At 42.7% G+C, this 103583-nt stretch overlaps 3 protein-coding genes and 9 non-coding genes across 15 annotated transcripts; 6 read left to right on the top strand and 6 right to left on the bottom strand.

Moving 5' to 3' along the window:
* The first annotated feature begins 1526 nt into the window (after positions 1-1526).
* Positions 1527-35436, top strand: iqsec2b (IQ motif and Sec7 domain ArfGEF 2b). Its single transcript, XM_042003270.1, is given in 15 exon segments — positions 1527-3292; positions 25741-26032; positions 26140-26457; positions 27645-28699; positions 28802-28963; positions 29672-29794; positions 29886-30052; positions 30174-30313; positions 30409-30534; positions 30629-30728; positions 30817-30978; positions 31183-31377; positions 31595-31644; positions 31884-32948; positions 32951-35436. Coding segments are annotated over 15 exon segments (4701 nt in total). The 5' UTR covers positions 1527-2840; the 3' UTR covers positions 33245-35436.
* Positions 35437-36164: 728 nt separating this feature from the next.
* kdm5c (lysine (K)-specific demethylase 5C) lies at positions 36165-54784 on the top strand. Of its 3 annotated transcripts, none has more exons than XM_042003073.1 (29): positions 36165-36518; positions 38356-38503; positions 38905-38982; positions 39083-39205; positions 39307-39477; positions 39818-39952; positions 42212-42268; positions 44308-44431; positions 44619-44896; positions 45023-45181; positions 45278-45397; positions 45500-45658; positions 46293-46474; positions 46597-46759; positions 46853-46972; positions 47060-47254; positions 47375-47556; positions 47688-47812; positions 47918-48065; positions 48151-48241; positions 48400-48782; positions 48915-49053; positions 49154-49333; positions 49474-49602; positions 49847-50596; positions 50717-50759; positions 50839-51038; positions 52597-52785; positions 52874-54784. In XM_042003073.1, the coding sequence occupies exons 2-29, from the start codon at positions 38360-38362 to the stop codon at positions 52880-52882; spliced, it is 4776 nt and encodes a 1591-aa protein (XP_041859007.1). In that variant the 5' UTR covers positions 36165-36518; positions 38356-38359; the 3' UTR covers positions 52883-54784. The 3 variants fall into 3 exon arrangements, with proteins under 3 accessions (XP_041859007.1, XP_041859009.1, XP_041859008.1); XM_042003074.1 differs by lacking the exon at positions 36165-36518 and adding an exon at positions 36559-36948; XM_042003075.1 differs by lacking the exon at positions 42212-42268.
* A 635-nt stretch (positions 54785-55419) lies between these two features.
* Positions 55420-74183, bottom strand: LOC121651145 (PDZ domain-containing protein 4-like). 2 transcript variants are annotated; one of them, XM_042003076.1, is made up of 8 exons: positions 71522-74183; positions 64058-64111; positions 63236-63546; positions 63016-63103; positions 62835-62933; positions 62677-62739; positions 62296-62397; positions 55420-57617 (listed from the first exon to the last, which is right to left on the bottom strand). In XM_042003076.1, exons 1-8 carry the CDS (start codon positions 71579-71581, stop codon positions 55578-55580), a joined length of 2817 nt encoding a protein of 938 aa, XP_041859010.1. In that variant the 5' UTR covers positions 71582-74183; the 3' UTR covers positions 55420-55577. The 2 variants fall into 2 exon arrangements, with proteins under 2 accessions (XP_041859010.1, XP_041859011.1); XM_042003077.1 differs by lacking the exon at positions 64058-64111.
* Positions 74184-85708: 11525 nt separating this feature from the next.
* Positions 85709-85827, bottom strand: LOC121652412. The gene has a single exon (XR_006012598.1). It is a non-coding gene; the product is annotated as a 5S ribosomal RNA (ribosomal RNA).
* A 493-nt stretch (positions 85828-86320) lies between these two features.
* LOC121652406 lies at positions 86321-86439 on the top strand. Its single transcript, XR_006012593.1, has one exon. It is a non-coding gene; the product is annotated as a 5S ribosomal RNA (ribosomal RNA).
* A 1138-nt stretch (positions 86440-87577) lies between these two features.
* LOC121652413 lies at positions 87578-87696 on the bottom strand. Its single transcript, XR_006012599.1, has one exon. It is a non-coding gene; the product is annotated as a 5S ribosomal RNA (ribosomal RNA).
* Positions 87697-88189: 493 nt separating this feature from the next.
* On the top strand, positions 88190-88308 carry LOC121652418. The gene has a single exon (XR_006012604.1). It is a non-coding gene; the product is annotated as a 5S ribosomal RNA (ribosomal RNA).
* A 1135-nt stretch (positions 88309-89443) lies between these two features.
* Positions 89444-89562, bottom strand: LOC121652414. Its single transcript, XR_006012600.1, has one exon. It is a non-coding gene; the product is annotated as a 5S ribosomal RNA (ribosomal RNA).
* Positions 89563-97039: 7477 nt separating this feature from the next.
* LOC121652415 lies at positions 97040-97158 on the bottom strand. Its single transcript, XR_006012601.1, has one exon. It is a non-coding gene; the product is annotated as a 5S ribosomal RNA (ribosomal RNA).
* A 493-nt stretch (positions 97159-97651) lies between these two features.
* LOC121652427 lies at positions 97652-97770 on the top strand. Its single transcript, XR_006012613.1, has one exon. It is a non-coding gene; the product is annotated as a 5S ribosomal RNA (ribosomal RNA).
* Positions 97771-102317: 4547 nt separating this feature from the next.
* LOC121652416 lies at positions 102318-102436 on the bottom strand. Its single transcript, XR_006012602.1, has one exon. It is a non-coding gene; the product is annotated as a 5S ribosomal RNA (ribosomal RNA).
* A 493-nt stretch (positions 102437-102929) lies between these two features.
* On the top strand, positions 102930-103048 carry LOC121652433. Its single transcript, XR_006012619.1, has one exon. It is a non-coding gene; the product is annotated as a 5S ribosomal RNA (ribosomal RNA).
* The last annotated feature ends 535 nt before the right edge of the window (positions 103049-103583 follow it).

Here is a 103583-nt window from a genome sequence, read left to right on the forward strand (position 1 = left end):
AGGTTGTTGTTTTTTTTTTTTTTTTTTTTTTCTCATGTTGTCCTGAGCTGCATCCTTCTGTTCAACTCAGCTTAAAGGAAAAATGAAAATTAAAAAAAAAATAAAATCAGTCCAATGACAACATTTCAGTTGTAGATTCAGCACAACTAAATAAACCTCTACAGGAAATGATTTATATTGAAGTGATTTTTACCTACCTGTGCACCCTGCATTAAGATACTGAGGCATGTAAAGTTACAGACATGCAAAATGAGATTCCAACAGTGGCTTCAAAACAAAATGACCACGTGCCTTATCTCTGTTTTCATCGATACAATTAAACTGATAAGATTCGCCTCCAAGTCATCTGTTCTCTGTGGGTTGAAAATATTTGTTAGGTTGGTGTAGTCCAGTAGGATGTGAAATGGATTCTTACATGTCTGACAAATGAGAAATATGCTGCTTAAGAATCTTAAAAGACAGATGGGAGGCATGAGTGTATGGGAAAAGTAAACCCCCATTGGATTTTTGGAACGCAGAATGTGCTTTTCAGTTTTTCATTAAATGGATAATCACATGTCAGGAGGCAAAAAGCTTTCTGAATGAAAGCGCATCAGCTTGTCCAAGTTAATCTTACCTTAAGTTATTAATTTAATCTAAAAGTAACCCAGCCTTATTGATTTGTTTATTTAAATTCTTTAAGTTTCTTGTTCCGAAACTCCTCCCCAATGGATGGCTGCAAGACATATTGCACTTTCCATAACAGACTTATAGAAAATTATGCAAAAGTTTGGTGCAGACATGGAAGGATCTCATCTTCTTTAGAAAGTGGAGTTTCCTCTGTACCTTCTGATAGATGGTTTCTGTGTTGCATTTCCAGTCTAGTCTTTTGCTGAACTTCCAGGTATTTGTAGTCTTCCACCACCTCCACCTTTCCTCTCGAGATGTAAATGGTGCTTTGTATAGCTACTTCATGGCTTTAATACAGTGGCCTGGTTCTAAAGGGCTCTCATATTTTAGGTGTGTTCCTTCTTCATCATCTAGAATTAATGGGTCATTCACAAACTTTTGCAGAACTTGATGACAAGCTGTTGGGACAATCCATTTAATTTGAAACTGAGTACCAAATTTGGTTATCCTTTTCAGTCAGGCTGTGGCTTCATAGTGTTATGTGTATTTCAGAATACACAACAGCTTAAAAACTCAAAGTAAAAAAGAACACTTAATATTTTGGAAAAGAAAGCTCCAAAAATTTTGTTTGTTTTTCCAAAGTAAATTGTGATTTGCAGCTGTGGTCCTTTAAATGACACAAATAAAGAGGAGGGAAAGTAAAAACAATATTTAGTGAACACCACAACAAAATATTTTAAGGAACACAAAAACATTTTACATTTTACATTTGCTAATAAAACGAAAATCACGGCTTTTTTTAACACATCTCTTAGCTGTCAAATCTGGACATGACCTTAGTTTCCGCTCAACGGTCAGGCTTTTATTATGAAAAGCCGTGCCGGAAGTTCCGTTTAATCCATGTTAAATGACAACGGGGCGCTCAACGGGAGAAGCCGCCAGCATCGCTGCAGTTCAGACGCACAAGAAACGAAACCTCAGATTCTGCGCCACTTCAGAGGAAACCCACCGCAACATTTCTGCGTGGACCGACAACCATTACAGTCTTGAAACCACAGATAAGTAGAAAAGGACGCTTTGAGCTCGTTTTGACCGATTTCAGATCAGCGTCGAAGGCAGCCAACACAAAGTACACTTTTAAGATTTGGCACATCAGCTTACGAGAGTCAAGGACTGTGAAAAATATTCCGAATAGTCGTTATATGACAACTTCTACTGGCCAACATCAGTCTTCATGAATGCGTGACTTAAATTCTGCTTTATTCTCGGATGAAAAAGCCCACACGCGCGCACTTTGGGACCTGAATTTAAAACGCTGGGATGTAGTTTTGGCGGACCAGAGGGGAGGATTTGGACTTCGAGAATGAACTTCGTAAGCCACCCCTGCTTACTTTCTGTGCTTTAAAGACACCTTAAAACATGGGTTGAAAGCGACGATGATGGGCTGCGGGGACATTCAACGTGGGAGGGAGCAGAATTTGCTGTGTTATATAATGATTGACAGCGCCTTGTAAATAAGTGGTAAATCATACCCAGCATCACCCCCATTACCCCCATCCCTTTCCCCTTGAATGTTAGAAAAGAGTTATTTTAATTTAGTTGAAGCTAATATTATAGTTTATAAAGCTTTTAGGCAGGGTATGTCACCAGGTAGAAGATAAATTAATAACAGTCAACTCCCTTTTTTACTTCTCTCGCTACAGATGTGTATAGCTATATATTTTGCTTAGAGATTAAAGCTATTTAAATTCCATTTTATCATTTTAAAGCCCCACTTAGACAATACTTATTGCTTCCTGCCAATATCACTCTTTTTTTTTTTAAACATTTCGCTCAATAAATTGTTAATAATGACGGCCCACACTCTTGTCCTACATGTTGATGTCAGAATGACTGTGAATTCAGTAAATCAGACAATCAACTTCATCATAAGCTTATTTTTGAGCTTTAAACAGTTTTCATGGCTTTGCAACGTTTTTAAAGGCTACTAAGATGCTATAATGCTCATTTTTGCCCTCATCTTTGGGGATATGTAGTTTCTCTGCAATCCTCTATCTTTTTACCTTTGTGACTTCCTGTTTCGGAACCTCCTAAGCTCATAGTTAAACTTCAGCAAAGGTTTCGTTGGTCCCTCCCTCCCCCCAACTCATCAGGGCTGGTGGGGGGGGTGGATCTCGGCCCCAAGGGGTCAAAATTGTGGTTGGTGGTCCCCTAGAGGAAGGAATCCTACCATGGAGGCCAACCCAGAGAGCCCCAACAGGGCAGTGGAGTACCTCCTGGAGCTGAACAACATCATTGAGAGCCAGGCCAAACTCCTGGAGACACAGCGCCGGCGCATCGAGGAGCTGGAGGGCCAGCTGGACAGGGTCAGCCAAGAAAACCAGGACCTGAGGCAGGATCGCAGCCCGCGTACCCCTGGATCAGACACCCCAGAGCAGAACCATGACCACAGCCAGCCCCTGTCCCTCCCCATCCATCATGGCAGCGGGGCTGGTGGGAATGGTAGCAGCTCAGCATCTCAGGTGACAGCTGGATCAGCCACAACTCCAGGACCCAGCAGGGAGAGGAGAAGCCACACCAGGCTGACAAGAGGGCTCTCCTGCAGCTCTTCCACCACAGAGCGAGACCGGCTTGAACGCACTGACAGCACAGACACTAACGCCAGCTCCAGCTTGCGTAGAAAGTAAGTCTCCTTTAAGGCACAGGCCTGCCAGCTTCCACTACTAAGTAGTTGCTGCATGTCATATTGTTTGAGTGTCAATAATTTTGTCCAAGTTACTCTAAATTGTAGGGAAGACATTATATCTGAAGTCTGACAGAGCATTTATATGCTAAGCCCACATAATGACAGGCTGTGTGGAGCAGCAGCCTTTCTAGTCATCAGACATAATCCTCACAGTAATGGGACTAAACCTTAAGAGAAGATATTTTAATAAAGCACCGTAAGAAAATCTACATAGTACTGGAGGATTATGGGTAAAGTGATAAGTGCTCTGGCTGTTCATCATGCTGGGTGTAATTTTGCTTGCAAAGACTATGATTTGTGTAATGGTTTCTATAAACGTGCAAGGTATGCTGAGGAAAACTTCAGGGAGGAAGATTCTTTTTTTTTTCTCCCCATTAACTCAACAGTGACCTGAAGCCAGAGTGCTGCCTCAGACAGCGCTTTGGCAAACAGCAAGTGCATCTGTCCTTGCTTTTTACTTAACCACGCACACACAGATAACCGATAAGAGTCTGTTTTTGTTCTGGAAGCACTGAGCTTTGTGAGTAGGCGGCAACTCATGTGGAAAAAGTACACAGTGAAATAAACTGTTGCAGCCTCTGAAATGTGCTTTTTTTTCAACGCACAATCATTGCAGCAGTTATTAACAGATTCTGCTTGCTCTATTTTCTTACGCTCCCAGTCCTCTCACTAATGGTTGATTCAGATTCACCTAAATCTCTCATCAATTCGAGCTGCCTTTTCTTCTCCTGTCTGTCTCTCTGGAGCCTTCTTCTCATCCCTTGAGAGGACTTAGTCATTAGACAGAAGCACATATTAGTTATTTATGTGGGTGTTAAATGCAACGATGAATAACTAATGTAGATCTTTCTGATCCAGGCAGCAGTGGTTGACTTTGCATCCAGGCTCAGACAAGCATATCTTACGGAGTGCCACATTTAATAAAGAGTCACACACTTGAGCCATATTGTCCCTGTCTGGCTGTGACTCAGCCAAACCCAAACTGGCCTGTTGGCTTTGGTCAGTGGCAATACACTCCACTCATCTAATAATGCATCTAATACAAACATCAAGTTCTTCATCATCACTGGCTGTGACGCTCTAAATATGGCTTAGATCAGGGGGGAGAGACAGAAGGATGATGGGGGAGAGGAAGAAAGATGACAAGGGGGAGGAAAGTGACTGGGCGACCTTACCCAGCATGCCCCAGTCTAAAAGAGAAAAGGTGGAACACACACACTGATTTGCCATCTGTCAACAGGGTATGTAAACAAGGGAGGGAGGGACAAGAGGGGGAGCCTGCTCAGAGAGCTGGCTTTGTTTTTGTCCAATTAGTTTTAGTTCCCCCAGCAGGAGTCTTCGTCTCTGCTCTGTGTCTCACATAAACCCTCCGTTTTGATTCCAGACTGAATAAAACCATCTCTATTTTATTAGTCATGCATGTAGGAGCTGCATCAAAACAAGTTGCTTCGTCCTCTTTCTCCCAGCGGTGTGCTTCTGAACAGCTGTCCCAAATGTCCCCCCCTTGTTCCATCCCTCTTGTGCGGTTAATGGCAGTGTGAACAATATGAGTCTGAGTCCTTGGGGTGAAATGATATTTGACGTCAAAGTCCTTCCTTCAAGACACAGCAGGGTCGGGGGGCATTGCCACAGCTCGCTGTGAGTGCAGCAGATGTTTTTGTTGTTATTTTGGGAAAACTCAAGCAAGTGTGTGTGTGTGTGTGTCAGAAGTGTGTCTTTTATGTAATGCATGTGTTGGTGTGAGTGCTTAAGAATGTGTGAAAGAGGGAGGAAGGCATGCATGAGAGATTAATTAGTGTGACAAGAGGATAATTACCACTAGTCCAAGGGTGACAGTTACCGCTGTGTGTCTCTTTGGTGTGACACTTTTGTGAGTGTGTATGTAGTGCTGTGGGATTTCACCTGGCCTGGCCATCATTGTGTTGCTGATGTGACCCTGCAGTTTGCTTTTACGGGCTGTCCTGTCATTATGGTGTGACAGTTCCCGCTGTATGGGTGAGAGATTGAATTTTTGGTACATGCAGATACATGCAGCTGTGCTCAAAAGGATGAGAGGCGGCAGCAGCTGGAGGTCTTGACAACAGCCCCAGAAGGGTTGGTACTCAGAGAAAAGTCATTTCATATAATGCCTAAAAAAGAGGAAAAGTGAAGAGGATCTTTCTTGACTGACTGTCGCTGTCAGAAGCTGTGAATAGCTCCACAAAGGTGCTTGTCTTTCTCCTCCAATCACCCTTCCACCCATCCCCCTTCTTCACTCAGAGTTTGGCTCTCACCAAAAATTCTGGAGAAAAATATTAATGGGCTTTTGTGTCATAAGCAGCTAATTTTTTTCTCATTTTCTGTAGCTCCACTACACATAACCCCATCCCCTTTGCAACCCCCTCTCCACCCCTTCCATCTCTCATACTCTTTCTCTCACATACCCACGTATGTACACTCAATCTCTCCCCCTCGCTGTTTCTGTTTCCCACTGCTGCAGATATGACTCAGAGAAGCTGCAGAAATTACTTTTGTGCTATTCTCTTCCCTTCCCCTCAGAGCTCACCCGCTCTTTTCCTGCTCTTAGCTGAAGCACAGCTATTGTTGCTAACTGAATATTCTTTCTTGACGCAAATTATGAGCTCGTAATGTGTGCTGATAAGAGCTTTTTGAGTTGTATTTTACACCCTATTGTAAATCAGATGGCTCAGATAAAAACTTAAAGGAAAGAACTAGCCCCAGGCAAGTGTGTGGGTACGCTCAGCCGAGCTTGTTCTGACCTGATGCAAACATGCTGTGTGAAGTGATGGGAGGTAATCTGCCTTCTCTGGATCTGTCTTGATTTTCTGGAAGAAATACAGTAAAGCTGTAGACCACTTCTATGTTTCAGGGTACATGGCGGATTAAACCATTTTTTAAGTTTATTTTGGTTGAGAATTAAAATAACAGCAGCGCTAATAATTACAGCAATGGCGGTTTAGCTTGACGTAAATTAAAATGATGGATGTGTGTGCGTGTGTTTGTGTGGGAGGCAATTGTATGTGGGTAGTGCTTTTTGCCGTGTAGTGAAGTGAGTGTTCATGGTTTCATGCTGTGCATGCAACGGAAAAAAATCTGACTTGTTTTCACTTATATTTAGATAAACATGAAGGCACAGATTTTTCAAATATCTCCAGCCCAGCGAAAAAAAAGCTCCTGCATTTCATGTCCAGAGTGACCAATGGCCTCGGCCCTTTGCGCAGATGGTCATGTTCGGCACACCGAGGGCAGTTGGGGGTTTTATGCTCAATGCATAAATATAGTTTGGTAAAAACAGATGGGTTCACAGATTTTTACAGTTTTAGTTGATATGTTAGAACGTTGTGATTTTCCTAGAAGTTTAAACCATTTCTTGGAAGCATGTGGTGTAAAGCTACCCAAAAGAATTGGATGAAGCAGGCTTTGTGCAGTTTTACTATATTTAGTATGATAAATTCTGCAGTTGTCAGCTTAGCCCTGAGGTTGATTGTCCTTTCTAACGTAATGTCCATTATATGGATTCTCTCATCGATTTGTATACAGTACCGTTTATCTTAATGGTAAAAAGACAAATAAATAGCTTTAATGTAAAAATTTTCACTCTAAGTAATAATAATAATAATAATAATGGATTAGATTTATATAGCGCTTTTCAAGGCACCCAAAGCGCTTTACATTGTGTGAATCCATTATTCATCCACTCCTCACTCATACCTGGTGATGGTAAGCTACTTGTGTAGCCACAGCTGCCCTGGGGCAAGCTGACGGAAACGTGGCTGCCATTCTGCGCCTACGGCCTCTCCGACCATCACCGAACATTCATCCACACATTCATACACCAGCGATGCCAACACTGGAGGCAAGGAGGGTTAAGTGTCTTGCCCAAGGACACAACGACAGATGACTGCGGGAGCGGGAATCGAACCGCCGACCTTCCGATCATTGGACGACCTGCTCTACCGCCTGAGCCACTGCCGCCCCTACCCAAGTAAAATGTTCTTGGAGAAGAAGAGCTGCAAGAGATGCAGTAGTTGCTGTGAAAACTGTAAGCTGGCCTCAAGACAGTTGCAATATTACATTTCCTTCCATCCTGCCACCTTCATTTCCACCCTCTTACTCCCCATCACCTATGTCCTGATCCTGAAACACCCTCCTCCTTCTCCTCTTGCCCCTTGCTTACAGCAACCTCTCCTGCTTTGTTTTAAGTGGCAGCGGTACGCAGATAACAGTTGTGTCCTAACAGCAGCCGTGGTGAATCAGCTCACAGATTAGGGGTCTTGCCTTGTCATTAGTGAGGAGGGCAGAAGCTGCTGTCCAGTCATCATTGGTTAAACATAACTGGGGATGAATCATGAACCTCCCAACGTTTGGTGAACATGGAGCACTTCCCTTCTTTTCCCAGCTGCTACAGTCACTTGATTCACTGTCTTTCCTGTTCAGATGCAGATAAGTGGCACTTTTTGAGGCGGGATGTTTGTCAAACATTCGTGCACACGCTCTGCAGAGCAGAATAGGGATACTGGTTACCGTGGGAACGCTGTGAGCTCTTCTATGAAGAACTCTGTGGGCGAGAGACACAGAATAAAGAGATGGAGAGAAGTGAAGAGAGGGTAGGAGTGAGAGCAGGAGCAGGGTGAAAGACGGAAGCGGGATTAAATGACTGCTTGATGGGGATGGAGGAGACACATCAAAGACAGATGAGTGCCGCAGTAGTTTACTTAATGCAGGTTACAGGTTCTCTGTCACTGAAAAGTTGAGGTGGAGTTTCTCAGGCAGCTGCAGACAATTAATCACATTTTATGACCCAGATCTATTTATGTCTATACAGAGCATCCCTTCGGTGATCTACAGGGATATCATTTTCTTATTCACTTCCATCTCACCCACACTATATTTAAAAAGAAGTCTAATTGTTCTTATTTTGGATGAATCATATCCAGTTGAAATGAAACACCTATGCTACACACATACATGTGCACACAAGCTCATAGGGTACAGCAGGTGCCTGGTGTGCGTAGTTAAATCGTAACTGTAACTGTGCCCCTCCTCGCCAGTGCTTTCGCCTGGCACTCAATGCCAAACGCCCACACAGGCAGTCCACACTGTTGCCAAGCAGCAGGAGACTCAAGCTCGTGGTGGAAAACCAGTGAGGCTGGTTGTGGAAGAGCTAGTGGAAGCAGCGTGGTGGGGAGTATTGAAGGGAATTTAAAAAAATAAAACACTTTAAGCTATGATGCAATGTGTGTTATCAAACATTTCAGTTTGTCAGCCGGAGTCAGGTGGGTCACATGCTGGAGGTGGGTTGACGCGGTGCGCTCCCACATGCTTGTTTCATAGACAATGATGGGGAAATAAAAAAGACACTGAAAGCACAACTTGGAGTGGACAGATTCTTAGACTGTACCCCCAGAAACACACATGGATGGAAATGGCGGTGCTCTCTGGCTGTGGGCTGCTCTATGAAACGTGTGTAAACCTCCTGAATGTCTTCCTGTGAATGCAGCATGTGAGCCTTGCTCCCACTCTCCTCACTCGTCTATACATAGACGCTCACCTACACACTGACACCCCCGTGCCAATGCACAGGTTTGAGGAAACACTGGATCCACCATCACTCCAGGTCCTGTTTCCATATGTAGTCCCCCCTCCCCAGTTGATCATTTTGACCCTTGCCCTCTTCTGTGTTCAACCTCTCCCACTCTTGTGTAGCTCTTCCTCCTCCCACTCTTCCTCCTGCTTCCAGCCTCTGTCAATTCACTGCTTTAAATACAAGCAACCTCACGCATTCTCCCAACATAGTTTTATTTCTCTTTTCCCTTTTGTTTTTAATATTTACCTTTCACCGCAGTGCGTTGATTCATATCTTGATCTTGTGTTTTCATCACCATGTTTCTCTGTGTGATATAGCTAATAACAGAATAATAGATGTATACATACTAACAGTATGAGTGGGTAGTGCATGTGCTGTTTTTTTAATGAAGAAAGAGAAGGAGTCTTTGTGTGTGTGCTTTTTTTTATGGCACAGATACAGGCATAACTGTTCATGAAGCACAAATCAGATTTTTAGATGAGCCTGTCAACAGTTGCCTCACTGGGGATACTCCAACAGGAGGCATTAGTTGCTGCTGGTAAAATACAAATCTTGGCAGTGTAAGACCACATACTGTGTACAAGCATTGCTCAGACTTACATAACAACTCCCTCCTGCCTCTTTCCACATCTCCTTACAAAGCTGCACAGGTCAACGAGTGCATTTCTTCACAGGATTTTATTTCTTTGCAATACAGAGACCTAATAAGGCTAAATGAACAAGAAATGGGTCACCTCATATTAGGATATTTAGCAGTACAGCATCTAGAATTATAAATTAGCCTGAAATCAATCTTATTGATGCACTAGCTTGTAATCTTTTAAAAATAAATAAACGAACTAGGTGCCTGTGGTCCATACTATGCTGTTAGAATAGTCACTGATGGTTTTTTTTTAATGTAATTGGATCTTTTTATGATCTGCACTAAGAAAACAAACCCTCCTACATGATTTAATCTGTAAACACTCCCGTTTCCACTGCTGTTGCTCTGCTTGAACTGTTACTAACACTCCTGCTTACTGTGAAACCCTTGCTTTCTTCTAGGTTTTAAGAGTAAGGCTGATAATTTTAAGGTAATCTTGATAATCAATATTTTATTACTGTCAACTAATCTCATGAAGTATCTTTTAGTCCATTTGTTTTTAACTATATACACTGTAAAAGTCAGACATAGCCACTAGGTGTGAAACAGTAATGCAACGATTCTTAAAGTGCAGTACCACTGACTGACTAAAAAAAAAAAATAAAGGGGGGCTTCATAAAGTCCCACAAGTCATCTTCTCGTGAAATACAACAATATCAAATTTAGTAAAAATAAATAAATAAAGTTTTTAGCTAAACCATAGTTTTCACCACAGCACATTATAGCTGTGATTTCACCAAGGGGTCCAGTTTGGGACGGGGTGGTTTAGTAAGATCTGATATGGTAAACCATGATTGATATCCTTTCACAAATTTACAATGTAATACAGGTTTTTTACTTTCTTTTGGCCATGTTTTATCCCATCTTTTTCTTTTAAATAGGTATTAGGCCTTTTAAAAGGAATATTTTTGACAATCTGTATTAATTCTCATAGTTGTAGTACACAAAAAGTTAGGCAGATACAGTGGAGTTACAGTCAGCAGCTGCAATGCAGCATCATACATTTTGAGCTTCTGTCTACCTTGTAAATCCAACCTTTTGCTTTCTTTCAAACTCTTCTTCTGTTTACTGCTGATTCATGAAGAAGATATCTGGCTATTAAGCCGATAAATATCCCACTACAAAAAGGAGCTTTTGAGGGTGGCTGCAGTTTGGTGATAATTCTGTGTAAATTAAGCAATTTCTTACTGTTGCATAGTTTTTGAAGGTCAGAAAAAGATCATTTCTAAAATGAGTGGTTTCTTAAATCAGCTGGACGGTTTTTGTTTTTAGTACATGACTAATGATCAGAATTCCTGCATTTGATGAGAACTATTTTCAGCTGTGGATTGCGTTTATATAGATTTGACTCAATATTAGTTGCAATTCCATAATAATGAAAGAGGTCGTCACTCTAAGGTGTGTCTTATGTTGTGTTTTCTATGCTGTGGCACAGAGGAATGAAGTGTTTTCATTATCATACGGTTTAAGATAAGTTCAAAGTTTTTTTTCTGTCCTGAGATTCGTTGATGAGAAGTATATACGTATTCTCGACTTACTTACACAGGACTGCTTTAGCTAATAATAGAAGCATGTTTATGTTTTAAAATATTGGTTTTAGATGTGAATAGCACATTATCTCTAATATTCTATCTGGCTGCATCATCATTTGACAGCTGGTAAACTTAGGTGAACTGCTCAAATATGCCACCTTACTTCCTTTTTCCACTTACTTTGCTCCATGCTTTTGTTTCGTGTTAAAATGATAGGGACTGTGTGTCCTTGAGATCAGCTGGCCCTGGTGAAAAACCAGTCATTTACATACTAATCTCAACCACTGCACACTCTTCAGCCACAGATGGAACAGCTCTAATTCCTGCAAGAGCAGAGGAGCAGCAAAGAGGCTTTTGTGTTTTTATGTGCACTCCTGCTTGCATTACAAAAAAAGTGCTTTTCCCATTTCCATACTGGATGAATCTACCAAAGAACTCTGCTGTAGACCTGTATAGAGCTTTATATAATCCAAAAGGGTGGCATAACAGAGCTCTTGCTGACAACCATCAGAATTTTAATTCTCATTTCTTTTAAAGTCTTCTTCTTACTCTTGGAACCTACTGTATCTGCCAGGAGTCGGTTCTCTGCAAAACCTGTTTTGTTTGTGTGGGCGTGATGATGTTAAGTCACCCTGCTGCTGTCGGTGTCTACACACACTGCCACACACCTGTATCTTTTTGCTCTTTATTTAATGTGCCATTCCTGTTGCTACCATTGCTGCTCTATGATTTGTCACTCTCCGTGTGCAGCTTCAAATGCCTTCTCTTTGTGCCTGTCTTTCTGCTTTGGTGCTGACTGTATGTGTCTGTGTCTCTCTGCTTTCTCCATGCCTCTGTGTGTGTTTGTCGTCCATCTCTCGGCCCTTCCTGTCAGTGTCCAGCCTTCATCTGTCTCAGGGCAGCCCGTCTCGGCTCCCACCACACCTACGGTAGTGAGCAGCACTGCCTTTGCCGCTCTGTTTCCCACCAGTGTGACAGTTCACAGCTTCGGCAGTCTTCATCAGTACTGCTGCCCCTCTACTGACCAAACCTTGCCACAGGATGACAGGTAAGGGCCACAATAGAGCCTGATTACAGTTATATCTATTTAAAATGATAATTAAAAACCCCTTTCAACCTCATAAGGAGCATTGCAACAATCCAAAAGCCTGTCAACAACTTCCAGATCTCTCCCTCACACAGTGGCCTTTTCATTTGTCATCATCACCTTTTTTACCTTTAATCCTCGTTTGCTTGCTCTCCCGCTCGACATCCTCCACCCTTCTTTGAAGCCTGTGCTACAGTCTCCTACCACTCCCAGGTGTGACTAATAGCTGTAGGTTTAGCTGTTCTACCAGTTTGAAAAACACACAGCTCTTCAAGCAGAGTGAAGGAAAGTGGGATCTTCATTAAGTTAAGAGGCTAAGGGTGACTGAGTCACAAGTGAACCTAGTAAATTCTCTCCCTCTTATCCATCAGCAGACGGATGCTCTTCCCATACACACCTGTGCATGGTGCTCAAACACTGCCATCTAATGGCATTAGATGACTGCAACACCTTTTTTACCCACAGTAAAAAAAAAAAAAAAAAAAAAATCTGGTCTATCCACTCTAGTCTTTTCTAGATCCCACCTGCTTTCTTGCTGCTTTTGTCTCATTCTATTTTTCATTCTTTGTCTTGTCTATTTCTTATTCTCTCTACTTTGTCTACCTGCTGTCCCGTGTCTCTTTTTGTCTTGTGACTTGTCCCCCATGTTGTCTTTCAAGTGAGGAGGGTGAAGATGAGAGAGCCCATCAGTTCTGTTGTTCCGCCTCAGGCTGCAGTAGTCCGTCCTCTCGCTGAGCTGCGGTGTGACTGACCGTACGACAATTTACCAGCGAACGCGCTGTCACACATCACGCTGTGGTCTCACTGTGCAACAAAAAGACTGAGTCTTGCTGCATTTTAGCCATAAAAAAACCATCTATATATTTATAAAGATGCATGTGACTTGTGTGCTGCTACTGATTTATTCATGTATTCTGTGGTCTGTGTTTTTATTTTCTCTTTCAAGAATTTTGATGTTGTGTTTTCTCTATTCTTTGCTATTTATTTCTTTGCTTGCAGCCATGTCCGGCTGTCAGAACACATCAGTATCGTCAGCTTATTACTGTCGCATTCATCATCATCTAGGATCCACTAGTTGAGTCATGTAATTTGTTATTTGTGCAGATTGGTATCTTTTGCTATTATGATTATTAATATTATTATTTTTCATAGAAGCTAGTCTACAAGCTGGAAAAATGTAAGTTGTATGTAGTTTCTTTACCATGTTAATTTGATCCATCTAAAAAACATTTTTATGTCCACCATAATTTATCGCCTTGAAGTAGAGTCATGTTGATTTTAATACTGGAAAAATAAAGATCTCTCACTCCTAAAATGCTTTATTTCTGTCTTTTAAATGGTCTGTATGTGTTCTAGTAAATTGCACTGTGTTGTTTCAGTTACGCTGGAATGATGCATGTACACATATGTTGCATCACTCATCGCTACCTCAAGGACATTGTTCCCATCTAGACACAAACGTAATAATAGAAATGCTATTTTCAGTAATATGTGTGCTGTGTGTTGCACATAATCCTCGAACGTTAATGCCTTTCCCTGCAGAGCACAGAGTATTTACAGCTTTATTTTTGGAAACTTGATGAGTGTGTTGCTGTAGGCTGGTGGAAATCTGGCTTCTCCTGTGAAAATGGAAAAAGTTTTTTTTTTTTATTTATCTGATAATTATTAATTGATTTGATTCACACTGGATGCAGCCACAGGACATTATTTGCTCTGCAGTAACCACAGAGAAGATAGCTGACATACATTTTATATCAGCGGCTGTTATGTGCTGAAAATATTTGCACACATCAACCTAAAAAGTCAAACCTGTTTTGAAAGACAGCTCTTTAATGAATAAAAAGTTGACATTTTGCAGTTGTTAGTCATATTTCTAATAAAAGAAATGAATCCATGTCCATGGAAAAGTCATTAAATCCTTACATTTATCACAATCTTATATCAGTACATTTCTAAATTGGGTGCTGATGACTGGAGCCTCTTTAGAAAGTGACATTTAAAATTTAAATCTCTGAATTTTAGACCATGGTGTTCTTTGCTATTGATCTGCTTGATCTTATTTTGCTTAAATATATCTATAACCGAGGCCGGGGGGGTTAATACTTATTTTTCTGGATTAAAAGATATCGGACTTGTTTGAAATAAATCTGAGATCTTGTTCATACCTTTTGAAGGTTTCTTCTTCACCATATCTGCTTTTCTGTCCACCACATTAAAATCAAAGGAGTCCTGTCTTGGGCTCCAGTCACCTCCATATCCCCCACTGCTACCCCCCTCTGGCTAGTTCTCCATCCTTCAAACCCCATGAAAAGTCTGAGATCAAACAGTCGGGAAAATGCTTTTATTGGCCAACTAGAAAATTCATTCAAAGAGCAGAACATCTGGTGTAAAATAAAGTCTTCAGGAGATGCATTAGAAGAAGAAGCAGGAAAAAAAGAATAAGCATGTACTAAAGTATTGTGGACAGACCAAAGTGATTAAAGATGGACTTGTTTGGCCAAAGTAACTGCAAACATGTTGAGTACAGACCAAAGACAGCTTTTACAAAGAAACTCATACCAACTGTGATGCATACTAGTGGAAATATCTTTTGTTTCTCCAAGAAAGGGGAAGCTGGCAATCACTGATTTTATCATGACTTTGTTGTCACCTGTTGAATTTGAAATGAACTTGTAAAGAATAGGACCAAAGCAGCACATACTCCAAGGAAAGGAGACTTGCCAGGCAGTTTGGAGATGATAAAAAAAAAAGCAACAGGGACTCAAATAAGTACTTCTTCCAGCTAAGCTATGCAGAATACCATCTCTGAGCACATAACCCAAAAAAGCTTAAAGCAGGCTACAGCAGCAGAAGACCATCCCAACTGAACATTGTTTAAACACCCTAGTCTACCTGAGTATTGCTTTATGACCACAGTGAACCATCTTCTGATGGTGCATTATCCTGCTGGAAGTAGCCATGTCACAAAGTTCAAATCATCTCCAACTGGTTTCCTGGACTTGACAATAAGTTTATTGTACTCCATTGGCCTCCATAGTTACCAGATCTCAATCCAATCCTTTAGGATGTGGTGGAATGGGATATTTCCATCTTGGATGCAGCTGTATGTAAAGTATTTCTGATACTTTCATGTCAGTATACGCCAAAATCTATGAGGAATGTTTCCAACAGTTTGTTGAATCTATGCCACCAAGACATAAGGCAGGCCTGAAAGCAGAAAAAGGTCCAACCCAGTACTTGTTCAATTAAGTACCTAAAAAAAAAGTGGCTGTTAAAAGTATATTCCATCTTTAATTGCAGCACTGTACCTGGGATCAAATGTTAAACTTTTTTCACTACAAGCCTGGGGTTTCTATGGGATGTGAATATTTTATAGTTTTGAGCTACAGTTTCATAATACAGTACATTTAAATATTTTTTCACGCATCAAAAAGAACTTTTTCTTCTGAATTTATTTAATTTTAACAATTTCTCTTGTAATTGTTTCTTGGACATTGTAAATCTCAGCTGCTCTTCCACACTACCCACATGTTTGTAGCTTTAACCTGTATTATTGTAGAGGTTCACCCACTGATGTGTCTCACCATAAACACATCAGTATTTTTCATTTCTTCCTCCCCCTCAGTTACCAATAAATGAATGGATGTCTTCATTTTGCCTCTTTGTTTATTCCTTTAAGCTGTGTAATTGTGACATGTGTCTGTTGTGTAATAAAATTGAATAAATGTGCCAGACATCTGATCTGATATGGGGAGGGAGGAGGGGAGAAGCTGGGCAGGACGAGGGAAGTTTGTAGTTGTGTAAAGGCTAAAGAATGCAGCCTGTACAGCTTTGCAGGGCGAGCAAGCACCAATGTGTGTGTAGGGGAAAGAAATAAACGCGCCTGAGAGGGAGGGTTGGTGTTTGTTATTAAGCTGATGCAGTTAGAGCAAGACCTTTCTTTGACATTAGCAGAATGGTAAGAATACAGCTTTTTTGCAATTAATTTGACTATACTTACAAAAGGATTTTAGTTGGTACCAGCCAGAAAAGAGAGTACTTGTTATGTGTTTATTTCATAGGACTTTAACTGCAATGATGTGGTATATTAAGTTTAAGTGTTGTTTAGAGGTGCAATATAACTTAATCATCATAGACAGCAAAAGACAAAAAATAATGATGAATGAAGGAATATCTGTAGATGGTTTTATAAAAAAAGGCATTGTTTTAGAAGTGACATACAGTATGTGAAAGACAAATAATAAATGGGCTCATGACAGATACCTGCTTGACAGATTGTGTATGCCTTGCAAATGATGGATCATGTAACTAAAAAAATTCCTGAAGTGTTAGTTTAGTGTTGTTGGAAAGTCTGGGACTGATCAGTCCACTTTTAGTTTTAGAGCTGTAGAAAATAAACCAGATTTAACAGGAATTTCCACAAATGCATGGTACAGATGTCATATGCAAACAAACTGATGGTAAACTCATAAAAGAGGAAAAGGAAAGATAATTTCCTAAGAATGTTTTTTTTTTTTTTTGCCTTCATGTCTGTTTATACAACTCATATCTCTACATTCTGTCTTGTTTTTGTGACAGTGATTATCCAACAAGATTATGCTTAAAACACACTGCCAGTAATCAGCTGTGTCACTATATGCAACACTTTCATTTGTCAGTTCACAGCCTTTGTTTAATTACAGGGTGCCGGCTTTGCTATTAAGAGCCTCTGAGCTTTGAACTGGGGGGGTCACAGGAAGATATGAGCAGTGCATTCAGTATGTGAGACAGCAAAGCAGTTGGAGGCTGTTGGCGGTGGAGGAATGCTCGGATCTGACCCTTGAATGATGTGATTGTTTACTTTCAGTTTGGCTGTTTGGAAGAATGGGATCACATTTATACAGACTGCTCTGGCCAAACTGTTTCTAAACTTTTTAAACACTGAAATGAATGGTAAAAAAATAGAAGACATAATTGGGATCTTTATAAAAGGTGCTGAACAGCTTTTATTATTCAGTCAACACATTGGGTAATTATGGAGGACCAACACTGCCAAAAATAAAAATAAATGCAGAAATATAAAAATGACTCAATAAACAAATTCATGCCCCAATAAATTATACAGAAAAAGTAGTTTTTCCATTAAGAAACCTATAAAACATGACAAATTTATTTATTTATTTATTAAATTTTTTTTATTTGCAGTCAAATTTACGTCCTCATCATTTTCAGTCTTGCATTTTCTTCCTCTGTTTTTCCAAGTGTATTTATTTCTGTCTCCTTTTTACATTTCTGCCTCATTATGTAAATGAGGGGTGGCCTTTCAAGGCATGTTTTGGGGAAGATCCTCGCCTATTGGTCAATCAACACTGAGAAGGTCACATTCGCACAATCACTGATTATTGTTTATTGTTGGGCGTGGATGCAGTAGCTGCGGGGCTGTTCCAGCTTCGTCGGTTCTGGTAAAGTTGGCTGTGATGCATAGAGAACATTGCCTGGATCATTGAGATGAAAACTTGTCTAAATGTTCCGTGAACATCCTCTGAAGGTTGCAGCTAAAATTTAAAGATCCTTTCCAGAACCTTCCTTTCCCATTCTACGGCAACTGCTGTTCCCTTTCCCTGCTTTCAGCACTTACCCATCTGCTTCTCGGTTTTGTCCCATCTTTACATCACTCAGCAGCGTTATCCATTGTTTTAAATTTTTTTTTTTTATTGTGTAATTTATTGGCACGTCAAATTGTTTATTGAGCCATTTTTATATTTCTGTATTTATTTTTAATTTAGGCCGTTTTGGTCCTCCATATTTAATGAGCATTTGTTAAAAATTATTCCGAATTTGAAGTTAAAAAGGAGGTGAAATGATATAACTTGACTGAGTTGATGGTTTGGTGGAAATGAGTCACCAGACAGATTGATGCAGTTATTGGCATCCCCTTAGCAGGAAGCAGAGAGGTTAATCCATCAGGCTTCATGTCCTGCTGTGGGTTCAGTAGCATCGTCACATCCACTGCCATGCTTCCAAGCACACATACACAGGTACACACAATATCAGTACATTAATATTACATGATCAAGGGACTGGAAGCTAGGAAATGACATTGTACTTTACACTGCACAATCCCATTGACATTTCAATTTCTGCTCGCTGCTTTTGTTCTTCAAACTCTGTCTGTGATCACTTTACCGTTTATGAAAATCAACCATCTGTTTCAGCTCCAATTAAATCCTTGGAGGTAATGAAACTCTTGGCTGGTCTTGAGGATGGAGCCTCCAGAAAGACTTTCTCTCTGGCACTGGAACTGGAAACAGGGTTTCTTACATAAATAATGAGATTCAGACACCAGCTGTGAAAAGGCTGTATTCATGTTTTAAACAGCTTACTTTTACATGAATATCTCCCTCGCCTTGACTTTTATTACATGTTATTACCTGGTTGAAATAAAAGCCTTGTTTAACACCATTCTTTACTCTGGAGGACCAGGACATGTCCTTCCACCATATTCAAGATTGCCTACCATGGCACAAAGATGCAATATTTGAATCAAATTTGGTAGAGCAGGTTTAATAATGTCAGTGTTTTCTGATTTGACTGTTCAAATGCTCTTGAAATGACAGCTTAGATGAAATGGAGGAAAAGACTAACCTGGTCATAGGACAGGGAAATGATTATATCTTAAAACTGTTATTGGGATGCTTAGCACTGAAGCTTATCTTATTATAAAAGAACATTCTCAGCAACTGACAGCTTTGAAAAAAGTAAGTAAATATGATTATTACTCCAAAGTCTTTTTCTTGAGTGCTAAAAAATGTATCTTCATAACTTCCATCCATCCATTTTCTGCCGCTTATCCGGAGTCGGGTTGCAGGGGGAGCTGCGTAAGCAGAGAAACCCAGACTTCCCTCTCCCCAGCCACATTCACCAGCTCATCTGGAGGGATCCCGAGGCGCTCCCAGGCCAGCCGAGAGATGTAGTCCGTCCAGCTTGTCCTAGGTCTTCCCCAGGGGATGTGGTGGGATGTGCCCGGAACACCTCACCAGGGAGGCGTCCAGGAGGCATCCTAACCAGATGCCCGAGCCACCTCATCTGGCTCCTCTCGATTCGGAGGAGCAGCGGCTCTACTCTGAGCCCCTCCCGGATCACCGAGCTTCTCACCCTATCTCTAAGGGAGAGCCCGGCCACCCTGCGGAGAAAACCCATTTCAGCCGCTTGTATTCGCGATCTCGTTCTTTCGGTCACTACCCATAGCTCATGAACATAGGTGAGGGTAGGAACGTAGATAGACCGGTAAATCGAGAGCTTTGCCTTTTGGCTCAGCTCCCTCTTCACCACGACAGACCCATGCAGAGTCCGCATCACTGCAGACGCTGCACCGATCCGCCTGTCGATCTCCCGCTCCATCCTTCCTTCATTCGTGAACTAGACCCCGAGATACTTAAACTCCTCCACTTGGGGCAGGACCCTATCGCAGACCCGGAGAGAGCACTCCACCCTTTTCTGGCTGAGGACCATGGTCTCGGACTTGGAGGTGCTGATTCTCATCCCAGCCACTTCACACTCGGCTGCAAATTGCTCCAGTGAGAGCTGAAGATCACGGCCCGATGAAGCCAACAGAACCACATCATCCGCAAAGAGCAGATACCCAATCCTGAGGCCACCGAACTGGATCCCCTCGACACTTTGGCTGCGTCTAGAAATTCTGTCCATTAAGGTTATGAACAGAATCAGTGACAGAGGGCAGCCTTGGCGGAGTCCAACCCGCACTGGAAACGATTCTGATTTACTGCCGGCAATGCGGACCGAGCTCTGACGCCGGTCGTACAGGGACCGGACAGCTCGTACAAGCGAGTCTGGCACTCCATACTCCCGGAGTACCTCCCACAGGATATCCCGGGGAACACAGTCGAATGCCTTCTCCAAATCCACAAAACACATGTAGATTGGTTGGGCAAACTCCCATGCCCCCTCAAAGACCCCAAAGAGGGTGTAGAGCTGGTCCACTGTTCCACGACCGGGACGAAAACCACACTGCTCCTCCTCAATCCGAGGTTCGACTATCTGACGGACCCTCCTCTCAAGTACCCCCGAATAGACCTTACCGGGGAGGCTGAGGAGTGTGATCCCCCTGTAATTGGAGCACACCCTCTGGTCCCCCTTTTTGAAGAGGGGGACCACCACCCCAGTCTGCCAGTCCAGGGGAACTGTCCCCTATGTCCATACGATGCTGCAGAGGCGTGTCAACCAAGACAGCCCTACAGCATCCAGAGCCTTAAGGAACTCTTGGCGGACCTCATCCACTCCCGGGACCTTGCCACTGAGGAGCTTTTGAGCAGCCCCCCCATCCCCACTGTACACAGTGTTGACGGAGCACCGCTTTCCCCTCCTGAGCCGACGGATGGTGGACCAGAATCTCCTCGAAGCCGTCCGGAAGTCATTCTCCATGGCCTCTCCAAACTCCTCCCATGCCCGAGTTGTTGCCTTAGCGACCGCCGAAGCTGCGCTCCGCTTAGCCTGCCGATATCCATCAGCTGCCTTTGGAGTCCCACAGGCCAAAAAGGCCCGATAGGACTCCTTCTTCAGCCTGACGGCATCCCTTACTGCCGGTGTCCACCAACGAGTTTGGGGGTTACCGCCACAACAGGCACCGACAACCGTATGGCCACAGCTTCGGCTGGCCGCCTCGACAATAGAGGCACAGAACACAGCCTATTCGGACTCAATGTTCCTCGCCTCCCCGGGACATGGTTGAAGCTCTGCCGGAGATGGAAACTCTTTCTGACAGGGGACTCTGCCAGACGTTCCCAGCAGACCCTCACAACACGCTTGGGTCTACCAGGCCTGACCGGCATCCTCCCCCACCATCTGAGCCAACTCACCACCAGGTGGTGATCAGTTGACAGCTCCGGCCCTCTCTTCACCGTAGTGTCCAGGACATGCGGCCGCAAGTCCGACGACACGACTACAAAGTCGATCATTGAACTGCGGCCTAGAGTGTCCTGGTGCCAAGTGCACATGTGGACACTCTTATGTCTGAACAAGGTGTTCGTTATGGACAGTCCATGACGAGCACAGAAGCACCACTCGGATTTAGATTAGGGGGGCCGTTCCTCCCAATCACACCCCTCCAGGTCTCACTGACATTGCCCACGTGAGCATTGAAGTCCCCAGCAGAACGAGGGAGTCCCCGGAAGGAATGCTCCCCCCCCCGCATAAGCACAAACAACAGTCAGGACCTGTCCCCCCCCCGGGACAGGCCGGAGGGGGGTTACCCTTTCACCCACCGGGTTAAACCCCAACCGTACAGGTGCCAAGTCGGGGAGCAATGAGCATGCCCACACCTGCTCGGCACCTCTCACCGGGAGCAACTCCAGAATGGAATGGGGTCCAGCCCCTCTCGAGGACAGTGGTTCCAGAGCCCAAGCCGTGCGTCGAGGTGAGTCCAACTATATCTAGCCGGAACCGCTCAACCTTACGCACCAGCTCAGGCTCCTTCCCCGCCAGAGAGGTGACATTCCACGTCCATAGAGCTAGCTTATGTAGCCGAGGATCACACCCCCAGAGGCCAGGGTCCCCGCCTCTGGCAGCCGCCCAGCTCACAATGCACCCGACCCCCATGGCCCCTTCTGCAGGTGGTGAGCCCACGGGAGGGCTCCAGAGGGGGGCCCTGGTGACTCACATCCGGGCAAGGGAAACCTTGTTCCTTGTTTTTTCATCATCATAAGGGTGATTTCAGCCGCACTTTGTCTGATCACTCCCCTAGACACCGGTTTGCCATGGGTGACCCTAGCAAGGGCATGAGCCCCCGACAACATAGCTGCTAGGATCGTCAGGACACACAAACTCTTCCACCACGATAAGGTGGCGGCTCAGGGAGGAGTCTTCATAACTTAAATTCTTCATTTTGTGAAGTTGTCCTATCTTACAAGCAGCAGTGAATGAAACTTCTTATTTTATAGTGTCTGCTAATTAAGTAAAACAAGTTTGTCTGGGTTGACTGAACTATTCTGAACTGCTCTGCAGAATTATAGTTTTTGAAAATACAATTTTGAGGTCCTTAATTAGAGAGCAAAATAAATACTCAAAGGCACCACTCAGATATAGTTATGCAAAAACCTAGGAAGCCAATCAAAGCATACTGAGCAGACTGGGAAAATCCAAAAACAAACAAGGACAGACTGAAAGTGAACAGTGGAAAGCTGTAAGATGCCAGGACAAAGACAATCTGGCAGATATGTAAACCAAAGGATACAAATGGAAGGGCTGACTGGCTGAGAAGGAACTGGTGAATGGAGATCAGAAGCAGAACAGGGAACGCTAGCAGCAATGTAGGCAATTACCTAATGTCACATGACTGTCTAAGAGCAAAGAAATAAAAAGTAAAAATGAGTAACACCTGATCCTTAAACTAATAGTATATGTGGAATTTACTGAGATCTATTAGTCTTCTAATCTATTTTCTTTAATGTAAAACATGTTTTTTTCCCGTAGACATATCCTTATTTGTCAAGTTCACCATGTTGCATACTTCTGCAGTTGCAAAAAACAGCAAACGCTGGGTCCAAAGTGAGCATTTTGGTGGTTTTCACAAATATTTTCTCCTGTGTGTTTAAAAGAAGAGGATGAGATGATGGATTTTAATAGGTTTCAATCAGTAACTTTGCTTCTTTAAACAAAAGCTACTGTTTGTGGAAAGATATGAAATCATGCAGTTGTATATAATCAAGCAGACTGTACATTAGTACAGATCTAAAGCAAATAGCTTGAAGGTGGCTTTCAGTGCCATCCCTAATGTTTCACTATGTGTGGATGTTTCACTATGTGTGGAGGTGCAGAGCATCTGGACCTACCTGCTTACTGGTTTTAGCTCTAACGGTCAGTTTCCCAACAGATGCCTGTTTAAAATACTTAATGTGATGGATAAAAAATAACTGCCAAGATGGTTGTGAACTGAATAATGTAAATAACCATTTAAGGTAATAACTAACTAATACATTAGAAACACTGACTGTAAAATTGTAAATGGTGAATACACCGTTGTTGTTATAATCCTGCACTTTCCTGACGTTTGCCAACATTTTGCATTTCATGAACCTGTCACTTACAATGAAAACTTGCAAAGTAATTTGCAAACTTGCAACATGATTACATTTCCCATTATTTAATACTCTTTCAAATACAATTAATACAATTAATTAAAGTCCTATCCAACCCAATATTGTCCAACAATGTTTCACTTTTTAATTAAACTATCAGCCTCTGTTGGTTTGGGATAGAGCTTGAATATGAATTAAAACAAGGTTGCACCTGAATGTTTTCCTGTACAAATCACCATGTAGTATAAAACATTACATTTTACTGCTAAAATGCTAAAAAAGATTTTTCGCCACTTAAAGTTGTTTTGAAATTCCTAATTTATTTGCCAGTGACTCGGTTAAATGAAAATACCATCTGTTCCTAGTAAAATTACAGAAACGTGACAATTTTATGCATCTACCTGCACTCTGCAGTCACTAATGTAATAAGTTTCCTACAAGCCATTTTAAGCAGTTGGTTTCAGTTACACACATTTTATTTAAATTATATTCAAGACAGTATGACAGTACCTACTTAATTTCATTTTGTAATGATTAGCTTTTATAAATCAACAAGTTAAGACGATGCAATATTTGCCTGATTTGCTCTTTGCAAATGTGTTACTTCAGCTGCACAAATGAAAAGGCGAGTATTATGTAGTCATTCACAACCTGTGAAGCGTCTTCAACACCCACCTTAATAATGATAACACACAATACATTGTCATGGCAACTACGCTTTTCTTCCTAACAACTGCCTCACCGCCCACAGAGGTCCCACGGCAACCGTCACCAAGCAACCCCCTCCCTCTTCTCAGTCTCTCTATTTAAGAAGCAAAGGAGCAGGAATAAAAACGATGCTGCACAGAAATCATTTTTTAAAAAGAGATGGAGTTGTCCAGAAGAACTTGTTGCTTTAAATCCAAAACATGCTCCCCAAAAGCACACTTTATTAAATGCATAATATAGTCTAACAAAATATAGATACAGTGATTTGCTGTTAGATTTTTATTTGTGGTAATGTGCACTTCCCTGTAGGTGTCAGAGTTTTCCCTTTTTTACTGCACTTTTGAATTACTCTTGTGTTATGCAACATAACAGCACTGACCCCGGTGCTGTTGTTAGATTCAACAATAATTTAGCCAAGTCATGTGTCGCTTGAATGCACAGGATGTCCTGCCAAAGGACATTGTTCAACGTTTTCCTGCTGCTCATTCCAAGTGTTGGTGTAAGAAGTAACTGATGATGTTTGCTTTTCACTATCACTAATAAGATCAGAATTTCAACTAATTAAAATGCTTCCTTGTTCCCTGAGAGGGCTTTTCCTACTGGTCTTTTTGTTTATTAAAGACACACAAACTCAGGAAGTCTGCAGTCTTGTGGAACAATGGCGAGAAAGGGGGCGGGGAAAAGAAGGCAGCGGGTCACCCACTTAAATCCAAAATTATTAAGTAATAAGGAACCATTTCAGTTCTTTTTGGCTATATAAACAGATGGGTGATATAGAACCAAATGTATGCTAAAGGCTGAAACCACATAAGCAGTGCTTTTCTGTCATAACTAGCCATTTTCATTCACTGAACATCATGCTCCCACACATTCCTAACCCTGGCTGTACTTGTTGTCTCGATGTGGGACCGGGCACAGCTGACAGATGGGGGTGTGGCCAACACAAGCAGGAAATGTAGGCAGGAACACAGGCAGGACTGTGGCTGTTTTCCCCAAACACACACTAAGTGACTGACTCGGGTGGATTTTTATCAGGTCAAAACGTTGTAACGGGACACAGAAGGATTTCTGGATTTACTTGACGTTTAGTGATTATAATAATATTATTACAATACCGACTGCAAACAGGACACCGTTGAAAATCGCTCCAATTATTTCTGTGTAATGGACTGAGAGAAAATCTGAGAGGAGATTTTAATGCGGGTATTATGTCACATTTCGCAGTAAGCTGGTGCTGCCTGTTTTACACCTGCTTCTAACATAACAACCCGGTCTTTCCTGTCATTATGATGTTGCTGGTGTGAGGCAATGGAGGAGTGTGTTAACTGATGACTTTAAAAATGCTTTATGGCTGTTGTGATTGACAAGGAAGACATAGCAATGAAGAACCCACTAGCTGGCTTTGTGAAATATTAACTAAACTCTGGGCTCTTAAAGAGACTAAAGACCTAAAACTTTATATCTGCTGGATTACCAATTAACTATGTAAAAGCGGAAATTTGTCAGGTGTCAGGACTGATACTGCTTGGAAAGAATATGTATTTACAGATGATACAAATCCACCATGCATTCCAGTAGGAGATGGTATGTTTTGCACCGCTCTAAACTTTACAAGTAAGTCCATTTTTAGTCAGATCTGAAGTACCACTCTATCAACCACTCATTCAGCCTCTATTTTGCATGTAAAAGTGTTTGTTATTATAGTTTGTGCAAACGGTGACTCATCTTAACAGCTTCTGCTCCTTTTCCTCTGTAGTGTGGAAGGAGAATCCCAGTGTCCAGAGACTGGCACCCACAAAGACAGTCCCTTCAGCCAGATGCCTTACATTCGAGGCTCAGAACTCTACAGTGACAGCAGCAGCGGTCCTCCTGGTTCCAGGGGCCCCCCATCCGTGGCAGCCTCCAGCTCAGCTAGCCTGGCCTGGGCGCTGAGAACGCGCCACCAACCTGCAAGTCTGGCCCTTCGCAAACAAGAAGAAGAGGAAAACAAAAGGTGCAAGGCTCTATCTGACAGCTATGAACTCTCCACAGATCTGCAAGATAAGAAGGTAATAATACTGATAGTACTGTTGGTCTTTCTTTGGAGTTTACTAGAGACCACTCCCACCAGGAGTCCACAACCTCTTCTTATTTTTTTATATCCCTACCTTTGCAGGTGGAAATGTTGGAGAGAAAGTATGGAGGCTCCTTTGTAAGCCGCAGAGCAGCGAAGACCATTCAGACGGCCTTCAGACAGTATCGCATGAACAAGAACTTTGAGCGCCTCCGAAGCTCTGCCTCAGAGAGTCGGATGACACGCCGCATCATCCTATCAAACATGAGACTCCAGTATTCCTTTGATGAGCGGCAGCCTCAGCAGCAGGCCCAGACACAGACGAACTTCACCCACAGTGTGGCTATAGGGCCCCCTCACTCCCCCGATCCAGAACGCCCAGGAGACTACACCCACCTGGAGGACTCCTTTTCCAAACAGGTAAAATCTGTTGTGTTCTGTATTGTATGATGCACTGAAAAAAGCACTTAATTTGAGAAGATTCCGTCTATAATGAACTCAAAAATTCTGCCTCTGCAGTAAGAGTGACACTTCTAAGATTTCATGAATCAAGAAAACAAGGCTTTTAGACAAGTCAGAAATACCTTAAAACAAGTGGTTCAATGCATATTCCAAGTCCTACAAAACTATCCTGCCAAAGCTTCTTAAGTACAACAAGAGCAAATAAACAGAACTAATTAGATTTAGTGGCATCCTTTTTTTTTATTCATTTTTGTAACAAATAATGCAATAATTGAAAAAGTCAAACTAGCAGTATATGGATTAAAATCCTAAAATATTGAATGTTTGGTAGTTTTGAGCAGGTCTGTAGTTTATGTGATTTTTGAAAAAACAAAAAGAAAAATATATTAATATTGATGTTTGATCAATTTATAGCAGTGTTTTTGTGTGAGGACAGAGGGTACAAAAAGTATCAACAGCATATGTAAGAGGTGATAGAAAAAGAAGAAAAATGTTATTAAAGGGTAACAGTAACACAGCCAAAGTAATTACCAAATAAAACAAAAAAAAAAGCTGAGTAAAATGTACAAAAATGCCCATATATGCAGTGTGCCTGAATTAGTTTTCATAGCCAAAAGTAGTGGTGAAAGATAGCACCCCACCCCTTCAATGGCTAATTTAGCATCCATCTTGCATCCTACCCACACTGTGAGGTCTTTCTACGATAATGTCCTTTGACATTTATTTGCTGAATCTGATAATGGTGCATGTTCAAACCAGCCTGTGTGTTTATATGTGCTTGCTAGTGTGTGACGCAATGCATAAAGCGAAACTCTGCTACAGCATCATGCAGCATCCTGGAAGAAAAAGTTGTATAGTGCAGTGTCTCAGCCTTGGGACGTTGCAGGGCAGCGACATCTCTAGAAATGCACATATTAGATGTCACTATCCTATCCAACAAGTCCGGCACGCAGAGTTCAGGCTCATTGAGTGACATTGAGACCTGAATTGAGCATAACAAAACAGATTAAATAAATGACAAAATCTAATCCGACAAACTAAAATGCTCTCTTTTTGTATGTCAAGCTCAGACCCAGAAAACCATCATGTTGAAACAATTTTATGCTCAGAATTGCAGTATAACAGCTCCTCTCTGTTGTCTTTAGGTTAAGTCCTTAGCTGACTCCATAGATGATGCACTTACCTGCCGCACGGGTCGTGATGACTCCCAGGAAGGCAGCAGGGAAGGAGGAGGAATCAGTGAAGACTTTGGAGAGTGCATGTGGAGCAGCAGCAGCAACCCCTCCTCCCAAAGAGGTTTGGGAGAAAGAGGAAGAGGAGCTGGAGGAGGGCTCAGTATGCACGGTGACAGTACAGCCACCTCGTACAGCGATGTCACCCTTTACATGGATGACGGCATGCCATCCTCTCCACTATCCCTTGACCGGGCGCCCAGCAGCACAGATACAGAATACTGGGGCCCCGGTGGTGGTGTGGGAGGTCGTGAGGACAGCAGAGATACCGAGGGAGGAGGCAGCAGTAACAGTCGGCGCAGTACCCCATGTACAGAGTGCAGAGATTATCGTCAAAGAGGTGCACACCTGCCTCTTCTCACTATTGAGCCACCCAGTGACAGCTCAGTAGATATGAGTGACCGTTCAGACCGGGGCTCCCTGAACAGACAGCTGGTCTATGAGCAGGAACCTGGAGTGGGTTCCAGCTCCCCTCAGGGAACCCTCAAACACTCCCCCAACACAGGCACCCGCACCTCCTCCACAGGAGCTGCACAGGGTCAGACCCGAGCTCCTGGCAGACCCATACCCACGCATATCCCACACCAGGTGGCAGCCCACCACCATCATCACCACCACCCTATCCACCACCATCAGTACCCTGATACACCTTCATCTTCCTCCTCCCCTCAGCAGCCTCCCACCACTCCTCTGTCCTCCTCCTCATCAACAGCTCTGCCACCTGGTGGTCTGGAGCAGCCGTGCTGCTCTGACGGAGACAATGACTCACTCAACTCCACCACCAACTCTAATGAGACAGTCAACTGCAGCTCGGGCTCTTCGTCTCAAGACAGCTTGCGGGAGCCGCTGCCTCCTCTGGGCAAGCAGACCTACCAGAGGGAGAGCCGGCATAGCTGGGACTCACCACCATTCAACAGTGATGTGGTGCAGAGACGCCAGTACCGCATCGGTCTCAATCTCTTCAACAAGTAAGATGTTATAGTATGACAAGCACACTAATGAGTAACAGTTCTAATGCTGTTCATTCAAAAGCAGGGAGAATATTTAAGGTAATGTTTCTTCAACTGTAGGAAGCCAGAGAAAGGCATCCAGTACCTGATAGAGAGAGGTTTTGTATCAGACACCCCTGTTGGGATTGCTCGTTTCATCCTGGAGAGAAAGGGCCTCAGCAGGCAGATGATTGGAGAATTCCTGGGAAACCGACAGAAACAGTTCAACAAAGATGTTTTAGAGTGAGTAATCAAAAAAGATTTTTTTTTTCTTCTGGCAAGCAGCAATAATAAATCAGAGAGTACAAGACAAACAAGTGAGAAAGTAATATTCAAATAATTTCTAATACAGTGTTTGAATGAATGCAACATCTGGGGAAACCTTAACATTAGACTGGACATTTAAAGATACAGTGTGTAAGAATTACTGCCATTTAGTGGTAAAGATCAGCATAGAAATTACTTCAGATGTCAAGCACAGTTGTGAATGAACAGTGACTGTCGGTGGCCAAAATTCTTCCAGACATAAACATGCTTTCGTCTGTGAGTGAATCAGTGGTCTCATGTGCAGCAATGACTGCACTACAGGTAACTACTTAAATATTGTTTACATCTGTCTTCATCTATGTGCCTTTTAAGGCATTACTTATCCAAATGGTGATTCCGTATCTTTCAAACAAGGCCAGTACAGAAGTTTTAAAGCATACACATACATGGGAGCTGGAGAAAGTAGATTTAAATAGCTCATACTTAGAGAATAAAAACATAACAGAATAGTAAAGTGATTAGATACCATAGAAACCGTTTCTAAAAATGTATTATCCATCATTGATGTTTTTTTACATGCTACCTCCTTTACATGCCACCTTTAAGCTCTACATCAGAGTTTCTGAGCTCAGTAAGTGTGTATTAAAAGAGGTTTAACGTTGACGTCTGATGTGTGTCTTCCAGCTGTGTGGTGGATGAGATGGATTTCTCTGGTATGGATATCGATGATGCTCTGAGGAAATTCCAGGCCCAAATTAAAGTTCAAGGAGAAGCCCAAAAAGTGGAGAGGCTCATAGAGGCGTTCAGGTTTGTTTATGACAGACAACTAAAGGCCTGGATTTTAGCTGTTTTAGCTACTATGTAAATATAAAGCATTTGGACTTGTTCTTGTCCTCAGCCAGAGATATTGTGTTTGTAATCCGACCCTGGTTCGGCAGTTCCAGAACCCCGACACCATCTTCATCTTGGCTTTTGCCATAATCCTTCTCAACACAGATATGTACAGTCCCAATGTCAAAGCTGAGAGGAAGATGAAACTAGAGGATTTCATCAAGAACTTGAGAGGTGCTGTTGGACCAATGCACTCACTGCATGACTTAAAGAGACACTCACTGATTTCAGCATGATTTTACTTTATGTAACTGTAACTGACCTGAATGGTTCTTTATATTTTACTCTGAACTAGGTGTAGACAATGGCCAGGATATCCCCAGGGACCTGTTGGTTGGGATCTACCAGCGGATACAGAAATGGGAGCTGCGGACCAATGATGACCATGTGTCCCAAGTGCAGGCAGTGGAGAGGGTTATTGTGGGCAAGAAACCTGTAAGTTTCTAAAACCAACAAATGGATCACATGGGGCTCTGTGATATGTTGTTGCAAAAAGTTTATTTATTTATGTGGGCTGTTTTTCTGTATAGGTTCTGTCCCTTCCCCATCGAAGGCTGGTGTGTTGCTGTCAGCTTTATGAGGTGCCTGACCCCAATAGACCTCAAAGGACGGGAGTGCACCAACGAGAGGTTTTTCTCTTTAATGACCTGCTGGTGGTAAGATTTACATTAATACTTTTTTAAAAGGTGTTAGCTTATCTTATTTTAAAAAGCCCTATCAAAAATAATTCTGTTTACGTTTTATAACCAGGTGACAAAAATTTTCCAGAAGAAGAAAACCTCAGTAACTTATAGTTTCAGACAATCTTTCCCTTTGGTTGAGATGCAAGTGCACATGTTCCAGAACTCATGTAAGAAACAATTTCCATTTTGTACCTTTCAGTCATTCTTATTTTTCATTTTCCATAAAAGGGTTTGTTTTTTATTGTTTGCATCTAGACTACCCTCATGGCATCCGCCTGACCTCTGCCAGCTTGGGTGGAGAGAGGAAGGTTCTTATTGTATTTATGGCACCCAGTCAGCAAGACCGCACACGCTTTGTTAGTGACCTCAGGGAGAGCGTTGCTGAAGTGCAAGAGATGGAGAAATATAGAGTGGAATGTAAGCACCCCATCTGCTGGCCACTCCTGTGAATCATAATGTTAACTGTTAAGAAGCAGAGGCATGTACAACAATAGCCCTGTTTGTGAGATGATGGAGAGTTTGTCAAGTGTTTGTTTAACATGCTATATTGCTCATTTTTCTCCATGTTATGTCTCCCCCTCTCATTTAAAATTCCCCTGGTCACACTTTGTGAATTTACAGCGGAGTTAGAGAAACAGAAAGGTGTGATGCGACCCAGCTTGCTGACTGGGAGTGTGGTTGGAGGAGGTGTAGGTGTGAAGAGCGATGTTGTGAATGGCACCTTGGGAAGGACAAGTTTCGATGACAACTGCTCAGTGGGTGAGGGTCTCAAACGCACAGCGCTCAGCTCATCTCTCAGGGACCTTTCTGACACAGGTAAGACAGCATTTCCATGGATACAGGGTCAGTTCTATTTCATTACTGTCAGCTGGGATGAACTGGGAAGCATGATCTTGATCTGGGTTTCAATTGCTACATCTTGTTGCTCTTTCTTGCTGACATTTACACGCAGCTCATATGGCTTTTTTCTTTTGAAATAAAATTGAACCAATCTTCACGCTTTCCTAACCTGATTCTTCCTGGTGGGGTGCAGGGAAACGTGGTCGCAGGAACAGTGTTGGTTCTCTGGACAGTACAATGGAAGTAAGTCTCTCTGTAAGACTAGATGTAGAGCTGTAACTTTCAACAGACTTACATTTCTCCTTGCTGGTGCACTGCCCAAGCACGCTCAGTGTGTACAGTATGCATGTGTCCTGCACTGATTACCTTCGCATGAGTTAAGTGTATTTAAAAGCATGTGTTTTGTGAAGATGCAAGCAGGACTGGGAGTTTTGCAGTCCTCCTGTGTTTTTTCTAAAGTCCGGTGATACTTTATCTTCCAGGGCTCCATCATTAGCAGCCCACAGCCTCACCAGCGCTATCCTGTGCCTGGTGTGCTCCCAGGCTGCTACGGAACAGAAGACTTCCGGCCTCACCGCCCCATCCTGAGCCCCGGGACGGGGGTGGGGGGTGGGCCGGGGCAGCAACATACCACTGCTGGGACAGGAGTTGGCGGAGTCTCCAGCAGTGTAGAGAGAGCAGGAGTGGGGAGCGGCCCTGGGGGGACCAACAGCAGCAACAACAGCGGCTCCTTCCTGGGCTCCCTCTTCGGCAGCAAACGCGCCAAACCACCAGGGCCCCTTATTCCACCGGGGCCACCTTACCCCGCACCTGTACCCCCACCGACTACGGGAGGGCCCCCACCTCACTCCCCTTCATCTCTATGCCAGTTGGAGGGGGGTGCTTCCAAGATCCAGGCACTGCACGCACAGTACTGTCACGCAGGCACCGTACAGCCTCCACCACCTTACTACCATCACCATCGCTACCACGTCCAAACTGTCCCTCCACCTTTGCAAGGTGTGCCTCCTCATACTTTACAGAGAGGCCCACTAGCCTGTCGTGCACCCCTCGGCCCACCGCACATCCAGCACCCTCAGCTGGCCCATCTCTCCCAGCTCTCCCAGCATGGACTTCCGGGTCGTTACACCAACATGGTGGTAGGATGTCCCCCACCCCTTTCTCCTCTCTCCCAACATTCCCAGAACCCACAGTTTGCCCTCTACCACGCACAGCCCACACACTCCATCAGAGGGGGCAGCGGCCCTGGTACCAAGCAACCATTAACCCTGTCTCACTCCCACCCCCACCTCCACTCACACTCCCAAACCCACCCCGGACACGTGCACACACCACACCCAGCCAGCCACTCCACCCACCAAACACACTTCATATTCGGCACTCTGCCGCACAATCTACCATCCGGCTCCGTCAATGCACATCACGCAGCGTCCGCCGCCCCGTATCTGCCCCAGTACCCTCCTCTTTCTTCTATCCCCCCTCCCCCACCACACTCCCCTTTACCCCCCCCTTCGTCCCCCCTTACCCCTCTTACACCTCTCTCCCCTCACCCCCCCCAGCACCCCGGGCAGCCTCAGCAGGGGCCGCAGGTGACGGGAGCTGGGGCAACAGGTACAGGGGGCAGCTCCAAATCCAAACCTATCAACCGGATAAGTACCGTGGTGTGAGCAGGACATGGGGCTCCAGGGTCCAAAGGTCGGATAACAGATTGGAGGAGGTGGGCAGATTTAGAGCCAGAGCCAAATCTGCCAGGACAGAAAGTAACAGCAGCAGCGCTGGTGACAAGAGGAAACGCAGCTTGCTTCGTCTCTGTTACTTTCACCTCCGCTTCCCACATATGTAGGTGGAGATAAGGTGTAAAACAAGTTAAATGGCACGTGCCCGCATCCTGCAACAAACATGCATTCACTACATGAACACACTCTACATATTGCCACATACAATCAAAGAAAAAAAATCTATAGCCATATAATTTAAATGAAATTAAATCTATATCTAAATATATTGCCACAGTTTTAATTGTTTGAAGTCTAGTTGAGTATGAATGAGACTATTTATATGTACAGTACCAAGACGGGATAATGCAACACTGGAATAACGGAGACCATACTTATTTACATGATTACATAATGATGTAAATAAAGACTGAACTATGAAATGCATTCCAGCAGAGTTTTGCATTAAACAACAGGGGAAATATACTTACTTAAAGATGATAGAAAAAAGTCCCTTGACTTTGCAATAATTTACTTGGCTTCATTATGTCTCCATTCATTTTTGCAGGTAAAGCTTTACTGACAGCTTTTTAACATATTATTTATTAAACTCTTTTATTTTTCCAAAAGAAAACCTCAGATTTGTTGCTGTGTCTTAAACTTCTAAAACAGTGCACGGTTCTGCTTAAGGGTCTTTTACACATCAACAACAGTCACCAGGCTTTATAACGCTTTCCAAGTGGGGTATGGAAATCAGTAATACAAACAATAATATATTTTGAATGTTTCTGAAGCTTCTCGTGTTATTGATATTACGATATTCCTGCTATGAGTATGATGAATATTGTCTAATAATTGTTTTGATCAGTGACTAATTATATCAGCTGATGTTTGTATGTGGTTATAGAGTGTATGCACATACAGGTTCTCTCTGTTTGCTATAAACACTTGAGGGTATTCTGTTATGTGAGGTGTGGTTTATTTTCATAGTATCATAATTCCCATTGAGTTTCGTTTTTAAAGATTAGTATTTTTGACTGTTAAAATGAATGATTTTGTTCAAATTGATATGAACACTTTAAATTCCTCCTTCTCTGTTCTGTTAATTGCCAGCAAATAGGCACAACTTCTTAAGATGGCGTGACCAACAAAACTTGAATTTACAGAATGATTATAATTTGATCTTTTATTTTTGATTTCTTATGAGTCCCCAAGTACTGGGTAAAAAAAAAAAAAAGGTTTAAATGTGGTTTTGGAAATCTGATACTCGTTATTGTAAAGGGCATCGGCTGTATGCCCACCATTTCCCAGTCATCAGATTTAGTCATTGTGTGTTTTTCTATTTTTCTATGTTCTGAAAGAAGCACGCTTTTACATGAGGTTTTGTGGTTTTGCATATGTGATGTCTTCAGTCAGAAATGGCCTTCTTCTAATCCTCCCTCTTCTGATACTTTCAGAAATCTCTTTATTACATTTTCTGATGCCTTGGCATCTTGCTTAGGGCTTCTTGTTTGAATACATTACGAAAGTCAAGAATGTAATATAACCTGCAAGTAAATACTGTATTTCCTGTTCCCGCTACCTGCCAGCCCCCTTCCTCTCCTGTGAGCCTTGCGTAGGTGTTATTCCTTTTGCTACTGCAATTTTTTAAGGAAAAATTGAGCACTGGTGTAATTTCCTTACAGCGCAATATAAAAGGGGAAAACTGCATATATTTTGATCCAGGAAGGGGACAATAAAAAGCAAGCTGCTGATAAAAGATGCCAAAATTCAAGGTTTGAATTATCACAAAAAGGATTTTAAGAAGGGTTGGAGAGAGTCAAGAATGTTAAATGAAGATTTTAGACATATGTGTTAACTATCCTTTTCTTTTTATGGTGTCTTTTTTGACTCTTCTTGCATGAATATATCTGCACTTATTGAATAGACTGTACTGTATAAACATGAATGTACATAATAAAACTATACATAGGCTTCTTATAGAGATGGGATAAATTCCCATTCTGTATTCAGGTGCGTGCATGTGGGTGCCACTAAGTATGCACATATACAACTAGAGACGTTGGATACGTTGGCCTAAAGGATTATTGACCTCTTTTTCTTTTCTTTTTTTTCAGACTAAAGGTGTGAGAATGAATTACAGTGATAAAAATTCAAGCCTGAATAAACATTTATATGTCAGTGCACTTATTGATATTATTTTAAACATGATTTCATTTTTTCTTTGTGTATGTATTATGTGTACTGAAAGAATAGAGAATTGAGATGTGAATATTTATTGCTTCTGATAAATTAAAGTGTCCTTGCAGTGAAATGATCAGTTTGTGTGTAATTTGTGTTCATTTCAACCGTTAGATTACACAAAAATGAAAAAGCTGATTATTTCTTAATAAAGAATATCAGTATCAGGTCATGACAAGTTTATCAGTCAATGAGAATTTTTGACAATAACATGAAGTTTTTGTATTATAAATATTTTTATATTATTAATCCTTTTTGTGTAATTTGAAATATAAACAAAATACGTGAACATTAAAAACAAAAAAGTACTTCAGAAAAGTATTATGTAACTTCAGCTATTACTAAGTAAAGGTGTCTAATTTGTTGTTAATAGAAATGAACAGCATTGTGGGAAACCCTGCTCCCCCACTATCAGCATTCCCCATGAACTTATCTTAAGTATGTTCATTTTTTCAACATTTTGACCTCCAAAGTTTATATAACTTCTTTAAAATTAGTATTACTAACGAAGAGATTAAAATTAAGCTGCATTCGCTAGATATCTTCAAATAAAACCAATGTTACATTTTACAGTGTATGTGAGTTCTTTATCTTTATTTTAAATTATTCTGCATGTAGGATATATATATATATATATATATATATATATATATATATATATATATATATGTGCAAAACGACTTACATAAACTTTGCCAGCCTTTGGTCTTTTTGGTGTCATTGTAATTACATGACTTAGATTTGCGTACGTGGGCACTATTTTCAGGGAGTAGACACCATAGACGCGATGTGAAGATTTGAGGTTGTACTTCGGTCGTGAGAAAAAACTAAGATGGCGTCTCGTCAAGAAAGATAGGATGGCCTGAAGAGAGTGTTGATGTTGATCGGAAAATGATTAATCACGAAATAATTGAGAAAGTTTGAGACCCCGGTTTAGTATCAAACGAGTATCAGTCACCCATGTGTTGAACCTGTTTGCTTCACGGAGCGTGGTACATGGAGAACTGAGGCCGAAAACGGTCAACTTTGCTAGCAGCGGTAGCTAGCCAACTGGACCGAGCACAGCTGGCCAACGTTAGCTAACTACCAGTCATCACAACAACAGAGGAAGGAGAGCGGCCACAATCCCTATCTTACCCCGGGACATCGAGGTGTCTTTGGGTCAGTCACATCAATGCAACAAGGCATTGCAGTTTAATGGGATGAACAATTATTTGGGTTTCTGTGATAACAGATCTGGCTACCTAGCTTGTTAGCGTCGATCTCAGTAACGATATTCAGGTTAGCTGGTCTGCGGTTACATTGTTGATTTAGTTTCTTCAGCCACCCAGTTAACATTAGCAAACTGATGCTAGTTGTCTAAAACCGTGGGAGGCGATGGGACGATGCTGGGGAAAAAGCGGAGGCCTTGGTGCTAACATTAGCCGTAAGCAGCATTATCGCCTCTCATAGCTGGATAAAAGACACCAACAGTGTTCAGTATTGTCACCTGACTTGAATTGAATGACAAGTAGTGAGATAACTATAAATAATTGGATTGACGGATTTTTAACATTTCAATTCAATCCATGTGTTCCCTGCTGCGCTAAAGGTAAGATTAGTTTTTATGTTTCCTAAGTTTAGAAGCTAACATTGTCAGTTAACAGAATAAGATTAACGAGTTCGTGAATTTTTATATTTAAATGTGATTTTGGCTTCTATAGTTGAATAATTGCATTTGCTAATATGTTTATTAACGTAGCCCAACCCACTTGTGAGTAGTGATGCTTTTGTGGCCTTTAATTCCTCAGGGTTCATTGCATCCACGCCATTGTTTCTCTCAAGGCCAGCGAAGAATTAAATGGTTTTGATCTGTTAGTGAATTCTCAAGAGCAAATTATGTTTGTGTTTTTTTAAACATCCTCTTTGTAAAGATTGTCAAAATTAACCAGATGACATATTCATATGTCAGGAAACAGTGCTACGTGATCATATCTATGTAGGCATACTGCCATCAGTTTTTTTTGTCCAACTCTGCTGATTATGGTTGTGCACAAAAAAATTAAAAAAGAATCAGGGGCTTTTGTGATAATGAAATCTTTGTTGGTGATTATCATTCAAATAATACGATTAATCATTTTGATTGTCTCTTTGAGGCTGGAATGGGCCCAATGTGGTGTTAAGCTTTGGGGCTAAATCCATGAAGTTAAGGTCAAAACATTGAAAAATCAAAGTGTAGTCAGTTAGATATTAGAAGATATAACCCATCCACATAATAAGTTAGTGTCATTAAACCATATCAGAAAGAGAAGGTAGAAACTTGAAACTGGGAAATAAGACATTACTGTTTGTTGTTTTCATGCAGGTGAATAGAAAGACTTTTGCTATGCAAAAATTATTACGTTTTAGCTCAAGATATTATCATCATTGATTGATGTTATGTCAGTAACAAACCTTAAAGCATCACAAAAAAGTTTAACCCTTTCCTTCACCAGGCCTTGATTCACCAGAGACGGGGGATTTGTTTTGTTGTGTCTGTTGGGGGATGGGCGTTTCAGCACAAAAAAAGGCATCCTGGGATTCCCCATGATGTTTTCTACTGACTATTCTGTGAACAGTTTGAAATATGATAAACAGAACAGTTTAAGGAACTGTTACTGCGTAGGTAATGGTAGAAACAGGAAGTAATGATTTGACCAGACCAAACATATGAAGCAACCTTTGTAAGAAGACGCGTTATGCCTTTCATTTCCTTATTTGCTTGTTTATTGCATTCATCAAACACGTAAACTAAGATGATCATTTTATGTTGCTAAATTAATCTAAAATTACGTTTTTTACCCACATTTCCTGCCACTTAGAAAAGTAAGCAAAAACTACTTCATGCATCGTATGAATCTATGAATAAAAGGAAATAAATGTGGACATGAAATACTTTTTGAGTTGCTCCATTCTGATAGTGTGTCTGTGGTAGAGTTGATTTTAACTTTTTAAAAATGTTTGTTGTTCTTGTTCTCAGGGAAATGGAAGGGGAAGAGTTTATACCTCCTCCGGAGTGTCCAGTTTTTGAGCCGTCATGGGAGGAGTTCCAGGATCCCCTGGGCTACATTGCCAAGATCCGTCCTATTGCAGAGAAGTCTGGAATCTGTAAAATTCGACCTCCAGCGGTAAATTCTTGCTTATATTTACCTTATGTGGCAGATATGGCTTATTCTGTTCATTTTGCTTTTTCATATTGAGCCATTGAGTTTACAAAACAATACTGATAACCTAGTCTTGCGCTGAACATGGACCATGTAATTATTTACAGTTTGGTGATGTGGAGTGTCAGGAAACGAAAGCAACACAATTCATACGAGATTAAATGATTAATTCTTATGGATGTTTCACTTGTAAATAAAAAAAAAAGAAACATGGTTAATGACAAGCTTTTAAACACCAAATTTTTACCCAATCTATATTTATCGACTATAATCATGTGTCTATCCTCTATTTTTACTTTAGTACTTCCATGATTGGTGGCTGATTTTACCCAGTTTTTTTGAGGTTTTTCTTTGTTTTCATACAGGACTGGCAACCCCCGTTTTCAGTGGAGCTTGATAGCTTTCACTTCACACCCCGCATCCAGAGGCTTAATGAGCTGGAGGTATGTCAGCCCACCCCCTTACAAGCATTACATTTATCTCATAACTTGAGTTGTGCATCAGGCTACAGTAATCATGGATGCCCTTATATTATCATTTTAGGCTGAGACCAGAGTGAAGCTCAATTACTTAGATCGCATTGCCAGATTCTGGGAGATTCAGGGATCTTCCTTAAAAATCCCACATATTGAAAGGCGCATTCTGGATCTCTTCAGCCTGTCAAAGGTGAGCAAGAGTCAGATTTTGCTGAAAGTACATTTTGAAATTGATGTTTTGTTCTGTGTGAACCGCCAGCATTTTAAACATTAAATGTGATTGTGTCGCAGATTGTGACAGATGAAGGAGGCTTTGAGATGGTGTGTAAGGAACGGCGCTGGGCCCGTATAGCCCAGCGGCTTGGCTACCCACAAGGCAAGAACATTGGCTCTTTGCTGCGCTCGCACTACGAGAGGATTGTTTACCCCTTTGAAATGTTCCAGTCTGGGGCCAGCCTTCCGGTAATACTCTACATCAGGAGCGCCCAAGTCCGGTCATTGAGATCTAGTAACTTTTAGATGCAGCCCTTCTCCAACACACCTGAATCAAATGGATACATTCTCTCATCCACATGTCATTTAGCTCTGCAGAGGCCTGGTAAGGAGCCATTCATTTGATTCAGGTGTATTAGAGGAAGGATGCATCCAAAAGTTGCAGGATAGTAGCTCTCGAGGACTGGACCTCGGCACCCCTGCTCTACATATTCATGTGTTTTCTTTTGAGTTTTATGTCAAGTCTTCTATATTACCGTAGGGCATGTTTTCTGACAGTAATGTATTTTCATTATTGCACAATTTGTAGACTTACAAGCCAAAGCACTATGATGGTGAAGATGTGGACAAAGAGTACAAGCCTCACTCTATTCCACTGCGACAGTCCGTGCAGCCATCCAAAATGAGCAGTTATGGACGCCGAGCAAACCGGTGCCAGCCTGATGTGAGTGAGATGACCTGTCCTCACTATCTTTCAGTGTATTCACATTTATGTATGTACAAAATGTACTTTTGTGACTTAAATATTTGTGTCTGAATCACATCACTAAATGTACCCTGCTGCCTAAAATTAATCTACAAAATAATTGACGTTGGGGGGTGTAAACAATTGTGTGTGTGTTTTTTATTTTTTTATTTTATTTATTTATTTATTTTTAAGTGTGTCTATCTAAAGGTGAAATTGTTTCAGCATAGGCACTGTGTTAGGGCATGTGAATGGTATTCAGTTTGTCATGATTAGGTAAGTGACAGTTTTCCTTTAGGGCTTAGATCACACATTAGAACTCTTCCCATTGATCGTATTAAATGTAAATGTTGTCCTTGTAATTACAGTCACTGCTTCATCACATCATGCTTCTACATCACGTGTTTTTATGTTGTAATGGAAGAAAAGAGATTTGCTTGTGTTTTCACGAGTAAGATATTACAGAAAAGCCTTGATGAAATTTATTCATACACAACTCAAATTTTTTAGCTTGTTTTCAAGGATTATAGTAAGTAAATGAAACCTATCTACAACTCTTTCCTCCATCAGAATTGTTAATCCTTTATTGGTCAAATATATGAGCACATAGATGGAATTTGTTTCCACGATATCAGCTTTCAGTTTGAATACACATACTCATGTAGCGTTAAGGTTGTTGGGAGGCATACAGCTGTTAGTTTGTGCTTCTAGTTTCTCCCATTACAGCAAATCAAACTGCAGAATAAAGATGTATGACAGTTGCTGTTTGATCTGGATTGAACAGCAAATGTAGAAAGCTCCAGCATCATTTAACAATCCACCATTTGAGCTTCAACTATTACAGGCTAACTTTTCATTTGCCTGTATTTAAACAGAGTGTGTGCTTGAGTATCTTAAAGTGTGGATCATGCTGTCATGATTTTATCTATTTTTGTGTCTTTGTCATTGTGCCCTTGTGCATCAGTTACATGGTAATATGTAGAAGATATGGCGGTGCACTCAGCGCTTCCCACTCTGCTTGCTTTCCATGCTTTCATGCGGCTGTGCTTATTTCTACTGTTTTTGTTGTCTGCTCTGTGAATTATTTTGTCTTCTGATTTTTTTCCTTTGTGCTTTCTTCTGTCACCAAAGAAGGCAGATGTCTGATTATTTTACAGGACTTTTATTTTGTGATGCTTTGTTTCTGTTTTTCTTATTAATGTTAAATGTAAGAGTGTAACTTCCAGACCAACCTACATCCTGCTATATCATGCTGTTTTTTTCAACATGCAGACTATAACTGATCCTTTAGTCAATTTTCTTTATTTATTGTACAGAACTTCATATTTTATTTATTGACCTACATGTCAAAGAAATTACTGGGGGGGGGGGGGGGGGGGGGGTGTAAAAACTGATTCAGATTTTTAAAGATAAATGATAACATGAAATTTCTCAGGATTATGTTGAAGACAAATTTAAATTTTTATAAATTTGTTTCAATTTATTCACATTATAAATCTAGTGGGATTGGAGAACATCCAGAAAGCATCACACTTTTAAACATTTAGCATTAGACTGGGTTTTACAGCCAGAATTATCAATTACACTGTTTCTAGTTGAGATTGCCTCTGATCTAGCAGATTAATGTGGGCAAGAACAGTCAGTAACAAAACCTTATTTCAAGTTTATGCATAACAACAAAAGGAAAGCAAAATCAGAAGAACTCTGCTTGTTGTTACAGCTTCACATCAGCTTTGACAACCATATTAGTCCTTCCCATGGCTTTTAGCTAAGGCCCCTGGCTGCGCATCAGCATACTAACATGTTGGTTTCCAAGAATCGTGCATGAGACTAAATCCTTTATCAAACACTTAACTACCGTACAACAACACCCATCAAACCCAGATTTTTTTGTTCCAGAGCTGCCACATTTAAGATGCATGGTCTTCTAACATCTGAATAACTTGAAACAGAAATTCGACAGCTTTAAATGGATCCTAGTAACCGCTTATCTTATATTAACAAAACCCCATATTTAAAGGTGTGGAAGCATCTAAGTGTGTCACAGCGAACTGAACAGGACACACTGGATGATGGAAGTCTATTCAGATTTCATCTTGAGAATGAAGAAGCAACATAGTACACATATCCTCAGAATTTCTTTATACTGGCTGATCTTTCCAGGCTCTTTCCCTTCCCCTCTCATCTCCTTTTCCTCTTGTCTTAGTTTATTGTTGCTGTTATTGTCTCCCCTTGCAGGGTCCAGAGGATCTGGCCCCCCATCCTCTCACCACTGGCTCTCAACTCATCTCTGCGGTACTGCCTCTTGAGCATAAGAGCTCACTTTCCGCCCCCCTCCCCACTTTTTCCCTCTTCTGCTCCTCCTAAACCACCATACCCTTCTTCAAAGTTGTCTGTGTTTCACTGTTTTTGTTTTTTAATGAACTACTAAAACATTTTCATTAACATGCAGTCATACCTTCTGCACATCTCAATGTGGGGGGTGCTGACCCATAATATAGTCACAAAAACTGTGGCAGACATGTTGGTATAAAAATGCTTTGTGAAGTAAAAATAAGTTATTTAGGCATCCTAATCTATTTCTAGATTTTTTCTTTCTAGCCTTCTGCTCTTTAAGTCATTTGTTACTTATGACATTACATAATAATGAACAGCTCACATCCATTTCCTTATATGGCACCGTAAGTTTTGCTATAATGCAGTTTACAAACACTCTTATAGCCTAGTTGTTAGGCTGATGTGCTCTCTTTCACTCACTCTATCTCTGTAGTAGTGCCTCGTAATGCTTGATTGGTGGGCCATTATGTGTCCCCTCTCACTTTTGTTTGGGTTTCCTCTTTATTTACTTTAACAGCTAACAATGTGGTTGCATGCATTCATATTTTGAGCGCGCTTACATAGAAGTACCAGAAATGTTTTTAGTTTCACGTAAAGAGAGGCGTAATTTTATACAAATGATTGGATTCTCGAAGAACTCAAGTTTCTCCAGGTTTACTCGACTGAAGCCGCACTATTTTGTGATTCTTCCACACCATCTTATCATTTTCATCTGCTTTGATGTGTAATTGCTGTTGCGCCACAAAGCTTTGGTGGCAGAGGAAAATCTAAGGGCAGCAAGCATTACGGCTGAATTATTCTAGGGCTTGCAGCTGCAAACAGGTAGAAAAGTTCAAAATAGTTGTACTTCTATGGCAGCAGTTTATTTTTTAGAAAAACAAACTACATCTTTTATGGCATTGTATGTTTCTAGTTGTTGTATGAGTGGCACTATTAATGTCATCATTATATATGTTTTGCAATCTCTTAACTCTTCTTGGTTTTATGGTTCAGAAGGTGTGTAAAAGTAACTACAGACATTAACAGGATTTATATCGATTAACTCTGAGCATCTGTTCTAGACAGGTTAAAAACTACATAAAAATGAAAATAACATGGTCTGTGTTTTCATTGCTGTCTTATGTTTTTGTGTGTGGTTTGCAGACAGGGAGTTTAATCATTTGAACTTTAGCAACTTGAATATAAAAAAACATTTGTCAGAATAGATTCTACTGGTGGTTCAGTTTACTGTAAACAAAGCCAAAGCTGACAGAGTTGTTCAGCATATGATCCCTGTTGATTATTCAGCTGTTTTTCTGTTGTTCAGTGAGAGCCATCTATGTTAACATAGTGTGTTAGTTTGTATTTATGAAGTTTTAGACATGTAATGTGAATACAAGATACTAGATTTAGAGAAATTTGTTAGAATCAATAGATTTTAGCATGAAACAAGAAGCCAGGAAGGTTTAACCTGTACACATGATATCATGTCTAAAATGAGCTTGCTAGTGACAGCTAAAACTGTATATATAATGCGTAATATATGTATTTAAAAATATTATTTATAGTTTTTATTTTTTAATCAAATAAACCCTTAAAGTGTCTAAATGACTGCAGATAGAACCCCAACCCTGCTGAAAATGTTGCTTTGCTATTGACTTGTATTTGTGTCCTTCTTTAAGTTAGACATGAAGAATTGGCAGCAAGGTTTTGACTGAATTAAAAGTCTAAATGATAAAATGTCGTCCCCCCTCTAACTGTGGTTGCATCTGCTGGTGGCTGTGTTTTCTGGTGGTTGGTCTTATCCTTTCAGCTGTCACTGTAATATTGGTTAACTTTTCCTTTCATGCCTACAGTAGTCTAATCCCTCCTTGTGATGCATTGCTATGCTCATATTTCAACTGTTTGCTCTGCACTTGGCGTAGACCCTTGCTTTGCTCTGTGTGCTTTGGAAAGTAGCAGTTATCAGTCAGTATATCAATCTGTTTCATAATAACAGTTTTTTTCTTAATCTGCAGCCTGAACCTACAGAAGAAGACATAGAGAAGAACCCAGAGCTGAAGAAACTACAGATCTATGGAGCAGGGCCTAAGATGATGGGACTTGGACTGGTGGCAAGGGATAAAGGCATGAGGAAGAAAGGTGTTATTACAATTTAAATAAACCTCCTCAGCACTCTAGTGAAAAAGAATGCTAAAACACTGGGTCTACCGATTAGATAATTTGCATTGGAAATCTTGTGTAGAAAGTAGTATACAGTTAACTTTCTGGGATAACTGACCAAATCTAATTCTGAACATTTTTCACTCTTTTTTATTTTTTTTCTTAGATGAGCTGCCTCAGACAGTTACTGTCAAGGACAGCGTGTCTCCTCCTGCTGGTGATGTGACGATCAAATCAGAGCCACTGGAGCCTGAAGAGAGACAACGTGATGGGAGGATGTCCAACCCCCAGCTACCTTCCCACGGTCTTACAGTTAAGACAGTGAAGAAAGAAGAAGTAAAGCAGGAGAACGGGAAAGAGAACAACGGGGAGGTAGAGGATACAGATGGACCTTGCACCAAAATGACCATGAGGCTTAGACGCAACCTTAACAACCCACAATGTGTGAGTACAGTACTTTTATGTGACACGTCACTTTAATCTGGCTGCACTGATTACGAAACATTAGTGACTCCCTCCCCATGATCTAAAATGAATGTTTTCTCTTTTATTTTCTTTCCTTTTTTAAAGGTGGATTCTTTTGTTTGCCGGATGTGTGGTCGGGGAGATGACGATGACAAACTTCTCCTGTGTGACGGCTGTGATGACAACTATCACACTTACTGTCTACTGCCCCCACTCGCCGATCCCCCCAAAGGCAACTGGCGATGCCCCAAGTGTGTGGTAGAAGTAAGTTAAAAAAAACACACACAAGCTCTTGTCTATGTCTCCTTACCAACAAGACTCATCTCTGAACTTTTCTTGCTTTTCTTTCTTGTCTTTTAGGAGTGCAAGAAACCTGCAGAAGCATTCGGCTTTGAACAAGCCACAAGAGAGTACACTCTGCAGAGTTTTGGGGAAATGGCGGATACGTTCAAAGCAGATTACTTCAACATGCCGGTCCATGTAAGTGCTCTCACACAAGAGATCTCCTTTTGGTTACATGAGTCCATCTAAAGTGGTGTTAATAGACACAATAATCTCTTTATTGTATGTTTATCTGTGCAGATGGTTCCCACTGAGCTTGTGGAGAAAGAGTTCTGGAGACTAGTCAGTAGTATTGAGGAAGACGTGACTGTCGAATACGGTGCAGACATTCACTCCAAAGAGTTTGGGAGTGGCTTTCCAATGGTCACTGGTAAAAAAGAGCTCACAAAAGAGGAGGAGGTAGGTACATGGTTAATTTCTTTGGAAGTTCAACTTTTTTTTTTTTTTAAGAAATAAAAAAGTGTTACCAAGATTTGGACTTTACAGTTTTGATGAGAGAGAACTGTAGCTTTGCTAAAATATTACCATCTGTTATAGTTTGTAGTTGGCATTGAGATGGTTGGTTAAACACAACTGTTTCTTTAAATTTGAGCCTTTTTTAATTCAGTTATCCATCTTGTATGTCTAATTGTATTATTTACTTATTACACTGTCATTCATTTCTTAAATGTAAACATTTAAGAAATTTCTTAAATTGTAAACATTTTATACTCTTACAATTACTGGTTTAATTAACAGTAAGTCCAAATCTGATAAGATTCAGTTCACTTATGTGGAGGACAAAAAAACTTCAAATTCTTTGCTCCACTAATAAATGAAGAGCGGTGCCGGGCTGTGGATTTTAAACCCTGGTAGTACAGTGCTTATGCTAATGTATTGATACCGTTGCAAATGAGTATCAAATCAATAGTATCTTTAAGTATTGAATTTTTGGACAAGCTTATACAGAAATGAATGTTTTTTTTCCCCAAACATGTTCCTTATCATTGTCCCATTTTTAATGTTGGCTTGCGTTGTTGCCTGTGCTGGACAGGATTACGCCCGCAGTGGCTGGAACCTGAATGTGATGCCTGTACTGGAGCAGTCTCTTCTGTGCCACATCAATGGAGACATCTCTGGGATGAAGGTGCCGTGGCTTTATGTGGGCATGGTGTTCTCAGCTTTCTGCTGGCACATTGAGGATCACTGGAGTTACTCCATTAACTACCTACACTGGTACATCATGCTTGTTGTGTGTGATATCTAAACTCATTGAAACGTTAATATTAAGTTTTATTTGAGTGGAGGCCTATAATTTTGCCCACTTGGTTCACATCCCAAAAATTAATCATACCCAGGGGTGAACCCAAGACCTGGTATGGAGTTCCCTCTGTGGCAGCAGAGCAACTTGAGGAGGTTATGAAGAAGCTGACACCAGAGCTGTTTGAGTTCCAGCCTGATCTCCTGCATCAGCTGGTCACCATTATGAACCCCAATATCCTCATGGCTCACGGTGTACCGGTCAGTTTCACATCAGCAAATGAGCAATGTTAGAATTCTGATTTTTATACTAAAAAAAATAAGCGTGAGTAATTGTTGCTTTTCTGATGGCAGGTCGTACGCACCAATCAGTGTGCTGGTGAGTTTGTCATCACCTTCCCCAGAGCCTACCACAGTGGCTTCAATCAGGGTTATAACTTTGCAGAAGCAGTCAACTTCTGCACTGCAGACTGGGTATGTTTGTTGATGCTGCCCCAGATTATAGATTTAATTTAATGTCAATATTGTATCACCAAGAATGTTTTTCACCTGCTCTTTCAGCTGCCTGCTGGTCGTTCCTGTATTGAGCACTACCGACGTTTAAGGAGGTATTGCGTGTTCTCTCACGAGGAGCTCACCTGTAAAATGGCTACCAGCCCAGAGAAACTAGACCTTAACCTGGCTGCAGCTACCCATCGGGAGATGTTCATTATTGTTCAAGAGGAGAGGAAGCTGCGCAAGAGTCTGATGGAAAGGGTGAGACACAGAAAGGAATTGTAAAGATAGTTTGTGTTTCTAATTTATGTGCAAATTGTGGTGAAACTTTCCATTGTTGCAGTATGGAAAGAATTCAAGTAATTTCTGTTGGACTTGCAGGGCATCACAGAAGCAGAGCGGGAGGCATTTGAGCTGCTGCCTGATGATGAGAGACAGTGTGATAAATGCAAGACCACATGCTTTCTCTCAGCTCTGGCCTGCTCCAACTGTTCTGAACGTCTGGTGTGTCTTTATCACACTCAGGATCTGTGCAACTGCCCCACTGATAAACTCTACCTCAGGTATTCATCTATGTTTGTGTGTGTGTGTGCTTTGCAGTTAATGCATGTGCCCAAAACACACTACAGTGTTATTTTCCAATTTAATGCCTGCAGACTTTACTAATCCTTTCTGATACTTCTTCAATATGCAGGTACAGATACACCCTGGATGAGCTGTTAGCCATGTTGCATCGATTAAAAGTCCGGTCGGAGTCCTTTGATTCCTGGGCTAACAGAGTAAAAGAGGCTCTTGAGCAGGAAGAGGGAAACAAGATAGGTGAGGAATCAACATAAGAGATTTCATTAAACCTTAAAAAGTACTATACATTTGTTCAAACACAAAGATTTATTTTGCTAAGGTAAAATGTTCATTGAATTGCAGAAATTCAGGACCTGGAGAAGCTGAAGAATGAAGCCACAGAGAAGAAGTTTCCTGACAACGAACTTCTCAGGAAGCTCAACACCGTCCTTAAAGACATAGGATACTGCCAACAGACAAGTGCTGAGCTCCTCAGTAATTCAAACACCAGGTAAGATGACTGACTTAATCCCAGACTTAATGTTTACACAAACTGCTCCATGTAATTCATACGCACTCATGTTGTTGTCTTACAGCGAAAACAAGATTACTTTGGCAGAGCTGAAGTCTGTGGTTGAAAAAATGCTAAATCTTCCCTGTGTAATGAGCCAGCTGGAGAAAGTGCAGGTAAGCACTATTGCTTGGATTTTTATCACCATGCATAAACTAGCTTGTTTTGTCCTATTTTAATAAATGTAAGGGGGAAAAAGTTTCCCATTTTTTTATTTTGGTGTAAACAGTCTGAGTCAGCTTAAATTTGACACATGTACCCTCTGAATTTCAAGGCGGTTCTGGAGACAGTGGAGGATTACCAAAAACAGGCTCAAGCACTGGTCAATAACAAGGACTGGAGGAAGGACTCTCCACAGCCTGAACAGCTCCAGACGTTGTTGGAGCAGGGGAGCAAGCTGCCTGTTGTGGTGCCAGAGTGTAATTTACTCCAGGGCCTTAAGGAGCAAGGCCGTTGGCTGGAAGAGGTGAGGCGCACCCTTGGCACAGAAGGAGGGGAGAGGCAAGAAGTAACATTGGATGTATTGAGGAACCTTATGGAAGCAGGCTGCAACGTGCCCCAGAGTATGTCTGTGGAGACGGCCATGGCTGAGCTGCAGGAACTGCTCACAATAGCCGAACGTTGGGAGGAAAAAGCGCAGATCTGCCTGGAACAGAGGTAAAAAAAACTACAACTGCATCATTTACTTCACCTGCAACAGTGGCTGTCGTCATTTCACAGTCATTTTACCCTGATGAAGGAAATCAAACATTTTTTTTTTTTTCTTGTTTTTTATTATTATTCTTCTAGGCAAAAACATCCCCTCTCTACCCTGGAGGCAATAGTAAATGAGGCTCAGCTTATTCCAGTCACACTTCCCAACATTCTGGCTTTACAAGAGTGTCTAACACGAGCTCGGGCCTGGGTAACAGACTTGGAAGAAATCCAGGTGAAAATATAAAACATTGTGCTTCTTTTTTAATAGCTCAAATGTAGAGTTGTGATTTTTTTAATAAGACAATACCTGAACTTGTGAAATACTCTTGCAGAATGGCGAGCATTACCCATGTCTGGATGACCTCGAGGGCCTGGTAGCTATTGGAAGAGACTTGCCAGTCTTCATGGAAGAGTTAAGGCAGCTGGAACTGCAGGTGGCCAGTGCTCACTCCTGGAGGGACAAGGCCAGCAAGACCTTCCTGAAGAAGAGCAGCCAGCACAGTCTACTAGAGGTTAATTGAAAGAAAAAAAATTACATTTAAACTTACTTATAAATTAAAAATCTGTCAGCACTGAACCACCAGAAGGCCATCTGTGTCAGTGCAGTATTCCTCTTTAAAACCAAACTCTGGTTACTTCTGTTTCCCTGCAGGTGTTATGCCCATGTGCAAAACGGAGAGCGAAGCGAGATGAGGCCGAGCCGCTGGGTGATCCTTTAGATGATTCTGATACCAACACTTTGGGGCTTTCTGCTCAGGCCTTGAGGGACCCTGCAGCTATTGTGAGAATCCATAACGTGTCTTTGTTGCTATTAACTGTCGTTGAAACAGTAGTTTCTCTATATAGTAGTGTTTATCACAGTTTCAGTTTCTGACCTTTTTTTCTTTTTTGCATAATATTATTTATGCACATATGTTATGACTTTCATGGGGCCATGCTATTTTATTTTTTATGTGCACTAGTACATATGAAAAATTAAAAAATCTTGGATTAAGTTAACCAGTGGTGTTTGTGTTGTTTTACAGGTGATGGCTTTCAAAGAAGGGGAGCACCAGGAGAAGGACGCACTACTGAGATTACAGAAAGTGAACATGTGTAAATCTGGACGTAACTCTTCAAGTTATAAGGAGAACGGACGGTGGGATGACGCCATGGAGACAAACACATCTAGCCATTCCGAGAACTCTGTAAAAGAGAACGGGAGCGATGGCCACAGCCGTACCGCCTCTCCTCAGTCGATATGTGTGTGTGGCGGGCAGCCTCGTGCTCCTCAGCTCCGCTGCCATCTCTGTAAGGACTGGTTCCACGGTGGCTGTGTTCCTTTTCCCTCCCTGATGCCCTCCCCTGGACCACCAGTCAACTTTCTCTGCTGGTGGGACTGGGACTCACGCTTCTTGTGTCCTCAGTGTCAACGGTCACGGCGCCCACGCCTGGAGACTATCCTGGCATTACTCGTGGCCCTGCAGAGGTTGCCCGTGCGTCTCCCTGAAGGAGAAGCACTGCAGTGTCTCACAGAGAGGGCCATTACGTGGCAGGGCCGAGCCAAGGAGGCACTGGAGACACCTGAGCTGCAACAGGCACTTCAGAGGCTGGAAGAACTCAAAGAAACTCTCCAGTGTGACTCAGAAAAAGAGAAAGAAGTGGAAAAGGAAACAGAAGGGAATTCAGTTATTGTTTTATCAGACTCAGAGGGAGGGGAAGGAGAGGACGGAGTCATTGATCTAACACAGGATAATTCACCGAAAAAGAAAACAAAGGAAAGCAACACCACTCAGGTAACTGCTCTGCTAAAATGTCGCTAACTACAAGATGAACAAAACCTGAAGTTAAGTAATATTTTGACCAAATATTGGAAACACGACTGCAAACGCTGAAATGTATTGTCTGTTGTCTAGGCTGGATGTGAAAATGGTACCTGCAAAAAGTCCAATATTACAGGTAAGAGTGTGCTAATCATGCGGTTTTGGACTGTATCCTCTAAACAAAAGTATTGACTCTTTTACTGTCCTCTTTTCAGGTGTGGGGTCTCTTCTGCACCTGCTGCCCTCCCTGAAAGGCCAAGTGGTGGAACTGTCCCCAGCCACCAGGGTCCAGCTGGAGAAGCTGCAGCTGGAAGGAGACCTGCTGGAGGTTTCCTTGGACCAGACACAGACCATCCACAGGGTCCTGCAAGCTGCCTCCGATCCACCCAGAGAAACACTGCACACACTTATTCAGGTCAGGGAAATTTTTTATTTTAAATTTTTATCTCTTTATTCGTCCTTAAATATTCAAAACCACACCAAGTGACACATTTCTGTCCTCAGAAATAACAGAAATGATTGGGGAAATTTTTTTTTATTTGTTTTGTTCTTTTGGGGGGGCATGTTTCCATGTCTAATGACGTATTTCTGCCTCCTTTATATCGAGATGGTGTGAATTAAACAGCTGAAAAAACTGTTTTTGGCAGTCAAACCAAAAAGGAGCACAAGGGGGCTGTAAATATTGAAGTGTCAAAGTTTGATTCCCTTTCTTCACAGTTCAGTTGTTTTTTCCCCTCCCCCAACTCTGGCTCCTTATCCAGCCTCCTTTAATTGTTTGATTCCCCTACTCGTCTCCTGTGTTTGCATTTTGGATGGCACGAGGAGAGAAGAAGCAGGTGAACAAGCATCTAATAGAGTGAGATTCAGACCAGTCATTCGAAACCAACTTCAACATATGACGTGTAACACAACCGTCTTTTAACTGCTGTTTAACTGCTGCTTACGTTCATAAGAAACACCGCTGTATTCCTGTTTACAGCTTGCTGACAACCCCCTCCTCCCTCAGTCTCTTCTCTTAAGGCATGTTTCAAAATATTAAGTTGTGAATGATTTCCACACCACAAGCAGGAAGTAGTAGGCGCTAGGAGACGAGGAGGTGGAAACTTAACAGCTGAAATGACTGATTTCAGCTGGTGGATTTCTACATATTAACTGAGTCCCTGGAAAAGTGTAAATTCTGTCAAAAGAAGTGAATTCATATTTATTTGTATAGCGACAATTCACAATAAAATCATATCAAGGCATTTTGCAGTGATTCAATTCAAGCCAATTCATTATGATCCAGTTAAAGTAAATTAACATTCGTCCAGTTTATAACTGTTCTTGCAAGCAGTTCATAAATTGTTTTCCCCGTTGCTCGTACTGAAAGTGGAACTGCTTTATTATTCAATATTTAAATTTGATTATTTTTTTCTGTTTCTAAATCCTAGAAGACAAAGAAAATATATGTAGAAGAAGAACCTCCTCAGGGTATTTATTTTACAGAATTACTGTGATATTACAGTGGCACAGACATTTTCAGGAATAATTATCATGAAAATATGAAACTGAAACATTCACAGCATTTTGGACAAGTGTGGTTTTATTTTTTCTGCCTGCCTTAAAGATGCAGCATGTAACAGAATCAAAGGTCAATGACAGAAAAATTTTATGTAATTAGAAACTGTATCTGATCACTTTCAGAGAATAAAAACACCAAGTTATTTCAGTAGAGTTAGTTATGTCTACTAACTGCCATATTTGTGCCACCATTTTTACAACGGTGTCTCAGAGTGGACAAACAACTGTTTGAAGTGAGGACCCTAAGAAGTGAGAAGACAGTATTCATGTACACAGTGTTGAACTAGTTACCTTTAGAAACTTTTGGGGTTACTCTTATACATTGATTATAGTGTGACTGACATTTTATCATGTTTTTAAAACATACATTCATAATGTCAGATACTGCATTTAAGTTATGTCTTCTTCCTCAGATTGAACTTGAAGAGCAGAGACGAACGAGCTGTGGACGACCCAAGGACTCAAAGAGAAAGAGGAAAGGCCACAGAGGTGGGGGTGGGGACGCAGCAGGAGAAACGTCACTGGATGCCGCAAAGTCAAAGAAAACCTGTCCTCTCAGACATAGCGTCCCCCCTCATCCTCTGGTCCAGACCCACCCAGAGGTAAATGTCTCCTTTTATTTATTTATTTATTTGTTTGCTTGTTTGTTTGTTTGTTTTGTGCTGTAAGCTTTCTTTTTTGCTTTTACAGATTTTGTGATGCAGTTGACACTGGATCTCTATTCAAATGGATTATTGCAAGAAATTGAAGGGGCAGAGCTTTCTGTGCCAGAAGATGGTGTCAAGTTCTACAAAGATGCAGGACATCCCCCAACCCCCCATATAGCCTACTCCCCTCTTCATCCCTCATACATGTACTCATACACTAACGGAGAAGTGACTTCTGCTACACTCCACTGTTGGAAAACTCAGCAGTATCTCATTATTTCTTTCAGACTCTCCATCTTACCCAAACTTTCTCCTCCACCTCCTCCAGATCCATTTTTCCTTTGAACGTTTTGAGACCGTGTTGGACCGGTAACCGTTAAAGGAGCGTTTTTGGTTTAGAGTTGTCTCTGAGGTCAGTCGGTATGCTATGTATTCCCAACTGTGTTAAATGCTAGTTCAGCTGAAGCCCGTCTCAGGACCGGCATCTGCAGTTTTCACTTCACCTGAGCTCACTCGTTGACATTGGATAAGCTATGGGTTTATTTAGACTTGTTTTGGCATGAATCCCAGCGCTGAGGTACAGCGGTGGATTTTGACTGCTGATCTGAGACATCACCATGGTTACACTTGCTTTTTTTTTTTTTTTTAAAGTTGTATTTAATCTTGTGTTTAAAGCTATTTTGATGGGAGATGCATTTTCAATAAACTAAGTTTTGGGAAGTGTAAAAAAACAGGCATTAATGTTTTTGGTGCTACTTTCCCAAAATGGATATCTGTACCTCTTTGCTTTCTCTTCTTGCTCTTCCTTCCCACATACCCTTTTGGTTTTTTAGGTCTCATCCTTTTTGACTCATCTTCTGTTCAGTTTGACCCTCCTCTTCCTCCATTTCCCTTTGCAAACCAAGGTAACTTTACTGTAACTCACTTTGTCTTTAGTCATTTTGTTTATGGGTTCAAATGATTATATTATTATTATTGTTGATATTGCAGACACACAGCTGTCGTGAGTTTGTGTATAAACTTTTCATTTTACTGTTGCCTTTGTTTCTTTTCACTCTTGTTAGGCAAAATAAAGGTTTAGAATTGTTTAGGACCTGTGGACTCGTCATTTCTCGCTTATTTACAAGCTGCTTTATCCAGTAAATTAAAATCTTGACACAAGCACAAAGCAGGGACCTTGTTTTCAAAATCACTGCATTTATTAAAAAAGCTTTGACTAAAATGGCAGACAGGACATCACAATATCGAAACAAATGAGTACACCATGTTTTTTTTTCTTTTTCTTGGAGGGGGTGCTATGATTTTTAGCAAAGTCATAGAAAGACATCCACAAGTACAGTATGTCAAAAGCCTTCAATGTAAAAGTTCATGGAAAAACATTTGTCTCATTATCAAACATGCATAAAAGGCAAATGGAAAAACAAAAAGATTTTTTTTTATTCGTTAGGTTTTATAAACAAATGACTCCATACAGTTGACATTCAAGGGAGCAGAACGAGAGCAGACAGCTGATGAAGCCGTAGGACTTATTAGGGAGATTATTGTTACTAAGAATCGTGCGATGGGAAAAAAAAATCCTTGGACTCAATATTAGTCAGTATGATGCACTATATTTAATACTAGTTAAAATCTAGCCGCCTTAGAGAACGCTCTGTGGGAAAAAAAAGACTGTTAAGGTATTTAAATAGCATTTGTGCCTTTTTCAATGGAACACATAAAAAATGGTAGATTTCTAGTTATTCAAATCTTAGCAAAAGCTTCAATCGCTTCTTTTTTTTTTTTTACTTTGTTCCTGAACACCTTTCATCTCAGAAGCCTCCACAGCCGTGACTTGCAGCCAGTCTCGGGTATTATCACTTTGAGACCTCAACAATACAATACTGTTTGACTTCAGCTCTTTGTTTTATGCTTCTTTATTCTTTTGGATAAGAATTGTGCTTGTATGAAAGTAAAAAGAAAAAACAAACATCAGCTGCTCTGTGCTTCTGCATTTTTTCAGCTACAATTTTTTCAGTCCTTTGTATTAACATTTTCAAACTTGTGCTATACAGTCAAGTCTGCCTGGAGTGAAGGCACCGGCTCGGCTCCTTATGATCTAGAAACATCTGTGGCCAACAATGTTAAAAACAAAGGAGCGCTGCAAGAATGAAAGATGTAGCCTAACTACATTAATTGGCACATAAAGTTCTTATCAAAATTCCCTTAAAGACAACAAAATATACAGTTTTATGGCACAGAAGTGACTTTGTGGACACTTTTTTTCTTCTCTTGTTGAATTGTTTTTGGCCCCATTCTTAGTCATTTATAAAAATGTAATCAAGGCTTGCTAACATTACTTATCATTTGTGAGCTATTTAACAGAAGTAAGTGTGATATCTTCCAGCAGAGCGATTATTACTCATGCCAGACTCCATCTGAATATGTTGGAAGAAATGCTGCCTGTGCTCTGGTTCATTTATCTTTAAATGTGCTATATTATGCAGTATTTGTTTAATACTTTGCATGGATCTTCAGATCAAAGTAAATATATATTAGCTTTTTTATGGTCTCTGAACACAAAATCTTGCAGGTTCAATCATGGGTTTTTTGTTGTCTCATTTTAAGAATGGGGCCTGTGCTATGCTAGTTTATGATTCTCATAAATGTTATGTTGATGACAAACATTCGTGCCAGGATGTAGGGAATCAGCTTGTGTTCATCCAATGACAAGTGTCTCATCCTAATCCCTTGTTCTTTCCCATCTCATCTCAGACAGTGGTGACAGACAGCAGTGGATTGTAGACTTTCTTCCCATCAGCAGACCTGCTCCCATGAGCCAGCAGCTCCTGTATGGTGATCCAGTTGTCCAGGATTCTGCGGCTACGCTTCTTCATGCTCCTGCGATGGCACAGCTCCAGGATGGAGGTGGGCTCCTGTGGCTGTGTCGTCCCCTGCTGCTCTCCTCCTCCTCCTCCTCCACCGCTGCCTTGCTCCCTCTCGCGCTCTCTCAGGAAGTCGAGACGGCTCTGCATCATGAACTCCCTGCGCCGCCGCTGCTCTCGGGCCTTCAGCAGCTGCTGCTTGCGCTCCTCTTTGCTCCAGTAACGGCCCATCTTCATCTCACTGACAGCATCATCATCTGTTGTCATGCCACTGCGTTCCTCTCTTATCTTCATGGCACGTGCCTTAAGGAGGCGATCCCTCACAGGCCGCTTAGCCACGTAGCGCGAGCCGTCGCTACGGATTTTGACCTTCCATTCCATTCGAGGGGATGCTGGCAGCAGTGGAGAGGACAAAGGTAAGGATACAGCACCTGGGGGCTGGGCAACATCTTTACATGTGCTGGCCAAACTCATTGGGCTGAGATCACCTTCTTTCTCTATGGTACCCTCTTTGGGAGCGTTTCTAAGTCCACCTAGGCGTTCAGAGGCTGACGGGGACCTCAGCTGCATGCAGCTCAGGTAACGCTGGGGGGGCTTTACCTCATTTTGACGGCGGGACAAATAAGGGCTGTTCTCTGCACTCCGTCCACCAGCCCTCTCAGCTGTCCCGCTACCTTTGGGGTTGCGTCTTACCCCTCCATCTGAGCCCCTCCTGGTTCCCACATCCCGGGACAGGGACCTAACCTTTACTCCTGGGCTGGAGGTCTTAGCCTCAGCCCCTCTTCTGTGAGTGTGTGGAGAGTAGGGCTGGTTCAGGTTTTCTTGAATCCCATCCCCTCTTTCGTGGGTTCCTCTCTCTCTCTGCCTAATGGAGGTTGGAAGCTGCATAGCTGCTGTAAGCAGAGACTCCCCCCCCTCCAGACTCTGCATGGAAGGTGAAGGTTGCTGTTCATTAACCAGAGGGGTGCTCCTGCAGCTTTCCCCTCCAGTGTTGTAGGCACTCGTGCTGTCCTTATCTGAGCGCTCCCTCTCTGGAAGCTCATTGATGTCTGACAAAGCGTGGTGACAGGACTCCTCACTAACCAAAGTACCGTTCATTTCCAAACGTCCTCCAGCTCCTACTCCAGCTCCTGCGCTTGCTCCATTCTTGTCCTCATGAGGCCAAGCCTTCATGCAACGCTCCCTCAGCTGCTGCATCTTCTGGGCTCTCAGGATGTTTCGACATTTGAACTCCAAGTGGCGGAGTTCCTCCTCAAGGAGAGCCATCTCATGTTGCGTCAGGCTCTCATTCCTGTTCTCATCCAGTGAGACACCCCCTTCCTCATGAGCCAGCCCCTGAGCATTACCATTCTTCTCATAGAAGCACTTGATTTCCAGTAGCTCTTTGTACCTCTCACACTCTTCCTCAGTCAGACCAGGCATCATCATCCTTACAGGATCTGGCATGTAGGCCCTCTCCAGTCTCTCTACTTGTTCCAAGCCTCCTCCATTAAAACAGTCAAGTCCCAGGAGGGAGTCTGTGCTGAACTGAAGGTCTTGGGAATGCAGCAGAGGTGGAGTGTCCCCTCTGCTGGACAGGAACTTGCGCATGCTGCCAGGCGTGTTAGTTGCATTTGTGTTAGAGGCACTAGTGTGGTCGTCTCCCAGAAGGTCGTGTTCTGAAGACTCTTCATAGCGTGTGCTTTCATCTGTACGGCCAACCCCGCTGTCCAACTCCTGGCTGTTGCTCAGGACTGTCTTGAGCAAATCAGGTGAATCCCTGCTCACCGAGTGACAATGGCTACGAAGTACACCTCCCCCAGCAGTGCTGGCGGGTCCAGCACCCAGCATGGAGGGGCTGGTCACCACTCTGTGGCTGCTGCTGAGGTGGACGGCATTGTCAAGGGGCTCCAGGTCCAGCTCATCCAGATCCAGCTGGTTGTCGTTCTTACGACAGAAAGGATTTAGTTTGTTGCAGGGAAGGCGTTCAACATTGAAGACCGAAAAACAGAAAAAGAAGAGAAAAAGAAAAATACATTAGGATGTTATACACCTTGACAATTAACAGCAACTTTTTTAATGCTTTAAAAGACTTAAAAACATAAACATTTATTTAGAAACACTCAGAATAAGTTTAATGGATTTATTGTGCTGAATTTTTAGTAAAGCACTTTAAAATATAAAACTATCTCTATTTAAGCATGCATAAGTAATTGGACAACCAGAAAACCCAAAGGTTTCTTCAGAGCTATGTAAGACCTGTTCTTATTTCTTTTCTTAAGTTTTCTTAAGTTTTTCCCAGTCTACTTCAATAGGTCAGATCCACTTACTTATGAAGAAAAATAATAAAATAAGTGAATAAATGAACAAAATTACTACACACTCCTGAGAGCAGGAGAACATTTTTACCGTTTTTATTTTATAACCATTTAGATCACTTACAAAATCACCATTTTCCTCAAATAGGACTTTAAGCAAGAAGACGAAAGGCCTGCAGTTGATTTCAGATGCTGAATTTCGACGTTAGTAAAAAACTTTGGAAGATGTTCATGCAGATTAAATCGGCTTTCTTTAACCAGCAAAATCAAATCAATTTAATCAGAGAGACAACAGGAACATTAGCAGGGCCAGATCAGCAGCTTGGCACATTCTGAGAAAAACAACAACAAAATGTCTGGATGTCCATGGAGGACAATAATAAATGGTCAATTGTTGCAAAATCCTTTCCACACTGGAGAAAAAAAAATGTTTTACAGCATCTGACCTTGTGAAGAACTATCCTGGAGGGAAATATATCATAATCCAAGCCTATTACAAAGAGAAGAATTAATTAAAGGAAATACAGAGGGGTTTTTTTTTTTTTTTTTGTTTTGTTGTTTTTTTTTTTTTTTTTTTTTTTTTTTTTTTTTTTTTTTTTTTTTTTTTTTGCAAGGAGCATTCTTTCAAAGGTCAGATTAAAATTCTGCTAAATCTTTAGGGAAAAAAAGCCAGAAAAGTTCTGCTTTTATTAGAGAGATGAAACTAAGATGAACCTGTATTGGTTAGATTGATAGAAAAAAAGAGAGACAAGAGTTATGACTCTCGATCCAAAGCTGCAACGTCACCTGTAAAAGCAGTGTCAAGAAAATTTAAAAAGAAAAGTAAACACTGAAACACTTGTGTTCATTGATGATTGGGCAGAAATCAGAAGCAAGATAAATTCTGAATTGTGCAGAGATTTACAAAATCCTGTTTCTGAGTTGGTGCTTCAGACAGATGGAGCCTCATCGTAGAGGAAGACAATGACCAGAAGCAAAGTGAGAGCAACCCATGGGTTCCTGAAGGTAAAGAAGTGAAATAATCAGAAATAGCCGAAACAATAACCTGATCCTAACCCAGCTGAGCTGCATTTCACCTGGTTAGACAGAACTGAAGACAGAGACCCCCCTATTAAAAGAACCCGAGGACAGCTGCAGCAAAGGCTCAGTGAAGCATCACATGTTAATTTGCATGACTGCATTTGTGCATCCTGTGAAAAAGAGGATTCTAAAAAGCTATAATTACTTAATCCTTCATTATGCAGTTGCAGCTACAGTCTGTTTAAAAAAAAATTGTACAAATATTCTAACTTTGCCTGCCAGTTGCACCCCAGGAGAACAAAAGAACATTGAACCAAAAATTCTAGAGAACTGAGAGGTGCTTCAAAGCTAACTGTTGATCCTCTGTGACCAGCACTTTGCTGCCATCTGATTGATTATATCAGTTTTAATCTGCTGCAGCATGTAGGAGCTGGTGTAACGGTAGTGCTCCTCTGTCACTAGATGGCGCCCATGCTTTGTGAGATTTTATCATCATCATGTCAGTTCTCTGAAACCAAGTAATTTGCCTAAAGAGAGAAAAAATCACATATTTAGTTTTTACAAAGAATAATTGCTTCATATTAGAGACAATGATTTTTAAAGAATCCCATCAAAGAATGAAATGTTCATCTAAGCATTAACGGTTCTTTAAAATGGTTTCTGTTTCGGATCTTTTTTTTTTTCATTCAAAGCAGTTTGGCCTTCATTCAAAAGCTCATCAGATTTAGAGAATTTAGAGAAAACACTTGGACTTCAGCAGCTCACGTCTCCTCTGCCTCTTTGAAAATTCGGCTTAATTGGTTTGATTTAAATATGAACTGTACGCAGCCTGTGAGACGAGGTATTGATTATCCTTATCTTCATTCTCATTCTTTGATTAAACCCCCTCCCTTCTCCGTCTGACTACACTGCAAGACAACAGATGAAGCTTTAATCTCTGTTTGTGCATTTTCCCCCTGATGATTCTCTGTCCTCCCTGCTTCCTTTCTCTGGCTTGAATCTTAATGTAGAACAATGCCTTGGCAATATAAATCTTGTCAGCCTTTCGCAGGTAGAGCTCGTGCTCATATATTCAAACGCAAGGACAAGTTCGAAAAGATGGGAGGTTATTTGTGGGGGTGAGTCTTTGACCTAGACCATTTTAATGAGAGGCGTTTAAATCTGCCCTGTGGCTCACAGAGAATACAGATTTTTGTACTCTCACATAAAAATGCACCCATCTCCATGTACAGCACGTTTCTTAGAGGGTATGTAATGGAAAAATCCATTTGAGTGGGTCAACATACACAAAGTAGTATGTTTATAAGTAACTTGGCAGGGGTATGTTATTGCAGGGCAGCAGGCGTGTGTTACAGTGCTCTCATATCTGTTAAAAATGACCTTGTGAGACACAGACGGTTTCCACAATAGCACAGTGGTTACAAGTACTATTTGTCTCTGTCTCTCCCTCTGTGCTATCTGTGGTCTCATCATGTTTTTGTGCCTCTTTGCTTTTCTGCCACACTAAACAATTCAGCCTGCAGGATGGGACAAAGAAAAACACCACAATATAGCTCATGTTGCTAATTCCTTCACTACATTCATGTGAATGAGAAGATACACCCTTTTTCAGCTTCTGGTTTTACAGAACAAACAATCTTTTGTCACTTACCAGGTGACAAAGTTTGGTAAATAGAACATCAGAAAAATACATTACATATTATACTGCGTTATTATTATTTTTTTAACAAAAGCAATGTGAAATTGTTGAAGCAGTGTGTGAAAAACAAGGTGAATCCGTACTGCTTCCATTGGAATAATGAGGGTAAGTAGCAGCCAGGTGCTGTGAATCAAATTGACTTATTTAATTGAGCATCGCCAAGAGTGATTACCTATAAAAGCTTAAGTTTATGTTCTTGGTCTGGATCATTCAGATGGGTTTACACAATGCCAAGGAGGAAAGACACTTTATTTTCAGCTGTGCACAATGACTTCCCAAGCCATGTGTATATACAGTAACAGTCAAAAGATTGGACACATTTTCCAAAAGTGTGTCCAAACTTTTCACTGGTGGTGTATATTAATGCACGGCAGTACAGTCAAAAACATTCTGCTACTACCGTATGCAGATGATACACTCAGAATCATCTCATATAGGGATGGAAAGTTCTTTTAACAACCACAAAAAGCAGAAAATTAAGAGGTCACTGCTTGGGCCACTCGATGTACACAACATAGAAACAATGCTGCCGTCCATGGAGCTGAAATAAACAGCTCACCTGCGTCATTTGGAAAATTTAATGTATGAATAAAGACACAAATTATTGCCATTCTCTTCATTTAAGAAACATCATGAACCATATGAAAATATGATTTAAATGTCTCCAATGTTTTCATGGGACCTCATCTGCTTTTTTGGGGAAGCAGACTTTCCCTTAGCTCCCACTATGGTTATAGGGTTATTTTCAAATAATTAGGGGTACAGCATTCTACAGAGAAAAAGATAATTCACAAGGAGAAAATATTTCAGGCAGTTGTCTGTCTTTATAGGAAGTGAACATCTCAGCAAGTTCACCCCAAGATGTGATTGTGCACGATCAAAGTCTGCAAAAGTCTCAAGAGCTAAATCTCAGACTCTACAGGCCTCAATTAGCATGTAAAACGTTTAAGATCCTGACAGACTAGAAAAAGAAAAAGACTGAAAGATTACAGCTTGTTTGGAATGGTTGTAGGAGAAAGCTTCTTCTCTATGTAAAGAACATGGGGGCATGGCTTATGTTTGCAAAGCTGATACAATTTCCGTTTGGAAGTAGAGATGTTTGGCCATCCACAGCATTGTGCAAGAGTAGCATATCAGCACGACAACCTGATAAAAACTGTCAGTTTTCCAAAGGAGGGGTGATGATTTAGGCTTGTTTCTGCAATGTGGCCATGCGACCTGCAAATCTTGCAGTCACTGAGTCGACCAATGTTTTCTAGTCAAATGTGGAGCCATCTCACCAGTGGTTAAAGCATGGCTGCACTTTGATCATAAAGCAAGACAATAATCCCAAACATGGCAACAAATCTATAACAAAATAGCAGAAAAAGAAAAGACTACCTACAAATCTCAATAAAGTAATGTAGCACCAAGAAAAATGAACCAAAATGTAAGACATGCTATTACACTACCATATGCTGTTATGATTTTAGAATAACCTCTTGCTACATAAACAGGGAGACGAAGGAAGTAACATGTCTTTCTAGGTCATTGTTCAAACTGAGCCTCAGAGTGGTTTCCCTGAAGACTGCATTTCCAATTTCCTCACCTCTATCTCGGGCCTTGCGAGAAGCAGTGAAACATTAGTGCTGTCCTCCCTGGTGAGAATAGCTACCGCCTCCTCTCTGTTCTGGATGTCCACTCCATTTATCTAACAGAGAAAAAAGAGAATGAACTTCTGAGCTGGTGTCAGATATTGTAAGATCCTTAGAATTAAGGATGGATTTAATTAAACTGCACACTTCAGGAAATGGGCTTTCTTTTCAGCTTAATAGTGTGGGCAGTAATATTAAAAAAAAGAATTAATCGTAAATGCTACTTTAATTTTACTTCAAAATAAGAAATGAACTGCAGTGAAACTGGTTCTATTGTGGACCAGATGCTATCTAACGCCTCAGTTTCATGATTCAATGGGAGCATTCCTTAATACCTGCAGTATTCTGTCTCCCTTGCGGATGCGGCCGTCCATTGCAGCAATACTGTTTGGGTTCACCTAAAGAAGTTAGATACAGTATGTTTAAAGGTCAGAAAAGAAGAGAAGATTTATTTTAAAAACTGATAGTTTTTGCTTTCTTGAGGCATTTTCACCTCTCCCACATAGATCCCGAGGTCCTCCTCATCATCAGTTCTGTAACACACTGTCAGACCAAGTTTATCCTGCTGGCGAAACTTGTACAACTCCACCTCCTAGTGCAGTTAGAGAAATGTTCATGTGTCAGACAAAGAACAATGGGGAAGCTTTCTTTGCCGGTAGCTAATACACTCTCACCTCATATTCCAGCTCATCCTGCCTGTCCACTTCATGCTGAGTGATGTCAAAGTAGTCGGTAGGGTCGTAGTATACGGGCTCCGTAAAGCTGAAAATGAGAAAGTTCACATGTTGGTAATTGGGACAGCTTCTGACTTCAAATGTGTGACAAGAAAGGCAGATAAGCTTTGGTCTGATGGTTCTACTTGCTGCAGAGACCTATTAAACTATTCCCACTCACAGTTCATTGAATAGATATGGCTCCAGTAGTGGTGGTAGTGGAGGAGAGGGAGGAGGGTCGGGTGGGGGTGGAGCTCCACAGGGATGCTGGCTGCTCTTGCCCAGAGTCAACATATGTTGGAAGCTGATGTCGGTTTGGGTGCAGCTGTCTACACAGTCAGCCATGCCCATGGTTACTGGCACTTGCCCTCCAGGAGCTCCAGCTTGGCCTGCCCATCTGCGAGCCCCCCGCTTTAATATGTTAGACAGGACAGGGTCCCGCATGTCCAGAGGAGGATCCCCAGAAAGTCGAGATAGCTCCTTTCCATTCACCTGGGAAGAAAAAAAAAAGGATGAAATAAAAAAACGTATATATGAATATGTTCTTAAAACACCCAGAAGGTTGTGCTCATATAATGTAGAAGCAGGAGAAGAAGAAGAGAAAACTGCTAACTGGGTAAGAGATACTGTCCAGGAAAAAGAATAATGAAGATGACTAAATTCACAGATGTGTTCCACAGTTCTTTAAAAACAAACATTTTTTTCACAAAGTTTCACAAAAAATAACTGAAAAGATGGACAATCTCACATCCACCAACACATCAAACAGACAGTTAGTTCAGAGCAGTAACCAAAGGGGAGGAAACTATAGCTACACACTGAAAGCAAGATACACAGAGGCCATGTTGGCACACAGAAAACTTCATAAATACACTTAAGCTGACAGATACGTGCAGATAAAATGTCAGTGTCAGAGATACCATAAAAAACACTACATATATGTATGAAACGCTTCAACAGCACATCACACCAAGAAACAGAGCAGAAAGCCGAATACTGAGACCTTCAATCGACCGTCAGCATCGAAAGAGCACAGCATGTTGCCTACGCGACCCTTCTGTGGAGAGACAGAAAGAAAGTAGGAAAATAGCCGAGTTAGGAAATAGTTATGGCAACTGTGAAGAGTTGGAGAGTGGAAAGGAAAGGAAAGGAAAGGAAATATCCTATGGTAATGCAACATTTCATGTCAACACTGAGAGAAAAAGTAAGTTTCTTTATTACATCATTCTTGAAATAACTGAAAATGATAACATGTTCTTTTCCCTTCAAAAAGGTGTGAAGCTGTGCAACGATTTGACAAACTGAACTCAGCACAAAGATACCTGGGAGATGGAAACTTTGTTGTTGATGTTATCACTTCATTTTAAAAATGTTGGTACCATGGTACATGCTCAGAAAAATGTCCATAAATTACCAGGCAGAAAATTACCAGAACATTTTTCCTTTAATTATATGCACATTTAGGTTCCCATCCAATGTCATTTTAATTCCCAGTGAAACACACAGAAATTCTTTTTCTTTGGGTTTGGCAGTCTAAACACAACTAAGGCATATTACTGCCTCTCACCATCCAACACAACATGGAGCAGAGATAGCAGTGGGTACAACTTCATGTACTGTCTATTCTATTCTATTCTATTCTATTCTATTCTATTCTATTCTATTCTATTCTATTCTATTCTACAGTCATTTAGCATATGCTTTTATCGAAAGCAACTTAAATCTGAGAGTAAGAACAACACAAGCAAGAATTCAAACAAGATGGGACATCATAATTAAGTGGTAGTCAGACTGCTGTGAGTCCAGTGTGCCAAGCCAAACACAGGCGGTAAAGCACATAACTCAAATTTAGAGGATAACAATCACAAAATGTTAAATTCCTGCAGAATATGGATTTCCCATGAGTCTTTGCACACTTGGTGGATCTGTGAATCTGTGTTTTCATTAGGGTACTAAACCTATGTTAAACCTGACTGTAGAACTCCGAGAGTTGAAAACTAATCTCACATGACTCCAGAACACCGAATTTCAGATTTGTTTAAGTTTGAGAATTTCTTGTTCCCAAGAAACAACAAAATAAAGAAATACAGGTAAAACTACTCTGAAATTATTTCCAATTTTTATGCTACATTTGACACTATTTTCATGAACTTTTCATAGAGTGTATGTTTACCGCTGTGCTGCGCCAGCACTTTGAGAACTAAGGAGAATAATTTCTGTACTTTTTAAATTGAAAGTTTTATTTCTCCCTTTTTGTCAGCATATCAGCTACTCAACTTGTAGTATATTCATGGTTCAGATCATAATGTGCATAATATAAGTGTGTTCAGTCACCAGACCAGACCAGTAACCAGACCACAGGCAGGCCGACAGCTGTAAAGAACTGTAAAGCCATGCATAAGTGCAGAATCTGGTTTGGTATTGTGTGATTAAACAAATGAGCCAAGGCTTAGTAAGCAGTACGTGTAGTGTTAACGGCCTCCACAAATGGTTTCTACATTCTTTTCACGAATCCACTCTGAACACTCAACTGGGGTTTGAATGTTCCTCCTAAAATTTGATCAATTCAACCAAAGAACATTTTTCCGAGTTCAGTTTCAGTCCACTTTTAACGAGCTCAGGCTCACAGAAGGTGACCATATTTCTTTAACTCGCATTGATGGATGAAGCGATGAAATGTGCTTCTCAAATCATGTCTGCTATTAATGCAGGACCATAACCAATAAATATTGGTTTTCAGCCTTGACCCTGAATACAAATATTTCTCCAGCAGATGAATGTGATGATTAAATCTCCCAATTTTGATAAACTTTACACTGACAAATCTTTGTCAAGACAATCTTTAGTCTTGAAAGTTTTTGACCACAGAGCCTCTCACACATATTTGCTTGTCAAAGAGTCCATGTTTGATTTAATTTTTAATGAATAAATGAATAAATGTATGAATAGCTTTAAAAACATTTCCTGTGTTTACTTGTGCAGCCCCAGCTATGTCTGGTTGTATGAAGCTATGTAACTGATTTATTCGTGCATATATACTTTCCTTTCGATGTGATACTTCTCTACTCTTTCCACACACAGCTAACAGCATAGAGAGAAAAGGGGCATTAAAAATGAAGAATTATTGAATCAAAATCTGAAGAAGGTACCAAAACAATACTAGCATTTTGACAGCAAAGTGACTTAGACCAGGCAGAACCTGCCACTCTATAGTAGAAAGATTCATTTAGTATTTATACCTGTTTAAATTTTAATTTCCTCTGTACTTTAGCTGATTTATGACCAAAACTAGAGATATTCCTATTTTCCTCAGCTTTTCTTTCTGTTTAGCACTAGTTAGCATTTAAGTTAGCATGCTAGCAAAATAAACTGCTGAATAGGGGCTGTTATCAAAGCATTAATGTTGTCATTGCCATATCGGAGCTGTGTTAAAGCATGGCCTCACACAGCCGTTAACATGTGCAGAACTCAATTGAACTTTATTCATTTTTAGCAAATAAAAACAACTTTGACTGCCTTCATGCCATTACACGAAACAGACATGCAGTGTGTGGTTTGATTCAGCGCCTGACCTTGGCTGTCTGTGACACATCTTTCCCACCCAGCTTCATTCTCCCACTCCTCTCATCTCTTGTCCCCTTTCAGTAATTGCATGTCAAATCAATGTTCCCCTGTGCAGCCAAGCACATAAAGTTTCTTGCTACATTCAGCTCAAGTTCCCCCATTTTTTTTTTTTTCATATTTCTTCCTTAAAAGCACTCGATTGTTTCTCTTTCTGTTCTCTTTCGTCTCTATCCCTATCCTCTTCTGCTTCTGCTTCTTCCCTCTCCTGTTTTCTCCAGACTCTGGATTTCTTTCGCCGTGCTGCCTCAGCAGTTCTGTCTACTCTGTCCCCTCCCTGGAGGGAACAGCTCACCCTCTTCTATTTCCATCTATTTCAGCCCCTGCTTCTCTTTGTGTGTTTGTCCTTCCTCGCTCTAATGTCCCTCCATAAATCTTGCTGCCTCTCTTAATGAGCTTCTTCTGAACAAATAAGATGCTTCCTCCCTACGTGGGAGATGGTGATGAAAGAATTAACGCAGCTGATTGTGTGTTCTCCATTGTGCATTATATCTGCTATGAACTATTTTTCACTTTAAACAGCAGAAGGTATGTTTTGTATTAGTTCTTTACACTCTGCAGGATCAGAGGGAGGCTATTAGGAGACAGGGTTGTGGTCATGAGTGACGGGTATGAATACTAATAGAAAGGATAGAAGGGAGGTTTCTCATTCATTATCAATGAGAGGTACTGAGATTGCTTTGAAGATGACTTCATGCAGTGTAATGGATGTTTAGTGTTAAGACAGCTTTTTGGACCTGGCTTGATAGAAAATCCATTAACTCTTTCCATGTGCTGTTCTCTATTATCTCTTGGTTAGTAGGTCATTACACGTCTGCTATTTATAAGGTACACAAGATGATAAACACAACATTTGAATGTGTTAAAAAGTAATTAAAATGCAGAAAAATACTCCTGAATTCACAGTGGGGAGGTGGGTTGTGGCGGGATCAGCGGCGGCTGTGGAGCTCAGGGTGGGGATGATGTGGATAGAGATGAAAGAGATGCAAAGAGTTCAAAGTGTAAAGAGAGAAAGCAAAGCAGGAGAAGCACAGAAGGACGAAAGCGGAACGAGACATAAGAGGAGGAGATAGGGATAAGGATGCAGGAACATCGCAGAAAAGAAGCTTTCAAGGAAGTGCCGAATGAATCTTAATAGTTACTGAGTCTGGCTCTGGGATTAGTTGCTAGTAAACAGACTCAAAATAGGAGCTTGTGGGGAATTACTAAGTGGTTTCTGCATAATTAGTTTTTATCTGAATTTCAATAGTGCTACACTAATGTCAGTGCAGGTATAAATACACGTTGCTGTTGGTATCACAGACTGTTCCAAGCTTTCTTGTGTTTTTCCACAGCTTTCTTCACCCTCAACATATTGACTTCCACTTGTTACTGTGGGTGATTGATTTTTTTCATCATGCTTTGAAGGCCGCAGCAGTCCCTTCTTCAGAAATCAATTAATCTGGAGACAGAGTTGACCCACTCTGCCTGTAGCCTCAATTGTTTAATATCACCAATTTAAACTGGCAATCAGGGAGCGGAAGGCTTGTCAAAAACTGATACCAGTGACAAGATATTGATTTTTAAAGGTACAGGAATCAGTTTAAACAAAAAATTGATTGTGGGCTGAATGTTTTTGATGTTGACAGAGGATCATTGAGTGAGTCTGACAGAGTGCATGTGAGGGATAAAATAAATCTTAACTGATCCTTGAAGGGAAATGAAAAAATCTCACGAACAGTGTATAATTTTACTCTGATGGTCTTGGTCACCCCAGTGTTATTAGACAAGGAGCGAGAGTGACATGCTATCCATCAGGAGTCTTTTTGTTCCATCTTCATGTCAAGTTTGCAAGTGAAAGAGTAGGAACCTGACAAGCATATACAATTGCGTGCACACACACATCTACAGGTCTAACATAGGCTTACACTTCATCAGAGAAAACAGACATTCTTGACATCTAAATAGGCTGACACACCAAAGAGTATTGAGCAGTCTGTCAGATGTTCAAACAAACTGGTGTTTGCTTTTGCTCTATTTGACACTTGGTATTTGAAAGCTTTCAAAATGCATTTTCTAAGCAATTTTTAAAAGTGTTATTTAGCTAAAAGAACATAATGCATAAAGTCTGTTTTGGCTGCTCTGATTTCTTATGTACAACTTTCACAACAAAATGCTGATGTGCAAAGGAATAAATAGAAGCAACAGGCATAATGATGTTATACATATCCTAATACCTGCATTTTTCTGTGAAGGGGAGGGGGCTTTAATTAAATTAGAATGTTTCATGGAGTCCAGATTAATCGAGTAAAGCAGGCATCAATGCGAAGATCATATCAAAATCAACTAAAAGAAAAAGGAAAAAGTAAAAACACCAGAACGTTAAGGACAGTGCAGTTTATATATTTTTTTCATTATTATTATTATTATGCAATATTCTGCTTTCAGATGCACCTCAGATTTTTTGTTTCTTTGGTGTGCGTTCACACACATTCCTCATTTTCCAGCTTTGCCTGCAGGTCATTGGTATGTATTGATTTAAATGTGTTTGCCTCTTGTGAATGTCAGCATGTTTCTCCGTGTCATTGTGAATGAAAGCACATTAGGTTTGTTTAATGATGCCGGTTGCCTTGGAAACAGCCTCCTGTCTACAGCCACTGGGAAGAGAGGGAGAGAAAGAAGGGAGCGGCCACGGGGCCCGGGGGGGTACAGGTTTGCTGTGTGTGTGGGTTGGTCAGGCACTCGTTAAAAAATGCGTGTAAAATGCAACATGTCACTCAAGATAGCTCATATTGTGTGCATAGGTCTACAGCTGAGTCTAATTTATCAGTTTAATGGTGATATCCTTTTTTACTTGAGGCTATAGGAGGGTGTATTGATTTGGAGCATACCGATGGGTGTGTACCATACAGCAGTGCGGAGCGTATATGTAGCACAGGCTCAATGTATAATGTATGAGTTTTTTTTCCCTTTGGCAAGAGAAATCAAGTGTTTATATTTAGTTAAATTTAACAGCTTGATTTTATATCACAATGTAGCCTTGAGCTGCTTAATGTTATATTTATTGCCCAAAAGCAGTCACATTTAATTTGAAGTTGTAATTATGCACATTAGTTAAGAAAAAACAGCTAAAAGCTGCAAACCTCTGAAGGAGAAAAATAGCATGGAAAGCAATTAAAATATGAGATGGAAAATTATGCATTTGTCAAATACATTTTTTTTCCAAGTTTAATGCACTCCACCTCACACTTTCCATATAAAACCTGCACAATTCACTATGTTCTGAGTGCACTTGTGGCCATTGGCTCTTTCCCTGCTTCATTATGCTACATGCATTTGCTCTTTTGTGTCATGCTCCTCTGCTTCTAGCCAGCAGTGCTGTCTCAGCTGTAACATGCCACAATATATGTAGATACTCTGGTCCCAAAGTATCTGTTTACCTTACACAAGCACCATTCACAGAATTGCTTTGCTCACAACATGACAACTCCTTTCCATGCTTCAAATCATTCAGCCCACTTCCAGCCTGTCACTGTGCAATCCTGTCATCACCACACATGTCTGGTAACCACATGCATGTGTCCGTCAAAGCTAAAAGTGTTTTTAAATGACAAGCCTCGAGTCAGTCAGTGTCGTTATTGCTGACTCCTGTTATATAGGGTCACTGATGCAGAATGATTCAGCTCTGCTCTGGGTTCACATTCAGACCCCTCATTTCATGGCCTCAACCTCCACCCAGGAGATTTGTGAACTCCCCTGAGCTTTAGTTTTATTCACCCCTGCTCCATGAACTGCTCACATGAATTACTTTGAAGTGTAAACAGCATAAAAATCCCTGAAAGAAGAAAAATAGTCTGACCCTCTCTCCGTGATTCATTTGCATAATTCAAGTCCCTTTTCAACTCATTACCACCCTTCTGCTTGGACTCAGTTTCTTCCTGTTTTCCTTTCTCTTGGCATTGCCTCTGGCACCAGATGCAGCCCAGTTAACTGGCCCAGACTCCAACATGCAACAGAAACCCAGCTGAGGCTTCTGGTGCCACAGATACTAAAAGTGTTGCTTTGCATGGGTGCTGAACATTTTTACATGCTTAGTAAGCATTGGACTTATTTCGGACATGGCGTGCATCATCGAGTCACCGAGCATGAACTTCTGCACAGCCAGATGAGCCTACTCACATTCTGTGGTCTCGGTTGGCAGGTGGTGCTGAGGCTGTAACCGTGGCAACTCCTCTCTACTCTTTAGCCCAGTTTAACAACCCATCCATCCTTCTGGCACTGTGACTCTGCACCACAAATCTACTTTAGCTCTGCTCTCTCAGATCATATCATTCTTATAAATGTGAAACATCATTATTATAATCAGTATCTTTGTCAATGATTAACTGAGCCAAAGCAGCAATTACAAGCTTCGATCAAGAGATAGGGATGTGGTTTATGCATGTAAAACTAACACATAAAAAGAGATTCAAGTCCAGTAAAAAAGGCTAGATGTTTCTCTTGATGTGCAAGTTTGTGTCAGTTTATTAATTCTTTATTTGTAATACCGGTTTCATTCATTTAATTATATTATTGACGTGTTTCTAATTAAAAATTTTGGCGTTGTTTTAGTTGGATTTGTTTATAAATTTCTTTACTTTGCAATGTTGTTTTTTAAGTTCATGAGTAAAATGATAAAATGATTTGGGATACTTAGGAATTTGATAAGTGAATGAGTTAGCCAGCATGAAGAGGTTCTGCTCATTTCTGCCACAGATAAGAGAAGTGGGGTTGTGACTCATTCAGCAGCATCATCGTGAGATAGTTAAGAAGAAAAGAGTGCAAACAAAAGAACAGACAGAGAGAGGAGAGGAGACAGAACGCTCACCTGGAACATCACCCTGTATTGTTCCTCAGGCTTTTGAACCACACACATGTTGCACCCCATTGTGACTTTTGACAGGATGCCGGACGGTGCAGGTGCAACAACTGATGACCAGTTTTCAGGGCAGGATTCTTTGTCTGTGGCAGTGGGAGAGCCCCACCCTCATTCACAGAGGTTGTGGTATATAACACTAGTCCTCTTCAGAGTAACACGCAGCACATCCCCACTGAGGAAGAGCACAGTTTAATTGGCTGCGTCTCCGCTCACTTGTGTTGTGTTCACAATTCAAATGTTATAATCCAGAGGAAACGTAAATGATGATTTCCTCAAGGTTAAAAAAAAATCATCTGAAGTTTTTCTGCTTGTTACAGATGACTCAGCATCAAGTGAAGCTTTCTTTTTTAACACAGGAAGAATTGTTGAATGGATCTGGAGACATGATGAGTTGCAGATGTCCTGTTGGTTTGTGCTTCATCAACAGATCTTCATCAATAGAGGCAGCTGTTTCAGACAATGAAGCGCTTTAGTCAAAAACAAAGATACACAAAGATAATACCTGGCTACACTGATCACTAAAGTCTAAAGCTGCACCATAGAGCAAGCACTCGCAGTAGAACTCTACTGTAGCTGAACTCCCCCACACTCGCAGTGCTACATCCCCAAACAATGCAACTATCAAAGAACTTGCCTCAATCCTCTTTTTACCTCACTCCCACGCTGTACTTCCCACCAACTATTTCTTGTGCTTTCCGGATTTGTTGAAGGGTTGCTGAGTGGGGCTGCTGAGATAACGGGTCTTTCTAAAAGCCCCGTCAGCACCCTCTTCTGCTCTGGTCATCTACTTAAGGATCAATTCTCAGTTAAAGCCGTTTTCTAATGCATCTATGCATTAGAAAACATTGAAACTTGCTGAGTGGAAAAGTTGGATCAAAGAAGTGGTGTCAGGTGGTGTCCGTGACACCATTAAGTAAAACCTGTAAGCCTCTGGCTGCGCAGCTAAGATAAGGTGAATATACACCTGCACAATGATTCAACTACAACCCTTACTAAACTCACATGCTGCCAATTTTCTTGTAACTCTCAACAGAACTGCCATCAGGGAATTGACATTTTTCAAGCACCCTCTTTAAACAATGCAAAACAGGTAGAAAAAATATAAAAACTACATAATGTTACAGTCAACTCAAGCATTTATCTGGCCTGCTGTCAAACACAATGAGAAATACTGGACCTTTGATGCTCAGCTATAGCATTATCTACACTCAAACTGCTGTAGGGGGGACAAGTGATGGATTATTATTAAATTAGTGACCTCTTGATCAGTGATCAGATAAGACTCTTGAATCTGGAGTGAAATCAATATTAAACCAGATCATGGATGAGCTGTGCTTTCTGGGTTATTGGACAGCTTAGGATTTCATTTACCAAAGCAGTTTATTTCTTTAGAAACCTAAAGAAAAACCTTCTTTAGTGCGTCAATATTTTAATTGTCCTTTTCAAACTATGATAAATGGCCCCCAGTCTATTTATACAGAACCCCATTTGCTTTAATATCAGCCCCAGCCAGTCAAAGATAAGCTGAACCGGAGGGGAACAGAATCTAAATGTAACTTTCATTGCCCTCTGAGTCTTATCATTTTGGTTAAACCTCTATTTTTAATCCTCCAACGAGCGGTCGGAGCTGAAGAGTCTTGTCTGAAAGGTCCACCGGCTCGTGTGCTACCATCAACAAGGTGTTAAAGCTAATCCTTATTCAAGGCTTCACTACACCTGTATCCTTTCCAGAAGCTGTTTTAATCCTAAACACAGAGGATTTTACACAGACGCACACACATACACACACAGGAGTGCTATCTCCACAATGAGAAGCACGATAACTTGAGGAAAACCACCTGATAGTCAATATGTTGAGAGCATTCAGCCAATCAAACTATAGTGAAGGTGCCAGACAAGCTCAGCAGGCAGGTGTGCTCCAACTGTCATCCCCTCTTTCCATCGCCTCTTCACCTCTATCTGTGTCACTCCTACATGATTGTTGCAGTGGAGTGTTTCGGATGATTCCCACCTCTCATGCTTTCGGAATCAAACACGGCATGACATAATTAAAAAAATGTCATGTGTGTAAAATAAACTAAACAAACAAAAACAAAATAAAAGGTGTCCACATATGACACAAATCAAGTCTGAAAGTTAGTCCATCTTCAGTCTGCAGCAGGAGAAAAAAAGAAGTTTAAGAATGGCAGCATGTCCAGTTTAATCCTCTCTTTGTCCTTTGGTTATGCTATCAGAAATAATCCACATTTGGATATTAACATGCAAGAAAAGATATAAAAACCATTGTGAGCATTCCAGGTGGGTGGAGTGTTGAGCATGGCCTGTCTCAGGTCAGTGATAAATCCCCATCAGCAGCCTCACAAGATCAGCGAAATCACTAACGGCTGATTGGAGGATACTTCTATCCTTCTCCCCCTGTGGCACGACAGCAAACGCACTTTCCTGCTGCACCGAGAGGAAACACAAAAGGCGGCTTTTCCCCAGCAGTGATGGAGCTTCCAGATCTGCACGCCGCACTACTAAATCAGCCTCTTCTGTGTTTTACTCTGAATGGTTTCTCTTTTCCTCTGTCTCTTCTCCACCCTCTTGCTCTCTAGACTCAGGGCTGGGCTGCTGCAATCTTCTCTAGCCCCCATAATTTTAACCCACACCTCATTTGCTACCCTCCCTCCCCTCTCTGTACTACTCTTCCCCTGCCGCTCTCTCTCTCTCTGCTTGTCTGCAGGCAAGAGAGCGAGCACTGGGAAGTCTATGCATTCAGTCTGAGCAGGACAGAAGGAGATAACAAGCAAAGCTGCATAAAAGTGAATGAAACATCAAGGTTTTGATATGCTGTACCATCAAGACAAGGACAAGGAGGGTTCATCCATTTTCTGGCATTTGAGCAATTCACTGTCAGCTTGTGTTTGTATTAAAAATTAAAAAAAAGGATGATTCACTTTTTTGTAGCAGTAAAAATGCCTACAGCAGGTAGAGAGCTTCAGACTGGCTGTGCATTTAGATGAGGCACTGCCACATAGAAAGTATGAAAGGCAATGGGGGGGAAAGGAAAAAATAAGTGAATAACAGGTGTGACAGGACGAATAGAAAGATGTGGAATAGAGCCAAGAGAAAAAATGCAAATGACTGTGTGGGAGAGCAGTGGCAAAGCAAAGATGTCGTGGAGCAACGGTTTTTCTGCAGTAATCAAAATGACCTGCTGAGGGAGGTGAAACAGAGGCATATGGAGATAATTCTTTTTAAATATACTACACAACCTGGAAGATATGTGAGTATTAGTTCTTTTGTCTCGATTCTTGAGCTCCTTCTGCAGATTTACACTTGGACTCAGGACACAGCTCATTCATTTTCCATTTAAAAAAAGCCTTTACCGGAACATTCGCTGTAGTGTTGTGTCCACATACCTCCAGGCTCTATGAGGACACATTTCATTGGACAGAGGACAATTTTGTCAAAGGAAGTCTCTCTCCCACCTCAGACAGAGTGATTTATTACCTGGCTTGAAATAAGAGCAACCTAGTATTGTGCCTTTTTTTCTGTGTGTGGTTATCTCTCTTCCCCTCTCTCTCTCACACACACATTCAACCTTCTCTGTTGTGATATTTCTTGTGAGCTGGGCTGAAACAGGATTTCACGGTGACTGTGTGTGGTTCAACAGGCTTACATGTATTTCAGCCTCTAACACTGAATGCACCCCACACGCTTTTACCAGTAACTCACACAAACATCTTCTTGTCATCTTGCACCATAAATCTATCCCACAATCAGTCAGCTTTAGATCTTTATCTCAGCATTAACAGTCAGAGTGTTATTTTTTTATTAAACTCTTAAATATCAACTGCTCATTTCACAAGATAAAGAGCATCACTTCTGAACTGACAGGTCTGTCTCGTATGATCAGTCTCGTTTCCAACGGAGATACCAGTACTTGTCAGGTCATATCATTCCCTACTGCCTCCTCCTGAACAAAAGTCACGTAACCTGGAGGTCAACGCCCTTTATCTTTTTCCATTTAGCTCCAACTTTGTTCCAGCATTTGACTTCTCATGTCATGAATAATGAGCACAAATGCCGAGCAAAGGCTGAAAAGCATTCATACCCAACCTTTTTTACCATCTGTATTCTATAACAGTGTATCCATCTACATCAACAACATACTAAACGGGGAAGAACTGAGCCTTTTCTTTTGTAAAAGTGTTCATGGAAAATATTATGCATTCATGAGAGAAAAAAGAAAAGCACTTGAGACTCGGCATAGAAGTTTATTGGGGGAAGTAAAAAAAAGGGGGAGGAAAGGGGAATGAATAGCGGGGAGATTAAAGCAGGGGGGGTAAAAAAAATGTAAAAACAAAGGATAAAAAAAGTCTGTTTCTTTTCACTGAACCCCTTCTTTTTCTTTAGAGGGACGTGGAGGGCTGTAAGCAGCAGAGCGATGGAATACTGGCAGAATTTTAACAGCGTTCTCATTATTTATTTACTGCTGGGAGGAATAGACTGCTACTACTTCATATGCTGCAAGAACCTTGTTTTTTTGTTGTTGTTGTTTGTTTGTTTCTAGGAGTGCAGACTTATTTGTAATTTGTCCTCAGTGACAAAGCATGAGTTAAGAATGACAGGTCATTTAAAATGACCTTTTGCAGTAGCCTCATTCACATTCTGGACAAGCCACAATGTGTGTGACAGCTGTCTTGTAGAGGAAATGATGAGGACCAAGTGCCACATAGCAGCACTGAAATGACATGAGATGGGGGCGATGGAGGACATGAAAGACAGGGGAACCAACGTACTAAGAGAAAAAGAGGCTCCGCAACGGGTTGTGATGTCATCTCACATGGAAGAGGACAGAACTTCAGTCAGCTGAGGAGTTGGGAGACTTGTTACATAAATGGAAACTAAGCGGGTAATCCATATAGCGTGTTTTTGTTTCAGTTATTGCAGATGGAAATCTCCACTCACTTGATGAAAAGTAAAACTGGGCTTCACTCTGTGGATTTAGCAAGACATAAAGTACTGATAACCACATTATTACTTCCAATGGACTTTTATGATTCTTGTTACAGATAATTTAAATCATTCAGTGAATAAATGTATGAATCTGATCTCCAAAAGGCAGAAAAATGATACAAAGGAAAATTATTAAAATGAAAGTGCACTATGAAAATTTTTCCCGGTATTGAGCTATTAGACTTTTATTAACTTACATTTTATTAAACCTTTATTAAAATCTTAAACCTTGAGTTTGTCAGAGCTAAGGTATGTTCACAATAATCTTAAAAAGCTTTAAAAAGCTTTTAAATAGCTCAATCCTTGATGTTAAAAAAGACTCCAAGGCACACTTCTTTAAAAAGAACTAAAATGCCTTTATTTTTATGGCATAGTCATAGTGACTTTAAAAAACACCAACATGTTTCAGCCCACTGGTCTTCAGGAGGATTTGACTCCCTGTAACATAGCTGTATTTATTACACTACGAAAAAGTATTATTGTACAACTTGAACAAGTTAAAAATCAGTATAATGAGGTACTGGGGCTGAAAGGTGTTGCTCATACTTGCTTTTCATTTTTAACTCGGTTGTCCATCATGGTTGGTTACCATAGACATAAAAAAGAATATGTGGTTTGGTTAAAATACTAACACACACACGTTTTTAGGTTGGCATTGCATCACCTGAATGTAATCTTGTACATAACATGCATACTATCTAACAATTCCTTAGACTTTATAGTGGCAGTCTCTGTTTTGGACATGTGGATAAAGATACAGCTCATATTTAATTCACAGGCTTAAAGTTGTAACTGTATTCTTCCACTAAAGCAAAGTCCATTTTACATTTAACCCCCAAAAAACTTTAAGAAGATCCTTACTGAATTGCAGCTGTTGTTATCCTTAAATTAAAGTACATCATTGATAAAACTGCATTACTCATGACACCGACGTAACCTACTATATAAACTACATTCATTTAGTTTGTGGCAGTTATTACAGATTATTTAAATCATACAGTGAATAAATGTATGAATCTGATCTCCAAAAGGCAGAAAAATGACACAAAGGGGGCGGTGGGCGAAGGGTTGTCTGATGTGGTATCCACCCCAGCTCCATTCGAGGCTGCTACCATTGGCCCTTGATTGGTTGAGCCTACTTTTTATTTCTGAGGTTATCATTAACATCATCATTTATACAGCTATTATTAGCATTACTATTATAAATATTATATATGTCTTGTTTTATTTTCCTTCTTCCTCTCTTTTGTCCCCAACTTAAAAAACTGTATATACCCACTAGAGTCATCTTCTTCATGACCTTTTATAAATGCAAGTTTGTGCTCAGGTTGTATTGCATTTCATTAACACTAAATCAAAGTTGACTTAGGCATCACAAAGTGCAAAGTGTAGATGTTATAAAACAATAAGAAGAAGGTTTTATTTTATTAAAATGAGATGGAGAGAAAAGTAAAACCCTCTTAAAGCTGGTAAGCAGTGTGGAGAATTGAATCTGTCAATCACACGGGGCTAACAATCCCACCAGGCACATAACTCCTCTTAAACAAATTAATGGCTTTTCTTGGTAATCAGGGAAATGGGAGCTTATCCCCTGCTGTCATCCCATCAAATCCTCACTCATCCAAACTCCATTCCCTGTATTCCCAATTCTCATATGATCTGTTCTTCTTTCAGCACTGAAGAGGGATGTGGAAGGAATATAAGAATGAAACTGCACCATTCCCTTTATAAAGTAAAGGCCATGTTGCCTTTTCTCAAATATTGTCTTCTTGAGATGATACCCAAAAGATAAACAGATGGAAATGAGCAAAAGGGGTAAAAACTATGGGAGTCTGAAAACAGGGGGAGTGAAATGGAAGCATGAGGGGAAGTTTGATGAGGAGAAAAGAATAAAACTGAAGAGGCAGGTGAAGAAAAAGTTTCAAGCGACATGAGGAGAGAAAATGGGAACAGAGAGGAGCAGTGGGTGTTGACTTGAATTTTGTAAAAGCAAAGGTGATTATCACAGTACTGTTGGGGAGAAGGAAGGCTTACTGAGAGTAGCCTAATTAACTTGACTTGAGAGTCTTCGTCTTCTATGCCTGGATGGCTCTCTGCTCCAGCTCCTGCATCAGCCTGTAGAGAAGTATAACACATGCACGCACATGTAATAACATGGGCTGAAATGTGGTATCACATTAGCACATTAGCACAAGGGAAGGATGGCACTGCCACAGCAGCCAAGCAAGATATTGGATTAATACAATCTCAGCATGCACTAATTGAATTTTCTAAATTAATAAATTTATCTCAGATTTAAAAAAATATTAAACCAATTACCTGTGTGACCGTTCCAGCTGTGACATTTCAGATTATTCCTAAGGCAGTTTTCCGATCGGCGGGGGTTTCATTTCCATCAACTTTCACAGTCAATGAAAACTGAATCACACAGAAATGTAATTAATAATAAACATCCTTCATTTGTTTGCCCACAGGGACACAAATACACGGACACATCCCGACCATGATGCATTATGAAGAGAAAACATACAAAATCCAATTAATTCCACTTCATCCCTCCATCTCCCCCCTCAATGAGCCTCCATCCCTCAGAGGAGCTCACCTAATGTGATCCCCAATGCCCATCCACCGTCTAAACGCTTGCTTTTATGGTCAGCAGCTTTGATATTATTCCACTTTGGCTAAGCGCTCTGACAGCTGAGCTTCACTTTCCGAAGATAAAACCCAGAAATCGCAGCAACATGATTAAATTGTGTTTTCTTTGCAGACACACTGGCAAGAGAAGGTATTCACAAACTGTTTCTCTTCCTGTCAGCACAAGCATTCAATAAACAAAACTTATCCCACCCAGGTGTTTCAGACATCTGCAAAGCTGTGACTCTTCCCCTCCCACATACTCCTACTTATTTGCCCCAGGCCCAGCCAAATCAATATATCATCAGCCAGTCTCTCACCCACTGGTCTCCATCCCTCCACTCCTACGCTGCTCTCCCCACACATTTCACACTATTTCATGTTGTTTTTCATTCTTACTCCTTTTGGCCTCCACCTCCCCCTCTTCACTCTCCAGCTCTGCTTCTGGCCTTTTGTGTATCTCTGCACCCACTGCTGATGTGGAAAAAAGTGTGAAAGAGGGGCAAAAAAAAAAAAAAAAAAAAAAAGATAGAAGAGGGGTTAAAGGTGTAAAGGAGGGATTTGAGCCATCAGGTAGAGAGCGAGAGGGAGAGAGATGCTGCGCCAGGGCAGATATATGATGAGGGTGTGGTGAAGGAAGAGTAGAGCAAAGCAGGGAAGAGAGACGGGGAGCTGAGGGGGAGGGGAGCCTCGCTGGCTGACTGTGAGGGTGAAATGAATGTGTAATTGCGTTGTAGTGGCTCAACCCCTGAACAACTGAGTGATGGCAGGAGCGACAGCCACAACCATTCCTGGTGGAGCTGAGCCTGAGGGTGTCTGTGCTGTTGGGTAAAAAGAGGAGGTTGTCAGTGTCAGTGTACAGGTGTCAACACCACCAGGTAGCAGCATGCCCATCAATCAAATGCAAATTGTCAAGCATACAAACAGGAGTTGATGAGCAAGAAAAAGTCTAGAAAGGTAGCAGCAAGCATAAATAATGTTCTTTGAATTGGTGCAAAGAGAATACCTTTGTGTGCATTTTCTGTTATAAACAGGGATTACATTCTTGGACCGTTTGAGAATAAACAGAGTGACTTCATCTTGCTGTCTCCTCCATTTCTTTTCCTCTGACTTCCTCTAAAACAGGACACACATTCACTTTTAGCCCAACCTGGCCTGCTTACCTTTTGTGAAATCTGAATATATGCAATTCTCCTCATCCTCCCACTTCTTTTCCCTCCCTTTCCTCTTTTTCTCCACTTATAACAACACAGGGAGGGGCAAGGAAGAGGGTAATTAAAATGGGGCTGCTGTGCAGTGAAATGAAACCAGTGCAAAGACACACCTCAACCCCAACCACAAGCAGAGAATATGAAAATGTAAAAGGATAAGAAAATAATGGAGAATACTGTCAAGCCACAGAAACATGTAAACATTATTAATGTCATCAAATGCTTCTTTACATGGACTAGAAAGACCAGCTTTGATAACTGGTGTATTTCTCCACCTCTCAGACACACACACATCAGGAACAAAGCAGCAAAGCTCAGATTGATGTGCTTATAGCTCCAGGACATCTAATGAAACAGGTGAGACAGCGAGAGCTCAAAAACAAGAGCGAAATCAGATATGGGTTTCTGTACCACGGTTACTGCAGAGAGAGGGATTGGCAAGACCAGGGAGGGTGCAGATGGAGGAGTCACCTTGAGGCAGAAGAGGGGATGGATGAGGGAAGGGACCTGGTGGCAATGCCAATTTATTTCTTTTTCAGGTCATAAGCTTGTAGATGCAGAAAACACACTAAAAAATAACTATTTTAGTCTTAAGTGAGATATGCAGTTTATGACCAAACACAAGTGTTATATTGTGAAAAATCTACATGATTTAATCTGTTTATCTCTTTAAAAAGAAAAAGCTATAAAAAAGAAAAAACATTGGAGCCAGTGGGATGCTGGTCTCCAATTTCTCATTGTGGGATTTTTATTTTGTTTTTTATTATTTACTCATGCACTTTAAGGACTGCACTTTTAATTTTGTTGTTCTCATCTACTGACAATAAAGACATTCTGATTCTGCATGAAGTGGAAATAAAATTGATTAATTCCAAGTCACAGCTTCATGGATAAATCCTTATGCCTGACTAGGAGTGTACTTCATGAGAGGTCCAGGCAGAATTTTAAGCTTCTTATTGTTTACCATAGCTATAGGCTGAGCCTTGATACTAAGCATTCCCTACATTTAACCACAGCAACATCTGTTGGTGAAATAGTGCTACTGCCTTAAGAGTGATTGTATTTACAGCTCTAAATGAACATATCCTGTGAATAATTACTACCTGTGAAAGCAAACCTTTATGAAACTTACTTATTTGCTCACTTTTTGTGCACACCATCAAAAAAGAATGAGCTACACTGTTAGTGTGAACGTGGATACTGGCATTCCCACAAACACCAATTTTTAATGAGCCAAAACTGCAGAGGAAACTAGTTCTGAGCATTAATGCTTTTTATGTGTTTATTTGTCTGGTTGGGGTTTATTTTTCTTTTAGATTTTTTGGGTTCAATGCCAGAGATTTATTTTAGATATTATTTATATTACAGAAACTAGCAATAAGAATCATAAACAAAACAGTATATAGTCAACCTTCTAATTCACTCTCTTTCAAAGCGAAAATTTTAAAATTTCCAGCCTCAAAACAATCAAGATGATGTATAAAGTTAGACATTATTCCTTACCTAATAGCATCCAGAAACCATTCAAAGTTCAGCTAACACATCGTGCATGAGGTGTTAGGTGTAAGAACTGACGCTAAGTACCAAACTATTACTGTGAGTGTTGCTATGGAACAGTCCTTCAGAGGATACGAAGAACTGTTTTTCTCCAGCTTTACACTATAAAAACAAAGTATTTCTGGAACATGAGTCTCAATCTGTAATTGGATTTTTTTTTCTTTGCCTTTGTTAATTCCAGGGACATGTTGCCTGCTTGATTTTCATATGGCATTAACATAAGCATTGTTAAAACTCATTAATATGAATGTTGGCTGCTTTGCATAGCTTTTTGTTTGTTTGTTTGTTTAGAAATGGCACAAGGAGCCAGTTCTAAATTAGTCCTAATAAGTAACAATCATATTTCTTTTTTTTATGTTTAATTCTCTTGTTCAAATAAAATGTGCTTAACAATAAAATGAAAAAAATAAGATAAGCTTTATAGTACATAAACCCGAGTCACATTTTTTATTACTTAAAAAAAGAAAATAATAAAAGAGACAACTCATGTAGGGCACCACCAACAATAACTCAGAACTTCAATTGGACTTGAGGTTATTTATTTTAAATGACTGCTACCTTACAAACCCTGAGGTTAGAAGATGTTATAAATAAAAAGAATCAGAGATCAGTTAACTACCTAAATCAACAATTTCCTGTGAGTTGACATCCCCACAATGTTTGACGCTATTCAATCTAATTGAAGGAGATAAAAACAAATAAAAAAAGAACCTGTATGGTGGAATTGACTCGATTAGGACTTAAAAGATTTAAGGGAAATACTCAAGACATGCAAATTAATCACTCACCTCTGTTTCAGTTTTCATGCAATGTGTCAAACTTGGAAAAGCATGTACTTTTTTCAGATATGCATAACACTTAGACCTTTTTATATCCAACTAATCTCTGACCTCACTGCAGTAGATCTTGGATTTTTCCAAGTCTGGAGCCTTGGGGGTCTACATTTGCAAAAGAAAGGACAAGTATATATATATTCAGCATCCTTTTCAAAAAAAGGTCTATACATTTCAGCAGCCAAACATTGTTTGTTGTAGGCTAGAGTTTAAGATTTAAGCAACAAATTTAACATGAATATAACTTGAAAATTGTTCCTGTTTAATCACTTTGTGTACTTAAAAACACAACCTGTCCAGGGTGTACGCTGCCTGTCACCTAATAATTGCTGGGATAGGCTCCAGCACCCTGACTCTGGACTGGAATATGCAGGTATAGAACAAGGAAGGAAGGAAGGAAGGAAGGATAGATGGATGGATGGATGGATGGATGGATGGATGGATGGATGGATGGATGGATGGATGGATGGATGGATGGATGGATGGATCCAATGATGGATCCATGGATGGATGGATGGATTATTCCAACTGGGAAGTCAGAACTTCTGACTGTAGGTATGCCATTCAAAGTGCCACAGTTTGTCACTTTTGCTAATTTGTAAAGAGTAATGTCATCTGTGAGGGGCACTTAGCAGTATCAGTTTTTAGCAGGGGTCAGTACCACTCTAAAACCCCCTCTCAGATCCACATATACCTCAAAGAAACACATGAAATAAATGTAACCTGTTTAAAACCACATTCCCAGGTGCTCTTTTCAAGTATCTCTGTAATACCAGCTTGAGCTTGTGTGAAAGGGAAAAACATGGGTTTTACTAATGACATTAACAATGGCTCAGCTCTATCCACATGTCCCAGTGAGCATCATTAACTTTATTCTTCACACACATTAAAATGTCTTCCATGAAGCAGCTGAACCAAGGCAGAACAAAAGGGAATTAGGGAAGAAGCAAACCAGGAGTCAAAACTAATTAATGAGTAGAAATTTGAGCAGCAGCGCCGTTTAGTGGTTGGCTGTGTCCCCTTACAGCTAGAAGTTCCTGTACTTCCAACCTCCACTTAGGTTTTTGTATGTGTGTGCTTGTTTTAGTTGTAGTGACCAAAATTTCCACTGTCACTGTATTTGGTTTAATTAGTTATTCTAAATTGACTGTAGAATGAGTATGAGCATGTATGGATGTCTGTATCAGTGTCTAAGATGTACCCTACCAATCACCCAATAGCAGCAGGTGTACAGGATCCAGCTTCTTTGTAACCCTGAAACTTGTTCCTGATGAAAGTAGGTTTTTGTCTCCACTGTCACCCACCACCCTATGCATGCTCAGGAATGGGGACTGAATCAAAAAGAAAAGTTGATGCAATCAGTTGGATTTCTTATTTCCTATAAATTAGCTTATATAGAGACAGTTATAATAAATCTGATGGAGATCATATAATGGATTTGTTATAAACAGCAAACTTCAAAGATGCATTGAGGTTATATATATATATATATATATATATATTATTATTATTATTATTATATAATATCTTCTTGGCTTCCGAGATGATACGAGATCGGGCACGTTCAGGGTGGTATGGCCGTAAGCGATACTGATCGCTGACTGATCGGCTGCTCATTCCCACTTGACAAACAACACATCTATCTCACAACAACAGCGTCTCAATGAGGTGTGTTGCACAAGGGAAGCCTCTATAAAAAATGTTAAAAAACTTCAGGACACTGGCCCTAGAAGATCAGGAAGGAGGACCTCTACTTTGGTGACATCACATAGAGTGTAAATCGCCGTCTAGGTCTAGCTCTCTTGCTTACAGCCATACAACCCTGAACATTACACTTATCTTTAACTTTATTCACTCATCATTCATAATACACAACCAAAATACAAACACTTAGCCTCACTTTCATGTCAACCAACTAGGAATTCTACTTGGACTAATAGGGAGGAAAATTCCTCAGCTCAATTAAAATGCTTACCGTTCGGAACAGATCAAACAGTGACATCACACACTAGCTGGTGCAAAGAACATACACACATCAAAAGGTGACATCACACAGATGAATATGACATAAAGGTGGAACAAAGATCAATGATCACACACACACACACAAACAACAAACAACAAATCACAGACTAATGTGGTACCATAAAGATAGCACAAAGATCATACACGGATCAAACAACGACATCACAAAGATTTGTTTCACATCATAAAAGTGCCACAAAGATCATACACAGATGAGTATGACATCATAAAGGCTGAACAAAGATTCAAGTGTGAAATCACACAGATGACAATAACATCAGAAAAGTAGTAAAAAGATCATGCACAGGTCAATCACTGACATCACACAGACAAATGTGACATCATAAAGGTTGTAGCACAGATGGTGCTACAATAGTATTTCGCAACCCTGTGATAATATGCAATGTAACAAAGGATGTTGATTTTTTTTGGGGGGGGGGGGGGGGGGGGGTTTGAAGCAAAAGTAACAGAGAAAAACGTAATAATAAATGGTTTTAAAGAGTGCATTAGCATTGAGCTCAGCAGTGAAACTGATTTACATCTTCTACACAAAGAGGTTGTTACGTGGCAGGTGACTGCTGTGATTGAAATAAAGAATTTTCTTGTTGATTCTGTAAGAAGATTGACAGCTGTGCATGTGAGAGGTGCAGGTAAAAAAGAAGTTTTGTGAACACACTTGAAGTGTGTGTTCCTGTGTATATCAATATAGCAAGAAGCTCCATACGGAGTGATGACGATTGTGTTGAAGCAGCACATGAAGCATTTGTAACGGTAATGTTTGTGTAAGTTTTAGTTTTGTCATTGTGAAATATGAAGCTGTTTGGAGTGATGCTGCAGCAGCGCCCTCTGCAATTTGTAGAGAGGGGTGCAAAAGCTTACAGCACCTGGTATTCCCAGGCGGTCTCCCGTCCAAGTACTGACCAGGCCCGACCCTGCTAGGCTTCCGAGATCAGACGAGATCGGGCACGTTCAGGGTGGTGTGGCCGTAAGCGACAAGAGACGCGAGAAAATATCCTTTTGTACGTCATCCAGCAGCAGCATTTACACATTTACCTTTGTCTTGTCTATTACAGCAAAACTAGGCTTCTGCCACTATTTCTCATGCTCACACTGTACAAATGTGCATGTATCTTTCTGCGTGTCCAGCTTGACTACAAATATACAAGCAAGGAACAAACGTCTGCTTCTTTGTTTACAGCCACCCAGTCTGAGAGACGCACTTTCATGAGTGGAGAGAAAGCTGACGGATGAACATGGGCTGCTCATTCCCACTTGACAAGCAACACACCTGTCTCACAACAACAGCATCTCAATGAGGTGTGTTGCACGAGGGAAAGCTCTATAAAAAAATATTAAAAATCAGCAGGACCCTGGCCCTGGAAGACCAGGACGGAGGAGCTCTACGTTAGTGCTGTTTCCAAACAGTAGAAAGAGATGGTGACAGCACACAGAGTATAAAAACGCCGTCTAGGCCTGGCTCTCTCGCTTACGGCCATACCACCCTGAACACGCCCGATCTCGTCTGATCTCGGAAGCTAAGCAGGGTCGGGCCTGGTCAGTACTTGGATGGGAGACCGCCTGGGAATACCAGGTGCTGTAAGCTTTTGCACCCGCCTCTACAAAACTGCAGAGGGCGCTGCTGCTGCTGCTGCTGCGACAGACAATTAAACACTACACTTATCTTTAACTTTATTCACTCATCATTCATAATACACAACCAAAATACAAACACTTAGCCTCACTTTTATGTCAACCAACTAGGAATTCTACTTGGACTAATAGGGAGGAAAATTCCTCAGCTCAATTAAAATGCTTACCGTTCGGAACAGATCAAACAGTGACATCACACACTAGCTGGTGCGAAGAACATACACACATCAAAAGGTGACATCACACAGATGAATATGACATAAAGGTGGAACAAAGATCAATGATCACACACACACACACACACACACACACAAACAAACAACAAATCACAGACTAATGTGGTACCATAAAGATAGCACAAAGATCATACACGGATCAAACAACGACATCACAAAGATTTGTTTCACATCATAAAAGTGCCACAAAGATCATACACAGATGATTATGACATCATAAAGGCTGAACAAAGATTCAAGTGTGAAATCACACAGATGACAATAACATCAGAAAAGTAGTAAAAAGATCATGCACAGGTCAATCACTGACATCACACAGACAAATGTGACATCATAAAGGTTGTAGCACAGATGGTGCTACAATAGTATTTCGCAACCCTGTGATAATATGCAATGTAACAAAGGATGTTGATTTTTTTTGGGGGGGGGGGGGGTTTGAAGCAAAAGTAACAGAGAAAAACGTAATAATAAATGGTTTTAAAGAGTGCATTAGCATTGAGCTCAGCAGTGAAACTGATTTACATCTTCTACACAAAGAGGTTGTTACGTGGCAGGTGACTGCTGTGATTGAAATAAAGAATTTTCTTGTTGATTCTGTAAGAAGATTGACAGCTGTGCATGTGAGAGGTGCAGGTAAAAAAGAAGTTTTGTGAACACACTTGAAGTGTGTGTTCCTGTGTATATCAATATAGCAAGAAGCTCCATACGGAGTGATGACGATTGTGTTGAAGCAGCACATGAAGCATTTGTAACGGTAATGTTTGTGTAAGTTTTAGTTTTGTCATTGTGAAATATGAAGCTGTTTGGAGTGATGCTGCAGCAGCGCCCTCTGCAATTTGTAGAGAGGGGTGCAAAAGCTTACAGCACCTGGTATTCCCAGGCGGTCTCCCGTCCAAGTACTGACCAGGCCCGACCCTGCTAGGCTTCCGAGATCAGACGAGATCGGGCACGTTCAGGGTGGTGTGGCCGTAAGCGACAAGAGACGCGAGAAAATATCCTTTTGTACGTCATCCAGCAGCAGCATTTACACATTTACCTTTGTCTTGTCTATTACAGCAAAACTAGGCTTCTGCCACTATTTCTCATGCTCACACTGTACAAATGTGCATGTATCTTTCTGCGTGTCCAGCTTGACTACAAATATACAAGCAAGGAACAAACGTCTGCTTCTTTGTTTACAGCCACCCAGTCTGAGAGACGCACTTTCATGAGTGGAGAGAAAGCTGACGGATGAACATGGGCTGCTCATTCCCACTTGACAAGCAACACACCTGTCTCACAACAACAGCATCTCAATGAGGTGTGTTGCACGAGGGAAAGCTCTATAAAAAAATATTAAAAATCAGCAGGACCCTGGCCCTGGAAGACCAGGACGGAGGAGCTCTACGTTAGTGCTGTTTCCAAACAGTAGAAAGAGATGGTGACAGCACACAGAGTATAAAAACGCCGTCTAGGCCTGGCTCTCTCGCTTACGGCCATACCACCCTGAACACGCCCGATCTCGTCTGATCTCGGAAGCTAAGCAGGGTCGGGCCTGGTCAGTACTTGGATGGGAGACCGCCTGGGAATACCAGGTGCTGTAAGCTTTTGCACCCGCCTCTACAAAACTGCAGAGGGCGCTGCTGCTGCTGCTGCTGCTGCTGCGACAGACAATTAAACACTACACTTATCTTTAACTTGATTCACTCATCATTCATAATACACAACCAAAATACAAACACTTAGCCTCACTTTCATGTCAACCAACTAGGAATTCTACTTGGACTAATAGGGAGGAAAATTCCTCAGCTCAATTAAAATGCTTACCGTTCGGAACAGATCAAACAGTGACATCACACACTAGCTGGTGCAAAGAACATACACACATCAAAAGGTGACATCACACAGATGAATATGACATAAAGGTGGAACAAAGATCAATGATCACACACACACACACACAAACAAACAACAAATCACAGACTAATGTGGTACCATAAAGATAGCACAAAGATCATACACGGATCAAACAACGACATCACAAAGATTTGTTTCACATCATAAAAGTGCCACAAAGATCATACACAGATGATTATGACATCATAAAGGCTGAACAAAGATTCAAGTGTGAAATCACACAGATGACAATAACATCAGAAAAGTAGTAAAAAGATCATGCACAGGTCAATCACTGACATCACACAGACAAATGTGACATCATAAAGGTTGTAGCACAGATGGTGCTACAATAGTATTTCGCAACCCTGTGATAATATGCAATGTAACAAAGGATGTTGATTTTTTTTTGGGGGGGGGGGGGGTTTGAAGCAAAAGTAACAGAGAAAAACGTAATAATAAATGGTTTTAAAGAGTGCATTAGCATTGAGCTCAGCAGTGAAACTGATTTACATCTTCTACACAAAGAGGTTGTTACGTGGCAGGTGACTGCTGTGATTGAAATAAAGAATTTTCTTGTTGATTCTGTAAGAAGATTGACAGCTGTGCATGTGAGAGGTGCAGGTAAAAAAGAAGTTTTGTGAACACACTTGAAGTGTGTGTTCCTGTGTATATCAATATAGCAAGAAGCTCCATACGGAGTGATGACGATTGTGTTGAAGCAGCACATGAAGCATTTGTAACGGTAATGTTTGTGTAAGTTTTAGTTTTGTCATTGTGAAATATGAAGCTGTTTGGAGTGATGCTGCAGCAGCGCCCTCTGCAATTTGTAGAGAGGGGTGCAAAAGCTTACAGCACCTGGTATTCCCAGGCGGTCTCCCGTCCAAGTACTGACCAGGCCCGACCCTGCTAGGCTTCCGAGATCAGACGAGATCGGGCACGTTCAGGGTGGTGTGGCCGTAAGCGACAAGAGACGCGAGAAAATATCCTTTTGTACGTCATCCAGCAGCAGCATTTACACATTTACCTTTGTCTTGTCTATTACAGCAAAACTAGGCTTCTGCCACTATTTCTCATGCTCACACTGTACAAATGTGCATGTATCTTTCTGCGTGTCCAGCTTGACTACAAATATACAAGCAAGGAACAAACGTCTGCTTCTTTGTTTACAGCCACCCAGTCTGAGAGACGCACTTTCATGAGTGGAGAGAAAGCTGACGGATGAACATGGGCTGCTCATTCCCACTTGACAAGCAACACACCTGTCTCACAACAACAGCATCTCAATGAGGTGTGTTGCACGAGGGAAAGCTCTATAAAAAAATATTAAAAATCAGCAGGACCCTGGCCCTGGAAGACCAGGACGGAGGAGCTCTACGTTAGTGCTGTTTCCAAACAGTAGAAAGAGATGGTGACAGCACACAGAGTATAAAAACGCCGTCTAGGCCTGGCTCTCTCGCTTATGGCCATACCACCCTGAACACGCCCGATTGGCTGATTGGGGCCAGGTGTGCAGGAGTGGCAGAGTGGTGTGTGGGAGCTGAGGAGCAGCAGCAGAGGTGTTTGTGGTGAGTTGTCTCCTTTCCTTGCGGCTTTTTCTTCTTTTCTCCACGGTTTTCTTCCCTTTCTGCTCTCTTTTCGGATACAGTTTGTGTTTGTTTGATTTTTTGGCACTGGGCTTTGGTTTTGTTTGTTTTGGTGGGACCTTTGGGTATTTTGCTGAGTTTGGTGGTGCTCTTTCCTTGCAGCAGGTGAGTGCGGGGTGTGGTCTTTAAACCCCCCCCCCCCCCGGTGGCGTTGTCCGGGGGGAGGCTGTCTCGTGTGCTTTTTCTTTTCTTGTGTAGGTGGTCTTCTTTGCTGGCACAATGGTTGAGCCGGGAACGGACGGAGAGCAGCGGCAGGGCCAGGCCCGGCCAGGCGGTGGGGGCCTGGTCGCCTATAGCAAAGACCTGACGCTGGTGATTGAGGTAGAGGGGGAAGAAGCTGTCACGGTGCAGCAGTTGCTGCATTCAACCAAGCTGGTGTGTGGCGGGATCCTGGGCTGTCGACAGCTCGGACAGAGGGCGTATGAGGTCACGACGAGCAATGAGGCGGCGAAGAGCAAGTTGTTGGACGGGTTCCGGATTGGGAATAACAGAGTGGTGGGTCGCAAGTTGTTGAATAATGAGATGGTGGTGTCATTTCTGAATTTGCCTGTTTACATTTCAGATGGAGAAATATTGGAGAAGCTGAGAGGTTGGGGGGTGGAGCCTGTGTCCGCCGTCCGCAGGAGGATGTGGCCGGGCACGTCAATTGCAGACGGCACGCGTTTCCTGAAGGTCCGTTTTACCGACGTGGTCCAGTCACTGCCATATTCGGCCAAGTTTGACACGGCGACAGGGGTCCAGTTTTTCAGGGTGGTCCACGATAGGCAGCTCCGGGTTTGCAGGCTGTGCTTGCAGCCGGGACACATTGTGCGTGATTGTCCGGATTTTCTCTGTCATAAGTGCGGCAGGCAGGGGCATTACGCCAGGGAGTGCGGGGAAGTGGGGGAGAGGTGCACGGACTGCCGTCGGCCGGCGGCCGCCTGCGCCTGCGTCCCCGAGCTGGTGGACACGGACGGTCCCCGTCCAAACCGCGCGGTGCCCGAGCCCTCAGCTGTGGAGTGGGAGGAGGTCGTGCAGGTGGAGCAGGGGGCCCACCAGGCAGCCTCCGGGACGCCGGGGGGTGTACATGAACAGGTTGAGGGGGTCCAGGGGGCTCCTACAGTGGGTCCTGCTGGAGACCCGACCCGGGGGGCTCGAAAAATGGGTCCTGCCGTGCCGGAAGGCGCCTGCAATCAGGTTCCGGGGGTCCAGGGGGCTCGAAAAATGGGCCCTGCTGGCGACCCGGCCGGGGGGGCTCCAAAAATGGGCCCTGCCCGTGAAGTGGAAATTAAAGCTGTTGGGGTACGGGCCAAGGGGGCTTCTACCGCCGTGAGGGGGGGGGCCTCGATGGTGGAACGAGACGATGTGGAGGTCGTGGCCGAGTCGGTGCTGACCCCTTCGGGCGTGGCCGAGGCGGCTGCGGTGGCCTTCCCCAACAGCCCATCTTTGTTCGTGGACACGCCTGATCCCCCCGGCGTTTTCCCTGAGACCGACTCCGACATGGAGTTTCAGCTGGTGCAGGCGCGAAAGCGGGTGACTGGGGACACGTTGTCCGGCAGGCGGCGGAAGCTGCATAGGCGGAAGCAGTCGTGCTGAGGGGCGGTCCGCGTATCAGCCTACTCTGCTTCATGTTGTTGATGTCACTAAATGTAGGTGGGTTGCGGAGCAGACGGAAGCTGGAGGCTTTCTTCTGCTCCCAGTCCTTTGATGTCTGTTGCCTGCAGGAAACGCGGTGGGATGTGGGGATAGAGAGGAGGGTGCGTCAGCGGTGGCCGCAGGGCATTTACATGGCGCATGGCTCTGCACGCTCATGCGGGGTAGCGATTCTACTCTCCGATGAAATGGCGAGGGATACGTGCGTAGTTCACGCTGACCCGGGGGGTCGCCTGCTGGTTCTGGACATTCTGGTGGACCGGCGACGGGTGCGCCTTTTTAATTGTTATGCACCTAATGAGGAGGTGGCCCGTCGGGCGTTCTTTCTGAGCCTGCAGCCATGGCTGGACGTGGATTCTGTACTGGTGGGCGATTTCAATGTAGCGTTGACGCGCCGGGACATTTCGGCTGCGAACGTATGGCGTACTGATGTCAGCAGGACGGCGCTCTTTGACATCATGGCCGCTGCCGACATCATTGACGTGTGGAGGGTGTTGAACCCTTTACGGGCTACGTTTTCCAGGCGGGCCGTGGTGCTGGGTGCCCTGAAGCAGGTGCGGATCGATCTCTGTTTGGCCGGGCGGGGTGTGGTGCCGCTGATACGCCATGTGGCGTACAGGTGCACGTGCTACAGTGACCACGACATGATGCGCATCGTGATTGAGCCGAGGTGCCCGCCACGGCCGGCGGACCGGCTCTGGTGTTTCAATGGCAGCTTGGTGCGGGATGTCCGCTTCGTCTCCATCATGTCGTCGTTCCTGGAGCGGGTGGCTGGGGAGGTCGAGTATGCGGACTCCCCCTTGGTGTGGTGGGAAGGAGTGAAGCGGCGGATCAGGCTGAAGACGGTTCGCTACTGCTCGGAGAAGCGGTGGCGAGACGACGCGGTCGAGCGCCAGTTGCGAGCCCGGCTGCAGGAGGAGCAGGACAGGTTGGCGGCGGACCCGGCGCACGACTGCGGCTGCTTGCACGCAGTGACGGAGCGGTTGCGTCTCCTCGACCAGCGGCGGTGCGAGGGTGCGTGTGTCAGGGCCCGGGCCGGCGCGATGGTGGCCGGTGAGCGCTCGGTGGCGTATTTTCTCAGCCTCGAGAGGCGTCGGCAGGCCAGGCAGGTGGTCGACGCGGTGTTGGACAAGGGAGGCGAGGTGGTGTCGGAGCAGGGGGGCATCGTGGCGGCGGTTCATGCCCACTTCGCGGAGCAGTTTGCCGGTGAGCAGGGGGATCTGGCTGATCCCTCACCGTTGCTGGCACGCTTGTCGCGGTCGGTTTCGCCTGGGGACCGTGATGCCATGGATAGGGAGATCACGGCATCGGAAATCGAGGCGGCGGTGGGGGGGTTGGGCCGGAACAAGAGTCCCGGGGCGGACGGGTTGACGGCCGAGTTTTATCGGGCATTTCGGGCCCAGCTCCTCCCGTTGCTGCTCGTGGTGTACCGCGGGGTGACTGGCGGCCTTGCCATCCCGCCCTCCTTCTGCGCCGGGGTCATTAAGCTTTTGTACAAGAACAAGGGTGATCGCCAGACTCTCGGCAATTACCGGCCTATTAGTCTGCTTAACATGGATTATAAGGTCCTGGCCAAGGTTTTGGCCAACCGCCTGAAGGCGGTCGTGGCCACGATTGTCCGACCCAGCCAGGCGTATGGTGTTCCCGGACGGTCGATTTATGACACCATCCTGGTGGCCAAGGAGGCCCTGGCGAACCTGGCCCAGTCCGGGGGGGTCTTTGCGAGCCTGGACTTCGAGAAGGCGTTCGACCGGGTGGAGCACGGCTTCCTGTGGCGGGTCATGGGACGGCTGGGGCTCGGGCGACGGTTCATCGGGTGGGTGCAGAAGTTGTATGGCGCTGCAACTAGCCGCGTGAAGGTGAATGGGTGGTTGACGGAGGCCTTTCCCCTGCGGCGTTCCGTCCGGCAAGGCTGTCCGATGTCCTCGTTGCTTTTCACGGTGGCTATGGAGCCGCTGGCGGCGCTAGTCGATGCCGACGTGGACATTCGGGGGTCCGTTTCTCCATCAGGGCGGCAGGTGCGGATCCTGCAGTACGCGGACGATACATCTCTTCTGGTGTCGGATGTGGCCGGTCTTCGGCGTGCTCTGGAGCGCGTGGAGGAGTTCTGCGCCGTTTCCGGCGCCAAGGTGAATCTCTCCAAGTCCAGCGTGTCCTATTTCGGTCCGGCATTGGCCGTGCCAGCGGTTCCGTTGATGCGCGTGCAGTCGGGCCCCTTTGACTACCTGGGGGTGCAGCTGGGGGGCTCCGAGCGGGAGGCGGCGGGCCGCACATGGGCACGGGTCATTGCCAGGGTCAGGGCCGCGGTGGGCCTGTGGCGGATGCGGGCGTTGGGCTTTCGGGGGCGTGCAGTTGTGGCCAATGCACTGATCGTCACGCAGGTGTTCCATGCTTTGCACGTCCACGCCATGTCGGCGGGGGTGCTGGCCACCTTGAATCGTCTCCTGGCGACGTTTGTCTGGAGGACGCGACGGATCATGGTGGCGCGCGCCACGGCCGTGGCCGACTACCATTTGGGCGGGCTCCGTTTAGTTGACATTGAGGTGAAGAAACAGGCATTTCGGGTGCGTTTGCTCGCCCGCTTCCTCCGGGACCCCGGGGCACTTTTCTGGCATGGGGCTCTGGAGCGGGCGGTGGGTGCGTGCGGCGGTCATGGGCTGTTTAACCTGTGTGGGCTGTTCCCACGGGCGGCCATGGGCCGCCTAGGTCTTGGCGCTTTCTGGGAGGAGGTGCTGGTGGCCTGGCATCGGTTTCGGCCCCTCCTCCGGGCACGGGTGGGTTCCAGGGAGGCGGTGATGCGGCAGCCGCTGTTTTTCAATCCAGACCTTCGCCACGACGGGCGGGTTTTTCAATGCGCGTCCCTGCACCGGGGGGGTGTGTGCACGCTGGCTGAGTTGCTGGACGACAGGGGGGTCCTGGATTGGGTCGGGGTCGTCGGGAGGTTGCGGCGGCTGGGGATTCGGTTCCGGGCCGGCGTGGTGAGGGCGGTGTGTGACCGGCTGGTGGTGGCTCTGCCACCGGAGTGGGTGGTCTGGGCACGTACTGGTGCGGGGTCGTTGCCGGCCATGGACCCCGTGCCGTCCTTCCAGTTGAGCGATGGCTGGACGGCTACGTCTTTGCTCGAGCTCCCCACACGTGGGATCTACCGTGCTTTGCTGCAGCCGGTCGTGAGAAAGCCGGCGGCTCTGCGTCGATGGTCGATCTGGTTCGGCCCCATTTCGGTCCAAGAGGTATGGGGGTCCATTACGTGCCCGTTTGTTCCCCCGGCATGTCTGGACACGGACTTTCGGCTCCGGCATCGCCTCCTGTATACGTCCGTGGTCTTGCATCAGCTCGATGGGGCTCGGTGGTCTCGGGACTGCGCTCGGTGCGCAACGGGTCCTGAGACACTTGAGCATCTCTTCCTCACGTGTCCGTTGCTAGCTCCGTTCCACCGCCGTCTTCGCCACCTGTTGGTCGCGCGGTGTGGGCTGCCTGTGGCGCAGGCCGTGCGTGATGCTCCCCTGCTGTTCGGCTATCTTTCCAGCGCCCTCCCTGGTTGTAATACGCGTCTGGTTAATTTCGTTCTGGCCGTGGCGCGGCACGTGTGGTACGTCTCCCGGAATCTCGTGCTGTTCGAGGGGCGGCGCGTAGAGCCGTGGTGTTTTTTCCGACGCTATGTCGCTATGTGCCTCCATGCATTGTTCCGAGCGGACTACGAACGGTTTCAGGACGTCTTCCTCCAGGGCAACACCCTTCTGTCTGTGTCAGGACGGCGCCTGGAGCTCTACTTCTAGCCATTGTGTGGGACTGTGAGGCCGCTGGTCCTTCCCTGCTGCATTCCTGTAGTGTCTGTTTGATTTGTGTTCTATTGTTTGTGGTCTTCGGGCTGCTGTGATGTTTTGTACTTTTTCATAATAAAAGATAAAAAAAAAAAAACACGCCCGATCTCGTCTGATCTCGGAAGCTAAGCAGGGTCGGGCCTGGTCAGTACTTGGATGGGAGACCGCCTGGGAATACCAGGTGCTGTAAGCTTTTGCACCCGCCTCTACAAAACTGCAGAGGGCGCTGCTGCTGCTGCTGCTGCGACAGACAATTAAACACTACACTTATCTTTAACTTGATTCACTCATCATTCATAATACACAACCAAAATACAAACACTTAGCCTCACTTTCATGTCAACCAACTAGGAATTCTACTTGGACTAATAGGGAGGAAAATTCCTCAGCTCAATTAAAATGCTTACCGTTCGGAACAGATCAAACAGTGACATCACACACTAGCTGGTGCAAAGAACATACACACATCAAAAGGTGACATCACACAGATGAATATGACATAAAGGTGGAACAAAGATCAATGATCACACACACACACACACACACACACACACACACACACACAAACAAACAACAAATCACAGACTAATGTGGTACCATAAAGATAGCACAAAGATCATACACGGATCAAACAACGACATCACAAAGATTTGTTTCACATCATAAAAGTGCCACAAAGATCATACACAGATGATTATGACATCATAAAGGCTGAACAAAGATTCAAGTGTGAAATCACACAGATGACAATAACATCAGAAAAGTAGTAAAAAGATCATGCACAGGTCAATCACTGACATCACACAGACAAATGTGACATCATAAAGGTTGTAGCACAGATGGTGCTACAATAGTATTTCGCAACCCTGTGATAATATGCAATGTAACAAAGGATGTTGATTTTTTTGGGGGGGGGGGGGGGTTTGAAGCAAAAGTAACAGAGAAAAACGTAATAATAAATGGTTTTAAAGAGTGCATTAGCATTGAGCTCAGCAGTGAAACTGATTTACATCTTCTACACAAAGAGGTTGTTACGTGGCAGGTGACTGCTGTGATTGAAATAAAGAATTTTCTTGTTGATTCTGTAAGAAGATTGACAGCTGTGCATGTGAGAGGTGCAGGTAAAAAAGAAGTTTTGTGAACACACTTGAAGTGTGTGTTCCTGTGTATATCAATATAGCAAGAAGCTCCATACGGAGTGATGACGATTGTGTTGAAGCAGCACATGAAGCATTTGTAACGGTAATGTTTGTGTAAGTTTTAGTTTTGTCATTGTGAAATATGAAGCTGTTTGGAGTGATGCTGCAGCAGCGCCCTCTGCAATTTGTAGAGAGGGGTGCAAAAGCTTACAGCACCTGGTATTCCCAGGCGGTCTCCCGTCCAAGTACTGACCAGGCCCGACCCTGCTAGGCTTCCGAGATCAGACGAGATCGGGCACGTTCAGGGTGGTGTGGCCGTAAGCGACAAGAGACGCGAGAAAATATCCTTTTGTACGTCATCCAGCAGCAGCATTTACACATTTACCTTTGTCTTGTCTATTACAGCAAAACTAGGCTTCTGCCACTATTTCTCATGCTCACACTGTACAAATGTGCATGTATCTTTCTGCGTGTCCAGCTTGACTACAAATATACAAGCAAGGAACAAACGTCTGCTTCTTTGTTTACAGCCACCCAGTCTGAGAGACGCACTTTCATGAGTGGAGAGAAAGCTGACGGATGAACATGGGCTGCTCATTCCCACTTGACAAGCAACACACCTGTCTCACAACAACAGCATCTCAATGAGGTGTGTTGCACGAGGGAAAGCTCTATAAAAAAATATTAAAAATCAGCAGGACCCTGGCCCTGGAAGACCAGGACGGAGGAGCTCTACGTTAGTGCTGTTTCCAAACAGTAGAAAGAGATGGTGACAGCACACAGAGTATAAAAACGCCGTCTAGGCCTGGCTCTCTCGCTTACGGCCATACCACCCTGAACACGCCCGATCTCGTCTGATCTCGGAAGCTAAGCAGGGTCGGGCCTGGTCAGTACTTGGATGGGAGACCGCCTGGGAATACCAGGTGCTGTAAGCTTTTGCACCCGCCTCTACAAAACTGCAGAGGGCGCTGCTGCTGCTGCTGCTGCGACAGACAATTAAACACTACACTTATCTTTAACTTGATTCACTCATCATTCATAATACACAACCAAAATACAAACACTTAGCCTCACTTTCATGTCAACCAACTAGGAATTCTACTTGGACTAATAGGGAGGAAAATTCCTCAGCTCAATTAAAATGCTTACCGTTCGGAACAGATCAAACAGTGACATCACACACTAGCTGGTGCAAAGAACATACACACATCAAAAGGTGACATCACACAGATGAATATGACATAAAGGTGGAACAAAGATCAATGATCACACACACACACACAAACAACAAACAACAAATCACAGACTAATGTGGTACCATAAAGATAGCACAAAGATCATACACGGATCAAACAACGACATCACAAAGATTTGTTTCACATCATAAAAGTGCCACAAAGATCATACACAGATGATTATGACATCATAAAGGCTGAACAAAGATTCAAGTGTGAAATCACACAGATGACAATAACATTTAGATTAGATTAGATTCAACTTTATTGTCATTACACATGTACAAGTACAATGCAACGAAACACAGTTTGGCATCTAACCAGAAGTGCAATAAGCAACAAGTGCAAGATATATATTATATACAGTATGTGCAAATGACTGTACAGTATGTACAAATGTGCAATGTACAAAAGCAAAAAAAGTGATTATCACAGTATGATGATTTAAGTACTATGAGCATAATATACAGATGGATATGTGTATTAATGTACATCAGTATTTACAAGTCTTTATGTAACTTAGTCACTAGTGCAGTGGTCATTGAAATAGTGCAAAGTAATGAACGGGAGTCTAACTAAATAAACAGTGAAGTGGAAAGGCTAGTGGAATGTTCAGTACATAGTACTCGGTCAGGTCGGGGGGTGTGTGATGGGACGTAGTGTGGTATGGGGTCAGTCAGTGGGGGGCAGAGTTCAGCAACGAGACAGCTCTGGGGAAGAAGCTGTTCCTCAGCCTGCTGGTCTTTGTCCTGAGGCTTCTGAAGCGCCTGCCAGACGGCAGGAGTGCAAACAGTCCATGTGCAGGGTGGGATGAGTCTTTGAGGATGCTGCGAGCTCGACGCAGACAGCGTTTCCTCTGGACTTCCTCGAGGGCTGGAAGTGGAGACCCTGTGATGCGTTGGGCAGTTTTCACCACCCGCTGCAGCGCCTTGCGATCTGCGACAGAGCAGTTCCCATACCAGACCGTGACACAGCTGGTCAGGATGCTCTCAATCGCACAGCGGTAAAAGTTCACCAGGATGGCTGAAGACAGGTGGTGTTTCTTCAGCGTCCTCAGGAAGAAGAGGCGCTGGTGAGCCTTCTTCGCAAGGCTGGAGGTGTTGGTGGTCCAATTCAGGTTCTCCGAGATGTGGATCCCCAGGAACTTGAAGCTGGAGACACGTTCAACTGCCATCCCGTCGATGTGGATGGGGTCATGTGTGCCTCCTCTCTCCCTCCTGAAGTCCACGATGAGCTCCTTGGTTTTCTTTGTGTTAAGGAGCAGGTGATTGTCTGCGCACCACGTGGCCAGGTGCTGAACCTCCTCCCTGTAGGCCGACTCATCGTTGTTGCTGATGAGGCCGATCACCGTGGTGTCGTCAGCAAACTTGATGATGGAGTTGGATCCATGTACAGGCCTGCAGTCGTGGGTGAAGAGAGAATACAGGAATGGGCTCAGCACACAGCCCTGCGGTACGCCTGTGTTGAGTGTGATGGTGGAGGAGCAGGTGTTGCCTGACCTAACATGCTGAGGTCTGTTGGTCAGAAAGTCCTTTATCCAGAAGCAGAGGGGGGTGGTGATGCCCAAGTCTCCAAGTTTAGTGATTAACCTGGAGGGTCTGACAGTGTTGAATGCTGAGCTGAAGTCAACAAACAGCATCCGTGCGTATGTATTGGTATTGTCCAGATGTGTGAGCACAGAGTGCAGCGCTGTGGAGACTGCATCCTCTGTACTCCTATTGCTGCGGTAGGCAAACTGATGTGGGTCCAGTGTGGGTGAAAGGCAGCTCTTCAGATGTGACAGGACTAGCCGCTCGAAGCACTTCATCACAATGGGTGTGAGTGCGACTGGCCGGTAGTCATTCAGGCATGCCGGACTGGAGTGTTTTGGTACCGGTACAATGGAGGTGGATTTGAGGCATGTTGGCACAGCTGCTTGGGTAAGGGACAGGTTGAAGATGTCCGTGAAGACCTCTGCGAGCTGCTCCGCACATGCTCTGAGCACACGACCAGGGATGCCGTCTGGGCCAGCAGCCTTGCGTGCGTTGATCTGTTTCAGTGTGGTGCAGACGTCTGCAGTGGTGAGTGTGAGGGGCTGATGGTCTGCTGGGAGCCGAGTGCTGGTGACTGCTACAGTGTTATCCCCGTCAAAACGAGCAAAGAAGTCATTTAACTCATTTAAAAAGGAAACATCTGTGGTGATCATGGATGAGTTACCCGATTTGTAGTCACTGATGACCTGGATGCCCTGCCACATGCGTCTGGGGTCGGAGTTGGAGAAGTGTTCCTCCACCTTCAGCTTATAGCAGTGCTTGGCCTTTTTGATGCCCCTCCTCAGGTTAGCCCTGGATACGCTGTAAGCCTGTGCATCACCTGATCTAAAGGCGGTGTTGCGGGCTTTCAGCAGGAGCCGTACCTCCTTGTTCATCCACGGCTTCTGATTTGGGTACGTGGTGATTCGTTTCTCCACTGTGACACTGTCAGCGGTGATGTTGATATATTCCAGTACAGAGGAGGTGTAGAGGTCAATGTCCGTGTGAGAGCCGCAGGTAGCCTGAGTAGCAAACATACTCCAGTCTGTGTTTTGGAACCTGTCCTGGAGTATAGAGTCTGCTCCTTCTGGCCAAACCTTGATGTTTTTCGCTGATGGCTTCACCCGCTGGATGAGTGGTGAGTACTTCGGGATGAGAAATAGGGAGAGATGGTCTGACTGTCCGAGGTGGGGGAGGGGGGTCGCCTTGTAAGCCCCAGGGATGTTTGTATAAACGTGATCTAAAGTTTTGTTTCCTCTTGTTTTGCAGGAAACATGCTGGTGGAATTTTGGAAGTACTGTCTTTAAGCTTGAGTGATTAAAATCACCGGCCACTATAAAGGCAGCTTCCGGATGGGAAGTCTGTTGTTTGCTAATGGCTGCATAAAGTTCTTTCATAGCTAGCTTAGCATTAGCATCAGGGGGGATATAGGCTGCAGTTACGATGGTAGAAGTGAACTCTCTCGGCAGATAAAACGGTCTACATCTAACCATGAGGAACTCTATGTTAGCTGAGCAGTGTCTCCCGACAACGATAGAGTTCGTACACCAAGCTTTGTTGATATAAATACACAGTCCTCCGCCTCTTGTCTTACCAGAGTCATCTGCCGTTCTGTCTGCCCGGAGTGTTTGGCGTCCGGCTAGCTCAATAGCGTTGTCGGGTACGCCGCCGTTTAGCCATGTCTCAGTAAAGATCATGACATTACAGTCCGTGAGTCTCCTGTTGTTGTTGATACGGAGTCGTAGCTCGTCCATCTTATTCACCAGGGACCGCACATTAGCAAGGAAAATGCTGGGTAGGGAGAGCCGGTGTGGTGTTAGCTTTAGCTTAGCTCTTAGCCCACCTCGTTTCCCCCGCCTTTGTTTACGGTCTCGACGCCGCCTGCGAGCACTTCCGCCCGGCCGGGCAGAGTGTGTAGCCTCCGGTGTCCTGGCGATCTCAGGGACGAGACGAAGACTCAATAAAAAACTATCAGATTGTTGCTGTCCGATGTTCAAAAGTTCCTCTCGGGTGTAGGGTGTAAAAGACAAACTATTCCGTACGAACAGACCCGAGATAAACAGGTAGATCATTGCAAAATTGCAGAATCTGGAGAGACGCTGAGCCTCGCTATGTACACGCGCCGCCATCTTGGTTGTTGAATCAGAACATCAGAAAAGTAGTAAAAAGATCATGCACAGGTCAATCACTGACATCACACAGACAAATGTGACATCATAAAGGTTGTAGCACAGATGGTGCTACAATAGTATTTCGCAACCCTGTGATAATATGCAATGTAACAAAGGATGTTGATTTTTTTGGGGGGGGGGGGGTTTGAAGCAAAAGTAACAGAGAAAAACGTAATAATAAATGGTTTTAAAGAGTGCATTAGCATTGAGCTCAGCAGTGAAACTGATTTACATCTTCTACACAAAGAGGTTGTTACGTGGCAGGTGACTGCTGTGATTGAAATAAAGAATTTTCTTGTTGATTCTGTAAGAAGATTGACAGCTGTGCATGTGAGAGGTGCAGGTAAAAAAGAAGTTTTGTGAACACACTTGAAGTGTGTGTTCCTGTGTATATCAATATAGCAAGAAGCTCCATACGGAGTGATGACGATTGTGTTGAAGCAGCACATGAAGCATTTGTAACGGTAATGTTTGTGTAAGTTTTAGTTTTGTCATTGTGAAATATGAAGCTGTTTGGAGTGATGCTGCAGCAGCGCCCTCTGCAATTTGTAGAGAGGGGTGCAAAAGCTTACAGCACCTGGTATTCCCAGGCGGTCTCCCGTCCAAGTACTGACCAGGCCCGACCCTGCTAGGCTTCCGAGATCAGACGAGATCGGGCACGTTCAGGGTGGTGTGGCCGTAAGCGACAAGAGACGCGAGAAAATATCCTTTTGTACGTCATCCAGCAGCAGCATTTACACATTTACCTTTGTCTTGTCTATTACAGCAAAACTAGGCTTCTGCCACTATTTCTCATGCTCACACTGTACAAATGTGCATGTATCTTTCTGCGTGTCCAGCTTGACTACAAATATACAAGCAAGGAACAAACGTCTGCTTCTTTGTTTACAGCCACCCAGTCTGAGAGACGCACTTTCATGAGTGGAGAGAAAGCTGACGGATGAACATGGGCTGCTCATTCCCACTTGACAAGCGACACACCTGTCTCACAACAACAGCATCTCAATGAGGTGTGTTGCACGAGGGAAAGCTCTATAAAAAAATATTAAAAATCAGCAGGACCCTGGCCCTGGAAGACCAGGACGGAGGAGCTCTACGTTAGTGCTGTTTCCAAACAGTAGAAAGAGATGGTGACAGCACACAGAGTATAAAAACGCCGTCTAGGCCTGGCTCTCTCGCTTACGGCCATACCACCCTGAACACGCCCGATCTCGTCTGATCTCGGAAGCTAAGCAGGGTCGGGCCTGGTCAGTACTTGGATGGGAGACCGCCTGGGAATACCAGGTGCTGTAAGCTTTTGCACCCGCCTCTACAAAACTGCAGAGGGCGCTGCTGCTGCTGCTGCTGCGACAGACAATTAAACACTACACTTATCTTTAACTTTATTCACTCATCATTCATAATACACAACCAAAATACAAACACTTAGCCTCACTTTCATGTCAACCAACTAGGAATTCTACTTGGACTAATAGGGAGGAAAATTCCTCAGCTCAATTAAAATGCTTACCGTTCGGAACAGATCAAACAGTGACATCACACACTAGCTGGTGCAAAGAACATACACACATCAAAAGGTGACATCACACAGATGAATATGACATAAAGGTGGAACAAAGATCAATGATCACACACACACACACACACACAAACAAACAACAAATCACAGACTAATGTGGTACCATAAAGATAGCACAAAGATCATACACGGATCAAACAACGACATCACAAAGATTTGTTTCACATCATAAAAGTGCCACAAAGATCATACACAGATGATTATGACATCATAAAGGCTGAACAAAGATTCAAGTGTGAAATCACACAGATG

The sequence above is a fragment of the Melanotaenia boesemani genome, chromosome 13 (genome assembly GCF_017639745.1).
Source record: "Melanotaenia boesemani isolate fMelBoe1 chromosome 13, fMelBoe1.pri, whole genome shotgun sequence".
NCBI classification, from domain to species: Eukaryota; Metazoa; Chordata; class Actinopteri; order Atheriniformes; family Melanotaeniidae; genus Melanotaenia; species Melanotaenia boesemani.

Bases quoted from the DNA above. Each gene is read 5' to 3' on its own strand.
- kdm5c (XM_042003073.1), top strand. From the start codon at position 38,360: ATGGAAGGGGAAGAGTTTATACCTCCTCCGGAGTGTCCAGTTTTTGAG. The intron at 38,983-39,082 runs GTATGTCAGCCC...TTATCATTTTAG, and splicing joins AGAGGCTTAATGAGCTGGAG to GCTGAGACCAGAGTGAAGCT. The intron at 46,475-46,596 runs GTACATCATGCT...AATCATACCCAG, and splicing joins TCCATTAACTACCTACACTG to GGGTGAACCCAAGACCTGGT.
- LOC121651145 (XM_042003076.1), bottom strand. From the start codon at position 71,581: ATGGGGTGCAACATGTGTGTGGTTCAAAAGCCTGAGGAACAATACAGG. The intron at 63,547-64,057 runs GTCTCAGTATTC...TTTTCTTCCCAG, and splicing joins ATGCTGACGGTCGATTGAAG to GTGAATGGAAAGGAGCTATC. The intron at 62,934-63,015 runs GTGAGAGTGTAT...TAACTGCACTAG, and splicing joins AGGATGAGCTGGAATATGAG to GAGGTGGAGTTGTACAAGTT.